General features: G+C 38.9%; 3 protein-coding genes across 3 annotated transcripts; 1 reads left to right on the top strand and 2 right to left on the bottom strand.

The window, feature by feature from the left end:
• Positions 1-51,574: 51,574 nt before the first annotated feature.
• Positions 51,575-79,857, bottom strand: LOC139724366 (uncharacterized). Its single transcript, XM_071635517.1, has 10 exons — positions 79,812-79,857; positions 77,789-77,936; positions 77,154-77,235; positions 72,420-72,535; positions 71,534-71,874; positions 70,519-70,682; positions 67,273-67,564; positions 63,937-65,393; positions 62,689-63,417; positions 51,575-56,490 (listed from the first exon to the last, which is right to left on the bottom strand). The coding sequence occupies exons 2-10, from the start codon at positions 77,878-77,880 to the stop codon at positions 54,130-54,132; spliced, it is 5,634 nt and encodes a 1,877-aa protein (XP_071491618.1). The 5' UTR covers positions 77,881-77,936; positions 79,812-79,857; the 3' UTR covers positions 51,575-54,129.
• A 6,578-nt stretch (positions 79,858-86,435) lies between these two features.
• LOC139724313 (catenin alpha-2-like) lies at positions 86,436-112,673 on the bottom strand. Its single transcript, XM_071635456.1, has 21 exons — positions 112,614-112,673; positions 109,310-109,467; positions 108,247-108,433; positions 107,618-107,784; positions 106,951-107,070; positions 106,357-106,446; positions 105,377-105,553; positions 104,784-104,987; positions 103,339-103,419; positions 102,711-102,863; positions 98,479-98,571; positions 97,596-97,752; positions 95,833-96,033; positions 93,113-93,264; positions 92,723-92,789; positions 91,905-91,963; positions 90,681-90,862; positions 89,369-89,474; positions 88,484-88,618; positions 87,477-87,602; positions 86,436-87,097 (listed from the first exon to the last, which is right to left on the bottom strand). Exons 2-21 carry the CDS (start codon positions 109,421-109,423, stop codon positions 86,936-86,938), a joined length of 2,733 nt encoding a protein of 910 aa, XP_071491557.1. The 5' UTR covers positions 109,424-109,467; positions 112,614-112,673; the 3' UTR covers positions 86,436-86,935.
• An 11,812-nt stretch (positions 112,674-124,485) lies between these two features.
• LOC139724312 (large ribosomal subunit protein mL43-like) lies at positions 124,486-139,645 on the top strand. Its single transcript, XM_071635455.1, has 3 exons — positions 124,486-124,763; positions 125,892-126,001; positions 139,285-139,645. Exons 1-3 carry the CDS (start codon positions 124,633-124,635, stop codon positions 139,596-139,598), a joined length of 555 nt encoding a protein of 184 aa, XP_071491556.1. The 5' UTR covers positions 124,486-124,632; the 3' UTR covers positions 139,599-139,645.
• Positions 139,646-144,179: the final 4,534 nt, after the last annotated feature.

The following is a 144,179-nucleotide window of genomic DNA, read 5'->3' as shown; positions in this document are numbered from 1 at the left end:
ACGTCACAACGCATGCTTTAGCAGTGGCACAGAGTTGTTACAAACGAATAGTGCGCTCTCTCAATCCTTTATTTCTGTGGCTTTTGAGCGAGATCTATACTAGTAGCTGACTGGTATTCACCCCATGAAGGTACATATTTCATTTCATAAAACAAATAATGCACAGGTTTACGTTCGTGACGTCAGTGGAGATGCAGGTCACTTTCGGGTATTCACAATGCCGTGCAACAAGCACTCGGCTGCGCCTCGTGCATGTTTCACCATTGTAAATACCCTCGAATGCGCTGCGCATCCCCACTAACGCACTCTCATGTGTGCATTATTTGTAGAAATGCTCGAAAAAAAAATCTTGTTTGTTACGTTTACTCATGTTTCAATAGTGCGTGTGTTCACTCGCTCAGAAACACACACACAGACACAGTCTTAATTTCCATTTGCTTTTGTGTTAAGCTTGTAATATGCAAAACCATAGAAGCGATGTGATAATTACCAAAGACAATAATAACTCCCACAAAACAATTCGGGTTAAGAAAATGTAATCATAGAGAAATTGTGCATAGAATATCATATAACGAAACAGTCACACACACATGCCAAATGTTTTAGAACGAACGAGATCATTTTTTACTTTTTTCTTGAGATGTCATCTTGCAGTATGGAAATCACAGAATACTTATAATATACACAGCAATAGATATTCCTTGATTTACACGGAATCACAGAATGTATGTAAAGATGAATTATAGGTCGAGGGAGAATAACATTAAATAATATTACACACACCATCCGAAATAACACACACGCACACATACACGCGAACACTCACGCACGCATGCATGAAAGTCAACGGTAGATGGCGTTATTACGAGCTTGAACCCGGGTCACCTCCATTTAATTTCATATTATCAGCCCCGTTCTCCTTGTCGGAGCTAGCGTTGTGTTAAAGGGCGATGGGATGGGATATGTTATGTGCAAACGATTTGAAATTGAGCAAGTCATCCTTATCCTATGCATTCCAAATTACGCAAGTCACACGCACATATCAAAATTCTATTTTTCTCTTTTTTTTCGTATTTTTCTTCTTCTTCGCGATATGTTTATATTGGTAACGACTTGCAAATTCTAATTGTTTTATGCGGTTGTTTTATTCCGATGTCATTTGGTTCAAATCATTTGAGACAATAAAGTTATCATTACTTATACAATGATACCATTAAGTGTTCTCGTTTACTCGTGTGTTTTGAAGGCATGGCTCAGAGTGTTTAAAGGGGAATGAGAGAGGAACATGTCAGAAGAAGAATAACAATAAATCGCCCTTTTTTCGTCTGTTTTGAAGTGATATACCGTCAAACAACAAGGAACACTTGTGTATATATGTGTAGGGATTTCTTCAAGAGAGGAAACCTCACTGTCGTCGTCCCAGTATAGGAGTGAATTCCTTGATAAAGTTGGCGTTGGTTTCTTCCCAGTACTGCCTGAGAAAATCAATCAACTGCCTGTCGAGATTTCGTGGAGCCTTGCCTACGGACGTGACAATGTCCTAGATATCAGCTAGATGAGGGAAAATGAATTGCCTTCATGCATGATTTTCGTTGTCGTCTTTCTTTCTTTCCACTGTTCATGTTTCACTTTCCTATCGTTATTTCCTCTTACCCGTTAAATGGTTCCTGTGTTTTTATAGGAGCCACATTTGCAATCATCATTGAATTCGGTGTATCGTTCATTGTCATCAATAGACCTATTACACAATCGTTCTTGTTTTTCCTCTCGCTGAGCCCAGATTGTTTTTTTTTTCTGTACTTGTATAAGAGATAAGAGATATATCTAACTCAATTGATTTAAATCAAGTTGCAGGCCATACACAATTAAGTTACCTGGGAAGAGGTTTGTTTTTTATCTCTCTTTTTTTTTTCTTGGCACCATCATTATCTTATGTTTCTTCTTCCTTTCCTTCTCGCTCTTTTTTTTTTTCATTTGTGGGCCTTTTTTTTTAATCATTTCTTTTCCACCCTTTCCAGCCATGATTACCCGAAAACGTAAATCGTCAAATGTCTGGACCTGCAGTTCTCCAGTTGACTGCGGATGATGATTAAAGCGATGCGCGCTGAATTCAAGATTTCAAGATTCTAACCTCTCAAATCGGATTAGACGAGATGAGCATTATACATGATGGGCAAAATATCATAAATCGAATCGGACCGAAAAGTCATATAGGCACGGCGAAGAAGAAAGAGATGAGAAGTCATTGACAATGCATGAGCGAGTTACATATAGGACTATTATCAACTTCAATCAGCACTATGTCTTATTTGATAGAGTAAGAAAATGACATGCCTTTATTGTCCATTTTCCAGATTACGTTTTCTTCGTCATATTGCATCTCACGTATTACTGATTTGAGGTGAACGGAAGGACATGAGCTGAATATGCTTTAAAAGAGGACATTCCATTTCAAATAGCATGCCGTAACACTCCACGTGCACTATCGCTCTTTAACTTTCTGTTTGTTGTTAAAATAATCCCCATTCTGAAATACTCCATGATTTAAGACTAACATCGATCCACGCCTCCAAATTCCAAAATGATGAATTTGCTGTTTCATAGGTCATTACTCTTCTGATACCTGTATACCTAGACTGCAGAATAATGAACATAATCGTTATTACAAATAGAGACGGCCTCATTTCGTCTCTTACACACGTTAACACTCACATACACTCTTTTTTTCTCTCTCTATTTTTCTTTACATAGTATATAGTTCTTTACATGGTATATATATGCATATACTATATATCGGCTGCATTGTGTTACCCTATTGAAAAAAGAATAGTAGCCGTTAGTGATAGGCATAGGACAAACAAATTAAAGAAAAAAAATCTGCAGAGTAGAACTAGTAACAAAGCTATAATGGTTTCAAAGAAAGATTACAATGTCAGAAATAAGACAGAAATAGTGACCATGAATGTAGATATAATTATTCATTCATTTTTTTTCATTCAGTTATTACTCCATTTTCAGCAGAAACATGAAATATTTTATTACAGTTGAATGCATATCCATCACAATGTATAATAAAGGAAATATATAAGTTTCAAAATATAGAAATAGTCTCTTCAAATCGAAATAGTAAAGCCATTACTTATGTTTGCTATGTGTCATGATTACCTTTTATCGCGATTAGAATGATATAGAGCAGAATAACCTATAGAATTAATGATATTATTGTTGAAATTATTATAGAGCATGTGTGGGCACTATAAATACAATATGTGAAATCATGAATTTATAACAAAAGATATTCTTCAGTGCTAGAATTAAAAAGAGCAAAGAGAAAATCTGCGAAATGATATGGGGGTGATATCACGTCAATGTATTATCTCGCGGGCGCATATTCACCCGCCTTATTCGTCTCTCTTGCTCCCATGGCGTTGCATTATAATTGTAGATAAATTTAGTCCCTCTGAAGTAGACTCCTATGCGAATCATTTTTCCGATTCCAATTCTTATGCATTCCCAATAATGTGTTTAATATCGCATGAATATAAAAACGATATCCACGCACGCATTATTCACCGTCAGTAATCGAAACTCGCCCGTGCTCCGCCGGGGCTGGCTCCCGAGGGCCCTCTATGTCAACTCGGTGCTCCGATGTAATTCTCCTAGCGAGAACCATCGCGCAGTATGCAGGCCATTTTCCGAGGCAGACAATTTATAAATGCTCATAACTTTCGCAGCGCATTTTGACGAAAACCTAGCGTCGTTGCAAAAGATGGTGAACAAAAGATGTCAAAATGTTATTTTCTTTTTGTTGAATGAGAGTAAGAAAAAACGTTATTCCCAAACACATTCAAATACAATTGTACAAATATGAAGGAAATGAAAGGTGATAAAAAGAGATATTACTTCTGCACTTGCTTAGTCAAACAGTGACATCCCATTATGAATAAATTGCGTGGAATGATAAATGTAAACAATTCATTGTTCAGTGCCCTACAATTTAATCAGTAGTATGCTCAGAATTAATGCTTTAATTTCACTTTGTCATATACTTACATATATATGTATATATATATATATATATATATATACATATATATATACACATGTATATATACATATATATATACATACATATATACATATAAATATATATATATACATATATATATATATATATATGTGTGTGTGTGTGTGTGTGTGTGTGTGTGTGTGTGTGTGTGTGAATGTGTTTGTGTGTGTTCACGGAATGTTTATGTTTCATGTTTGAATGTGGAAGAATAAAGATTATTGAAAAAAGAGTGTGTGTGTTTGTACTATATATATTATATACATACATGCAAACATAATATGCAATCAAAGCAAACAAACAATTAAGAATGATTCATGCAGAAAAAACGCACGTGTGCACCCATGAAAATAACCGGCTTTCGACAGTCACCTTTGTGGCACGTAAACATCGAAATTGCAAGATTTTTTTTTCTGTCCCCGCGAAGAATCCCCTGGGGTCGCTCATCCCAACCGTAAGCCGACCGACATGCGACACAGGCAGCCATCTATCTGGGCCCCGACTGAATAGCGCCGCTCATTCATGTTATTCAACAACATGTGATCCATCAATGAAATTCCGGGAGAACTATTTTGGCGTGGAATCGAGAACCAGGCTGGTACACCCTCTCTATCTCGCCACGCATTACCAAACTAGTCGATTATAATAGTAGATAAGTCACATGGATTGAAGCAAATAATGATTACGACTTTGAAAAATTATTATCCACGCTATAACTGTAGCGGTTAGAAGTGTAGCGGTTTGTGTTCAAGATGCTTTCGAATGAGATGTAGCAAAGGAGATCAGAGCGAATACAACGACGGGAATGATGATAATTACGAATCCTGATTGAATTGTCATAATGTTGTGGTTTTTGTCATTTAACATGTTGCTTCGAATAGTGATACTAATGGATAGTGGATTTTGTTAGTAATGAAAAGTGCAAAGAAATGTTTTTAAAAATTTTGCAATTTTTAATGATGACTTCTAAACTAATACCTCATATTATCCTGTGTTTACCTTGCTGTACAAAAAGACTAGAAAAGATAAAAGTCAATTTTTATATGAGATTGCAGAATCTTTGTCACTTGTTTTGTTTAGTTCCTTAAAATGGTGAGTCGGGCATGCACATACAAATAGTTTTAATGCAAAAAGAGATATATCCATTTCCATCAATTTCAGATATTTGACATTAAAGCTCCCGAAATATATGCATCTTCAAAAATATTTTTCGTTATTTAACATAGTATACAGAGAGAGAGGATAATAAATTGGGGAGCTGTTATTGACGGTGACAATAGAAATTGTTGTGAGCTGATATTACAATAGAGAATAAAAAGTATTGCAGCGTAGACAATCATCTGTCTACATGGCAGCCATCGTGATATTCCATGTGTGCTGTCTTTAATTTTTAATATCAAGATAACGCGGAGGTTTGTTTAAATTCATCACAGAATACGAGTGAGTGACCCTTCATGCAGGATTCTCATAATTCAAGGAGAGAGGCACTGTAAAAGATCAGTGTTTGGGAGTATATGGTGGCCTCTGATAACGACCTAATAAATTGTTGGACTTGAAAGAAGGGGATGAGAGGGAGTAGGATTACGGTAGAAAAATAAAAACACTTTCTGTCTGTCTCTAAGTCACGTCAATAATGCACATTGTTTCTATTGCAGCCGTGCTATCAATTCGGCTCGCTCTTGAACCTCGCCAAACGGAGCTAGCCGGAGCCCGGAATGTGCTATGCTCAGTGGGTTCGTGGGGGTGAGGAATCCAAAATATACTACGCGGAGTTTTGGCGGTCAAGTTTAGACATATTCCCGCTCAATCATCGCAAGATTCGGCCGTCTGCACCTGCTCACGTCGAGATGAAAAAGGATCACTCGAGGCAATTAAAGACAAAGACTACCCCATAGTCAAACATACCTTGACTTTCTACAATCTCGCCCTCGATTTGTATCTTTCTTTATATCTTTTTCTTATTTACTCTTTTTTTTTCCAAATGGAGAAAGAAATGGATAACATTGAAGATGATTAACTAAGCGGAGCGGCCATTCACGGTCGTTCATAGTTCATGGTCATACGTGAAGAGACATACAATGTATAATATCAATAAATATCTCTCGCGAAATAATGATTATGATGATGGTGATGATTAGACTAAAGGAGAATTTCAAAACAATCTTAAGAACCCATCGATCAAAATTGCTATTGCTATTAATGTATATAATATATATATATATATATATATATATATATATATATATATATATATACTTTTAATTATGACGTCACAGTTTTTGTGGTCTTGTGCTTACTTCACCTTTATAGTCTTTTGGTAGAACGAATATAATTACATATTTTCCCCATGTTTCGCACCCGAGAATGAATATTCCTCGAAACATAGAATTGACGGCAAGTAACATTCATCAGTGGAGTGGACAATCTTCTAGCTTTTCAAGAAAATAGATATCCGGTATCTGGCTCTTGCGCAAATGCTCACTCGTCAGACCAGTGAGATTAGCATTTCATGCACGGATTCGAATTACAACCATTACGAGTTGTTGTCGCTACCACCTGATCAACTTACTTCCTATTTTCCTATCTCCTATTCTTCGCAGTGTTGAATCGAAGAAAACTGAAAATCATCCGATTTCTGTAATCATATTCACAAACTATCAATATAGTACCATGCTCTAGTCACTTGTATAATCTACATAGTCCTTTTGGAAACACACACATACTCACATATGAACACACACACACTCACACATATAGCCCTATACATATATTATATATATATATATATATATATATATATATATATATATATATATATATATATATACACATCGATGCGTCCTCTGTCAAACCTACAATCGTATTGTGTGCCGGAGAAAGAACCAAAACAACGAGAAGAAAATGACACGCGCAAATACCGGGGATGAGCCGGACCGATTTACGCTAAAACCCTCTGAAAGATCAAATGATCGGGCGGGAGTTGATTTGGGATAAAGCTAAATGAATCTAGGCCGGTCTGGACGAGGAAACGAGTGGTTGCTGAAGACGATGAGCGGCCGCTGCGTCTTTCATCGCCAATTCTCCCCGCTTTATCCCCGCGATCTCCACCATCTGAAGCCAATTTTCCGTCGGGGGACACCAGGTCGACCAGGTCACAGCGGCGGAGTGGTTGTCGACTCCAATTCAGCCCTCGTAAAACGTTTTCTCTCTCCCCATCTTATGCCCTCTCTCTCTCTCCCTTTCTCTTCTCCTACGTTTCATCTGATATTTCATTTTTTTTCTTTTACCTATTTAAAAGCAGATATCCATCCCGATCCTCTCGTGAAAACAACACGCATTTGAAGCCCAGAATGAGGACGAAAATGGATTTGTTTACATAACTTTTAAGTCCAATCGCTCGATCTAACCGTCATCAATAGTCCATTCAGCAGTTACCTGTATCTCAGAAGATAGGAGCTGACCATGAATAAACCTAATGATAGCAAAATGAGCCTGCCATTGCGGCTGAAAAGTTTGATACTAGTGCGTTAAAATACAAGAGTCGATTAATTTAATTGTTTAAGGTACGAAACTTGGAAACAATGGGAAAGATACTTTTGTTTTCATCGGTAGACCGAAAGAATGTCTGACATCTCCTTGTTTGTATGCAGTTTATCTCGTTAGGCCACGGGCATTCAGATTTCTCATTTTATTTTGCTAGGCGCAGGCATACTCTTCCCCAAGAGACAATTTATGTGGTTTGTATCAAGCCAATCCTACCATCTCACCACCAGGCCAAGAAAATATCCCATAATGCCGTCATTACTCGCGTGAAAATGCCCCGATCCATCCCACGATTCTACGCCAAGATTCCACCCATGGATTTACTCCTGATCTGCCGGATTACCACCGGTGATTTGGCAGCGTGAGGTAAACACGGAACCAGTCACTCGCCAAGAGCAGAAATCGGGAGCCACATTTCTGTATTTTTCTTTCATCTTTCCACTTAATTGTCTCCAAATTGGTACCTGAAGCTAGCCGTCGAGGCGAGTCTCTGATGTGATGTGGATAGAGGTTACATCAAGGGCGTGTCGGCAGGACCTCACGTGGTAGTGTGACAGGTACTGGCGTAGAGATGCGGTACGTCACCATGACAACGGACAGATGGTAGCGGAGGGAGCCGACTCTTCAGAAGAAGATACACCTGCGACCGTTCACCCCGAACCACCCCTCGGCCCTGCCGACAGGCCGAGTGGGCACCACGTCGGCGGGACCCCGTGCAAAGCTTACGTTACAGAGCTAACATAGCACCATGCTCCAGTCGCTTGTAATCTAAATCGGGCTTTCGACTGTTGAAGTCTCTGTTTGGACATTATTCCTTTGGGCTAAACTATCAACATGTGTTATTTTATGATTGTGCTTCAACAAAACAGAAAATCTTGAGCATGGCATTATAATGAAAATGTAATTGGATCGCCATTCTATCACAAGTCATAATTTAGGCAGTTCAACACTACATTAGAGCTACTTCAAATCTGTGCACGGCCACATCAATGCAAGAGATAAACTGTATTGCTTAAGTAACTGAGCACAATGTTAAGACATAGCACAAAAAGAAACGCTCCTTCTTTTGTTTTTAAATCGAAGCAGCGCATTATCATAGACGTGTATTCCAAAGAGCGCGCGCTGTTTATCGCCCGGGTGCGAGATGCGATTCAGCTCCGCATTCATCTTTGTTTTGAATGGATCCTGTCAATTTGTAAGCAGCGTGCGTCATCAACCACCGACAAAACGGGAGGCTAAAGTGCGAAAGTAGGCATCCTCATTAGATTAATGTCGGAGGCTACGGCAGTCATTAAACCAGTTTTCATCCTTCTTCTCTACTTTCCGTAACGTCATTGCCTTCCTCGTTAAGAAAATGGACGTCAGAGGTAATGGTTGGTTGCAAAGAAAGATCAGATGAAGATTTAGAAAAAAAGAAGAAGAAGAAACATAAGGGGAGAGTACATTGTGATTATCACGTATTATGCGGCGACTCAGAAAGTCTTGCCAATGACCAGAAAGCGTGTGAGAAATACAACGTTTAATTGTTTCCCCCGAGATTCAGCACTGATCGGGTTTGAGCGAGTATGCGGGCAGCTCGGCAGTGATAGGTAATCATTCACTGCTCGCATCCGAGCGGCTTCCAGTCTACCTCGCTCACCGAACGACGCAGAACGCTCGAAATCTAACAACCGAGGTAGAAAGCGGCACAGGTACATTTTTACACGTTCTCTCTCTGAAAACTACATGTCCAGTTTCCGCTAATTTCACCGAGTGTATTAAAGTAACATTTGATACCTGTTATTCATTCGTTTCCAAGGTGACACACGTTGATCAAACTGGCAATGCGAGCGCTTCACAATCCTTCTTATTTACACCATCACTTCCTAATTTGACGGGTTCTGCCTAAAAAATTCACATTGCAAGCTCAGAAAGTAAATCAAGATATCTCAACAGTGAATCAAAACGCCACCGAGCAACAAAAATGGGGCATATCGATAAGGTTTGATAATCGACTTATCTTGGATTCATAAGCGTCAAACCTATATTAATGTTATACGTTTTATCAAAATTTGTCACGTCGCCATTTTTTTTTTGAAGTTTCTAATTCATAATCTTTATATTTGTCCCTCGATATTCACAAGGGAATGAAACCAAAATATGTGCGTATGTTGATTGAGTGAATGAAGGAGTAATATTAGCAATATTTCTATTTTAGATTAAGCGACATCAATACGCATGAGATGAACTGTTCGCATCAGTTGTAGTCTTGAGATAGCCCCGTATGGCAGCGATGACTTTGAGGGGGAGAAGATCAGTTGAGGAACCGTCGACCCCAAAACATGAAATTAATCATATTTTGTCTACAAACCAATGGAAAATTTAGAATGTGATGACGTCATCGCCTCTTCCAATGTGCGTTTCTTTGGTGAGAACATGTGAAACTTCAAAATTCCATAACCTCCTTATATCACCTACCATTAGAAGAAAAGGACAAAACAAGCAAGATTTATGCATGATGTAAAATCACGCAGAAAAAAAAAATCCATGTCCATTTCATAGCATCCTTCTTATTCTTATATAAGTATAGTATGTAGGGAGGGTACAAACAGAGCACTATTTCATTTATGTAAACGGGAGAAATTGCAGTATACCAACAATAAGGGTGTGCTATATATACATTTATCATCTCATCTCATTTGACATTCAGATTTCCATATTTTCTTACATAACAAATGACATAAACTAAAAGCATGCAAGTTAGGAGCACAACATGACAGCAATGAATGCTGCTTAGTAATTCAGTTACAAACAACAACAACAACAAGATTTATGGGTACCAGTAATAAAAGAAAGCGAATAAACAACCCATTAATGAACACGCGTTAGAAGGCGGATGACGTTAACGCTACGTAAGCGGAGGAGGGGGTAAAAAGAAAGAATTAGATTGTCTGTGCGGTTAAGTGCGATAGATCTTAAACAATAGTTTGTGGGAGGAACGTACTGTAAAAAAAAGAAAGCTTGATTTGTGTAGGTCCCACACTTGACAGGAGAGGAAGAAATGAGGGATAAACCGAGGGAAATGTGTGCTTTGATTGCAGCCTGACAAATTAAAGAAACGAAGAAACATTTTGTATAACTTCTTAAAGGGGAAGGCTAGTAACTGATCAGTGGGAATCAGTGGAAATGCTGGGAGATGATTGTTCCAATCCTTATGGGATTCATTCAAGAGCTCATTGTATATCTATTGTTGTGTGAAAATGATTTGCTTCAGAACGGTCTCATATTCAAGTAATGTGCAGATTAATGTTCCGTCACTGACCAGGGACGCTAACCTGGAAGCATTAAACTGCACATTACTTGAATATGAGACCATTCTGAAGCAAATCATTTTCACACAACAATAGATATACAATGAACTCTTGAATGAATCCCATAAGGATTGGGACAATCATCTCCCAGCATTTCCACTGATTGCCACTGATCAGTTACTAGCCTTCCCTTAAACAATAGCATAATTGTGTTCATGAAAGAAGCGGGGAAAACAGTAAAGCGAGTATTCATTTGTCATATTAGAGTTTGTTCGTTTGTTTGTTTTTTTGTCCTGGTTGGTATCTAAATGCTCGAAAAAGATTGTATGTATAGAGGTGTCTTGAAGCATGTGCCTTGATGCTATCGATCTATCTTTCTTTCTATCTGTCTATCTATATCTATCTATCTATCTATCTATCTATCTATCTATCTATCTATCTATCTATCTATCTATTTCGATATTTAGGGTCCTACACATAAAGTACCCGATTGACATGGATGACATAATAAGACCACATATTGATAAATAATCAATTTTCAGTAGAATACACACACACACACACACACACACACACACACACACACACACACACACACACACACACACACAAAGAGAGCACAGCATCCATACAATATCCATTTCCGTCCTTATTGTTGTTTTTGCTTTGTTTAGGTAACGCCTGATAATGCAAATACAAAGCAAACAATGTATTAATTAATCAAGAAAATTATGAAAAATTAATAGTTTGTCAGTCTATCATTACTTCCATGGAAACATTGAAATGGGACTTTCAGGAAAGACACGTACTGTTCACGTTGTACGTTGCACTACAGATGGAAGAATAGCAAACTTAACAAAGAAGGCAAATAATAAAACTTCGAGGGAAATTGAAACTGGGAAGTGAATTAAAAAGTTTCAGTTGCGGTTAGTTTAGTTGAGAGTTGAGATGAACAGTGTGTGTGTTGGTGTTATAACCTGTGGCTGCATTAATGTCATTTCTGTGTGTTTTCATTATGTATTTACATTTAACACAAATTTCCAAATAGAATCATTCCTATCATAGCCCAACGCATCTCCACTGATTCCAAATGAAATATTCAGCATCATAAAAAAAAAGCATTTCATGTGTTTTATATGTTTTTGTGTGAATTTTATGTGTTTGTAAGGGAGTCATTTAAGTGAACGTGCGAACAGAGCAAAATTGCCGATTTTTGTCTTTAATTCAAATGACAGTAAAGAAATAGCATGAATTATAGTCTCATATAGGCCTAAAACTCAAAATCAAATTTAGAAAAAAGAAGAAGAAGAAAAGCCCCTCATACCCCCTGCATAAAGTAAGAGTAAGCTTTCGACAGGGAAAAAAAAGATAAAAAGCAACTGGAAACTTAATGAAAGTCAATTATAGAAACCATGACAAACAAAAAGTAAAGATTCTTAATTTTTGTTGATAATAAGTTGAGGAAGTAAATCGATTTAACTTGAACTGCGAGGAGACACGTTGAAAATGGGTACAACTCAATCAATACGTAAGTAGATATACTATTCAGTGAAAGCATTAAGTCACATTTCATTAAGAAACAACAAAACACTTTCATGTATCGTCTGAAAGCAAAGACACAGTATCACTTAATCCTTGCCGGACTGCCGTCCTAAAATTATATTAACATTGTATATCAACATTTTTCCCGTGGGACTGAAGAGAAATTATCGTGGTGTCGGTAACGGTATAACGTTATCTGAAGTGATGACACACATTGAAAAAGACTGCGTTGAGAAATAGGCAAGCAAACACTGTCGTACGGTGGCGCCCTTTCGTACTGACGTGTGGGGATGGCAACAACAAAGTCGGCATCAGTTTCAATCTTTTGGAATCATGCGCATCATGGAGACATGTTCCTCCTTTAAATTTCTAGTTGAATTTATATGTATTTAAATGTATTTTCAGATACATTTAACCTTTTTAAACAAAAGGTCACATAGCCTGCTTAAGCACTTTGTTTTCCGTTCGACTTTCAGAATTAAAAAAAAAACCAAAATGAATTGAAATGTAGAATTTTCGGTTTCTAAAAATCATGTTCATGTGATGATTTGAATTGACTTGATTATTATGTCTCATGGCCCAATAATCTTTACATTTTAAGGTGATTTCTCAACCTTCAAAATAATGAAGTCTGCTTTCCCGCTTCTAGGGTAGGAATTGGAAATTAAGTGGGACAAATCATATTCATATAAATTCCAATTGATGAAATAAAAAGATTAGTGAATTTATACTCTGCCTTTATCACCGATAATGACTCTTCACATTTCATAAAGGGGCACGAGCTTAATTAACATAGTCGAGGACTTGAAAACGTGTACCACTTCGCCTGCCTTTAAAAGTAAAAATCATACTGAATTAATTCATAGTTATCGTCGTTCAGGCGCATGAGTGCTGGAGAGCAAATTTTCTTCTCTTTCCCCTTCCTCATGCACACACAGACACAGACAGACAGACAGACAGACAGACAGACAGACACACACACACACACACACACACACACACACACATACAAAGGTGTTGCTTTGTTTAGTACACCCCCTGCCCCCCCCCCCCCCCCCCCTCCTGATCGTTGAGTGAGTTTCCATGGCATCCAATGACCACCTGAAGATGAGGCTCGGCTTCGTCGTCAGGCTGGGGGTAGGCGGAGGCACGGTTTGTGTCGTCCAGCCCACGTCAACGGGGTTGTGTCTATAGAACCAGCAGGTGATAATGGCTCCATACTGCCCTCTTTCTTCACCCGACGCGTCAAATTTGCTCAAATTATCACAAATGTCAATCACGTATAAAAACAAGGGGGCAGGAAGGGAACAGTTTCGCCAGAGTTTTCAACAAAGAAATACCCGGTGTCTGCAAGGGTCTTGTGCAACCAAAAACGAACTGTGCTAGTTTTTCCGCCTTCCACTTTGGTCCGACGCCACTTCAACCCTTCTCAAGACATCATCGCAAACCTTAATCATCCCAGCCCCCTTGTGCACCGGTGTCCGGACAACTTCGACAGCTTTGTTTATCGTGCCTATGGACCGTCAGGTGGGGTAGATAGTTTTACGAGAGAAAACGGGCGAAAATTGGACTGGTCTCTGGCGACGTGAAGACACGCGAGAGTCGACGGCTAATCAAACATGGCGGGAGGGCGAGATCCCGCACTCTTCCTTCCACCAGCCAAAGTGCAAGCCCCTTCTCATGGTCACTGCCCCGCTCGACATTTACTTGAAAAGAAATCACAGGTGTGTGAGCATCGTAAATCCTGCCAGGAGATAGCGAAGAGAGCACGAGTTGCAGAGGGTGCCATATAAATCATAACAGATAGACTATTGCATTTTCTCCGTCCAACGAGAAAACGCGCTGGAGAACGGAGATCATATACAATATTATGTGGACGAGAGAAACAAATAAATATTATGCTTCGGGCCACAGCAGGAAGGCCGACTTTCATTGCACTCTCTTTCTTTTCTTTTTCAAAGTAAGAAATTAATCTCACTGCTTCCTCGTCTGTTCCTATTTCGTCTTTTCGGGAATGTATCAATCAAGTCATATGCCCAGCTGTAGTAATTCCAGTAATTCATTTACCGACAATCCAGTCACCATTCCATTTATCTTGTCTCTGTTATTAACGCATTTGTTAAATAATCCATTGTATTTTTGTATTCTTCATTATTTTAATTCATTCCTCTTCCAAATTAATTGTAGTTTTTTAGGATAAACGTTTTAGAGGGAAATGAAGCAGATTAGGAAATAAATTCACAGAAAATTAATGACCTATTCAGCAATCTACATACATGACAAAATCGGCCCCTTCGGTTTTTTCGCCTCATTTCTCGAAATAGGATAAATTCATAAGTCAAACAGTTCTCAGAGTTTGTCATGCATAGTTCGATTCAGCTCATCGAAGCATTATACTGTTTTTTTTTCTCAAGTGTAATCACAAATAAAGATTATACATACAAACATTCATAAACCAAGACAATGCTAACGCTTATACTTATACGTTGCGTCTTCGAAGGCATGAGAGTGAGAAAAATGAATTTGCAAACTTATGCACAATATGAGTTTTTTTTTTTTTTTTTGGGGGGGGGATGGGTATGTGAGGTGAGAGATACGGACTTGAGGAGGAGCTTGATGTCGAAGGATAGACGAAATATAGCATCATCTTGTAATCAGTAAGATTCAAGGAGGAAAAAAAAAATGACCGAAATGACGTCAGCGGGTGATCGGAGAAAAAAAAAATCATGCGCAGGTCCACACGCACATGCACAATAGAGCGGACAGGTAAAGAAAGGGAAAACTATAATATATAGACCTATACAGACATCGGCGATGGAAGAATAGAAAAGACACATAGATGCTGTACATACATAAGATATACACTGCACATACCAATAGAAGTACTGTTCATCTCTTCCCACATAGTATACACACAAGCACTCAAACACATAGTCATCCCTCATCAGTCCACGCAAACGCACACTCTAGAGCTACTCATATATACTATAACATACACCATAAAGCTGCATATGTCTAGATATGTTGAAGACAGTCAATTCCCCATGGTAGAAATGTGCTGCAAACAGAAGGGCGTGTATCCCAATATTCTAGTGAAAACCAGATGTAATTACTTTCACTTAACATGCACTAACAACGCCACATACCCCTCGGGAGCATGACGTCACATGAATGACAACCAAGATAAAAAGCACGATACCATTGTTTGACGTCGTAGACTTTTCGCCAACGCCATATCCGGTGTAAGAAGAGAAAGCGTCCTGCAGTTTATAGTGTCTCATCTTCAGTTACTTAGTAACTCCTGAGTGTGTTAGTGTTCCATACTCGAAGCACGGACCTGATTTTCCACACAGGATAAAAACTTGAAGAACTTTGTGAAGACAAACGTTCAATGGAGAAGGTGTGCATGACACTTCGATATAGCAATTTTCTTTTCAAGTGCGACATGTGAGCTGATCAAAGAAATATGATATATATTAGATACGTAATATACTGTCAGCTGTACGAAAATGTTCGTTTTCAAGTAACATATATCATGTAATGTAATAGTTGCGATTATCGATAAGAAAATTCCTTTATCATGGAACAGTTAAGAAGACATGTATAATATTAGGCTACATATTAAACACGGATCAAGTCTATATTCATATCTAAGAGAAAAAAAAGTTTTATGAGGGTTAGGGATCAAGAGGCGCGATAAAGATTACAGATTATACTTTGCACAAAGTTGTAAAGACACGAAAATTATAATAGGACTTCTTTTATAGTAAAATACTGGATATAGCACTGCAGTACAATTATGTTCAGTTTCGATGGTTTCACTTTGAACGAACTGAAAGTAACTGTAATGAAATAGAGTATTCGACCTAGATTCATGCGGTAACCGAACGGAAACCTCATCAATCATTTGAAGTTAAGACACTTGAGATGTATACTTCTCCAGCTAAAATGAAACTTCAAGCGAATAATATCATGACAAATTCACCATGAGCTTTGACTGATGAAAAGCCTTGATTAACGAGATAAACCGTGTACGTTGTCTTGGGCCACTCTTTTCCTCCGTCTACCATAGCGTTTGTTATAGTTCTCCTTATACATTGAGTCATTAAATGTTACAAAATTACCAGCTGCTCTCCTCCTCCTTCCCTTCTGTTAAGGTGTTTTTTTTCTTTTTCTCCTTTGATTTTCACGCTTTCCTATATCCCTCACTTTCATTCATTCTTTCCTTACTTAATGTGAAATTCTCAACTGTTGTTGTTGTTGTTGTTCCTAGGTCGACATAATATTGATCTGAGAATCGATGTCCCTCAAATACACCACGTGACCCATCACCCATATAGGAACCATGGTTCCCGTGATCGTAGGAAACAGGGCTAGTGTTTCATGATTTACCTGAATCTCAATCCCTTAAAGGTCCTTAATGTAAAAGATACAAACATTAAACTTGATCTTATAAATGATCAAAATAATATCCAAAGAAGAAAAAACACCTTTTTAGCAGCCCCTTCCATTTGCAACGATTTTGACTGGGTATTTGTCATAAAAGTCACAAAATATTGTTCTTCAGCTCACATTATTTTACTTTATTACGTCGTTCTGATTTTGTGTAATTATGTGTATTCAAATGTAATGGAAATAGCATTTTTTTAGTATAATAAATGGAATGAAATCTTGAAAATATTATCAATGTCATAATGACACAATGTTTGGCACGAAAGCTTTCTATACAAGAGTTTAACTGAGAATACCTTCTTTTTGTTCAAGTCTGTGTCTTTTTCTTTTAAATTGTAATGTATGGCATCATCGTGTAACTCTAAGAAAAACGATTCGAATTCTCCCTACAGAGACGGCGAAATTTCACGACGGAGTGTGAAATCGCTGGAAACAATTACGTATTTCATCACTGAATAGAGTCATGAGAGTCATCTAGGTTTGTGTTCAGACTTTGCGACAGGAAATTCTGGATATTGCACACCTCTGTTGTGACACATCATGCTTTATCATCGGTGGTTTTCATCGCCGTTTTGAGATGATTTGACGCATTTAAAACAGAGTGCATGACCTTGTAATATCACTCCACATCTCCCTGAACCGATGGTTCTAATCAAAGACACCGTTTGCAGAATGCTACGTGTATTATGAAGATGTCAGGGACTCACGCACAAACCTCCCAAACAGACGTGTGTTGTAGATTCCACCCAATAATTGAATACTTTCGTTAAGGATATGATGGGACGAATCGTACTGAGTGATTTTTCCCCGAGCTAAGTTATCGATGTGAGATCGAGTGAGATTAGCCTTTCCGCCTTCAAGTGCAACGAGGAATCAGCGCAGCAGGACTGAAAATCGACTTCAGAGTAATATTTTGTTGCTATATCTTCAACGTCTTCATATAGGGTCTTTTTTAGATCTTCGATATTTACATGTACTTGTTTACTGCGAGTATACATGATTCACATCTTCACATATCAAGACACAAGACAGTTATCGAAAATGACATTTACCCTCAATCCCTTTCCCTTTTAGGTCAATAATTTTGTAATGTGAAGGGTAGATGATATTAAGAATAAAGGACATTAAAGAAAAGAAAAATAATTAGAAAGTGTACATCGTAAGAAATAAGAAAAATGTCTTTTCTATAAGAAAATGAATAACTATAGTTTTCAAACAGGATGTTACAAAATGCGGACAAGATTGAAAAACAAATAAACATGGATCTGTATCACGAGGCTTTATCAAATTAGTTTCTCTATAGCTAATGAGGCAGACAATGATGTATTTCCTTGTAATCATCTATGTCAAGAAAATGATATTGTACAGTATAGGACCTCGATTATTCGGCCATCGATTATCCAGATTCTCTGTTATCCGGATGTCGACTGGCTGACATTGTGTGTGTGTGTGTGTATGTTTGTGTGTTTGTGTTTTCGTGTATCTTCAGTGCCAAACCTCACTCAAAACAAACACACGTTCAACATTTATGGTGCGATTATCTTGTTAGTTTCTGTGCGTTCTGTTTCCTCATCTGATCTGTATAGAACAGACAATAGAGACTTGAATTGATTTTTGTATTGAATTCATCTTATTTCCATCAGTATGTTGTAGATATCATCGGATTATGTCTGATTATCAAAGCGACTGACAAATATCATATCTATGTACATATACGATCGGGAGCAGACGTATACCATTGTGTGTATGTCTGCTTCAGAAACGGATTTTTAATCTAACATCACATCGCATCCTGGTCGCTGATGAAGAATGCGATGACTAACCTGATGTTTGGTGTCTTGTTTCTATATCATGCGCTTTCCTCGCCAGGTTAAAGCGTTTTAATGCCATGTTAGGTTTTATCACAATCTATACACACCATATACATATACATATACATATACATATACATATACATATACATATACATATACATATACATATACATATACATATACATATACATATACATATACATATACATATACATATACATATACATATACATATACATATACCAGGATATCTGTAAAGTTTGCAAATTTTTAAAGTTGAATACCTAATGAAAAGTTGATTAGATTTATATTATTATACGACATACACTTGTCAAGATAACCTGGTCAAACTGATCAAGTTTCGATATGAAATAAGGACACTTTTAGCTCACTCAGTCAAGGACTGTGACTTATTCCTTATTGATGATGATGTTGTTGTTGTTGTTGTTGTTGTTGTTGTAGGAGATGGGATGCTTACGACTCTAAATCCTGATATTCAGATGTATGTGACTGAGAGGAAATACAGTCGTCAACGCAATATTTCATGTTTGTTTAATTTGGCTGATTCTACGACCTGTCAAACCACTTTGGTAGATGAAAAACAATTGCTTCCCTAAAATTCACAACTACAATTACGTTTGGCGACACATTGGCTGGGGTCATAAAACTGCGACTGGGAACGAGACTAAAAGGTTAATGAACAGCCAAATACAAGGTCAAATATTCAACCTACGACATTTCGCTGCTCACAAATTCACGTCCTACCAATCCGGACAAGCCAGGAGGTTCTTGCCACACACAATCCTAAACGGAAGAGAACGTGGGCAGCGGATCAGCGGAAACCAGAATTCGAATGATCTATGGCGTTTCGCAACACGGGCGAACACACAGGAATTTCAGATGTCTTTGAAAACTTGATATTGCCGAAGGACGCTGTACATTTCCTCTATAACAGGTCAATACCATATGAAAAAATAACATTTTGCAGTATCGGAGAAGTTTCATCATAAATCAGAGGAAATTCGTTCTGAAGAGCGCTAGAAGTATTCTAGCGACGCCAGTATACAGGCGTCACTCTCCGGATTTGGCTTATATTGAGTCCTTTACCAGTCCAACTAAGGAGAAAAACTAACAGTTATGGAATCATTCGTGTGTTTGTGTTTGTGGGTTGTTGTTGTTGTGTGTTTTTTTATCCGGGATGAAAAATGTTAACTGCGATAAAGGTTACCTAAAAGTGTGAATATTGTACCCCCGTTATTTCAAATGCAGAGCTTTGATATGATTAAAGCTTTATTCTACACAATCATGAAGAATCAATTTCTTCTGCCCCTATGTTTGATACAGAGAGAAAATGCACTGTTCACATCTGTTTTGCTGCTCGTAAAAGAAACTGAATCTCTATTTTTTTTTAAAGAAACATTTGTGTGTGTCGCTTGGAGATCAAGCTGTTGTGTAAGAAGGCTTTAATGACACAATCGCCAAACAAATTGTCTCGAATTGACTTCATCCCCTAATATTTTTGCATTTTATATTTTTAGATGCAAACACTTTCACATTGTGTGGAGATAATGTGGTAAAGACATTCCAGCCCAGATGAAAATTCCCTCTGAAGTCATGAACAAGCATTGATGTTCGAGCGATTTTCCTCACTCGCATTCCCCATGGTTCAATCTATTAAGAACTTTCAATTTTGTGTAGAATAGTCATTTCGACGTCACATAATGCAAATTAGTGACAGATTCATTTTATTTCGCGGAGCTATATCTCCGTTCAATATCATTTTGCACCATTCAAGTTGAGGGTATGATAACCTCGTAAAAACAAGTTTCAATTCCTTTTTCAAGAGTACACAAGTTCGTATTTTCAGCTATCATTTCGTGCAACATTGCAAAAATAAAACCATCTCATTACTCTTTGATTTCTTTTCCGTTGTATAATTCTATAGAGATTTTTTTATCAACACTTTCAGAGATTGTTCTTATTGGTATATATCTAATTTTCCACTACCTACAATTCACATCAGTTCCAACAATCTTACGTTAGCTTTATGATTACGACGTCACCATATTTGTTTAAAGTCGTGAGTCTTAATTTTGTTAAACCAGTAATATATAGGGGCCTACTTCATAGGTGTGTGATTCACTGGTATACTTTGTAATCCTCAATACCTGAAGGAAAATAAAGAGGATAATCAGTAAACGAAATTCTATACCTAAACAACAAACATGTTCTCCTCTTAACATATTTAAATGCAGAAAATAATGCTCGCCACCAGAAAGCCAGGGCGAACAGAATGACGTTTACACCCATTCTTGATCTAATCCTCCTAAACTAAATCGCGAAATTGCATAACCACAGTTTAAACTGAAAGCCTCTTTAAGGTTTTAGAAATGTGATGTCGTTGGTCTTTCGGAGTCATCCTAAATTAAATGACATGTTTAATGATTCAAGTATGCGAAGTTGGTCCGAGAAATGTAAATCTTATTCGCACGTCGAACCGTATACCTAAATTTGATACACACATTTAGATTGAGGTTACGCAAAATAAACATTGTGAATTTCCTTAAGTTAAATCCTTCCAAGGCAGACCGTACTATGTTTTCGTGGGTCGTAGCGTGGTTCTTTGACATCAATCGATGCGGATTATATACACCCCCGATGATCCACTTCAGTCTCCCGTGTGAGCGAACTACATGCTACTCACGTGACACACAGAAAGATGGCCGCCCTTGACTGCGAGAATGAATTGCGGGTTTCTCAACATAATATCGGCGTGTTCAAAATATTGTCGTGCCTCCCCTGTGTTAGGTGACTAATGATTCGTTAATCACGTAGACCTAGCTGCATCATCAATTCTGAGCGACGTGTGAAAATATGCACCGGGTCATTGACTTTAAGACGCGAGAAGGCGCAAGAGGATGAGAGGGAAAAAAAGGGGGGGGGGGGAATCGAGTGAAAAGAGAGAAAAAGCGAGAGCGAGAGGGTGGCTGCTGAAATCGTCCGGATCCAGTTACGATCAAGTTTTCTCTCATGAGGCAAAGAAAGAAATCGAAGAGAAGGATGAGTTTGCATCTATCTTTTCATCCTTGCGTGTACGCATACTAAACACCCCTCTCTCCGGTTTTAGAAGGTTCTCCTGAATATCCCCATCGCTTCAAGGCATTGCGTGGGCATTCCAATTATCAATTATTTTCACGTCATTTCCCCAGAATATTTCACTGCATAATGACGAAATGACTATTTCTAAAATTGTCAGACACCAGTGGTGAATTCAAAATTTCACTTCCATAATTTTCGTCCGTTGTTCAGTGGATTTACTGTCGGCACTTCATTGCAATATTTTCTAAAGTTCAAGTGAATTAGTCTATCAGGTAACAATTAGCATCACAGAATAATTACTGGTTTAAACTTACAAGGCCTTAAGCATAATTTTGTTTTTATTTTATTCATGATTGCACGGTCAAAATCAAATACTTTGTTGGGGAACGATTTGGCTATCAGTCGTTTAACAGAAATAGTTATCATTGTCATCTAGGAATTACCAACATACGACACACAATATTAAAGTTTAGAGTTAGATATTTAGATGTTGTGAATAGACCGGGGTAGGGAGTTTACGTGCACGTAATGAGGGTCCGCATTTTCCATCATGAAATGGTGAAAAGAATGCAGGCGCATTATTTCAATGATTTTCATTTAACGCAAAGTCATTCCTGTCATAGGTCGTGTCTATTTTTTTTTTATTAAGATTGTCCAACGAGCTAAATTAAAGTGCATTTCTTCGGGCGTTGTAAATTCAAAAAGGTCAGTCTCTTAATAAAGTATTGGTACTTATCATGGGGTCATTTTCCTCTGAGATTTATTTTCGATGCCTATAACTGAGATGACAAGTGAACTAAGATTCCACGTGTTAGACTTAATTGGCACCCCTTATATTAAGAGCGTTTTCAGCTTTATCATAGGTATCATGGTAGTATTAGTAGTAGAAGTATCATTATAACTATATGTGACTCAAATTGAAACTCGACGAATCTACCGCAAGGATAAAAGGGAAAAAAGAATCAAACAAATATTAGAATACTGACCAAAATTATTTTGCAGTTGATTTTTTTTTCAGATTGTCTTTTGATGCTGTTATAAAGCTAGGGCGTAAGAGAATATCTCTCCCTTTCCTTCGTCGTTGACCTCTTGCATTCCCACGGGTCCACGGATAAATCAATCAGCTGTCCAACGAGGTCCCTGCTAGCCTCGAGACGGGAACACACCAATGGTTCAGCAACGCCATTACTCCCATCAATCACACCCACAGCGACTGCTAAAGCTGTATCGTATCGCGGTTTCTGCACCACTTACCCCCTCCTCCAAAGACGGAACGAACGCGTTGTCCAACAGCAAGAAACACAGCGTCACAATAGCATAATCATACTCGAATAAGAATATCAAAGTATGTGAGGTCGCCTACTTAACAATCAGCCACACTCTGACTATGGTCAAGTTTTACGCAATGAATACAGCAAAATGCCTGTGTGGCCATAGTGTGCCAGATCATGTAACAAAACGTGTATTACTGATATACGTTTGACAAGATTCTACCATATAGCTAGCTCCATGATTCTACGAAGATGCATTTGTGGCGGAGTAAAGAAGCAAACACAGTGACTGTACTCCTTGCCATGGTTGTCTGTGTATCGTCACATGAAAATTGTGTTCTCACAGTGCTAAACCGTTTGAACTCCGACAACCAGTCCAAGCATATAGTGAAAACTCCAGAGAGTAGACACAAAGCAATGTTTTATTTTGTTTTTATGACAAACGTCTCGGTGATGCCGGAATATTTTCATCTTTAACACCGAGTGACTAAACAACATGAGAATTCGTTATATCATCGCAATTTAAAAAGTACACACTTAATGATAACCCACACTGTATTTTGTATTACCAGGTGTAAAACCAAGGTGAAAGCAGAGTAGTGGTTATTCTTAATGAGATGAAAATGTTAGAGGCTTACGACGAGCTGCACGATGATTAGACTGACCCTGTGTGTTGTGCTGATGAAAATATTTTGAACATGACCACAAAATGAACCAGCAAAAGTGATATCCTTTGTAATGGTCCTCCTCCCTTAACTTCTGACTCGATCTAGATTATCAGCTCGTTGAATCTACATGAAAATAGAAAAATGATGAAAATACCCAAAGGAACCATCAGGCCACAGGAATTTACGGCTGTAATGAATTTTTATTTTTACTTTTCTTTCATCAAATGTATTTTTTAATCGTTTCAATTGTGTCTCAAATCGTAGTACGGAATATTACAGCAAACCAAATGACACAAGGAATGAAATGACTGTGTTATGGGATGGATCGCCCAAATTTGTAATGACGTCACAATTGATATAGGTACTTTGGCTCTAACCCAGCAAAGAGATGGTGTTGGCTTGTGGTATATAGAGAAGATTTCGAAGGGAACCAGTAACACTTTACCACCGTAGGAGCATTCTAAACGAGCAAATTCATGTTGAGCCCCATCTCCCGTGGCTTGAGGTACCTTAGCACCGTTGCTAAGGGTAACGTAATGCCGAATGAGGGTTTATGGAAGGCGGACTCGTTCTCTTATGAGTTTCGACAAGACTGAATTAATAGAGGGTCTGTGAGTGACGTACTGAGGGCAGCGGAAATTGGAGCCAAGTGTCATCGTTTCGATTCTCTCTGGCACGGGATTATGCCAGAGAACGAAAAACATAAAAAACAAGAATTGATGAATGACTTTGCGAAGGCAGCGATCGAACAAAATAGCCAGCCAGCCGAACGGGTTTCGAGACATACTGGGAAATACGATATCATCTCCAAAGCCTACTGAAAAAAAAAAATGAAAACACGAAGAAAAAAAAATATGTCGAGTGGTATCTGTCCATTGAATCGAAAGAGACATATATCATTACTGATCAGTGGTCGTCTCGTTGTCTTTTTGTCACTTTCTAAAAAACTGAGCCTGGTCTCTTTAAAAGCATTTACTTGTATACAGATTCAGCAGAATAATGACGTAAGCAGTATTACAAGAATACTGATTTTACAGAATGAAGTTCGAAAACATGCTTAGGAATGTCTAGAATTTGGATCCACTTGATATCGTAGCTACAGAGTTATAAAAGCCTTTCACAATACAGATTATATCATAGTATTCTATTTACATATATACCTTCATCATCATCATTGCCAGAGAAATATCATCAAAGTTTGGTGAAACATTTTAACCTCCTTTCCCTACGAACATATTTGAATACGGAGACAAGACAGATGAATAATCACTTCTTCTGCGACCTGTACGCATAGGTTGCTGAAAATAGATAACCCCCCAAATAAAAGAAGAAGGAGAAAAGTCTCTGTTGGAAGAGCCGCTCGTGCGAACGAAGTCACCGATGACCAAGGTTTTCGTCCATTCCCGACTTAATAGTAAAGCTCCCTGCAAAGTAAGATGAGGAACCATCAATGCCCAGTCCCGCGGGAGAGCAGTTTCCCTTGCTAATGCATCGTCAATTCCCGAATGGACGAACGGTATAGGGCTTCTTCGAGGGAGGACTCGCCTACGATTCTGACCCTCCGGGCACGTACAACTTTACGCGTAAGGAGTGGAGAAAAAACATTACAAAACAAAATAAAACAACGATAACAGCTGGAGATCGAGAGGGGGGATACGTGCATCTCAGAAATTCAAAGAAACGGATTGCTCTCTCTCTCCATCTCTCTCTCTCTCTCTCTCCCTCTATCTCTTCCCCTCTCTCATCTCTTTCTCGTCGGCAATATGACTTTGTGTCCTAATCATGGCCTGGAGAAATGTAGGACGTTAGGTTATCTTGGCATGCTTTTATTTTCGTACAAGACGTCATAAATGCGCAATATTTGTTAGAAAACAGAGTCAATCGGCAAAGCTGACTATTTATCAAACGGAAAGCTCATCATAAATGAGAGAACAACTACTCTCACACCAACTTTGACCACACACTGTGGTCTTGATTAATATATATATATATATATATATATATATATATATATATATATATACTATATATATACCGTAGTTATGGATAAACTCAGCATAGCGGGTAAACTCGACCCCGGCGCGCACGTTACAACTATCTATAATGCGCGCGCTGGGGGCCGAGTTCACCCGCTATGCCGAGTTTACCCATAACTACGGTATATGTATATATATATATATATATATATATATATATATATATATATATATATATATTTCTTTTTTTTTCCTGAATCAACTATTGGGAATCACAATTTTTAAAAGACTGAATGCAAAACCCGAAATATAATATCTACGATTGAGCTATCGGCAGCAAAGACATTTCATTGATGTTATATCCAAAACTAAAGAATGGGAATTACAACAGCCACAACAACAAAAGCGACAGTAATACCAAATTAAAGATAAAAGAAAATCTTATTTCGATGATTAAAGGTTATACTTCTGGTCTTTTTGACAGAACAGGACAGAACAGAAGCGACAAAGAAAATAAGAATTGAAGTTATCTTAATTGTCATCTTCCTTCGACATCATCACTGTTATCATCTTCGTTGATGGCACCATCAACATCAGCAACGTCTTCTACGGATTCTTCTCGATCAATAGTCTTCTCCTTCCGCACTACCAATATCATTCTTATTTCATTGTATTTGTATCTTTGTTCTTTTTATGCTTTTCACGCTCTTATAAATCGATTTTCTATTAATTGTATCATTTTTTATGTTCGTTTTGTTTTTGTTTTTGACTGTGCGCACATTGTAATGTATATTAATGTAACGCTCCCTTGTAAAGCAGGCCTTTGTGGCTCTGAATGCGACTACCCTGCTTTTAAAGAAGACTGACTGACTGAATGAATGGATAGATAGATAGATAGATAGATAGATAGACAGATAGATAGATAGATAGATAGATAGATGGATAGATAGATAGATAGATAGATAGACAGATAGATAGACAGATAGATAGATAGATAGATAAATAAATGAATATGAATAAATAAATGAATAAATGAATAAACAAACAAACGAACAAATAAATAAATAAATAAATACGTATATACATACATAAATGTAGAGGATCATGTATGGGTTCAATTATACATCTGTTTATTTATCATTAGATATATTTATAAATCTGCGTGGGACAGGGATCTACCGGGGTATGCAGGGGCCAAGCTATCAGTACCCTTGGGGTTATGGGAGAAAGACCAGACGTGGAGAGGCAGAAAGGGGGGAGAAAGGGGTGAGAGGGAGACGGGGTTAGTGTGTAGATCTTCTGTCAAGACATCAGGTAATTATGACAAGGATCGACAAGGGGGGAAAATGTGAACAATTGCAGGAAATGAGACGCGATGTTTTCACCTAGGTGTCGTTTCCAACACACACAAACACACACGGAACTCGCAGACAAGTCGTATGTTAACACGTAGACGTCGCGGCAGCAGGAGGGCGGCCTCTCGGTCGCGATGACTTTGCAAGGTCTTCGTCTGTCGTTCAGCGCAGGGTCACTGCGCAGATGAGAACCGCGACAGGTCATATCCGTCGCCAAGGTGACCCGGCGAATTGATAGCATCGTTAACAAGTCTGAGTAATAATGGACACGATTGTTTACTATGGAGTGGTCAATGACTTGATATACTTTTATGGCAAAGGACACAATTTCGTTCTTCCTTGTATTATTACTATTATCAATATCATCATTATCATCACTTTTTTTTTCTTGGCGAAGCATAAATACAATCACTTATCTTTATTTTGTGTTAACCCCTATGACGGTGATTTGAACTCTCGGCTATTTAGACCAGTTCGGACATAATTATTTACTGTCGAGAAATGGCAAGGATGGAGCATACTGCCAGTGAAGTCTAATCAATCAACGTTCACCATCTAATGTCCTAAAAACTGTTCGACGCACTATCATAACACTGTGACAACAAAGCAAATTAAAAAAAACACACAACATGAACACTTATTTCTGCCGCTTTTACGTTAATTTTTCATTCACCATAATTGACATAAAAGGAAACACGAAATAGCCCTTATTGTACCAGCCTGTATGCCCAGAAGTCAGATTAATGATGTACACGTTTTCACTGCAACGAAATATGAGTAATGACTATAGTGTTTATTATCCCTTCGTCTATAGATGACTTCAATGAGATGGGATGTATATGGTCTTTCAGTAAATGTCGACATTTATTGTACGGTTTCAGATTTCTACTCAAATTTCTGAAAATGAAGAAGTGGATTTCTTTTTTCGTTTCGTTTGATTTGGTTTGTTCATTTCCATTTCAAATAGAAATATACAACAAATACAATGCATACAACACACTTAATCCTATCTTCCTTTATTCTGAAGTTAATCCTTTGCTCAGAGTGAAAATAAAATGTGAAAATAATGTGAAATGAACAGAGAACTTAACTTTCTGCATGCCTTTGATGCATTTTGTTGATACGCGAAATAAGGAAATTCACGGTTGTGACTTGCGCATGTGCAAAATATAGTTGAATGAGAACGTCTGTGTATATCAAAAAGAATCCTCGGGCAAATGAGGATCTGGAATGTGAAGTTATGTATTTCACACTTGTTCGAACGTACAGGTGAACGCGATTCATCAACAATGTTTAACAAAAACTCTCCATAGCATTTTATTTACATCGATGACAAAGATGACATGCGTCAACAAAGAATGCTTTATCACAAAAACCTTTGTGGGGGTGTGGGGGGGGGGGGTCAAATGAGACACGCGCTAATCGTGAACTCCCTTATAATGTAATGTTGCTCTTCGCAGACCAAACTTGTTGTTACTACTAAGTTTAAGTGCCCTTCAAGACAATGGTGTATAAATTGTCATGGCTTACCATCGCTATTTGTCATTTCACTACATGGTGTTCCAATTGTAAATGTAAGAAATGAATATGGAAAACTTTTTTTATTATCATTATTTTCATAAAATCATGTCATTTTGCCCACAGTGATCAAGCGGTTCGATCAAGGAGTTATAATAATAAATCCTTGGTTTGATTTAATGATATGCATAGAGCTGACTGTTTTAGTCTTCAAAAGGGGCTTCACCACGCCGAGGTCAAGGGGCAAGGAGTACGAGAGGTAGCGATGGTGAAAGACAGGTAGACGGAATGGAAGGGGCCTCGTACACGGACAGACCAACGCTTCGCGTCTACGGTACGAATTCCCCAATTGTTGTCTCAGCCAATGTCTGGGTGTTTTTCTCTCCCCCACCCACTCTCTCTCTCTCTCTCTCTCTCTCTCTCTCCCTCACACACACACACACACACACACACACACACACACACTCTCTCTCTCTCTCTCTCTCTCTCTCTCTCTCTTTCCCTGTCCCCTCTTTTCCACGACCCCACCCTTCTCAGCCCTCCCCCTTCTTTTGAATGAAACTTTAATACTTTCATTGAAAAAAAAAATAATGAGGTCAGGTTCATTGAAAACCAAGGGTACAGGAAGAAATAAATTATTACGACATACTGATAGACCTTAGAAGCACTTTAAAGATGGTTGATTTTACTATGAAAATCAATAGAACGGGAAGGAAAATCATGACAAACACATCTCTGTCATTACTATGGGGTTTTTGATAATCTTTTTAGAATCTTTGATGAGATAAAGCGCAGCTACTATAATAACTTCAGGACCTCAATTGATATTGCAATGCTTTATACGCGTAACAACGTCAGGATAAAATCCGTCACAGCGTTGCTCTTGAAAGTTGATGCAGAATGACCACTTTGGTCGAGATATCTGAACTTGCAGTTGATCCTACTTTGAAACGAAGTAGCAAAGAATTCACGAATTGCCAAGTTGATCAATAGCTGGCGTACTTTCTCAAGACGCGTCGATTCGTAACTGTAACAACTTGTTACGTTTGCCCTTCGGAAGTCGATGTCAGATTATGCGGTTTGTGTTTATAACTTTACAATTTGAATTTCCCGATACTTAAACGGATTTTGCCTGACATTGAATCCAATCTCTTTCTAATGATCTGAAAATTTGCCTTTAAACTTTTGTTGGAACTCTGAATTAACTGGTAGCATGTTTGATAAGAACAAACATTAATCCTTTCGTTGCATTATTGAACTTTTCATTATTAAGGGACGATGTTCGGTGTTGTTTGCAAATGTGTGTGTCTGCTGCAAGGAAAATAAGAAATACTAGTTAACGATAGTTACAGTTGAGACCCTATGTTGTCAGCTCTAAAGATTACCATTGAACCATGAAGCTTAAACCTTATGTGAAGATGTTGTGCGATATATGAAAATTATGTGAGCTTAATTTCATGCAAAATAATTATGAAGTGTATGGGCAGTGTTTTATTCAAATTGTCACTTCCTTTCAGTGATTGTTTAAGGTGTCTTCTGCTCATCTTAAAATACTGGAATCTACTATACTGAGAGTTGATTTCATATGACAGCGATTTCGCGTACAAACTGTATAAGCCCATCAAGACCGCAAAGCGACCTACGATGAAATTAATCAACTCATAAAACCAAAGCGACAACAATCCTTTGATATGTTATAGAGTTATGACAACAGGTAAGTTATGTTTTGTTCTACATGACGTACCAAATGCCGACATTGATATAGTCTTGAAGGCATGATATTTCTTCCGATCATTACAACATATTCTTTTTTATCTTCTAATTGATCGGAGGGGTGAACCAACAATTAACTTTAAAATAAAATGAAATAAACTTTGAATTGAATTGAATTGAATTGAATTGAACAATGTCATTTACGATGGAAATTGCTGTGATCATAAAAAACACTGCATGTGATGCCCAGTATACTCCCTTCAGACGGCAGTAATTACGTCATTTGAAATAATTATCTAATCTGTTCTCCTTCTGTTTACTTGACCAGATTACCTGAGATTATTTGAATAACAGAAGAATGTAGATAGACAAGCAAATAAATAAAGTAAATTAAAAATCGAGAAATAATGAGATTCATGAGATGATGTTGTCAAAGGATATCATAATATTGATTGATCTTATTTCTGAATTTCTTTTTCATACATAGATGTAATACAAACTCAATCTAAACAAACTAATCGAGTATAATATTATTTGAATCTAAGAGTTGAATCAGATAAAAAGTGATTAATATTCAAATATACATTATTCCACGATAATGCTGAATGAAAAACAAAAACAAAAACAGGTGTTATTTCGTGCATACAATATGCAAACATAGAATCCCATGTATACCCGCCGTTCAGAAGACAAATTAAGCAACTCTAAATATAACAGAAAATACAGTACACCATCATCATATATAAGCAAACGCTTGACGGGGATAAAGGCCGAAGAAATAATTGTCTGAACAATACGATATATAAAGGGGTTATACTCAAGTCACCATTCACTGGGTGGAGATAAAGAGAGTGAGGGAAAAAAAGGGGGTACATTGTGCAAAATCGTTTAAGTGTGTATACATTAGTTGTGGGTATGTGATAATGAATGTGTCTTTTACGTTCCTATCGTGTACGTTCATTTCGGGGCCCTTTCTTGAATGATAGCAATGAATGGAAAAAACGACATATGAATAGCAACGTGCTCTAATGATCAGACATATTGATTTAACATCATATCTTTGAGCCGTTTTTTTTTCTCAAATAAATGAATAGATCTACATTGTTTAAGGTTGTCGGGTAAAAGATACCAGACGTCTGGGCCATGATGTTTTAAAGATGTTTGTGCTAAAACAATTCTTGGGTTTTCAAGGTAATAATAATATCGATTGATATTACCTATAAATGAATAAATGAACAAAATGAATAAGTGAATAAACAAGTGAATAAATTTCCTCTTAGTCAGATGAAGTTACCATATTTTGATGTATTACCTAATTCTATCTCCAACGTCCATACTCTGACAAGATTCAGCTTTAGTACAAATGCGTCTGTAACTTTTTTTTTCTGTTTAACTTAAAAAAGAAATCAAATCACAAATAAAACTACCCCGATACAACCCACTGCAGTATTTCATTTACAAAACTAGATGATTGATGGTACACTTATAAATCACATAATTATATTTCTCATATTGAAAAGTCGTGACTTCCAAGATCCTTTGAACACTTGAATGTTACATTTCACAGTCAACACAGTGTCATAATCACAAACCTGCCATAGTAAAAATATTTAAATGCCACGGTGCTTATAAATTCAGTAAATGACAAAGATGAACAAATTGCTTTAATCACTCGCTCACCTTCAAACATAATGTCACATGAACTCAAATGCTTTATGAAAATCACAATTTGATTTCCTGCAAAGTTATCATACTTGTTATAGTTTGATCAACAACGTCATTTAGCTGGATTCAGATAAGACATTCATAATTATAAGATTTAATTAATCATATCATTGGAGGTAAACTCGCTTACTACCTAGTTTTTAACAGTACTGAAAGGTACTGAAAAGCACCGAAAAGCTGAAAACATCGTTGAAAGTGGCGAAGGAGATATATTATATACGGAAATACATCTTGGCTGAACCTTGGAAGTTCACTCAAAAATGCAATTCGAAATCTAAAAATGCAAATATTACATGTCAATTGACCAGAAAATCATTTCATTTCTTTTTCAATTCAATTTGGCATTAATTTTGACTCATCCAGCATATGACACATTCTTTCATCACGTTGTAAGGATACATAGTATTAGGATCATAAAGTATATTATAATCATGCAATTTCGTATTATCATTGATAATAGAACAACCAAGAATAGCAATATATACTTTGGAAGGCTGACAAAAAACAAAAAAGTAATGACAAAATTGGTCCACTGCAAAGCAAAGCTTGCAAAACGTGAATCACTTAACACGTAATATGCATTGGCCTGAAAATCATCCAAAATTAATTCATGTACAGCAGGTGACAAGAACATTATCATTATCAACTGCAACTATACTAATCTAAAATACAAGGAAATGCAAATCCAGATAATGCCAACAGTGTTACAACCTACAGGTACTAGTAGGAATTGCACCGTGTGTACCCGGAAAAGACAAACACAACAGCGCATATATACATACAACGCACATACACACGTATGTCAAACACTTTCATAGATATGCACAAAAGACACAACACCATACAAGGAAGAGAACACGATGACATAACAAAACATCAAAGTACAAGAAGAGAGAGGACAACAGATAGGAGAAAGAGTAGATGAAAGAAAAAAATTAATCTAGGTTAACAAATAAACTCTGTAAACGTGTCACATGATAATGTCAAATCTACTTTGTCTGTTACGCTTTCTCCAAATACATGTCAGGTAGATGGATTCTTTTATAAGTCACCCTGGTTTCTTTGAAATTATTCTATAAATTGTACACTATCCATGTCATTGACTGATAGGTAGAATAGAATAGACCCCCGTAGTGCTTCAGAAGGTATAAAATATGTCTTCCTGTGTTCATGGAAGCAAGCACATGCAAGGTTTGTATTTACAAGTGTGATTGTAGTGATATGAAGTTGTATTCATATTCTTGATGAACTTGGTATTTTATTTTGAAAATGAGGCAGCCAGTCTCGATTCGCTAGGTATCGTACGGATTTCAAAAGCAAAAATGTTACTGTTTAATAACGTGACAAGCCATATAAGACTCCAAATTGTGTACACAGTGTAAATGACAATCATGATTACTTTGCTTCAGGTCAATAGAAGTGGGCTTACACATAAAAGGGACGGGGAAATGAAAAGAATACCAGGGATATTCAATATTCAAATATATCACTCCGGTATCGCCTTAACATTTGTGATGAAAGTTTTGTGTTCCTCCGGCCCAATTTAAGCTAAATACAATTGAACTCAAGTTGAATATCCTATGCTATTATATAATATTATTCTAGATATCAATTGTTCATTATTTTTGTTATTATCATTATTATATTCATGCCTCTTGTGACTTCCCATCCTGTATAGAATCACTTCTGGGAATTACCTATAGCGGAACTCGTGCATCATGCATTGCAGTTGTTTATTTTTGCACATTGCACATTGCATATTGAATTCCAAAAGTGTGATTTTTCTTTCATCCGTATAATTCAATAACCTTGTGGGGAATTTGCTTCAGGGGAAGGGAGGTAGGAAACGATCCTGACCTGTATGATAGGGCTTTCACTTCGGCAATGACTTTGAAAAGTGTCGATGAAATATAGTGATAATGAATATATAACTTATATCAATTATTTTCCCCCTCAATTATTTATTTATTTATTTACATAGGCTCCATCATATTATATTTTTTTCCAAACTTTGTAAGACTACAGACTAATACTACAGTGCACTCCCGTTATAAAGAACAAGGTTATAACGAAATTCCGGTTACAACGAAGTAAAAAAATTAGGCCACAACATTATCCACTCTATGTATTTTCATTGTTTATCTGTGTGGTTATAACGAAATTTCGATATAACGAAAGAAAACTGCTGGTCCCGAGAACTTCGTTGCAATTCGATTCAATTCAGTTCATTTATTTTCATTCTTCTTTTTCCAACGAGAGTCCACTGTACTCTAAACAAGCCACTCTTGTTTATTTTCACGTCAAAACAGTTGTACATTCAAAAGTGTAATTACTTTTTATTGAATGACAGCTTAGTATAGCTGAATATGGGCTATCCAGCCATCTTCTCAGATGGAAATGAACAAACAAAACAAGCAAACGAACGAACATTTTCTTGAGAAATGTAAAAATAAATTGAAATTGAAATTGAAATACTACACATTTTTTCACTTATTTTTTCAAGGAAAGAAATATGAAAACAAGCATACATTAATTTTGATACCTAGACGGTGGGAAAAATGAATGACACAAAGTCAGATCCTACTTGATTATGATAATGTAGATATCGCAATTATTACAGATATTTTCTGCTTATACATTGTATATGGTTTTCTCTGTTTATTTGATGGAAATGAAAATAAATTTGAATTGAATTGAATTAAATAACTTTGTAAAACATCAATGAACGATCGAATGGTTCATTTTCTCATCACTGCCTCTCGCTCTCTTTACATTCGATGTTATTAATTCAAAGGTGTTTTCTCAGTAAGATTACGAGAATAAAAATGCAATATGCGAGCATTTCAAAATATCATATGGAAATTCGTTGTAATTCTCGTAGTAAATGGTAAATGCATGCTTAGATGAGTTAACCATTTTAAGACTGACATGGATTCTGTTGATTTCAATGTATTTCAATTTTTTCTTTTTATTTGTTTTCTATGAGTGAGCCTCTATGTATGTGTGTACATGTGTTTGTATCTTGTACTTGTTATGTGTGTGTGTGTGTGTGTGTGTGTGTGTATGTTTGAGTGTTGCGCTTGTGTGTGTGTTTGTGTGTTGTATTTATCTGCACATGTGTGTTTGGGTATGCCTATAGAGAACCAAATAGGGATGCCTTTTTCTGCATTTTCTGGACAAGAAGAATATATTCAAAACGTAAACTTGAATGATTTTGTTGCGGAATTTTTGACTGCGTGCCTCATCTTAATAATTCAAGTTATAATCATTAACAGACATTATTTGTGTTGTGTAATGATGTTGGACAGCCTAAGAAAACAGAACACAGAGATTGTATCAACATCCTTTCATAAATGGATTTGTGTTGGAAGCACAATTACAACAGGTTTTGTATAACTACTGCCTGTGTCCTGATTCCATTACCTGAATTTAATATGTACGTGTATATGTATATATATATGTATATATGTATATATGTATATATATATATATATATATATATATATATATATATGTGTGTGTGTATGTGTGTGTGTGTGTGTGTGTGTGTGTGTGTGTGTGTGTGTGTGTATCTATTATCATATCAAAAGACTACAATGACATACAGACTTAACAATAATGGGTTAATGCCCAAGACGAGACTTGAAAATGAACAAGCAGGGCGAAAATTCTTTAAAAAGATACTTCCAAGAAAGAAGAAAAAGAACAAGACACAAACCCATTGCATATATTGAGCACCCATTATCTTTTCTTTGATGTTTTTTTTTGGACCCCCTCATACAAGAGTTAAATAACTGCATACGCGTATGGCGATTGATTAAAGAGAGAGCAAGTTGTTTGATGCTTGTGGTTTTATAATTCTAATGCTTATGCGAACGTTTTGTTTACTAAAATATGATAATGTGCGGAAGACATATAGAGAAAGAAAGACAAAATTAAAGAAAAATAGAGGAGCGAGAGAGAAAAATAGGAAGAAAAAAAAAGAAGATGAAGAAAGATAGAAGGGGGTATTAAGGGAAAGGTGACTTCTCCATCTTGTATGCTGTTCGCTTCATGAAGCGGTACGTGATGGTGGAGGTAGCGTTAGGCAAAACTCCGTCAAGCACAGCCCCCTCACGCCCCATCGACCTCTCGCATCGTAATTCTCTCGCACCTTTCTCTTCTCCGGCCCGATTAGTTTTCGCAATACTCCGGCTGACAATTACCTCCCCCCAGCCTTCGCATGCTAACAGAATTTGATCGAACCCCGGCGGATTTCGTTAACATATCTCGTGAATGGCTGTTGACATTAAATTGATCCTAAATTCATTTCAGCGAGTGAATTAAAACTATAAGCTTTTATCGTTTTACCTTATCGCGCAGCCGCTGGGATTTTCCCGCCATCAAAACAAGAGAAAAATAAACAGACGACGCCCCTCGTGCGATCCAGTCTTGGAATCCCCGTGGCCTTACTAATGGATTAAGTTCCCCCTGCTAAGAAAATACAAGACAGAAGAAATAAATAAAGCGTAAGCGAATATTGAGAGAAAATAAGGCAAAATGTTCGCTGAAATTTCCTCAATCAACTCCCAGGCGTACTTCCATCACACTTTTCTCACACCATCGATCATAATTTTAACTACGTAATCTTGTCAAAATCTTTCCTACCGTTTCGTTTCCTCGCACTTTTTTTTTCTCTCTCTACGTCGAAGTCTTAATGCGTCTCCCGCGCTTACCTCGCTACAGTTTCCTTATTTTCCCCTTGTCAATGTTGATGGAAACGATACAGTGATGGTTGTTTGATAGCTTGTCGAATTAAGTGTTACAAATCGAGGGATGCAGTCAAAACTCGGAGTGGCTGACAAAAGGGTATGGCAACCAAAGGTCAATAAACGACAAAAGGAGAGAATGACAAGAAGGAAAAACTCGCCTTTTCTTCTCAGATTGCTCAAAATCATAGGGAATATATAGTTTTACTGGTTACCCACCCCCTCCAGCGCAGAGAAAACAGAACAAAAATAAGAATAAGCTTAAACAAAATGTAAGAATCAGTTTTCGACATGATCTCGGATCAAGATTGTTGGATTGGAGAGAGAGCCCTGTAAATGAAGGCAACGTGTGATATGCAAATGTTGCTGTTTTCAGAGATTAAGCAGTGCTGAAATAGTTATCGTCATCACCCAACACGGATTTTGTTAAGCGCAACGGACGTTTCTCGACGAGTTAGGGGTCTGGAAGAGGGGAGGATCACTTGTGTACCGTTCCGCCTGTGGCTTCGCGCAGCGGAGCGCGGCAGTTAGCGGCCAGGTAAACTCGGGCGATACGGCTTACATCGAGGGTCCCACTGCGACGCCTTTTGCTGATGTCCATCGACACGAGACGAGATTAGAGGATTCTTCACGCCCGCTGCCAGCACGAGGACCCTCTTAGGCTGCGTGTTCTTCCACCAAATGCCCAGAGGAGTACCGCCGAGGCTGCTAACACATCACACTTCCCTGCACACTCCAACCTTTCTTCCCCTCTCTCATAGTTTACTCGCTCATCGATTCCGTCTTTTTTTCTTTTCTTTTAATTTTTTTTTTTAGTTTTCACACTGATAATAATCCACACCAAGTACCATTATGAGCTCTAAACCCCTATGGATTCCGCTAACAAGCAGTGCCAGTAAGGGTCCACTCATCGACTCACTCTTTCTCCCTCTCCCTCCCTCCAACTTGTACTTATTCACTCAGTGAGATGTCTACTACATAACTTCTCTACCCTAGAAGACAGAGAAAAAAAAATCGAGCCTCTTCAGGACGGTTGACAAGAAATTGCTCCATTTCCTGCCCAGCGCCAAGCCAGCACCAGCCTTCCGCTCGCCCCATTCCCGGTAGGGCCGGGGTATCGCCTTCCAAACGTCGCCGCTGTGACCGAGTACTGGGCACTGGTCGCCCCCGTAGCTGGTGGGAAACCGATCGCAAAGCCGCGGCGTCAATTTTCTGGCCTTTATGAGCTTCCTCGATATAGAAGAGGCCGCACACCGAGCCCAAATAGCTCTCACGTCTCTAAATTGCCCGTTTTATTTAGAGTCAGCGCGAGTCAGCGGCTCAATGACAATCGACGTAATTCCGTACTAATCCTGGATTTTGTCGAGAGAACCCGGTTCCGACGCCACTTGCCCTCCGGCGCTCATGTTTCCCCACACTCTTCTGCTCTTACCCCTTTCTACCACATGGCACACAAAAATGCATTATGTCTGGTTTTTAATCTCACGGACAACAAGCATCTCTCGTTCACTTTCACTCCAAACTTCCCCCTTTCACCTCCAAGCATTTGAGGCTTGGAAATGTCTAAAGACCAATACGGTGTCATCCTTTTTTTTTTTTCAATTTCAAGTCGGTGTGAAAAGGTAGAAGGCACACACATCTAACTTTGTCAAAGTCACTTTCTTCAGCAGACAAGCCGATTTGGTGCCACTTGAAACTAAAGCAGTTTTGCAATTGGTGTTATTCATGTAAATCTGCCAACATGCATTCACTTCCATCTTTGAGATTTATTACACCCCATCCCCCTCCCCAAAACACAGGTTTACTTACAGACACCCGTTAAAACACAGGATTTTTGGGGTTCCGTCACAAACCCCCCTCCCCCACCACACACACACGCCATTGGACCTGTCAGTCTGCCTAATAATTGATATGTAATATATAAAAACATAAAAGAAGGAACAATCGTTATGTGAAGATGCATTTATGTTACTTGTTAACAAAGAGACGGGGACTTCTTTAGAAGGGGACGATTTCGATGAAGACATCTTGAATATGAGGCATGCCTTAAAATAGCCTGTAGAAATCTATTGTTCCACCTATAAGTAATATTGACAGAAAAAGAAAACAAGTTTGAAAGTGGCACTACTTTCGCAGCCGCTGTAATCATTTATATGGCATTGGTGGTCTCCAGTTGAGTAAAAACTTTTAGCAGTAGTGATGGGGGCTGTGGTTATTGATGCTAATGACGATGATGATGTTGATAAATGCATTGGCATTATTGTTTCTTACGTTGGTGATGAGGGTGATTGTGATGGTGGTGGGGACCTGTTGATGAAGTCCATGTTGAGTGATGGTCAAATTTTTGCTGAGGTCAAGACAGTGAGGACATTGATGATGATGATGATTGGTCATTGGTGAATGTGATAATAGAAATCATGATACCAATTGTAATATTCAGAGGCGTGATAACCAATAATGACTATACACGGCTTTTGTCTTATGAGATGTTTTCTCCCTGTGAGGAAATTCAGCTGTAGATCATAAAGTTGTCTTCCTTCCCTCGAACCGTAAACGACAAAACAAAACAAACACACAGACACAAAACCCCCCTAAAGACAAGTGACTGCTCCTTGATATACGTAGAGCTTGTTACCTATAGGGACGATGCATTGAAGATGGACAGACTTTCTATTTGGAGACAAAGAAAGCCTTATTGACAACCATATTAACCATGCTTCTCATCTGGACGAGAGATTACAGAAGACTACGTCATCACATGCTATATTTTTCTCGATTTTTTTCTCTCCTGCCTCTATCTTCCAAAATGACAAAGTTTGCTTCACCTGTGATGTTAGGGTCTCTCGAGCTCAAAGCACAAGATCTACTGTCAATCTCCGTCCTCTGTCAGACTTTGGGAGGAACATTTTGCTCATCAATTTGTCTGTGTCTTATGTCATGACATAGGATTAGTTCAGTTTCAGGTGTTACAGGTTCTATAAAGATTGTATAATCATCAGGTTTTCGCTATATCATGCATATGAAGATTCTTTTCTAGATATGTATACCTAGGCACAAAATGACATACTTTCCATCCTGGACATTCTGATGTGCCGTGGTCAATACTTTGAAGGCAGAACAAACAAACAAACAAACAAACAAACACATATACACACATACACATACACACACACACACACACGCACACACACACACACACACACGCTCACACACACAAATAATGACAAAACTTCTCTGATTAGGATAAGGGAACCCACAAGAAGTCCCATAGATGATTTGTATGCAGATGACCATAAGCACATAAAAGCCTCTAATATCTCAAAAGAATTGAGAACAGAATAATAATTACTAGAATTGATTTAGTAAGAGGTTGGTGCTTTTATACTTTGATACCCATCAAAAGTACGCGTAATACTTTAAATCTTAACGACAAATCTCGACCATTTTTGTTTTTTCTCGTTGTTGTTGTAGAGGAATAAAGTGCATACATCACTCCGGTTCTCTTTCTAGTCCACTGTCAATAGTTCAGAAGACCTCTCCGGATTTCAGCCTCGCTGTCATTTCAATGCAAACCGTGGCCTCGATGTGTGCAAGCGAATCTAATTGGCCGAAGTCTCCACAGACCTGATGTCACAGTCATCATGCAAATCAGAGACGTTTTATCAGTGGAGGAAAATCGCCTGTCTCCCGTCCTGTTTGCCCTCTCCATATCGAGGGCATGGTGGTTGACTGACGACACACAAGACGGGAACAGGATTAGAGGGAAAGGGAGAAGTGGGGGGGGGGGGGGGGGGAGAGCGGAACGGGATGGGATAGGAGTAAAGACAGACAGATGGAAGGCGACAAATAAGTTAAGAATAGGCCGACGACAAAAGAAAACAACATCTTTTCAGACCCTATATGCTATATAGATAAAAACAAAGGAAATTGTGAAATTGGCCGAAGACAAAAGACAACGACCTCTTTTCAGACTCTATACTATATTGATAAAAACGACGGAAATTGTGATATTGGATAGAAAATAGAGATGAAAATTGAAATCGAGAACTATAACAGACGACAATGCCCTTTATCGGCAGCTTGCATGAAAACGAAAGCAAAGGAGTTTGCAAAGCCTCAGGGGAATCAAGAAGAAAGAAAACACCAAAGAGCGTTAGGAAATCTAACAAACCGAGGTTGATGTTCTGATCTGGGATCATTGTCAAAATATATTTGATTTCTCTATCCAGCGCAATTTTTCAACAAAAAAAAGACAAAACAAAACAAACACAAAAACCCTGATGTTTAAAAGAGAGTTTTATTCCTGATGGCAATCACAATCCCTATCTCTGCAATGCCGTAACCGTGTAACTAAAAACGATATTTGCGCTGAAAGCGATATAAAAATGTGAAGGTTATTTTCTACTTGAATAAACATAGTCATCAGATATTATAGGTTTAGTTCATCCATATCCATTCGATAAGACAAGGCTATTATGTGTGACATTGGACAAAGGTATTTATGTCAAATGCTGATATCTCATGTCGTATACACAAATAAGGATTGCATTTTCATGCAACTTCATATTACCATTGTCATATTACCTCTGCTCGAATAACACTATTCTTAACCCCCAGAGAGTCATATCTGAGCAAAGAATAGCATTCTCACCATTATTAAGAAGCAATATATCTCGACAACATGTGTGAAAAACGCATTTCTCTGGTTTAACATGCAATGGCTTAAAAATCATTTCTCAATTTGTAGATATCTATAAGAACTATAAAATGTCTCATCAATAGTGTGTCAAAGCTCTCTTAGAAATAAAGAATCATTATTAAAATTACTAAACAGACATGCCCACGACATGACAATCTGTTACAAATTTGGTGTCGCAAACTGTCACAAACAGTACATGATGGCTCTGTGTGTAGACCTCAACTAAACAACTCACATTCTGCAAAGGTTATAGAAATAACACACTTATACACAAAATAAAACTTAGCAGCATTTTCGTAAACGAAGACTGAAAGATACCAGACGGACATTACAGGGTAATCAGCAGATGTTCAGGATGAATAATTATTTAAGAAAAATGTATCTAATGAGGAAATTGGAAGCGCTTTCCTTTACATTCAAAATGCACTTAATGAAAAAAAAAAAACACATAGCCTAGCTCATTGTCAGATTCAGATTTCACAAGGGCATCGTTTTAACAAAAGTGACACAAAATGAAACATTCTCCAAAAGAATTGGTCCTGAAGGGAAATGGATAATTTCATATGAAAACCAACGTAGGAAGATTGAAATCTTACCTGATTCCTTGAGGATCGTTCTAAGACTTTTTCCCATATTCACTCACTTAGATTTAGGGAAAATGGGGCGGGAAAACGTGAATATTCCGCGTCAGTGTAAAGTCTGCTTTTTTGAACACCGCCCTCACTCGAATGTCATCAGAACACCGAATTCGTATTTCGGTCTCAACGATCAATACGTGGATTTTTCGTTTCCTTAAACTTTCTTCAAGGTATGAAAAAGTAAATATATAAGCAAACATTTTACAAGATTTGTCCAAAAATGGTAACGGGATTATTTTGTACCACATAGAAATGTGAAGATCACGTCTCAGTCTATACTCTCTCTAAAAGAATCGGCCATCTACGGAAACTACTTTTTGTATATTGTATTAAACACATTGAATACGGACAGTTTAATATTACAAATCCCTGGCTATTAATACATGTATTGCTATTTACATGGACGAGGTGTAATATTACAGTCACGACAGTCATAAGAGTATATACGCATGCGTCACGATACTTTGAAATAACTTTCATACCGCTATACACAAATTGACACAAGCTTCATTAATACTTACACTATGCAACATTTTGTTCACGAGATGCTCAAACGAATAATAACGTCAGTTATACGTAGAGTCTACGTGTTTTAATTGTGAATTTTAGTGTAATAACAACAAATGTTTAATCTGTATTCATGATGAAAAGATGCAATCTACCACAAGTGTGAAATCAATGTCAAAATATAAGACAAAATGTAACCGGGGGTACAATCATCTTATTTCTCTCTTTTAGCTTTTTCCAGTCATTTATTGCCATATTTATCAAACGAGCATGCATCCAAATAACTAATGCAATACAAATTAAACATCTTAAAGAGCATTAATAATGAATGGACAAATTGGACAGTGACAAAGTAATGTTGGCGCACAAAAGAAATGATGTAAAGAATGAATCTAAATGAGCCTATAGAAACAAACTCGTGTGATAACAGGTGTCGGTAAAGCCTCGGTGTTTTATGATTAAAGAGATCAGACAGACAAATGACAAACACATACGCACAAACACGCACACACACACACGCACGCACACACACACGCACACACACACACACGCACACACACACACACACACACACACACACACACACACACACAATCAATAATACTGATGAATGCAGATAACGAATATACATGAAAACTAGGATAGCCACAATCTTCAGGTATTACTGAAATGGCATACATTCCCAGAATAAAAACAGTGATGCAAGCAGAGACTAGCTAAAACATCGAAGAAAAAAATACAATTTAGTCACCCTCAAACAAGATACGAACTTCACTAACTTTACGTCTACTGCTGCAAGCATAGCCGGGTGTAGGTGGTGTCGCCACTCAAACAAGCTCTTATTATCGGTTTTCACTGAAGAGGTAAGTTGCTCTAAAGTTGAAAACTCAGTTTAAAACATATCTTGCTTGTCATCAGGACTAGTTTGACCATCGGGCGATGCCTAGCAATAATTGTTATTTGTTTGGATTGCATTGTGAGGACTATGACTGAGTTCACTCGAATACCTTTAAACTATACGTGCTGTGTTCTCTGCTTTTCGAAGCATTAATGATTATGGGAGTATTCTATAGTTACGTTTCATACTGTAATCTTAAAACGAGAGTTGCCTAGTTTTTTTGCAGCTTGGGTTTACAGCCCGTTAAATGGCTTGTGGTAATGCTATACACAATGTCTGCATTACCCGTGTCGCTTCCCAAGAACCTGGATTTCTCGTCATGTTTACATCTGGGTCAATGCGGACACATGGGAATATTTTTCGGCATGAATAATTCAGGCGCTTCTCATAATTGTGCACATGCATCAATAGATTTCCTTACAGGGTCAAAAGAAGACGAGGGGAAGGATATCATGAGTTAGACAGAGGGTTCATTATTCATCACCTTGTACACAATCGGACAAGAGCTCATGCCCCTCAGTAATGGCAAGTCTGTGATTAACATGTACACCAACGCCCTATTGAACTTCGGAAAACAAACACCAAACTTTGTGCCTGGACAGGATAATAACGCAGAGTTATGAAATTTTCACCATCCTCTGACCATGTTAACAATCTGTTGAAATCAAATAATCACGCTCTTTGGTCGACTTCCTACTTCATAAATCGTGCTCCCGCATCGCGAAGCCCCGTGAAAGCCTTCCGGTTTCGCCGGCTTGCGGAGAGGCCCGTCTCGTAAGCAGCTCCATCGTGCGGCCGGGCTTCCCCCCAAACCGCGCATGGCGCCCGACCAGGCCAAGCGAATCCCAAGGTACACTTGCAATAGGCGCGAGCACACTCAACGGAAAAGCCCCCTTAGGCCGGGATTAACTTCTTTCCTGAGTCGCTTGCCTCTTCATAGAATACTTCATCCCTATTTCTGCTATTGTTTTTCTTTCTCTTACGTTCTCTAACCGCCCCTCTTCTCCCAATCTTCATCTTTGATGTACCCTTTGACAAACATTGTCTTCAAAACCCATCTTGTATGCTATGTAAATTGAACATCTCATGTAGTTTGTGTAATCGGACGAATTGAAAGACGACCGGAAATCATGACAAACAGGAGAAATAGACATTCGTTGGCGGGAAAAATACACAAAGCAAAAGAAGAGAGAGAGAGAGAGAGGGGGGGGGGGGAGGGACTGAGAAGAAGAAGAGATAATCAACTGAAAGAGAGTTTATGAGAGATAGAAGGAAGGAGAATGATTATGATAGAATAGAAAATATGAAAATTAGAAAAAGAAGAGACAGAGAAGGAGAGAACGTGATAGAGAAATGGAGAGAGAGAGTGTGTGTTTAGGATAGATAGATAGATAGATAGATAGATAGATAGATAGGTATGATAAATACATGTAGATAGATAGATAGATAGATAGAGATAGATAGGTAGATAGATAGATAGATAGATACGTGTAGATAGATAGATAGATAGATACATGTAGATAGATAGACAGATAAATAGATAGATAGGTAGATATATAGATAGAAAGATAGGCAGATAGATAGATAGAAAGATAGGTAGATAGATAGATAGGTAGATAGATAGATAGGAGTGGCGGCATGGAGGACTGTGACTGGATTCGTCAGAAGAATTTTAGGAATATGAATAAATAAAATGTTTGATAAACTAATTTGAAACACAAAGAATAACATGAAAAGGAGCAAGGCATTTCATTGGATGGAAAATGGGGGGGGGGGGGGCAGAAACACATCAATTAACGGAATTCATTTCAATGGGTTTAGGTTGATTTGGATTTGTTTTGGTTCTGGTTTTAGTTTTATTTGGTTTCAATGAACGGCTGGCCATGAGTCCCGATTGATATACTAACATTAAATATTATTGTAGTGGGTTATGATACAGGACAAGGAAATGTACATAATTGTGTTCTTTGATTTTAGTTACAATAAATACCATAGTACATTGTATGAATTTATTACTTGATTTAGTATATGAGTGTCCGACGGCGTCGAAAAGCTCCTGTAGTGAAGATTTATTTCATCCTCACCTAAATCGTGTCATGTCTTGCAGAATATTTTAAGCCTTAAGCGATCATCGATATGTCATAGTTTAAGATTTTCTTTCACCTTCTTTGTTATTTCTTCAAGAAAGCCAATAATATCTAACTTTTTAGTATGTTTACTACGATTTGATTGGGAATAAACAGCATGATGATCGATGAAAGAGAATAATCAATGGATAAACAGATCGTCATGATAACATTGGAAAACTCTTTTGATACATGTGTGGGTATTATCATTCATTATACTGTTCATATAGGAACGTGTCTAAAGAATACGCGTATATTTACGCATCTCTCTTTCTCTGTCCGTCTCTGTCTATATATATATATATATATATATATATATATATATATATATATATATATATGAGCGGGAGAGAATATTTTAGAAAGAGATGGACCGATATGGCAAGATGGTTTCGAGGGATAATGAACTGGGGGTTCGTATATCAACATTTCCATCACAAAGCGTAACACCTTACTGCACTTTTCCAAATCTGTCCGCAGTCACGATGATATCACGTCTTTTCCAGTTTTTCCCGTCTCTCCATCTCCGTCCCATTCTGTGTGTGTGCGTGTGTGTCTGTGTGTCTGTTGTTTGTGTATGTGTGTGTGTCTCTCTTTCTTGACATGGCATTGAGTCAGAGGATTAGCGAATCACGGATTGATTTCACTCCTTTTATGCTCCTCTGTAGTCTCAATACTTCCGTCTCTCCACTTTCATTCTGCCCTTTCTCTCGGTGAAGTCGGTGGCAAAGCTGACTTCTCGGGTCCATTGCCTGATTGATTTCCTTTCGAGCTCTTGTCTTTTTCCTCCTTCGGCTCATTCATCACAGAGTCCAAGATATTTATTCAGGATAAGAGTAAATACAAACTGTGTTTTCATTCATTAGAAAAGGAGAGGAAAAGATAGGAGATATAAAAAAAGAAAGAAAGCTCAACTGACTCGGTGATATTCTCTGGGGTCCCCGGAAAGCTTTCGCGCAGACTAGTCGACTTTATTGAATACGTAATTACATACAATTACAAAATAGAAGATTATCTTCCATAACCCAAGGCATGATATCATTGCCGCTTCGTTCTTATTTTCATTTCCAAATTTTGATTTCATCATCTAATCCCGGTGAACGGACTTGCCCCTGTTCAGAAAAGAAAGGTAACCACCTCTAATATCTTATACCACTTAGTTTATCCCTTTCAGGAGAAGACAGCAACGGGAACTACTAAAGTGAATGCAAAATATTACTGTCGTTTTAGATCCATTGTGTGTGATGTGGAGTAAAATAGATCTTTGTTTTCCTCCACTCTCGATTTTCTTTCAACGGCTTTTCATGATCAGTATTATAGATATTATTATCATTATTATCATGATTATTATGATGAATCTGATTATGGTTATTACTATTGTTATGATCATTATTTTTATTATTATGATGATGATGATGTCTTATTATTATTATTATTATCATTATCATCATTTATTCGGCTTTCAGTCACAAATATCAATACTATTCAAAATCAGTATGCAATATGCATACTGATTCAATATGCAATGATAGTACCTGTAATTTTGATTTATTATCAAACTGCCCCACCCCCTTCGGTGAGACTTTTCTTTATATTAGTAGGCAAATGAATCAGGTCAAAACCTTTATCGAGAAGAAGTTTGATGAAAATCAATATAACACACCTGGACATTATATTGGCCTGCTGCATCCTGTAGATGCCTATATATAATAATGAAATGTACATGATATAATACGATTAGATAATGACGTTTATGTCGAATTACTAAAACGTCATGGCCCAGATATAGTGTCAAAGACTGCTATTCAAATGCTCATAACCATCAGGTGGGTTATTTCATTTCTTTCACCACACAAACTTTCCGCCGATTTTGATTTTTGCTTTACGATTGTGTGTATGTATGTGTGTGTGTTTGTGTGTATTTGTATGTGTGTGTATCGCTGTCTGTGTAATAATTATCAATCTTTCAGCAATTGTCAACATTTCACATTGCAAGAACCCTTCTTTTCTAATTGAAATTTCACGTTATGCAAAGAACTGATTAACTTCTAATTTTTACAAGAGACTCGAGAAATTACACTTAATCCGACATGTATTATATCAAATTAAGCATTTATGTCTGTTTATTAAGGGAGACTCAACTCCATGTTTTAGGTTGACTTTAAAGTACAACTTCACACCATGCTCAAGCTATGGGGTTTTAAAGTTACACATGCTCTGACTGAATACACGAAGATTGATGACGTCATCCCCTCATGACTCTCCCATTGTTTGCACACAAAAATATTTTCTCCCCTCTGTGGATTTTTAAGCAAATAATCACCTCTATCCATCTGAAAGTTAGGACTCACATCCTTATCATTAAATCATTGTAGTACTGTATTGTCATGACTGGGCTGTCACGACTATAAACACCTGGTAAAAGAAGTAGTTACAGTTGGTAGATTATTACCGAAAAGAAAACTTTTAGCCAATCAGAAGTCAGCTGCAGTATGAACGTGAGTTAGTGTGTTTGAATGCTACTAGCATCACTGTTCTTATTGGCATGATAAGGGCTCCTGGACCCCTCGAACATTATGCATGTTATGTGAGTCAGATATGAAGCAAGTTTGGTGAACCATAATTATAATCCTATTCACGCTGGCAATAGCCTTCAAACTCAAATGCGATTTTCGTGACAGAACATCTCACAACGATGTGGATGGAGTCAGTAGTCATTGTAGTGTAAAGACAGAAATGGTTGAGATGTGATTACCACTGATTACCTCGAGACAGAATGTCCTGCTATGTGCGAGTGTGTATGGGTTGTTTACAAACATACATTTATCAAATAATAGAACGTTGTTTTTTTCTTTCGTAGGAATCAATTTTGTTGTAACATTTTCAAAATGGATGTACGTGTACAAGTATATGTATGGGACAATTGCTACCAGAATACTCGATTACTGTTAAACTGAAATGAATCTACATGTACAATGTAGTTACTGTGTAGAAAATCAGAGGCAACAGGTGTTTTCAGTAATCTTTTTTTTTTCCTTTTTTTTTTTTAGTCATGGATATTTTACCCTAAAATTTCATATACTGTACAACTAATGTGTGGGGCTGTGACTTTTCATCCGGCTAGATTCCACAGATGAGATTTGAACAATTTCAGTGCAGCACGACTCTTTTTCAAAATTAACACCCTGAAGTACATATCAACTACACTGTACAAGTGTATGTGTGTGTGGTTTTTTTTTTTTTTTTTTTTTGGATGACCCTTAGATGGAATGGCTGTAATAATAATACAGTGTAATCATTATTGTCGTCACCACAATTGTCAATATCATCATCAATCAGCAGCACAATCAAGATCAGTACTGTGTACCCATGGAACAGGTTCCACATACAGTGGACTCCTGTTATAACAAAGTCCTCGGGACGGCAGTTTATTTCGTTATACACCTATACATGTACAATGTATCGAAATTTTGTTATAACCGAACCAATAAACAATAAAAAAACATAGAGTGGATAATATTGCGGTCTGAAGTTTTACTTCGTTCTAACTGTGCTTGTTAAAACTGGAGTTCAATGTAGCTTGCATTAGTCAGGATTCTTGCTAAATACAAAACTGTATAGTGTACAATATGATTGTGTGTACGTGAAATTCCTGTAAAACACATTCCACTGCAAAGCATACCACAACATACACGTATTTCACCATAACCATCCAAACACATTCATTGTACAGCTGTACATCGTGTATAGTGTATCAAAATGTACAACCCCAGTACATGTACACTGTCTCTCTGATGCATACAGCATTCTACAGTGTATGATGATTTTTCTTGCACTATGTATGTGATTATTCACATGTACTGTAGATGTATGTGTATTGTTTTCTCATTAAAGGCTTATTACATTGTATAATGTACCATGTAAAAAACATACAAGAATACACTGTATAATAAACTTGCCGTGTGTACTAAATGTATTGTGTAGTGGCAGAGGAACAATGGTTTACTTCTGCACTGTGAATTTAAAGGGGAACTCGGGGCCAGTCTACAGTTAGTCTGAATTAAGATGAATAACATTTTGAATACACAATAGTGAAAATTTGATCAAAATCACATTAAAATTAGAGAAGTAATGAAAGTGTGAAGTTTTGCTTGTTTTCACAAAACAGCTTTTGAAGAGTAAATAATATGCAAATACATGGACACTGTACACTGTAGTGATGTCACTTCCCCCAACATTATTCTGCTACAGCCGCAAACCCTAATACAGTACATACATACATGTATCCGACTGATCATTACATTAGTATTTGAAGTTATTCAGCCAAGAATAACATACAGAGTACATGTACAAGTTTACATTTTCATGGCAAAAAGAAAAAAAAATGATTTTTAAAATTAATTTCTTACATTTGTACAAGATCAAAGGAAAATTGTGAGATGACATCATCAGTTCACTCATTTGCATATTCCTATCAACTGTTTGAGAACTGTTATGCAAAAATTTGTGAATTTTTAAAACTTCAATGGAATTTAGTTTGGGGATTAATTTTTCTTCTCAGACTAACTTGTAACTGGCCTAGAATTCCCTACCAAGAAGCCCACAGGAATTTTTTAGCACAAGGAAGTGACATGAGAATGCTCCAACTTTCACTGAACGGGTGGAAGTCAAGTGAGTAGCATAGCACTGAACAATAGTGGCAAAAAGTGAATGAGAGTAGGTCAAAACCTGTTGGTGTTCACAATGAACTTTACTACATCAACATAAATCACACGGTATGTACACATACATGGAATGAAATTGAGAGAAAGAACGAAAATTATTGAAGGAATACAATGACAGCAATAACTCTTCTAACTTATATGTACAAACATGAAATACACGATAAAGCCCATTCTAAAAGTACAGTAAACCTCCTGCACGTCAACATCACAAAAGTCAGCGCAATGACAAAGTCCAGAAATTATCTTTTCCTTTTTTTTTTTGGATTTCTGCCCTGTTGATATTTGCACAAGTGGACAGATTTCCCCTGGTCCCAAGGGCGTTGACTTAAACGCAAGGTTAACCGTGCATGTACAGTGTAACTCCACCCCCCCCCCCCAACTAGTATTGTATACATGTATTTTGTTTTCAGTTCAATAGGACAAGGTAAGAGCATGCCTTTGAACTCAGAAACTAAGAAAGATTTTTGTTTGTTTCTGTGAAGAATTTTCTCAGCACTCTTTAACAGTGCTTTTACCTTTGACTCGTCCTAGAAATTCAAATCAAAATTTATCCAAGATGGTCTTCTTTGTAAAATAGATCCTTGCCGCAAATAACTATAAATAAAAAATGTTCTTCTTTTTTTACACAAACAGGGAAACTATTACCATGTGTACATGTATTAACAACACTGTATTTAACCTCGGCTTCTTCTTCATAGCATTTGACTTGGGATTATTTTAAAGGACTTGAAGAAAAAAAAAATCAAATTCACTTAAACCCCATAAAGAGGTGATCACAAGAATCTTAACTGAACCTGGTACACGATGTACTGTACACTATATACAACATGTGTAAGAAAACAAAGTACACTGTACAAGTAGCAGGTAATATCACATTCACACTGACAGAAAAGGACTTGACAGAAAGATATACATATGTACACTATTGTATATTAGAGATTGATTTACAGCGTTTCTTTCCAAAATGGTCCCTAGAAAGGCTAGTAAAAACCAGTACCCATTACATCAAGGCATATTTGACATTGGTCCAAATGTTTCATTTTATACATGCATAGGTGAAGACTTAACCTGTACATGAATTAGTGCAGTAAAAACCACATCATGAAAAAAATCTTCAAATGCCAAAAGTAAACCTACATTACATATAATCTAAAAATGCACTTCAGGGTTTCTTTTTTTTAAATAGATTATGTGTTTCACATGTACTTTATGCCCCAAAATTACAGATACTGTAAAGCATCTTGGCTAAGAGTGCAAGTTCATTTAGATTTTGATTTTGTCTTCAATTAGTCATATAAGGTCAAATACTAAGAAAACTCTTCAAAGACATCCTATTTTGAGACTGGCCCTTCTCACTACGAATTCAAATGCAAGGGATACTTTTGTGATTATACATTGTACAATGCCATACAAATCAAGCCATTCACTGATAGATTGTATATAAACATACTGTACACTGTATATATTTGAATTCAATCTGTTACATGAAAGATCCCTATTTCCACCAAGTTGCAGGATGAGCAAGGCATTATGCCCAGAGATCTAGGTGTAGGGTAGGGCATAAAGTGTGATGTATAATGCCTTATACACTTTCATTGGCCTTGCACTCACTTGTCTTATATTTTTCTAAAAGTGAAGAAAATGGATAGTAAAAAAGGGGAAAAACACATTCAAAACATGGACAGCATGCATGCTTACTAATCAACATGCAGCATATGTACAGGAATTTGTCTAAATTTGCTCAATTATTACTCACGAGAATTAAAATTTGTGAAGTCTCCATTAATATATATGACATTATAAATGCTACCATTCACAGGATATTATGTACAGCATTGTGCATTACAATGTCATTAACATGATCAATACTTAAATATGTCCACACTAATAACAGAATCTTTCTACACATGTAACTCACTCTTTAACACTGAATGCTATGGTATACACTGCTGCTGCCGTGAGGAATAACGTCTAAACCGGTAATAACACCCCCTCCCCCGTCCCCACAACCCTCATGATAGCGACATCTTAAAAAACCAGTCCCCATCTCAAGAGACAGCCAGCTTCACGTATTTATGGTTGTTGGCTTGAAAAGTGTTTACAGGGAGTAGCAATACAGTGTATTACACGAGTAGCACAAACTGTGGAAATGATATGAACTTGTGACAAGGGTGACCCATTTGCCGAGACATTTTCACCTCACATGGCCTTGATCAAGACAGCCTGCATAATTCTTCACTTGCTGGAAGCTCCTATTTGGTTTCAAAGCCCTGGGGCCCGTTGCATAAAAGTTACAATTATGGTAACTTTGCCATCCAATGGTAACTTCCATGGAATTCTTGATTTTGATTGGCTGTTGAGTATTGTTGCCATGGTAGTTACCACTGAATAGCAAAGTTACCATAATTGTAACTTTTATGCAACGGGCCCCCTGGTTTATCATTTACGGTTCATTGATCACACCTCTCGACACTATGCCTTGAGAACGAACTGTGGAGTCAACGGAAGTCAATGTTACAGGGAGAGTTTCTTATTGCCAATTCATAAGGCTAAAACACAAACTAAAACCACCAAAAACAGGACGTCTGCTGAAACTGATAGCCTGGATATCTTGTGGTGCTACTGAGGAGTGTTCTCTTTGCGGCCTTGACATACAGTATTCCATTCAATGACCATAGATTCATGACAGCATAGGGCTGACATAGACAGACTACTTGAACAAGCCCTCACATTAGCATGTACTACATGTACTACTAGCTAGCCTCATTGGTATCATGTTAAATTTCATTAAAATTGAAAATTGTTATTCAGCTTGATGCTATTTTGTCAAATTCCTGGCAGACTACTACAGACAATAACACAGCCATCTAAATACGCTTTACCCCAAGCCTCACACAATACTTAAGCAAACAATATAAAATATCAACCTTCCCCGCAGATCAATATACAGGTAATATACAAACGTTTTATAAACAAGACTGTCCATTTATACATGTTTTGACTGCACTCTGTATGTACTCCTTGCAAAATTCAGCTGAATTAAATGCGTACAAGTGACTAGGTACATCTGGAACTTCGTAGGTACACAGCGTACAGTTATTCTTGTTAAAAATTTGTGAACTCCATAGAATTATACTCTGTATTGGTAAAAATGTGTACATGTATGTTACTGGATGATTTGACAAAAAAAAAAAATTACTGTGCAGCAAATTGGGATGAATAGGCAAATTATCACCTTGTGAGGTAGATAGTAAGTCTCATATAATTCTCAGAATTCAAATGTTAGAAGGCTTCCAACAAACCCTTCTGCATGTGAGCAAGTATCTGTGCACATAAAGGCATTTATTACTCTGCCACTGAAAAAAAGAAAGAAAAAAAATCACTTTAAAACTAAGCAATGTTTAGCTCCATACAGATAAAGACACCACAAAAATATTTTACACAATTTCGTCAGAATATCGGCATAAATCCCAAAATTTCTGTACAAAGTACTTCTGTTCGTAGCCTTTTCAAATGTATCTTTTGATAAAATCCTTTGTTAAAAAACATCACCAATGCAGAAATTTTACATGATGTACTCTCTTTATGATTTCAGATGATCGCTCACAGCAAGAGAGTACAAAACACAAGTGCATAAGACTTGCTCTGTAGCATTTAGTTTCTGCAGACAAAATACCTTCAACATATTGCATACACTTTCTTCTAATTACATCCTCTCAAACAGACTAAACTTACTTTACCATATCCTTTTGCTTGTCTATTTCCTTCTAGAGCGAGTAAGCCTCTTAGGGGCTGGAGAGGCCTTGGCAGGGCTAGCTTTAGCCTTTCCTCTCCCCCTCGTGGCTTTAGGGGAAGGTTTGACCGGGGTTTTTGCCTTCTTGGCTGCCTTTGAAGCAGCTGTGACTTTTCCTCTCCTTGTAACCTTTGGGGATGGTTTGGGGGTTGCTGCCTTCGGTGTCTTCGGTGCTGCTCTGGTTTTTCCACCACGTGTCTTCTTCGGTGATGGTGTTGGTGCCGCCTCAGGAGCAGCCCGCTTGGTACCCCTCTTTGCAGGTTTGGCCGGTGTTGCTTCCTTCTTGGCCCTTGTTGCTCTCTTAGAGGGAGCTTTGGTGGGGGTCTTGGCCTCCTTGGTGTTGACTGCCTCTGATTCAGCTTTTGGAGTCTTGACCGGAGCTGCCTTCTTCCCTCGTCTAGTCTTCTGCACTGGAGTCTTCAAAGGTGTGACTGCAACTTCAGCAACTTCAGTTTCTGCCATCTTTGCCGCTTTCTTTCCTCTTGTAGCTTTCTTTACCGGAGACTTCAGAGGAGACTTCAGTGGACTTGCAGCCTTTCTTCCCCGTGTAGTCCTTTTCACAGGTGACTTGGCAGGAGTTGCTACCTTTTTGCTCCTTGTAGTCTTCTTTGCTGGAGACTTTGCAGGAGTGGCTGCTTTCTTCCCTCGAGTGACTCTCTTAGCTGGTGATTTGGCTGGCGTTGCTTCAGCAGCCTTTTTGTCAGCACCCTTCTTTCCCCTGGTGGCTTTCTTTGCAGGTGTTTTTACAGGACTAGACACCTTGGTGACTGCCTTTGCAGGAGTGGATTTATCCTCAGCTGGGGCAGATTTTGCAGCAGCTGTAACTTTCCTTCCTCGTGTCGCCTTAGCAGCTGGTGATTTGATGGGAGATGCCACCTTCTTTCCTCGAGTCGCTCTCTTGGTTTTTGCTTGCACAGGCGTTGCCTCACTCGGCTCGGGCAAAACAACAGGCTGTTCTTTTGCAGCTTTTGCTGTCTTCTTGGCAGCAGGTGCTGCCTTCCTGCCACGAGTAGTGCGCTTTGGTGCTTCTGGTGTTTGAGATTTTGCAGCAGCTTCCTTCTTTCCTCGTGTTGCCCTCTTGGCAGGAGATTTTACAGGGGTTGCCTTGGCTGGTGTGGCTGCCTTGGCTGGTGTGGCTGCCTTGGCTGGTGTGACTGCCTTGGCTGGTGTGGCTGCCTTGGCTGGTGTGGCTGCCTTCTTTGCTTTAGATGCTTTCTTTGCTGGCGACACAACAGGGGACTTCGCAGGTGCTTTTTTGGATACAGTAGCCGGAGACTTTGCTGGAGACTTTGTGGGCTTAGCAGGTGTCTTATCTTTTCTGGCCTTCTTCACTGCTGGACTGTCTGCAGGTGCCCTCTTCCTCTTTTGTCCCTGTTTTGCAGGAGTTGCAGCTGAAACTCTCACAGCAGCAGGAGAGGAAAATAGATCAGGAATTCCATCAAAGTCAGTATATGGGTCAGCCGCTTTTGGAGTCTTCATTAACTCTCTGATGCCAGTGTACTTGGGTGATGGCTTGTCTTTGGGGGTCTTCATTAGTTTGGAGAGACCAGTCATATCGGGGGTCTTCGAGGTCTTCTTCTGCTTAGCCTCCGCAAAGAGCCTGGACATTGCAGCCATATCTGGTGTTTTAGGAGTAGATTTGACCTTTGGAGTCTTGACCAGTCTTGCCACTCCAGTTGGGGTACTTGGACCAGCTTTCACCTTTGGAGTCTTGACCAGTCTTGCCACTCCAGTTGGAGTACTTGGCCCAGCTTTTACCTTAGGAGTCTTGACCAGTCTTGCCACCCCAGTTGGAGTACTTGGCCCAGCTTTCACCTTGGGTGTCTTGACTAACCTGGTCAATCCATCAAGATCAATGGATTCCCTGACTTTTTTGGGCGTGGGTGCTTTTCCTTCCACAGACTTCCTAACTTTTGCCTTTGTAACTTTCCCTGTGGCTGGTGTCTTTTTCTTCGGAGATGCTGCAACCTTGACAGGGGTAGCAACTGGTTTGAGTGGGGATGCAAGGACATCTGATTTCCTGGGTTTCTGCTTGGTGTTTGAGAGAGGAGAAACAAACATTTCTCCAGGTCCTTCAGGTGTTTTCAGGTCAGAAGTGTCAATCGGAGTTTGCTTAGGTGGTGGGGGAGTCTGGAACAGATCCTGCAAGCCTGTGAAACTCGTGTTGGCCACTGCCTGGGATTTCTTTGTTGGTGGCTTCCTGTATGGTGTCTTCCGTCCCTTTTTGGTCTTCAGAGGTGTCTTGGCCTTCAAAGTCTTCTTGAGTACAATTGTCGCAGGAGATTCCGCATGACCGGTGCTGCCAACTCCGTGTTTTGCAGCCTTCTACAATGGAGAAGTGAGAAAAAGAGAGAAAGAGAGAGGCACAGAAAAGAAAATTCAACTTATTTATCTTTCAATGCTACGTTATGACCTTCATGGGTTACAAGCAAAGGCTTCTCAATTTGTAATGTCACTGGAAAGGGAAAATCAATTTCTTGAAACCGGTTTGTCTCATTTAAAGGACAAGTTCACCTTCATAAACATAAGGATTGAGAAAATGCAACAATATTAGTGGAACACATCAGTGAAAGTTTGAGGAAAATTGGACAATCGATGCAAAAGTTATGAATTTTTTAAATTTTTGTGTTGGAACCGCTGGATGAGGAGACTACAACAGCTTGTGAGTCATATGCGTACAACAGTATGAAGAAAATGTAAAAGAAAATTCAACATATTTTCACTTTTTTCGCATAATAAAAGAGCACTTGACTTACCTCTTTCTAAAGGCAGGGGGAATGATATTACCCATAACATTTGTCGGTAACGAGTCAGGGGAATGTGTACTTTTTTCAAAAGATGGAATTTGTGAAATTCTCTTTATATTTTCATTATATTGTTGTACGCATGTGACATCTAAATTATTCATACACTGCAGTAGTCTTCTCATCCAGCGGGTACATCACAAAAACTTCAAAAATTCATAACTTTTGAACGGATTGTCTGATTTTCCTCAAACTTTCAATAATGTGTTCTACTAATATTGCTACATTCTTTCAATCCTTATGTTTATGAAGGTGAACTTGTCCTTTAAATGTGTCAGGTATGGGCTTTGTATTTCAGTCTAGTAAGTTAGTTAGTTTGCTTGTTTCCTTTTTTTCGGGGGGGGGGGGGAAACTTCCTTTGTTTCATCTTGTTTCTTGTTTCCATTCCTGTCACAGGTAGCGTGCATTACATGGTGAATAAATATCAAGCTGTGTTTATACCTATTGGATATGCCAGTACATCCTCACTTTCAGTGAGTTCTGTCACTGTTTTTTTATGTGGAAAGGTCATGCCTTGCTGATATACTACCTACTGGTCATTGAAAAAAAAACAGTCATAGATTTGTCATGAAATTTACATCATAGCAAATCATGGCATTTTATCTAAAACAAAAAGTTTTGTATGTCCAGCATAACAAACATCTATAAAAAGTTACATGGATTTGAGAAATAGAATGTTTTCTGAAAAGTATTCCTATATTGTAGTAACAGAATAATGTGGTACATTGGAGATTAACATTGTGGCGAATGAAGAGTTAATCACATTATGATTATCAACCATATACACAATATCAAATTAACATACTGTAGAACGACAAATGTTCGTGTGAATTTTAATTTTGTGAATTTCGAGAGCGATAAGATTCGCGAAATCAAAATGCATGCGAAAGTTCTCGTCTACACTATATGCATTGAATGCCAGTGGCAATTTGCAAAAATGTCATGCTGAAAAAAAAAGGCCGTTGGCTATAATTCGCGAAAATTTCATGCCATGAATATATTGTGATTTATAGTACATTAATGGTTTAAATAACATGTGAACTCTGAGATAAATGAATCTCATGAACTCATTAGGAATTAATAATTTCAGTGCAGACCAAAGATCTCTCGTTGTGTCTTTGATATCTATTACAGTGCACTCTCGTTATAACGAAATGCTCGGGACCGGCCGTTTTCTTTCGTTATAACCAAACAAATACAATATATAACAAAAACAAGGTAACCACTATGCATATATCATGTCTGTTGAATACTCATCATACACTGGAAAGCTATGTGAAATGGGATGGTACCTTTTAAATTTCGTTTGGATATTACATTTAAAAGAGAGCATAAAGTTGTTTTTTATCACACAATAAGTCATATAGAAAATAATAGTTTAGGATTCTGTTACAGTTTGCTATTCCAAAGATTCGTTTCTTACTAAAGTTCGTTACTCCGAAAGACTCTTTGCTCCGAAGTTTCGCCATTAGCGGGAATCCAAAGGTTTGTTCAATATTTTGAAACTTCGCTCTTCCGACAATTCGTTATTCCGAAAGTTCATAATTTAGATATAAATATATTGTTCGTTTTCCGAAGGCTCATTGATCGGAAAATGAAATGAGTTTCGTCATTCCGAAGGTTTGTAAATGAAAAAAATGAGAATGGTTCACTGTTCTGAAGGTTTTTTTATCCAACAATGAAATAAGATTTATTCCGAAGAAGGTTTGTAAATAATTATTAAAAAAAATGAGAAAAGTCAGTTATTTCGACGATTATGAAGTTTGCAATTCCAAAGTTTTGTTACTGGACTCACCTTTTTCACCTTTGGATTAACGAAACTTTTTTTTTATGTTCCGATTAACGAAAGTTTAGAATTCCTATCATTTTCTGACAAACGAACCGTCGTAATAAGAACCATATCTCATTGACGGTTTAACGAACTTTAGTAATAACAAACTGTTTGAATAACGCCAAAATGTTCGTAATAACAAACCCTATTTCATTTCCGAACCAACGGACATTTAGGTGTATAAGAATCTGTGTGTTTTGTAATAAAGTACCTTCGAAACAATAAAACGAACCCTTGTTTAATTTCAGATTATTGTATTACAATAATGCAAGTCCCCCTCGGAAACTATGCAGGACACAAGGAGCGAACACGTACACAGTGATGTGAAGCGTTCGCCCATGCAGAGACGCTATAAATGCTTGTTCCGCTACATATTTTCGGAAGCGATTCGCATTTTGTTATAACAGAGCACATTTCTTTTGTTTTTCTCTGTCAGTGGTGCTCAGAAAGATTTCATTATAACGAAAATTTCGTTATACCGTGTTCGTTTTAACCCTAACTAGGCCGGGGGGGGGGGGGCTCCGAAGCCCCCCCTCGACGTTCCGCGCGATGTATCGCAAGCGCAAAAAGCTATCGCCGCTCAAAAACTTTAATTTGGGTACAATTTCAATGCAAACTGTGCTTACTGGTAAATTTCATAAAAGCATGATTATTTGTGTGTTTTATTGATTAAAATCAATGAATAACATATTTTCTTGTTCGGAGCGATGTCGCGGACAAATTTCATCGAAAAAAACAATGAAAAACATAAAGTCGAAAAAACAAAGAAATACATAAGAAATTCAAAAAAATAATAAAATACTTAAGAATTTTTTCTGATATCACAATTATTTTTTATTACATTTGCTAAGGACACTAAAAAGAATATTTACACAAAAAATGTGCCTGTTTTGAGCTTTATTTTGTGATTTATACCAAATACAGTCAACTTCGGATACCTCGAAGTCGTCGGGACTGAAGAAAATGGTTCGAGGTACGCGAAATTCGAGGTACGTGTACGTATGTCGAATTTTCTTCGACTTATCCGACGTTTATCGATGTTCAACATGGTATCTGTTATAGTACCTACCGATTGTTTGCACGCTTGTCAATTGGAATAATCGACTTTTATATGAATGAATTGAATCAAAATCAGAATTGAAATCAAAATTTCAGAAATGAAGATTTTGGTGGCCCTATCGCGCCACCAAAAAAAGTTGAATGTTTGCCTTTACTTTTGAAAATGAACAGCGGTAGCAATCGGCTCTGTAAGATACTAAAATAAGTGTCGGATGTTTGCTCATACTTTTGGAAATTAAAAACGATAAGACTCCGCTCCGTATGGTGCTAAAACTAATGTCAGATATTTGTTTTTGCGTTCAGAAATGAATAAGGATAACATTCGGCTCCGGAAGACGCTGAAATAAATGTCGAATATTTGCTTTGACGTTCGGAAATGAAAAACAATATTCAACTCCGTACGATGGTTAGATAAGTGTCGGATGTTTCCTTATACTTTCGAAATGAAATAGCAATAACATTCGGCTCCGGAAGATGCTAAAATAAATGTCAGATGATCGCTTTCATGTTTGGAAGTTGCAGTAATATTCTGCTCCATACGATGCTAAAATAACTGTCTGATGTTTGCTTTTAAATTTCGAAATGAATAACAGTAACATTCAGCTGCGTTCAATGGTAAAATTAATGTTTGATGTTTGCTTTGACGTTCGGAAATGAGTAACAATAACATTCAACTCCTTATGATGATAAAATAAATGCTGGATGTTTGCTTTTACGATCGAAAGTAAATGGCAATAACAATCAGCTCCGGAAGATGTTAAAATGTATGTCGAATGATTGCTTTTACTTTTGGAATGTTTGAAAGTGAATAGCAGTAACATTCTGCCACATATGATGCTCAAAAAAACATTGGATATTTGCTCTTACATTTCGAAATGAATAACAGTAACATTCAGCTATGTTTGATGGTAAAATAAACGTCTGATGTCAGCTTCGACGTTCAAAAATGAAAAACAGTATACATTCGGCTCCTTACGATGATAAGATAAATGTCGTATTATATGTTTGAAATGAATAACGGTTATATTCTGCTTCGTACGATGCAAAAATAAATGACAGATTGTTGCTTTTACATTTGGGAATGATTAACGGTATTAATCCGCTCAGTTAGATGCTGAAACAAATAGCGGATGTTTGCTTTCACGTTTGGAAATGGATAAGGATAGCATTCAGCTCCGTAAGATGCTAAAATGATTGTCGGTTGTTTGCTTTTACATTTAAAAATGATTAACGGTAATATTCGGCTCCGTAAGGCGCTAACAGACTAATAAATGTTGGGATGATTGCTTTTACAATAGGAAATGAATAACGGTAACTTTCAGCTCTTTACCATGCTAAAACAAATGTCGGATGCTAACAAATCGGCAAATGCTCCCACTTTTTCATTTCAAACGTAAGTTTTGACCTCCTAAATATATATGCATCAACTTTTATAATAATCTATGCGCCTATTTACTAAATCTTAAAACACAGAATAAGATGATTGGATTTTCTATTCATTTGTTTTAGACATGAGCATCTGTATCAGTTTAATAATTCTTGATATTCATTTTTCTATGTTTAGTAGGACCGATTTAATTTTTCTAATGTTTTTCTCCATTTTTTTTTTTTTGGTGTCGCCAGATATTAATCTCGAGTAAATTCGACCACCAAAAAATAAAAATCAGTGATACTGGTGGCCCGCTAAAAGTTAGTGTGGAGCCCTGTCTATTCTATTCTTTATTATGCTCGGCCTATACTTCCACATCATATTCCACAATATTTTCATAATCGCATTGCTGAAAAAAAATATCAGTGCGTGCGTTCTCGGGAAGAGTAAATGAAACATACTTCGTGAAAGGCAAAAAAAAAGTTTAAAAAAGGCACTACGCAGGAGATTGATGTTTGGACAGTGGACCGTGATTAATGCCAAAGATATAACTGTCAACACCTACGCAGGTGCGCCACGACGGTTTAGAAATCTACGCGCACGGTATGATCAAGAATTAAAACACAGTGATTAAAGAAAAGAAGATGATGGGGCATAGCGTAGTGCTATCGTAAGCACTCCATTGGCAAGGGTGCTATGTGCATACCATGTACGTATGTAGGCAAGTGTTGGGGATTTTTCTTGTCAGCTGTGTACCGGGTATTTCTTTGGGCGCGCAATTGTTCTGGTCGGGAATTTACAGTCGAGTGTGAAAAGATTTCTGACATGTCTTCTTCCCTGTCCACGCGCGCTTAATCGGAGATGCTGCTGAGTGATGTTTGTAATTTCGATTCGAGCTACATGCTGGGAAAAACAATAAGTTAATTAAGATCGGGACAGTAGATTTCACTTCGAGGTAACCGAACTTCGAGTTATTTTCTTCGAGCTACGCGAATTTTAATACACGGAAACTCCATAGGAACAATCGGGACTTTCATTTTGCCCCCGAGGTAAGTGATATTCAACTTATCCGACGTCGAGGTATCCGAAGTTGACTGTAGTCTGATTTTATGCATCATCATGCATAAATTAGCATAATTTAGCATAAATGATGATTACAAAAAAAATTAATTTCATGGTATTTTAGATTACATCATAGGCAATGTGTGTGCCAATTTTTGTCGCGATCGCGCGGTCAACGGCCGAGATCTGGAGGGGGGGCCTAGTTAGGGTTAAGCGTTTTGTACCGTAGACATCAGTGGCGATAATTTTGGGACCAGAAGTTTTACTTCGTTATAACGAAATTTCGTTTTAACCATGTTCAATGTAACGGGAGTCCACTGTACATGTAGCAAGTGGAATGAACTTCTACGTAAAGAGTATTGAATTATCTTTAGTTTTATGAAGTTACTAATCCTTACCTTTGGGGTCTTGGTCTTGGCAAGTTTGCGCACTTTCTCCACCTTTTTGGCGATAGCCTTTGCCTTTGCCTTTCCTGCCCACTTGACAGTCCAGCTTGGTTTGACAGTCTTGCTACTGGCGTTCTTCTTCACAATGTCTGCCCATGTTGGCTTTCCAGCTGGTTTACGGGCAGATTTAGGCCTGGCTGGGGTCTTCTTGACAGCAGATCTGGCTGGAGTCTTCTTGCTGGCAGATCTGGCTGGGGTCTTCTTGATGGCAGATCTGGCTGGGGTCTTCTTGAGGGCAGATCTGGCTGGAGTCTTCTTGAGGGCAGATCTTGCTGGGGTCTTCTTGACGGCAGATTTACCTGGGGTCTTCTTGACTACTGATTTGGCTGGTGTCTTCTTCTCAGCAGACTTTGCAGGTGTTTTCTTGGTTGCAGACTTCACTGGTGTCTCGTTCTTCACAGATTTCATGGGGGTCTTCTTTGACGCAGACTTCACTGGGGTCTTCTTTGTTGCAGATTTCACTGGGGTCTTCTTTGTTGCAGACTTCACTGGTGTCTTCTTTGTTGCAGATTTCGCTGGTGTCTTTTTGGTGGCAGATACAGGACTCTTCAATGTCGGTGTAGTAACTTTCTCTGCTGTTCTAGTGGGGGTTGACACCTTTGGAGTGGCCGCCTTCGCAGGAGTCTTCTTCTCTGCGGTCGGAGTCTTTGGAGATGCCTTTACTTTCTTCAGCTCAACTCCCTAAACACAGATGGAGGAGAAGAATGTGAATAACCGTGTGATTACATCGTGAGAAGAGTAGAAGGCAGGACACATACCATGCATACATCAAGCTAGCACCTTCAGTGTTAGAGACATAATCCTTTTAATGCCATCATATTTGACAACTGCATTTTCATCTGAATATAGCTGTCCATACTGTTGTCCATGTCTTGTGATACAAATAAAAGAGTGAAATATGAGTGTTTAATTAGTTCCTCCTCAATGCTGACCTGGTTGCATAAACTTGCTTTCATAAATGAAGTAGCAGTACAAAGTTACTTGGATTCATCATTGGACAATTGTTGTTTTCAAATCACAACTGAGACACAGGTAATTGATTTAACAGACAATACATTTTCCTTACAGTATTTTGTCATTTCTTTCAATTCAATCTCTAACTTGGATTTTACATCAATCTACCTGAGGGCCCTATGTCTAATAAAGTTGGTTGACCAACATTGACTGTAAGTACAATTGTCTTATTGGGATATGTCTTACCTTCTTAATGGCTTCTTTCATCGGAGTAGCCAGGGTCTTTGGAGTGGTTTTCTTCTTGGCGTCTGCAGCCGCCTTCAGTTCTTTCTTCATTGGAGTGCTCATGCCCTTCCTGGGGGAAGGCCTTCTCTTCTGCTTCAGGGCAGCCTCAGCCACAATCTCTGCTTTCATGTGTTGGGGGAGGGCCTTGGGGAGGCTCCGCCTCTTGGCAGCAGCTGCCTGCTTGATCTCCTCCTTCATGGGTGTGGCAATTTTCCTCACAACAGATGCAGACTGAGGAGTGATCTTGACCACCTTGCCTTCCATCACTCGACTGACCCCCTTTTGTGGGGATGGGGTCTTGAACATTTCGGGAAGGCCAGTGAAACTCTCATCAGCCAGCAGTGCAGGGCGTCGGGGTGAGCGCTTTGGGGAAGCCCTTCCTGCTGGAGAAGTAGGCTTTGAGCTTGCCTTAGCACTCTTGGGCGTCTTCTTCTTCTTGGGAGTAGCCTTTGGAGTGGACTTGGGTGTAGCTGCTTTAGCAATAGTTTTGGATGCACTCTTGGGTGTTTCTGGTTTGGGGCTAGCCTTTTGAGATGCCTTGGGCATGGCAACTTTGGGGGAGGCTTTGGGTGTGGCTGCTTTGGGAGATGCCTTTGGTGTGGCTGCTTTGGGAGGGGCCTTGGGTGTGGCTGCCTTGGGAGATGCCTTGGGTGTGGTGGCTTTTGGAGATGCCTTGGGCGTGGCTGCTTTTGGAGATGCCTTGGGTGTGGCTGCTTTGGGAGATGCCTTGGGTGTGGCAGCTTTGAGAGATGCCTTGGGTGTGGCTGCTTTGGGAGATGCCTTGGGTGTGGCTGCTTTAGGAGATGCCTTGGGTGTGGCTGCTTTGGGAGGGGCCTTGGGTGTGGCAGCTTTGAGAGATGCCTTGGGTGTGGCTGCTTTTGGAGATGCTTTGGGAGTGGCTGCTTTGGGGGAGGCCTTGGGTGTGGCTGCCTTGGGAGATGCCTTGGGTGTGGCTGTTTTGGGAGATGCCTTGGGTGTGGCTGCTTTAGGAGACGCTTTGGGAGTGGCTGCTTTGGGGGAGGCCTTGGGTGTGGCTGCCTTGGGAGATGCCTTGGGTGTGGCTGCTTTTGGAGAGGCCTTGGGTGTCCTGGACTTTCTAGGGGTGGGAGTCTTGGCTGCTGGTGACTTTTTGGGGCTTGGTTCTTCTTTAATTGATGGCTGGGAGGCAACAGCAGCAAGAGATGCCCTCTTTCGGATCAGGCCACGGAGTGGAGAGGAAGTAGCATCAGTAAGGCTGCTGAGTGATCGCCTGCCTGGGGATTGACCACGTTTCAGTGGGGTGAGTGGTGGCAAACGCTTATCAAATCGCTCCGGACTGAGTGATGGTCCAAATGACACACGCTTCTTCTTTGAACTGGGAGCCATGTCACTGACAGAGGTACGTTTTCGCTTTTGACCAGATCCTGGTGTCTTCTTGCCTAGAAAGGTGTAGACAAGAGACAAAAACTTGAATCAATAACAAATGACTCTTTCAAATGAGACTGAAGGGTACTCTCCAGTGGTAATGGAAAATACGACATTCACTAAATGAATAGATGAATCATGAATAAATAAATAAATTTTCTCTCAAGTCTCCTGCATCTTTTGACACCAAATTTGCGATGCCCGGGTGCGCAGTTCCAAAGTTGCGCATAAATATGTATGTGAATATCAGACCAAAAACTGCTCAAAAACATGGATTCATGTACAATTTCAATTCAAAGTATGCTTACAGGCAAATTTCAAAAAAGCATGACAATTTTGGGGTTTCATTGATCAAAATCAATTAATAACATATTTTCTTGTTCGGAACAATGTCGCAGACAAGTTTCATAGAAAAAACAATGGAAAACATAAAGTCAAAAAAAGAAATACATAAGAAATTTTTTCAGATTGCACAACATTTTTCTCTTGTATTTGCTCAGGACACTAAAAAGAATATTTACACAAACAAGGAAAAGTAGAAATTACGCGGTGCGTAACATATGTCCCCGCCGGAAGTAGCATTTTGTAACAAAATGTGCAATATAGGTAAAAAATCAAGGTCAAAGGTCAAAGGTCAAAGAAGTCAAAGGTCAAAATTCTGTGTAGAAGTTTTGAAGCCCTCACCTAGTGCCATCACATAAAGCAAATGGAATCGAAATTGGGTTAGAAATGGCGAAGGAGTAGCATTTTGTAGCCAATGTACAATATAGGTCAAAAATCAAGGTCAAAGGTCAAAGAAGACAAAGGTCAAAATTCTGTGTAGAAGTTTTGAAGCCCTCACCTAGTGCTATCACATAAAGCAAACGGAATCGAAATCGGGTTAGAAATGGCGCAGGAGTAGCATTCTGTAGCAAAATGCACAATATAGGTCAAAAATCAAGGTCAAAGGTCAAAGAAGTCAAAGGTCAAAATTCTGTGTAGAAGTTTTGAAGCCCTCAACTAGTGCCATCATATAAAGCAAATGGAATTGAAATCGGGTTAAAAATGGCGAAGGAGTAGCATTTCGTAGCAAAATGTACAATATAGGTCAAAAATCAAGGTCAAAGGTCAAAGAAGTCAAAGGTCAAAATTCTGTGTAGAAGTTTTGAAGCCCTCACCTAGTGCCATCACATAAAGCAAACGGAATCGAAATCGGGTTAGAAATGGCGAAGGAGTAGCATTTTGTAGCAAAATGTACAATATAGGTCAAAAAATCAAGGTCAAAGGTCAAAGAAGTCAAAGGTCAAAATTCTGTGTAGAAGTTTTGAAGCCCTCACCTAGTGCCATCACATAAAGCAAACGGAATCGAAATCGGGTTAGAAATGGCGAAGGAGTAGCATTTTGTAGCAAAATGTACAATATAGGTCAAAGGTCAAGGTCAAAGGTCACGACTGAAATTCTGTGTAGAAGTTTCAAAGCTCCCATGTAGTGCTATCATATAAAGCAAACAGAATCAAAATTGGCTCATAAATGACAGAGAAGTAGCAAATTGAAGATTTTGATCACACACGGACACACGGACGGACGGACGGACGGACGGACGGACACACGGACGGACACACGGACACACACACGTACGGAGCCCGTTTCATAGTCCCCTGCTCGAACTCGTTCGGCGGGGACAAAAATTGTGCATAAATTAGCATAATGAAGCATAAATGATAATTAAAAAAAAAAAAACTAACTTTGTGGTACTTTACATTACGTCATAGGCAATGTATGTGCGATTTTTCGTTGTGATCGCGCAGTCGAGATCGGGGGGCTCCCAGCCCCCCTCCCCTCTCTATGATCTACCTAAATAGCTCGGCATCATTAGGGTTAAATCAAGTTTAAAAAGACGTGTTTGTGCTTTACCACCAGATTTCGGAGTAGCAGCCTTCTTTGCAGTACCCTTTGGTGTCTCAGCCTTTGGTGTGGCAGCCTTGGGTGTGGCAGCCTTGGGTGTAGCTGCCTTAGGAGTAGTGTTCTTAGGTGTCGCTGCTTTCGGACTAGCGGCTTTTGGAGAGGCTGCCTTGGGCGTGGCCTTCTTAGCTGGGGACACACCTTCCTCCTCCTCTTTGACCGGTGCAGAGCGACGCCGCAGCTGGCTGATAGAGTTCTTCAGTGGGGTGTTTTGTGGCACTCGGGGGCTTCCAAACGGTGTCATCTTGGGGCAAAATGTAACAAAGAAACTGTCTGCGTAATTGAGGCACTACGCATACAGCACAAGCCTAAATAGGCTTCCATAAATATCTGCAAACAATGTGAGGTAAAGGTATAGATGTTTGGTCATATTTTTAGTACGGCAATGTCTCAGGTTTGGCTGCTGAAAATGAATTAATGCAATTATTTTCAAACTTCATGGTTCTGCAGAAAAGATACCAAAAGAAGAATTTCAGCTAAATTATGATTACTGTCATGCAAGGCAATGACCTAAAATCAATGGACTGATTTGGGGAGTTATAACATTTAACCCTAAAAGGGCCAGGGAGTGGGTTGAATCAACCCTTCCCCGGTCACGAACAGGCCAAAATGCCTGGCCTGGTTAGGGTTAAAGGGATGGTACAGTATTAGTGGAGATGAGAATTGGGCTTTTAACTTTTTGCGAGATACCAAGCAAACACTTATGAAATAGTACAGAGCATACCAATTTAAAGGGGAAGGCTAGTAACTGATCAGTGGGAATCAGTGGAAATGCTGGGAGATGATTGTTCCAATCCTTATGGGATTCATTCAAGAGTTCATTGTATATCTATTGTTGTGTGAAAATGATTTGCTTCAGAAAGGTCTCATATTCAAGTAATGTGCAGATTAATGCTCCGTCACTGACCAGGGACGCTAACCTGGAAGCATTAAACTGCACATTACTTGAATATGAGACCATTCTGAAGCAAATCATTTTCACACAACAATAGATATATCCCATAAGGATTGGAACAATCATCTCCAAGCATTTCCACTGATTCCCACTGATCACTTACTAGCCTTCCCCTTTGAGAGGAATTCAAAGTTTATTTGAAGAAAATCGGGTTTGGAATGACTGAAACATCCAAAAACTAGAAATGTCGCTACCGCGACTGATGCCTCCGCCATAATGCATGATTCTCCCAATGGGTGTATGGTACAATGTCTTCACAATGTGTTATGACAGTTTCACAAAACTGACAAAATACTGAAATGACAGGTTTGTCAGAAATATTTGAATGTTTACTTTCCTTGAACTAGGTTTGCTATTGAGTGCAGGTACCTGTATTTGGGGAATTGAGAATTTTTACTTGACTTCTGACCAACCCTTTTATAAGTTTATGCATTGAGTAATTTTCAAGGTATGAAGAAAGAGTGTAATTACAGTATATATATATATATAAATATATTGCATTTAAACCTGGCCTTTGACCCTTAACCTTTGACCTTCTGGCTGGAGATTTCCCAGAGAATCTCCATTAGGGAATACATATATATATCAAGTTTTAGTTTTAAAAATAATGGAAGCATTACATATTTATATACTAGTATATGAGGGAAATAATAACATTTTGAGGAGTTGACCTTGACCTTTGACCCCCTGACTATTGATCCATGACCCCTATATTCCCCAGAAAATCCCTGCCAGTCAGTACATGTGTATGTACCAAGTTCCATGAAGATACATTGAACCTTCTGCGAGAAAAGTGAAATTGTGACATATTCACCTAACCTTTGAACTTTTGACCTTTGACCTTATGACATGAAACTCTCTCTGGAGAATCTTTATGCAGTAGTACGTCTACACTAAGTTTCAAGAAAATATCTTCGCGCATTGCATGGATATGGGGGAAATAGCAATGTTTTTAGCATTTGATCTTGACCTTTTGCCAATGTCACTAAAATCTACTCAACTAATTGCCCCATCATACATCATCCTTGAACCAAGTTTGGTGAACGCTGCTTCATCCTGTTTTGAGTTAACACGTAAACAGACAAATTTTAGGATTTGACCTTGACCTTGATCTTTGACCTTTGACCTCTGTCCAATTTCACTCCAAAACTAATAAAGTAATTGTCCCATCATACATCATCCTCAGACAAAGTTTGGTGAAATTTGCTGAATCCAGTCTTGAGTTATAGCGTAAACAGTACAATTTAATGATTTGACCTTGACCTTTGACTTTTGCTGATTTCACCCAAAATCTAATCAAGTAATTGCCCCATCCTACTTAATACTTGGACCAAGTTTGGTAAAATTCCAGTCAATATTACTCAAGTTATCACATAAACGAATGCGGACGGACGTACGTACGGACGGACGGACAACCCGAAAACATAATGCCTCCGGCACCACTTCGTGGCGGAGGCATGACAACGTAAAACAACGCGATCGTAATGAATTGTGGGTCCCACACTTATTAGAATCGCTCTGTTTTGGATATCTCAGCCATTTCAAAACCAATTTTCATCAAATAAACGTTGGATTCCTCATGAAATTACATGCTCTTTCATATTTCATAAGAGGTTTCTCATTATCTCACCAAAAAATGTTAGAAACCTAAAATTAGGTCTCAACCAAAACTCTAATATCCCTTTAAGGCCATCCTTATCCCCGCCCACTGTTCTTTCTTACACCAATATGAAATGTCGCATCATAAGGAACCAACCACTGACAACCACATATCATTATGACATAGGGCTGAATACAAGTGTGCAAGGCATGTCCCATATTTCACCCGCATTTTGCGCATACAAAGTACATACTGCGCACAGTGAATGACAAGCACCTTTCATGATGTTTTGCAGCTTGCTTTATCTTAACAACGTACTTAGGACAGGGGTGGAGCTTTCCTAAATATCTTTCTAAAATTCTTTCCTAAGTGCATTCTATAATACCAACTTCTTCATAAGTCAGAAATTTGCATATCTTCCTAATATTTATCCGCACTTGCATATCTTCCTAAGTTTCTTCCTAAGTTTACGAAAAAAGTTAGGAAGAAACTTAGGAAGAAACTTCAGAAGATTTTCAGAATACCACTCAGGAAGAAATTTCTTCCTAGGAAGGATTTCAGAATACCATCCTAGGTCACAAAGCCAAGACGGCTCTTCTACTGCCCAGTATTCATAGACCTCTGCACCAGACGGCTCCCCTACCTTGCCTCCGCTCTTGCTAAGAGATCCACTGCGCCTCTTAGTTGCAGGAGTCCTGGTTGGAGTAACATCTTTGGCAGCCGAAGCCTTGGCCTTGGGAGAGGGTGTGGCCTTCTTAGGCTTGGGTGCTGGAGACTCCTTCTTGGGTGTCTTCTGTGGTGTCTTGCCTACCAAACAAGAAATCAGCATCGACCCTCGGGTGATCATGTAGAAAACACTTTTGAGCTTCTGGGTATCAAACCAATGCTATCATTCAAGGCATTGCATCTCACGCTTGGTGCAGAGCCAACAAATGAAGGCACAGCACTTCGCTATGTCATATCAACCCTAAAGGGGCTGGGGGGCAGAATCCGCCCCCTCGACATTTCGCGCTATAATTCTGTAACGCGAGAAGGCCTCGTCGCAAGGCTTCTTGACATTCTTTGTCCACTCTCACGCAACTTTTGAGACCAAATTTACAAAGTACAAACATACTTTTTCGAAGCCGCGCCCATTTTTGTAATGGCATGTCACCCCAAAACGGGCACAATTTTGTGATTTTGTGTACATTTCCTATGGAAAACAGTGCTCTGTCATGAAAGTCATAAAAACCTGGTTATTTTTTCAATTAATCCCTTTTATTGATTAATTTTATGCTAATTATGGTAGAAAAGTGGTCAGTGACAATTTCCAATAAAAAACAGAGAAAAAACAAAAGTCAAAAAAGAAAGAAATACATAAGAAATTCTGAAAACAATAAAATACATAAGAATTGAAATTACTTTTGGAAGTTTTTGTGATGTACAATTGTTGAATATGCTAAAACAGATATACAAACCAAAAAGGACACTCTCAATGCTTTTAATTAGGCTAAAATATGATCATATAAACACAAAAATATTCTAATTTGCATAATCAATTAAAATTAATAATTGATTGTTTTAATTTTAACTTTTTACTTTTACTCCCCTAACACAAACATTGTAAACATTTCATTTGAAAGGTCATTCACAAGAAGAACTAACAAGGCAGAACTTACTCTTTGGAGCTGATTTTGGAGTTGCCACTTTGGCTGCCTTTGGAGTAGTAGCCTTAGCAGTCTTTGGAGTGGCCTTTTTACTCGACTTGGGAGTCGCGACCTCAGTGGGTCTGGAGATCTCTGGCTTCACAGGCTCTGGGGTCTTCCCTGCAGCTGCAGTGGATGCCTTCTCCTTACCAGGCGTGTCTTTCTTCTTCTGAGCACTCGGGGTGGCTTTCTTGGAGGACAGGGGTGTGTCCCCTCCCCCGTTAGCCTGCTTGGTGGTGGTGGAGGATACCTCTGGACTCTGAACCTCTGGCTTAGTAGGGCTCCTCAGAGCAGATCCAGGAGGATACTCAAACCTTACAAAAACAAAGGTGTGTAAAAGAAGTCTCAAATAAGGACACTTCCTCCAGGAACTAGCAATGCAGAGAACTTTGTCACATCAGCTTGGATCATCTGTTTGGTTTCTGTGATCAGTTACTACCTCTACTCAATCTATGTGTGCATATTGCAGTAAGATGCACAGAGATGCATATAAAATCAGCTCATCCCTACAGTTAGTCAACTTTCATGACATACAAAACACTGATGAAACAAGCGTATGAAATAAGGAGATATCACTGGCGTTTATCATACCCGATCTTTAAACTTGGAGGGTGATCAATATACTGAGATCAAGTAGCTTTGAAGTTAAAAATATGCATCCAAGCTTATAACTGAAAGGCTTGAATAGACCAATGGTTAATTTCACAGGTTTGCAAATGGCATTTCTCAAATGACAATGATTTCACCTTACAGTCCATATAGAAATTTAGAACTACGTGTTGATCAAAAGTTCATTTTCGGAGAGGTTACCCTCTCTCACGTTTGTTGCATCTCCATCGTGGCAAGTGCAAGCATGTACCTGAAAGAACGATCTACAATGGTGAAGACGTCCTTGTGCTGCACAAAGTCACGCTCTGTCACAGCCTTTCCATTCAGAAGGGTTGGGTTGACCTGACTCAAGTTGGCAAGGTAAACCTGTCCAGGTGAAAAAAAAAAAAAAAAAACTAGAAATGTCGCTATGGCGACTGGTATGCCTCCGCCATAATGCATGATTCTCCTAATAGGTCTAAATAGTACATGTGGACAATGTGTGATTACATTTTCACAAAATTGGCAAATGTTAAAATGACAGGTTTGTCACAAATGTGTTGAATGCTCACCTTCCATGACCTAGGTTTAATTGGATGAATAGGAGAGCATGTATTTGGGATTTACGGACTTTAACTTGACTTTGACCAATTCATACGTTTATAAATGCATTGAGTAATATTCAAGGTATGGAGAAAAAGTGCAATTTCTGTATTGAATAGTAAATTGTTACCATTTTCATCTGGCCTTTGACCCTAAAATTCATAAGATAATCACTGTCAGGCAGAAGATGCATAAATATGTAGTACGTTTCAAGATAACTTGAGCCACTTCCGAGATATGGAGGAAAAACTTAGTTCAGCACTTTCACTTGATCTTTGACCTTTTGACCTTTGAGGCAAAAACAAAAGAAAACAAAAAAACTTTCCAGAGAATCTCTATTGGGCCATTCTTAGTCACGTGTGTGACCAAAAATACAGCAAATTGGGAAAAGTATCTCATATAACTCGAAAGGCCTTACAGGTATACTAGTTGTTTGTGTGTATTTGGCTTATGTATGTCAAAACCTATCAGGTGACAATTTGAAATGTTTTGTACATTTTATTGATTAAGGGTCAGAGGTCAAATAAGTTCGGTCACGTGTGTGACCTCGCACGGAATGGGATTTTTCATGATCAAGACTTAACTTACAAACTCTGTGAATTCTTAAAAGTTAGAATGTTTATGATTCTGGCAGACATGCATTAGAGTTTTGTGAATAGGAAATGAGCCACAAACAGTATAAATCTATTACAGGTATTTGTTTATGTATTACTTTATGTGTTGATGTATGGTCACGTGTGTGACATTTGGGTGGTCACGTGTGTGACATGATACTGACCGAGAAAATCCAGGCACATTGCATGGTGAAAACCTGTGCTAAATTAGATATAATAATTCATAGTTTCAGCTATCAATGGTTTTATCTGATGTTGAAATTTAGTCTAGCTGATTTTAGAAATAAAGACACAAGAAGGGACCTGAAACATTCTTATTTTTTTAAGTTCATTTAGATGATACACTATTGTATACAAAAAGCAGGCAGTTGCACACGAAGTTTATGTTTACTGCAGAAATACAATAATGAACATGCACATATAGGTTGATTTTATGTGTTATGCTGTCTTTTACAAACCTGGCCATTTATATTTGATTGCATTGAATTATTGTGTGCATGTTCTAATATTATGCAAAAATCAACACCCCACGTACAAACATGCACAAAATCATATGATCATTTTCTAACTCGATATTATGCCGTGTTTCATGCCAATCACAAGTAACCAGAATTCTTGGATTATAAACTTATATGTATTGACACACAAATGACTACTTTTATCTGATGTATGATATCAATCGACAGTGTAGTTTGATTATCAAAGTAAATGAGAAGTCGCAAGCGATCTCCCTTCCTTACTACTGTAATAAAGAAGAACTTGTTAATTCTCTCCTCACTCTTCGATCACATTTCTGATCACACTCGCATCAAACTGTTTGATTGACTTAATTATTTTAAACTTTGGTAATTAAATTTGCAATTATCCATCCTTAATTTTTTTAGAGATACTGATTTTTATTTCTAAGCAAATCTTTATTGGTACCTTGATATCATAAATCAAGCATCAGGTACTTTCCCCCATATCATTAGCAGTTTGTATCATTTTTAAATAATGATGCTCTTTTTCTTAAATATCTTCATCAATTCTTTAATTGTTGAAATCAATTTGCTTGCAAATATTTGGATAGATGAAGTGCGGCTTCCCATTTCTGGTATGTCTTCTAAAAGATGATCAAAGTGATAAAAAATGTAATTCCTTAGTTGCTTACACATTTTGTGTAGAGCATTGTACATTAAACTGTACATGTCCATCAGATGACCAGTATGCAAACATGACTACAAAATTCTGTGCAGTTTAACTTAACTTCAAATGACAATGTTTGAATATGTCAAATGAATTCAGGGTAGAATAACCTGATAATGCTATGTAATTACATGTTTGCATACACATCAATCCTAATTCTTTTCAATGGCATGACTGCTAGTCTTGCCATTGAAAAAAAAAAACATGCAATACACATGCACTACGAAACATACAAGATCATTTATGTGGATATATTGTAGATGAGACAACTCTTCATCAGATAAGTAATCACTATCAAATGGCTTTACTGTGTAACAAGAAATCAAATGTGAATATCTTTTGTTAGATAGTGACATATTGCAACACAATTGTCCAGCAGACTCCTCACCAGTTTGAATAGGAAGTTACTATAAACTTTGTGCATTCTGGTAAAAGTGTCAAACTTGAGACCAAGAGCTGGACACTGCACTTATTACTCCATTTTTTAAGGGTATCATTCTTGAAATAACTGTGTAGAATGTACCATTGAATATGGGTACATTCTTGTCATGAAAAAGGGCAATAATGTGCATTATTTAAGTATACAAATGAATTGCTGGTCACACACGTGACCACACATAAGTCACACACGTGACCAGTGGTCACGTGTGTGACTAATTAATTTGCTTGTTATTAATTAAGTCTGATACCGTAGGATGCTTAAATTTGGTGGAAAGTAAGATACAATCAAACTAGCTTTTGACATGAAAAAGAAAGTTGATCATGGCTCAGGTTTTTAATTAGCATAAACTTTTCCTGTTTTTTGGTCACGTGTGTGACATTAAGAGATAATTAACTTTGTATGTTAATTACTTCCTTATGATTTCATTATGTCTATCATTCTTAGGCTAGATATGTTCAATCACGTGGGGACAAACATAATTTTACCATCTATATCACAGAAAGGAAGTTAATAGACACATCTTTCCATCAGTCAAACAAAGAGCAAAAATGCTCAATATTCCCTGTATAATATATGCCTATGTAAATATATGCAAATTAGCACAATAAAGACCTCAATTTAAAAATACAATTATAATTCATGCAACTTCATACAGTGCTCTGTATGATTAATCAACTCAAAATTTCAGAGAACAAATTTCATTTTTTTGAAATTAGGTTCACTTTTCAAAGAATGGCCCTATTAGGTTAAACATGCATACACCTAGTGTAAAAAAAAAAAAAAAAAAATCCTGCTGGCATTGCACAAACATGAGGGAAATATTTAGTAAAATTTTAAAGTGTTGCCCTTGACCTTTGACCCCTGACCTTTGACCCCATGAACCCTAAATTCTCTAGATAATCACTGCCAGTCAGTACATCACTATGTTCCATGAAGAGACCCGGAACAATTTCCAAGGTACAGAGAAAAAAGGTGAAGTTTTAAGATTTTTACTTGACCTTTTGACCTTTGACCTCAAGACCCAAACTTTCACCAGAGAATCTTAATAGGGTAATACATGTATACACTAAGTTTCAAGAAAATATCTTCAGGCATTGCATAGATATGATGGAAATAGTGAGATTTTATGTATTTGACCTTGACCTTTTGACCTTTGACCTTGAGCATATGCACCCAAAAGTTGATAGGCACAACTTCACCCCCTAATACACATACATGCCAAGTTTCATTAGGATACCTCAAAAGGTTTTGATAGTTACCTTGTCCACAAAAAATTCATTACGGACGGAAGGACGGACGGACGGACGGACGGACGGACGGACAACCCGAAAACATAATGCCTCCGGCACCACTTCGTGGCGGAGGCATAAAAAGACATACATGATGATTGATGATGCCCATAGATCTGACAAACTTCACCACACATCAACTTAAGTCACATTAATAAATTCAGATGACATCATTCAGCAGTGGCATACAGAGAGATCAGCACATTTTCTATATAAAAATGAATGTGAAATTGAGTATTTTTTCGTTTAATATTAAGAAAATGAATTGACAGAATTGGCAGCAAACCTTAATCAGTGAACTTACACCATGTAGGTAGCTAGCATGATTGTTTTAAACATATAATGCAATGATGTAATCTTACATTGTACATCTAACACTTGAACAGGGTGCTGCAAGCCTACATGCTTGCTTGCCATGGATGATTAATATGAAATTCATGATCAGACAGCAACTGCATCATCACTTGCCTAATCTTTAGTATCATTGCCTTCATATCTTAGTGCTACCTTCCATGTTCACCATAAGAGCTTTTACACAGGGCTGATATGATGATCATGATGCATATGCTACAAAAGATCAGACTTTAATTTGATGAGCAATATATAAAATGTGACTATTCTTTACTGTTTTCATTTGTTTCATGGAGCAGAGGGACATGATTTTTGGCAATCATCTCCTCAAAAAAATAATAAAACAAGAATTGTCCAATCTGACAATGACAAGGGTCATTGTTAAATTAGAAGTTTTCAGTGATGATTTTGCCCACATACAGTATCCTGTTATCTATCTGTACAATACACCATGCATCCATTCTTAACATGCCCAAGCCCAAATTTATCAGGCTGCCAAACACAGAAACACTAACACTTACCTCCCCAGTTTTCTGCACCTCAATTTTGCAATGCTCCCGGGAGACATTTGGTAGCTGTATCCTGATATCACATTCGTTGGTCCTTGTGGAAAGCAAAGAGCAGATAAATGAAAACATTTGTACTCAAATGCTTCGACATTATAGTGAGCAGCTGGTTATCTGCTAATTTGTAGTGACTGGACTATATCATCATCATTTTTGAATTGCAAAAACACTTCACCCTACAGAATGGTTAAGTTACTCAGTCTCTTTGAGAACACAGGATTCAAGAGTAATGGAAATGCATTCATATCTACAGCGCTAGGAACTGAGACACATCACTTTTTTGATAAACATGCTCTTCTTTCATTTTTTTTCTTCTCCAGACTTAATTAAATATAGATGTTAGAAACTTCATTAAATCATTCACTATAACAATTCTGAGAACTACAATGAAGAGAAAGTTGCATCTACTCATTACTGGTACATAAAAACTCGCAATTAGAGTTTTACCCCTTCATGAAAGCATGTTCTGATACACCAGTTTTGTAAGCAATGGACAATAAACAACATCTTTTTTTTTTCATAGAATATAACTATCTAAAAATTACATGCTGATAAACAAGGGGAAAGATGTGAAAAGCAACTACTGGTACCTTCCAAACAAACACTGGTCAGCAGTGAGAGGGAAATGGGCACCATCTGCACCATTCCTTTTAATGACGACTATCTTTCCATGGAGCGTCATCTTGCATTATTGTTGACGTCCTGAAGTAGCTTGAAGTTGATCCACGTCCACCTTGCCTGTGCAGAAATTATAGAGGACCAAGAGAAGAATCAGAAGAAGAAGAAGAAAAAAAAAAAAGGATTACTTACAGAAAACTGATTTAGTCCATGCAAGTGATATGATGGTTACTTTGATGAAAGACTTGAATATCAACAATCAGCCTGAAGTAAAAGTATACCAGTACATTGTGTATATTTTGCATGTTGGAAATGCAGTGGCTCAATACCTTATTTTCCAGTTGTGATATCACTGTTGAATACAACTATCAAGTTCAAACAACTTAAATATGTTTATGGAGTTACAGGGTATCATCTTTAAATAAGGACTGATGACAACTCATGACATCTTGCATTTTGTGAATATACAATGTATGGTATGGCTCCAAGTGTCAGACAAGAGGAAACCTGACACATCATTTGATACGTACCTTTTCCCTACATATAATTATCCCAATTTTATCAAACTGGAGCACAATTATTGTAAAGTGTAAGTGAAAGAGGGGCATATTCAAATTCCAGTCAGTATAGACCCTAACGAGTATGGTCACGCATATATTGGAGAAGGTCCTACATACATGATAACAAATAACATCATTTGATTCATACACCACCAGCACTAAGTTAATAACCTCACTTTTCTTAGATTCTAGACACCTATCTTCTTAGTTTCCACTTCATTCACTGTCGTTTCTCCTCGCTTTTCACTCAGGTTTTGTCACAAACCTTCCTCTGCTCAACTCCAAAGTTTTTTCTAGTTTCCTTCCGACCCCTGCTGAGGCTGGTTTGATCTGTATACTTACTACCTTGACTTCCGTAGTATAGTTCAAGATTGACAGCCGAGGGTAATAGTGTACAAGTGGTTGAAGTGCTGATACGTTCTAACCTGTATGTACAGTAGATTCTACAACTTTACAAGTGAAGAGCAATGACATGAAAGTCAACATCAATATCAAATCGATTTGACGTTAGTTAAATTTAAGCTATCAAGAAGGCTACACCTGCTAGTTATCAATGGTATTGTTTAACAGTTAGACTGAAAAATCCATCAGTCTGGAGTTTTTTATCATCTTCAAATTATGGCGCAGAGCCGGACGCAGTCTCCGCGGAACATACATAGATCTATCCCTGACAAGATACAGAAAGATTTTTCAGTCAAGTACAACTGTTAGGCCCTAGTTAAAATTTCATAGGATCCTAACCAAAACTAACGTGTAATGTTACTGTTAGATCTATTCCTGTCACTGGTCAATTTTGTGCAATGAAATTTAAGATATTTTTACATGGATGCCGCGCCGGTCAGGCTTTGCAGTTAGGATAGATTTTGCTTCACCAACTGGCAAGCACTTGAACAGGGTCTTGATCTCAATTTCATGACATGTAACCTTGTTAATGCGCGATGCGGACAAAACATGAAAATCTGCATGAAGAGCCCATACCATGTTAAAAATATTCATTTGATATTCAACACAGTTCTGTGTCTGTTTCTCTGTCTGGGTGCCTCGATGACCCAAAATAGTGAATCACCTTGACTGTTTATCCCGAGCTACGGGTGAATTTTCCACCGCTATTGAAGTTGTCACTCATATTAAATAGTAGATAGGGCTGAGCTGTATCATGACGCCCCATGGCTGTGCACAGCGCGCACCCCATCAGCACTGCCAATGCACTGACTGGCCACTCTCTTACCACGGGAACCTACGGCTACATTACTGCCATTCATTGTCTGTCCAAGCGGCAGCGTTCACTAACAACATCCATGCAATGAACAAGCATTAACGATTTACAAGTTAAAATGAGGACCAACACCTTGTGCGATACGAGTGTAGATTGTTTCAGTGAGTTATATTTTAAAGAAAAACTGAAAGAAAGAAAAATGTAATGAATTTTACATACCGGCAAGTTGTACGGTGAGCTTCCCTGGGTTCATTTACTAGCGGAGATATACAAAAGCGGTGTAAAGGACGGAGAACTTACAAAGCGTTCATATCCATGCATCAAAACAAAGTAAATCCCATTAGAATACGTATGATTTCATTGAAAATGTTGTATTTTCATCAAAATTAGTGGATCATGACACAAAATAAAACACAGAAAAATATCTGAGGGTGATAAAAGAAAAGTAGACTGTTTTTGGGGTCACGAGTTTTTAAATCTTGCGGAGTGATACGGTGAGACGAAAATTCACTGCTCCACCACCGATTGAATGGAGATCCCAAACACTTCGCGCACAGATGTTTGAAATTCAGCGCGACGCCTTCGGATTGGTCCATTGTGTGCAAAGCTCGCAGTTGCATAACGGCTTTTCAGCTGTTTTCTCCACATTCGTTACACAAGTTAGGCATGTGGCGCGTATGTATTTGGTATGAGGCCAACAGGTCTATGCACACATGTCCACACTGGAAAGAAAAGTGCCCCTCCCCCTCTTTACCGCGCCGGGGCTGCAAGTGCTTTGTGGTTCATGGGAAAGATGCATCCAAGAAAATGTCTTGGAATATTTCTTTGTTTGTGTGAGTGTTTTTTTTTTTTTTTTTTTTTAAGAAATTCAAGAAAACAAAGCTAGCTTTGTTTTCTTGAACTTGATCGCAACGACCAAAAAAAAAAAAAGAAAAATGAATAATAATTAAAAATAACAAAAAATAAAAAATAAAAAATAGATAAATAAAACATTTGCAATGTAGGCCTATATGCCTATACAAACAACACTAGTATGGGACCCAAAACTGCATGATATGGTATTGGTGCAATAAGATCAAATTGCCTACTATGTTTAAAAAAAAAAAAAAAAAAAAGTCATGTATACAGAAGAATGGAGATAGGATCTTAACTGCAAGATGTGGTAAACTATACAGTACCGTATAGCTTTAACGAAATCAAATAGTGTATCAGGGCTGGCGGAGGGTTTTCAAAAGTGTATAGGGGCCCACTTCAAGGTTTCATGCGCTAACAAACCCCCCCCCCCCCAAAAAAAAAAAAAAAATACCCACAAAGTCCTCAGCTCATCTCTCCCCTTCCATTTCCGCGTTTCTTCAGCTGACAAGCAAAAAAAAAAAAAAAAAAAAAGGTCTTCAGTGGAAAAACATTACCTTACCGCACTCACACTTCAAGATCTCTTATCTATTTCTATTTAGTGCCACTTACATATAGTAATTCCGGGTTTAAAAAAAGTGGTGGGGGCCCTAAGCGATTACACCTTATGTCTTCCTTTGTATGGTGCACTTTGTATGGGCCCCGAGCCCCCACGGCCCCCAAGGTTCCATCGGCCATGTGCATGTATTTGGGAATGCAAACCGACAATATCAGGTACACGGTTTTCAAATGGCTGAGATATCCAGAAACAGGGAGGTCCTAATAAAAGCTGAGACCTACCTTTCATTAGGACTACTTTGTTTTACTTTGTTTATCTAAAAAAAAAATCTTGAAAAAAAAAAAAAACAACTTGCAACACCATCAAAGAAAATATTGGAAATATCGGGCAACAATGAAACATACAGTCTGTAAGTCTCAAGCTGTCTGTCCTATACATAAGGTCATAAACTTTGATAAAGTTTGAAAACTTTGTTCTAGCCATTTTCAAATTTACTCCAGTCTAGACCCAGATTTTATCTTAAAGGGAAGGTATAGTATTGGTTGAGGTGAGGATATAGCCTTTAAATTTTTGCAAGATACTTAGTAACCACTTTATGAAATGTTAAAGAGCATACAATTTTAAAGGGGTAGTATAGTATTGGCTGAGGTGAGGATATAGCTTTTAAGTTTTGGTGAGATACTTAGAAACCACTATATGAAATGTTAAAAAGCATATAATTCTAGAGGGATTCAAAGTTCATTTGATGAAAATCAGTTTTTATATGGCTGAGATATCCAAAAACAAAGTAAAACAAAGAAATCCTAATAAAATGTGGGTCCCATCTTTTATTAGGATCGATTTGTTTTGGATATCTCAGCCATTTCAGAAACACCTTTCATTAAATAAACTTTGGATTCCTCTTGGAATTAACTCCTTTATGACATTCAATGGAGATGAATTAACATCTGTTGCATCTGAACATGTCTCATTCTTTATACTGTAATCCAATTCCAATTGACCAACCACTTTCCATGATTGCTTTTAGTTTCCCAAGAAATTCACACCTGCAAACACTTCTCCAAACTGTGATTCAAATTCTTCAATAAATTAGAGAATGCATAGCACAGAATGCAAAATAAAAGCCAAGAGAAAGACAAAGTATGATCTAACAAAGTACTTTTAATTTTCATTCATCTCTAAACTTGCATTTTAAACACATTATTAATGTGCTATCAAAGAAACTATATTATGCCTGCCACAACCAAATAACAAGCCAATTAGATAAAACAGAAAAGACACAATTGACAAATAGTCATAAGGGAACATAAGAAAAAGAAATTTATATCACATAGATTTATCAGATTATTAGGAAAAACAACTTGCTGAGTGGTTAAGAGTACCTTTGTAAAATTCACTGCTGGAAACAAAGTTGTGGTTTTGAGCAAAAGATAGCATCTGATATTCCTATCAATTCTTTGAAAATTAAATGGCAATGAAAATGCCAATATAAGTACTGTAAAAGTGGTTTCTTTCGCGGTGGTTTTATTTTCGCGCTTTGAGGTTGAACCGCGAATTTAACATCATGCGAAAATGTTTTGAAAAGTCGTGCGAAATTAACCACGCAAGGAAATAATGTTGTTTTGAACTTGCCGCTTGTTACAACGCTATTGCGCACATGCACACACGAAGATTCCGCGCATTGAGTGTATTGATGGTCAACACACACACAGTGATACCGCGCAATGTAAGTCATCTTAGGTAACAATAGTTTTATAAGCATGTTATAAAGTACTCGAGAGACTGGATTTTAGGTAAGCCTGCATTTAATTATAATTTCTATTTAACAAATAAAAGAATAATTGGATTATAATTTGGGTTTTCATGTGCACAATAAAACAGTTTTTGCCGACCGTGAATTTAAACACACGTAAAAAAGTCGGCACCGATGGAAACCGCGAAAGTATCTGTACGCGAAAGAAACCACTTTTACAGTACATATACAAAGAAGCTTCCACACACACACAAGAAAAAAGCTCATGAGAAACTTGACAAATACTAGTTTGCATAATGTGAATTATTGACCTAACCTTACAGCACGTGATTATCAACTGCTCTAAAAGATGCGTAAAGACTGTGCCATTTAAACTTCCTTCAAGACCTAATTCTTCAGAGACTACAAAAGGTGAAGAAGCTGGCAAAAAGACACTGGCAGTCAACAAATACTTATCAAACTGTCTAAGTGTCAAACTTGCTAGCTGCAAATGAAATATAAGTACATGCATGTGATGTTGCCATAAGCTATGAGAAAACAAGAAATCTGGCAGCAAAGTTACTACACAGTAATAGTGCATGTACAGCAACCTGCAAATTTGATAAAAGTGTTTGTGTATTGAAGAGGACTAGCATAAATCTACATATATCTAAATTCATATATTGAAATTACAACATTATTGTATCATTTTAAACAAAGCAGGATTTCTTGATGAATTCTTTGACGGCATCACAGTGTTAGCCTCCATATTGAGAAATAATGTTTTTTTGTTTCTTTTTAATTGTTGCACCTGACACAAGTGCAGAATGGAGACTAAATAAATTATGCCCATAATCATCAAATGTTATTGTCAATACTCACAGGTGAGTGTATCACACTAAAAAAAAAAGGAAAAATCTATAATCTCATATCTGATGCTTTACTTACACTTCACATTTTTTTTTTTAATTCTTAAAGGGGAGCACTTTGGACATGACTGTTTGAGAAGGAAAAAGAGTATCTATATTACATAAAGGAAGAATAAAACCATATGTTGGTGAAAATGTTGACTTGAGATGACAGAAAATTTCTTTTCACTCATGAACACACCCTGACAAGTTCCATTACAAAGTTGGGCTTCTTAAAAAAACCTCACCAACACAGTTACGCATTACCATATGGCTCCCTTCAATCACACAGTGAATATGAACACAGACATTCTGGCATTATTGAATACAAGAATGAGTACAAAAATGAATACAGATTTTATCTTACAGTCTGATTAGATGAGTCACAAAATTTTGAATGACTACATAATAAGCATAGTAACTAGCAGTGAGAACACATTTCAGTACAGCAACAAAATAGATTAAAGTATATGTACATAAGTCTACGGTTAAAGATAAAACAATAAATCAACTGTACAGGAAATCATAGATAGCATGTTTTCACTGAGTACTGCTATCATCTATGCCTACAAAAATATGACATATTATATAGAAGAAATGACTCTTCTCTTCCCTCCGATAATTTGTTCTACCTCCACAACTGGGCATAATACGTAGTAGCCAGCAAATTCACTCTAAATATGGATTAATTTTGAACAAAGCAGTATTGATGCATGGTGAATACATTAAGCTTCTATTAATGATAATCAATGATATTCAACTTGTTCCAGGGACTCTATTTGCAAAAGGCAAGACTTATCATTTATTATAAAAAATTTGAACCGCTATCACTACTTTCCAGACCCTATACATTGAAGACATGTGAATACAAATTTTGTACTGTTGATTACATAACCAACCTTTGCATATTTAGATTTACATCATATTACTTTGGTTAATTTCTTTCTTGCATTTGCAATAGAACTTGTATATCACAAATGACAAAATACCCCTTCTCACTACCCTGTTCATGGCAGATGGTGAAATCTACCACTGAGTAGGAACACAATAAATATCACTGTGATTTGTTCCTTTTAATATTTTCAAAGATACATCTAATCAAATACCTCATTATCACATACTGTATACGCTATAATTTTCGCGTACATAAATTTTCGCGAATTGTCGCTGTCACACATTTTCGCGAGTGGTTAAATTCGCGATTGGGGGACAAGAGAAAATATGAAGTGGCAAAGAAAGTGTGAATTTTCAACTTACTAGCAATTAAGAATGATACTAGTTATACACTGCATGAAAAAGACTTGCCAAACTCTGCGAACTAGTAAGTTAGAATTCAACATTTTTGAAGTGGTTAAGTCCATCGCGCTAGATTTCTGACGAGTGGTCCCCTTGCGATAATGGATTGGCTCTCTACAGTATTCGGAAGTAGACGTGGACGTGCGTAAACAAGCTTAGCCAGTATGGTCTGTTATTCGGTAAGCCGTGACATGGTATACTAGTACTGAAATGTTTGTATCATCAAGGCAAGGGATTCATTTCGGAAGGTAATATTTTCGCGTGTTGTTAATTTCGCGAATAGCTCCCGACTCGCGAAATTCGCGAAAATAAAACCCCCGCGAAATATACAGCGTATACAGTACCTGACATAATCTGATACAAATGATAGAAATCATACAAACAGAGAAATCAGCTCTGACACAGCATATCACATGTAGCTACTTTGTAACATTGTAATGCAGTATAGAAGCACACTGAATTAATGTAAACATAAGAGCAATGAACTTCTAATGCAATGTTTAGAATGCCTTGTTCTATGCAAGTCTGGCAGAGAGAGAGAAAAAAAAAGGAAAGTCCTCTTCTGACTGAAAACAGACAACACTCAAATGATATTCGGTGAGACCATCATTACCATCATCTCACTGAAGTCTTCTTTTACTTTGGAAATCACAAAAGCCATCCCTTCAGAGCTGCTTATCCATCTCAAAGATGTCAAATTCCAGCAAGTCCAACTTTGCAAACCAATAGATCACCAGGCTCTCTTCCTTCAACTTTCAACATTTAGTGTCTTATAAAACAATTTGTATACAAGATTTCAAACCGCACAAGAGATTGGTACAATTCATATATGTACGAATACTCTACTCTGAAAAAGAAAAATACAGACTGTAGTACAGAAAGGGCAAATGCAGTACTTGATCAAATCTATTAAAATAGTACCTGTGGTCCAACTTATCTCAGTGCTGTGCTGCATTGGTCGAGTAATAGTCTGAGCATATCTTTGGTGCCAATTTGCTATCTATTTTGTTGTCTTTCAAACATCATGAAACATTAAGAGCACAATTCTATCTGTACTTAGCAAACAAAAGAAGTACTGATTATATGCCACACACAATGAACTCCTGAATATGTTGCTTACAGAATTCAAGTACTAACGCCACAATGGCTATAATCCAATGTGTGTTGCAATCCTAAGAAACTTTTTGTGTAATACACAAGTGTAGATAATACCACTCGTTTATGAATACCACTTGTTCAAAAAGGCAGTAACCCCAGGACTGAATGGACGCAGCAAGTTCTGTTGAACATTTATGAGAGCAAATAAAGTCTTGACTGCAAGCATGAAAGTTAGCCAACCTACTCAACTGATTCTTCACTGCACAGGTGATATTTGAGCTATAATGAATTGTTGGAGCATCATCTCATCTTGTACACATTAACATCCCTTCGTAGCAATAAAAAATGCATGCAATGTGTCTTAGATTGATCACATCCACAGCTAACAATGAATAAGCTTGAATACATGTTCTGAATCTCCATACTTATCAAATGGTGGCACTTGATATCATTACCCTTTTTTTTTTGAAAGGGGTAAATGAAATTGAATGCACCCCATGTGAATGAAAGATTTAATGAAAACTTGCCAAAAGCATTCTTCTCTACAGTTTGTTGTAAACATTCCTCAAAGTTTGACAGGAAGAACTAATAAATATAGTTTAATGATTCCACCGTAGCTCTTGTAAACAAACTATCAACTCCATATTCATACCATGAAGACAAAGGTAAGTACTGTGGTACATGCAAATTTAGACTTCATGCAAGTGTTCTTCTTGGTCTTAATCACAGATTGTAAAACTGGTACTGAAACAAAGTATCTATTAATTTAGGTAATTCACTTGTGTCAGATTTATTTAGGTGACATCAAGTACCCATGATTTTGATGGGGAGTAATCTCTATGTTTGTTGATGTGTTCAATTCAGCCTATCTAGAACCATGGAGCTACAGAGATCCATGCTAGAATGGGGCATTCTCCTTGAATTCGCTCAGGGCCTGGACAGGGTTGACCTCGCGCTTCTTAGCCGCCCGCCGGACCTTGGAGTGGACCTCGTCGGGGATCTCTCGCCGGACCAGCGGCTTCTTTTCCGGCGCCTTCATCTTCCAGAGGACAACAGGAGACTGGGAGAGGAGAAGAGAAGAAAGAAGAATACTTTGCTGAAATACTGATACTACTAAGAAATTGAACCCCATCCAAACAACATCCAAGTCTTGGAACAATCTTTTTAACATTGTCATGGTTAAATCTTTAAAGTAACACCAATATTATTCGATGATCATTATCATTATCATTATCAATTCCATCTAATCACACTCAGAATTTGCTGGACTCATTGCACTTAATTGTTTCACAGCTAAGCATCATGCTCTAACTTCTTATCTTTAATATTTCTTTTCTTTTTTCTCTTTTTTCAAGGCATCAATTCTCAATTCTACAATTCTGATTCATGTTTTCTCAACAAGCAACACAATGTACAGCCCAATGAAGAGGCACACTTACATAGCCAGTTCCAGTGTTGACCTTTGACCTGTATTTGGTAGAGGCGACGTAGGAAGCTTTCACAGTCTGGACCACTGCACCCATGAGGTTCTTGGCAGCTTGGATCAAGGATGTGGCACTGTCCAACTACAGAGGGAGACAAACAAGATCACGTAACTATAAATCTATGTCAACATATCACCACTACATGTACAGTATTTTGACCATCTCTATATCAAAGACATGTAATTACAGAAACAAGAGCACTTAAGGCTTGACCCTCACCTGAGCTTCACTATAGATTTGACCTACACACGACCTTCCTGTGGTGGCCCTTGATGGTGGGCCATGAGATAAATTATTACTACCTCTTCAGAGGAACTACGAACACTTACCTAGAGATGCTATAATATAGTTACTTGCACTACTGATAGAAGGATGATGATTGAAATCTTGTGTTCTAGCCCTCAATAGCTCTGTCCCCAGGCCTCTATGGCACCAAATTAATGCTCCTTTTGAATAAGTTTGCATTTCCTACTTCCCTAGGGATGATTCAAGCCATTGTTGTTTATATCAATGTCATATTGTGACATTTGTTCAAATTGATAATCAGCACATATGATCTCCTATTCTTAACGAGACAAACCGTAAGGGTCTAACAGTAACGTAAACATCTCACTTTGCCCTCATAGCACTCCACCTGAGGCAAACTATTCTCAAAATCTCAAGATGTTGTGCTGCAGGTCCCCTGGGCAACATACTCCTACTGTTGAGTACTTGAACCAGACCGCATCCCACCATTTGCATAAACTACAATCCCCTCACTCCACTGATGATTCCTGCCAAGTTCGGTCAAACTCCAGCTCCGTTTCTAGCTCCCTTGATTCATGCAGCTCAGGTATCTTAACCCATTGAAGACGAGCTGATATTGCTACAACACGAATTTCCCATAGACACCTGCCCGAATTAACTTGGCACTCATCCTCAACGAGTTAAAAACTCAGGATGATGATGAAAGAGTAACCTACCCCTGAGAGGACGAGTTCACCACTGATGTTCTGTATCTCTGCCTTGACCTTGCTGGTGATATTCAGCTGGTGACAATAGAGGGCGATACGCTGAAGGTACGCCAACAGGTCCTCCTTGGAAGACGAGTCTGGGCACTGGAAAAACAGAAAGAACTTATTTTCATATGATGCACAAAAAACACAAGAGCAACAAAATAAACTCTGAATGAGCGTGCGTGTATGTGTGTGTATGTCTATGAGTGTCTATGTCTATGAATGCATATATACAAGTTTTTTATCTATGAATATGCATATGTATGTATGCATGTATGTACACTGTACATAGGTATGCATGCATGCTTGTATGTGTGTATGCATATATGTATGAATATATGTGTGTATGTGTGCTTTTATGTATTATGTATGTATGCACAAGTATGATTTACATGTATCAATCACCTTTGCCACAATATCCATTCCTACAATCACACAATGCCTCTGTACTCTAATCTGACTTCTCCAGTTATGTTTAGTTCAAATCCCATGCAAGCTAGCTTGCAATGGTTGTCAAGCTTATAAAAAAGGGCAGTTCCATCACCGATTCTTTATCAGGAGTCAAAATCATTTCATTGTTAGGGTATCAAACCAAACAGTATACACATAATCTTCATGAACAAAAAATTCTGATCTGAACTCAAATATCTGATCGAGTGGCATGTACAACTGCTTCAAACTCAATCAATCTAGACATAACATTTCAGATATTCAGATATTGGCTCTTGAACTTTAATGGTCCTGGATAAGAATAAGGTGCAATGAATTCCTTTTCATTGTCTGTCAGTTGCAACATGACTTGATATGCTCTTTAGTGAATGGAGATGGTGCAAATAACCATCCAAGCCTTACCTGGTCTGCAATCTGACGAGCCAGCTTGTCTAGCTTAGTACCAATGTCTGCGATCTTCTTAGCAGCATTAATCACATCCATGGTTGTCTTCAGCTTACCCTTGCCACTGAAGGAGGGAAGATGGGAATATGAATCAAATTTATGTGGGGAGCACCTTGTAATAGTGGCTGAAGACTCTGGACTTTGAGCCAAAAGGTTCTAGGTTCAAATCCTGCCAGGAATGTTCATCACTGGACAAGATATTTTGCCCACAATGTCCCTTTAGATCAAGGTGTATAAATGGGTGAGTGGCTCTCTAGGGGGAGCAATATTCACACTGAAGATGCTCCCCTGGGATAATACGCATCTACAGTTTCAAAGCTCATCATGATATACGCTCGGGTGCATTCATGTTAGCAGGAGTTTTGTAGACATGCATGTAAGCAAAGACAAGCTACTCATCAATGATTTCTTTCTTGTTTCAATCACACTGACACATAACATTAGAATCCCTTGTATCTGCACATAAATATAATGAAGCCCCTACATAATACCCTTGAACTGATTTCATTTTCATTGTGTTTTTATTGCAACAAAAGGACAACTGATCTGCAACATGGGTATCTAATAGTTCAACATAAGCATAAAATACAAATAGTGAATTGTCACAGGTGCAAAATATAGAGGTGCTCTATTCAACGAGGCAAAGCCAAAGTTAAAGTGTGCCTCATCTTTCACTGAGAGTGAAATCTTGTTCCATTGCACAAGTAAAGACCATACACTATGTGTTTTATACATCACCTAAAACATCAACAGATGTGGTCTGCACAGATTCTTGAATTTAGCACAGAAATGGCAACCCTTTATCATGAAAGCTGAATGTGTGGCACAGTCGTATAAGGTCATAAGCAAAAGTGGTCGAATGGTTGCAGTTGTTGCCAGTAAAATGAGTTACTGCACGCGCACTTGTAACTGACTATGAAAGTGCGTGCAGCAAGCAAAGATTTGCTTATTGTAATATCAAAGGCGTAAAATCAAAAACAAATATCATGAGTTGATCACAAGTTTAACAGGAGTCAATAGAAATTGGTGATGTCAACTACGTACAAGCCATTTTTACTCAATCAAAATTGTACAGCTGACAAGTGACAGCGTGCAATGGTACTTTTAAGCGCATGTCACATGATGAGCAATCGACCAATCAGAAAGCTAGATTTTTTTTAAAAAAGGTGTTGTATAATATATATATATGAAAAATGATAGTGAAGCTTGGAGTGTGGCAGGCAGGGAGGGTAAGTGGACGATAAGCAGAGAGCGAGGGCGCCATTCTCACCGTGTGAAGTCCGTCATCTCCATCATGATCATGCACATCTGTCTGGCCAGGATGATGATGTCGTTGCCGCTGTCGTCCCACTTGGCCATCTCCAGGTCCAGCTTCTCCTTCTCCTGACGGAAGAGTTCCACCTCCTCCAGAATCTTCTCTTTCTCCTCCGAGGGCAGGTTCCTCATCATGGCCTGTGGGAAGACGTGGGGACGGTGATTTAAGTCTTGTTGAGCACTACTAACCATCTTGTCACTGAGCAGTTTGTATGCAGTTTTGTATAAAGCTTAACGTTGCTGTTAATTAGGACGTTGTCTTTGTTTTTTTCTGTTTACTTTGTCTGTTTTCACGACTCTGATACTGAAAATGACTAAATCATGGCATGCTTATTTTTCCCAACAAATTCTAAAAGAGATTTATGGCATACTATAGACCACAATTATGACCTTTTAAATTCTAGAATACTACGTGTGTATACAATAAGAGTGAAATCTAATTATTTACTTTTTTTCTTCACAATTAAGCCTGAATTGTGTGCTAAAATACAAACTTACTGCATAAGCTGTTATTTTCGCGAGGGCTTAATTTTCGTGAATTTTGCGAATTACAGTTGGATTGCGAATTTAACAACACGCGAAAATGACTCCATGCACTGTGTTAATAGAGCACTGACGTAAGTATCGGTGTCCATTCGCGAAAACAATATTTTGCGAAAATGTCTATGACCTTGCCATTCACAAAAATATCTGTTTGCGAAAATAAAAGCATATACAGTAGTATAAACAGTTGACCAGGTAAAAACAAAATTGATATGATTTGTATAATGCATGTGTGATAGTTTGGCGATAAAACTATGTCCCGCTCTCATCCCATCAGTCCATAGGAGGACTGCAACAATCTAACAATGTTGTTTAGCTCCGGCTCAGATAAAACCTATGCAAAAGTGTTGTGATTCAGGGTTATGTATGAGTGGTTCACCCAGAGGTAAACTTGCTTTTGATGTTCAAGACAGCTTGAACAGATAGTAGTTTTGTATTCCCTTCGATTTTTCGTAACAAATACGAATTTTTCAGAACGGTTGGCAGCTCTGAGATGAGCATGGCTCACCATGCCAGTACATGTTACTGATCAAATTAGAGATAGTTTAAGGGCATGAATAAGAATAGACCACAAAAAATTAGAATTTGCCAATCATGTTTGAGATAGTTTGGGGGTTAAATCTAAAAACTGGCTTACCCTTGAAGTGACTCCTTCTGCCACATCGTCCATCTCGTACGCCTCAGTGGGATAGCTTGCTGTATTAATTGAAAAAAAGATACTACAAGTAAATAACAAGTTCAACTCTCCCTGTCTTATATCAAGGTCTTGTATTAAAAGCATATATTTTAAAACACTGAGATACAATCATCAAAGGAGAACAAAATTTGAGCACAGGACATAAAATTACTACACATGCAATATCTACAGGGAAGTCTTAATACTGTACAAGCTGACATTTTCACGTACAGATATTTTCGCGAATTGCTACTTGGAGGATATTTTCGCGTGTTGTTAATTTCACGGTTGTGAGGGTCTAACTGAACTTAGTTATTCACGTGTTGTTATTTTCGTGTGTTGTTTTTTCGCGGTTCAAAGGCAATTCGCGAAATTCATGAAAATAAAACCACCGCGAAAATTTCAGCTCATACAGTAGAACATTAATTTCATGTTATAACGAAGAACCCCCAACAGACATTTAATGAAAAAAAAAAAGCATTATATGACTGAATATAATACTTCATATGAGGAAAATCAATGAAAATGTCTTAGAACAAGGGGCTCTGGGGAAGACAGTCCAGCACCCACATCATTGATATACAATACAAATTTGAAGAATGACAGTCTGGGCATGTCAAAACTCTATTTCTTAACAAACATATATTTAGATTCTGACATTCAAAGGCATAAAATAATACATCACTGGTGTTGTGTAAGAGGATCATTGGCTGGAAATGCTGTGCACAGATTCAGCTGACATTCGAAGACGTTAGGAAAAAAAAATCAACCTAACTCACATTTGCTCTTCATGTCATACTCCTCTTCATAGTCCAGCTCTGTGTCGGTTTCAATCTCATCTGGATTCTGGAATACAACAATAGCATGAGACAAAGTGACGTTATTGTGAGTAAACAAACATGCCAAACAGAGTAATTAATCAATTGGTATTACTTATTCCTGTATTTCTTTTCCACATTAATTATTCCAGTATTTCTTTTCCCCGTTCAGAAACAACTGAAATTCAAAGTGAAATGCAAACATTCTATGATATAGCAAATAACAAGAGAGAAATCCATTTCTGTCAAAGTGTCCACTGTTTCCTTGACAACAACAAATGGAAACGTTCAATGCATTAATGCAATTTCCTGTTTTTTATGAACTACGTGCATGGTTTATTTGGTACTCACCCTATTCATGAGAACAGCTCTTCTGATATCCCTGACACCATCATAAACCATACGGGAGGCATCAATGAACTCATTCTCATCAGTATCCTTGGGAGGACTGGAGCTGAGGGCATCAACAGCTATGTCCACCATGTTCGAGAAGTGAGGGATGACTGCGAAAAATAAAGGGAGGATATAAAACAATTGGTCACCTGTGTAACATGTTACAGCAATACGCATACAGCAACATGGAAACATACAAGTTCTTTATGCTGGAGCCTGATTGGATAAATTTTTGTTTGAGCCTAAATACATGACTTCAAAATGAGCTTTTACTTCTCCAGTGCCTCACGGCCAATACAGTACTAGATGAAGATCTGCATAATCATATGGTGTAGCTGTTTACGGTATGACCTGAATGAGAAAACAGATCATGTTTTGCCAGGGTTTTCTCATTACTGGCATTAATCTCCTGCTGTTAAAAAATAAAAAATAAATAAAAAATATGCTGGAACCAAGAAATGCTTACCATACCATCAGATCTTTTTGGTATTTTGCACATATTTGATTTAAGATATATGTACAAGAAACATCTTGGAAACAACCTTCATTTGAGTAAGAACTTGATGTGTTAACCTTCAAAAGTGTATGTATGTGAGTGTGTGTGCGTGTACAGGTATCCACCTCGCTATAGAATGAATAAGAGGTACGTATGAGAGGGAGAATATAGTTAGTGTGATACCATGTAATCCTTTCCCCAAAATGTAGTTTCACAAAATCAAAAGGATACTTAAACTTGAGATATTACCTGAAAACTTCTTGTAGTACCTTCCAATGTCTTACAAGATCTAATGTTAATTAAAAAATCATAGATAAACATGCTAACTAGCTGATGCTACATATCCTGTCAATGTCAGTTAACTGTATGGCAGTTCAAAGGTTACTGTAAAACTTGATATATTCGCGGTATAAAATTTTTGCGAATTGGAGCCGGCAACCTTTTTCTTGACATGAAATTTTCGCAAATTGTCACTGGCGTTCTAGGCATATAGTATGGACAAAAACTTTCGTGTGCATTTTAATTTTGCGAATCTTGGCGCTCGCGAAATTCGCGAAATTAAAATGCACGCGAACATTCCTTGTTTGACAGTATTTCGGTGAATGAATCAACTTTGTATTACTGCTAGAGTAACAAGAGACCCGCGGGTCTAGCGCTCACCTGAGTATCGCAAGTTCACCTTTCACGCAGTCACTAATCTAAATTATTCACAGCTCTGCCAAAATTTGACCAGGCATTCTCAAGTAGAAGATGAAAATGTACAATAAGGGCCCAATTTTTTTAAGATTCCTTAATTTGGGGGGATTGGGGCCCCCTGGGGCCCTCTGGGTGGGGCATGGTGCCCATTTTGATAAATTGAGATCCTGACCCCCTAGGGATGCTACCTGCCAAGTTTGACAAAAATCCATCATGAGGTTTTCAGGAAGAAGATGAAAATGTACAATTCAGGCCCCCATTTGGACCCTTCCAACCACCACCCCCCCCCCCCCCCCCCTACCCAAGAGGGGCACCCCTGGATCTCCTATGAACAAACTTGAAACTACAGTCATTAATGTACTCACTCATAGTATTATCTCAGCTCTATATATAACTTCTGATTCTAGAGAAGATTTATAAAGATTCCTTCATTTGGGGGATTTGGGACCCCTGGGGGCCCCCTGGGTGGGGCATGGTGCCCATTTTAACAAATTGAGATCCTAACCCCCTAGGGATGCTACCTGCCAAGTTTGGTGAAAATAGGTCATGGGGTTCTCAAGAAGAAGATAAAAATGTACAATTTAGGCCCCATTAGGACCCCTCCTCACCCCCTCCCCTGGGTCCCAAGGGGGGCACCCCTAATTCTGCCATGAACAAACTTGAAACTACAGTCATCAATGTACTAACTCATAGTATTAACTTAGCTCTATCACTTCTGGTTCTAGAGAAGAAGATTTTTGCAGATATTCCTTAATTTTGGGGGGTTTGGGCCCCCTGGGGGCCCCCTGGGTGGGGCATGGTGCCCATTTTCACAAATTGATTTCCTAACCCCCTAGGGATGCTACCTACCAAGTTTGGTGAAAATAGGTCATGGGGTTCTCAAGAAGACGATGAAAATGTACAATTTAGGCCCCATTAGAACCCTTCCCCACCCCCCTCCCCTGGGTCCCAAGGGGGGCACCCCTGATTCTGCCATGAACAAACTTGAAACTACAGTCATCAATGTACTAACTCATAGTATTAACTTAGCTCTATCACTTCTGGTTCTAGAGAAGAAGATTTTTACAGATTCCTTAATTTTGGGGGGTTTGGGCCCCCCTGGGGGCCCCCTGGGTGGGGCATGGTGCCCATTTTAACAAATTGAGTTCCTAACCCCCTAGGGATGCTACCTGCCAAGTTTGATGAAAATCGGTCTTGGGGTTTTCAAGAAGAAGATGAAAATGTAAAAAGTTTACGCACGACGCACGACGGACGACGGACGACGGACGATGGACGACGCACGACGCACGACGCACGACGCACGACGCACGACGCACGACGGACGCCGGACGAAGGGCGATCGCAATAGCTCACTTGAGCCTTTGGCTCAGGTGAGCTAAAAATTAACCCATTCTCTCCAAGATTCCAAACTCCTCATAGACTTTGTGTATGACCCTGTCCGAAATGGGTTAAAATTTCAACAAGTGACCAAAGATCCCATTCATACCTTCCTCCTTGAGAATGTTCACTGCCTGCTTGACCTTGTCAGTGTAGAGACCGGGCTCATAGTTCAGCATCTCAGAGTTGACCACAAGACAGATGCGCGCTGACCGCCCCTTGACCGAGTTGGCGGTGACGTCCAATGTCTCTGGATCCTGCTGGTGGAGCGCCATCACGCAGCGGTTCACGTCCTCCAAGATGTGACTCTCTGGAAGAGAAAGGAGGAATAGATGAACAGCAAGTTAAAGTCATTGATCTCAACAGGAAGTAGCTGGATATCTCACTGGCCAATCGCTTTGAAGCCACCACACCGCCATCTTACCATGCATGTCACCATTCACTTTGTACAGAGCTCACCACATCACATTGATCTTGGTGATGATTTCTGCTAGAAAATGTGTGCATGTCCGCATACAGTGTGAATTGTCCAATGATATATCCAGACATTTCCTACAGAGATCAGTGGTTAAAGTACAATTGCAGTCAAGCTAAGAGGGAGAACAGCAGAGGGTGATATTATCTGGACAGAGATTCTCACCTTTCCTTTGATGCTGGGAAACAAAATTTTAATTTTTCCACAAGAAACCAATTCCATTTATTCATGTAACATGCCTTTTTGGAGGCTAATGAATCATGAGTAAGACCATGGGAGAATGAAAAAGAGGTGAGGCATTTGGTTTTTGTGTCACTGCTGTGAACTGGCTTTAGCTCAGTGGTAGTGCCATGCGCAGTATCGTAGTAGGTGACATGGGTTGAAATCCCTGTCTAGTTCTTTTTTTTTTCACTTGTTCATAATGATAAAGATCAAGCTCACAATATTATTTATTACAAAAAGTAACAGTAAAAACAAAAATCTCTATAAATACAATCTGCATGTCAAAACTGTCTTTCAGGTAGGTTGATGGGTTTCTTCAACACATGAATCATATAAGGCTGCCTGTTCATACTAACAATTGTCTCAGTTAGAATTGCATTCTCATGAGGTTTATGTTGTTTTTTTTGTTTGGCACAGGCAAATAGGTTACACCAGAAACTACACTGCATGCTATTCTTTGATCAATAATAATTGAGGACAAGTTAGATTGATATTCTTCATTACATGCAAATATGCTTTACACTCTTTGAGAACCGATATTGTAACACATGTTATGTTAAATGCCTGTCATATCTTCACACACACACACACACACACACACACACAAAATGTTCATCACTTTAAACTATGACTCTTAGTTTCATTTTGTTGCCTCTAGATTTTCTTGGTACACCGCACCGAGTTAGGGCTCACTGCTTGCTCAGCCCCCCTTGCTGTTGCTATTTCACTCTTTTCCCTTCTTTATCCCTCTGTTGTTCCTCATCTTATTTGATGTTGCCTCCCTTTTCATCCTTATCCTTCAAAGGTTACCTCCATGGTCCTTGGGATCATCACTGACCCTCCTCTGCCTTTTGTCTGTCTGCCCTCCTTTAATCCCCTTCCCTTCACCTGTTGGGCTCCTTGCCCATGACCCCCAACCATCCCCTTTTGTTTTCTTTGTTCTGTGTCCCTCGCCCTCCCTTGACTGTTCTTCTTGTGTGTAGTCCTTATATGTGATTGCTGTCCCTGTCTGTTTGTCATTTTGCCTCTAATGAAGATTCTGCTAGGATTGAAAGCTCAGGCCCCTTTGACTCCACTTTTAAATTATGATACACTTAACTGAAAAGGATGAATTCAAAGCAATGATTCTACAGCAACAGAGGAGATGAATATGAATGTATGGAGGGAGCCCTCACCTGACACTGCAAGGAAGTCATCAATGGTAGTGATTTCATCAACAGCCTCAGTCAGAAGTCTGACCTGGGTCTCCCACTGGTCCTTGAAGACGTCCATGTTGTCCTGGGCTGCCTTACTGCGAGGTCTAGCGGCCAAGACCCGGGCTGCATTGATCACCTACACCACATGTGCAAAACAAACAGTCTAGATCTATTCCCTGTGTGGTATGATAATGGGACCTGGTTTTCAGGCTGAAGGCTGTCTACTGCATCACATACGCTACCACTTTACTGTATACGCCGAATATTTCGCAAGGTTTTTATTTTTGCGAATTTCGCGAGTTGGGTGCTATTCGCGAAATTAAAGACACGCGAAAATATTGACTATGATAGCGTGTACATTTCTCCCTTCAGTATAGGACTCCACGATCGCGAATTTTACCACTCGCGAAACTGTCGGGAATTCCCAATTCGCGAAGATTTAGACTCGCGAAATATATGGCGTATACGGTAGTACTCTGTGTGTTTATATGCATATGCAACCACTCTCCTTCACTCACACAAACACATTTAAATTGCACATTTCTAGAAATGTTTTCAAAAGATTCCCCTAAAAACCCCAAATAAATGTGCTTCCTAAGATGTGTACATACATAAGTGACTTCTATTGTACTCTCATTGACAAACGGTTTTTGCTTTAGAAGACTATCGACACACTGACATATACATGAATAAGTGTTTCCAGAAATGGTTGGGTACCGTTACAATAGAGACCCATCGCCCTTCACCGCCTTCCCTGTCCCATCCTCCAACCACCCAAAGGACCCCTCCCCCCCCCTCCCAACAGGCACATACAAACAAACACACACAAACACACATACATCCTGACAGACTAATCTCTCACCTGTGGACAGAGGTTCTCAATCTGTGCTGCTGCCATGCGTACCATCTTCACTCCTTCCTCATTGTTGGACATGGAGCATGCCAGGTTGGCCACCTGCAATGGAGTGTGTAACCAAGAAATATTAAAGACTAGGATCCCAGACTGATGTGATTGCACAGCCATAAAAAGATGGTGCTAAAACTTCTACAATCCTGATAATAATCCACAAGCGCAGCATGCAAAACTTGTTCATCTGTCATCATGAGCAGGGCAACAAATCCTGTGCACAGCATCTATTTGGAAAGTGTGAGCGGTCCCAGAAGAGAGAAAATACACTGTACCACATGCAGACTTTGGCATTCATCTCATAATAATGTATATGGAGCAATACTGTGACATCGATGAATTCTGACTAATGAGGGGGTGAATTGACATTTCACCTTTATCATTCACCTGGATTTCTGTCCTTTCTGATTCCTTCCCTGGTACTGATCACTTTTGAATGAAATGAATTTCAATTAAATTGTTGGAAAGATGCTTGTAAATGTTGTTGTTTTTTTAGGGTGGTTAGTAATTTGAAAAATTCATTCCCAGTTACTTTTGTCCTCACAAATTTTCAATAACAAAAATATCTGCAAATACTCTTGATTACATTTAGGATTAGATTTTTAAAAAATATGAAATTACACTGATTTTAAACTCAAATTAACCACGAGACATGAAAACTCGTCACATTGAGGACGAGTTAGGTGATACGCTTGTGGTCATCAGATGACAGTCATCTGTGATCGACAAAGAAAAGAATGTGATATAGGCACCTTGAAGTTATATTGAGCGTACATGCGAAACCGTTTCTGTAACCACTCGGCCACGGGTCATCCACGGAAATGGTAAGACAAAAAAAAAACAATGTATAGATATAACAGGGGGAAAGTCAATGCCCACTCAACCAACGTGGCCGTGTGAACATCTATTGCATTGCTAGACGGAAAAGCGGCCTTGTAACGACTGAGGTCGCTATGCCATTTCTGGCAACTTGGGAAAAATACGTCCCGCAGACATAAAACCTATAATCGGCTGGTTTTCATACCTTGCCTTTAATCACAATTTTCAGTGTAATGACGTCATCAAATTACAAAACAATGACATCGTCTTGAAAGACAATTGTTCAAAGTACAACACCTCAGTCGTCGTCATTACATACTATGATCGGTTTGACAAAGTCAACCTGCAAAATTGTGCTGCAGTCGAAGCAATGTGGTCTCCAACACACAAAAAAGAGGGATATGGCGTGTGTGTGTGTGTCTGTGTGTGTGTATAGGTGCGTTTATATACGTACGTGATTTCTACATGGACGAATATGTAATACAAAATTGAAGAAAGAAAAGTAAAATAGCTAAGTATTTTGTTTCGTGATCTTGTGGGGTTCCAACCCGCAACCTTACGTCTCTGAGACGTCGCCTTTAGCCACTCGGCCATACGTCTCGACGAGAAAATATGGGGAACGTAAACTTTAATATGTATACATGTGAAAGATACATGAGGAATCGTTTTGTCCACATTCCATTTTCATTTTCAGTTTTAAACTGCAAAATTGTCAATCTGATGAGGAGATTTCAAAGAATAAAATGCATGATTACTGCAGCTTATTGTCTCAGCTACAACATACTAAAGTTTCAGAGGAAATGAAGCAAAATCAGCTGAGATAGAGGTGCTTAAACGTTGTCAAGTCAATGCATGGTTTTAAAAAAAATCACCTCCCATAGACATAACACGTAAACTTGTCCGATTTTGTGTCTTTACTTTTATCACAATTTAAAGTATGATGACGTCATCAAACTAGAAAACATCGATATGGATTTGAAAGACAGTTGTTTAATGTATAATATATTAATTGTACGTTGTCAGTTTGCTATTGACATGACAATCAATCACACGAATATGAGGCAGCTATTAGTACCTGTATGAAATTATTATAGGCATGGTTATCAAATTCCCTTAAAATTTCCTTATTATTGCTTTATTTTTACACACAGTTAAGCTATCTCTTTAAACTCGTCACAGTTTAATGAGAATCATGAACATCATACATTAGTACCATATTCAGTTCCATAGCTGATCGCGTTTGCTAATTAATTAAGATTTATTGTCTAGAATGTGCCATATGGCCAACCTGTATACACACGTGGACACACAAACACAATGCTAAATGTATGTATCAAACCTCTGTAACACAACTTTGAACTAACTGTAGAAAGTATCGCTGCACTTATCATACATACTTTTTATCATTATCTGAAACTCCACAAAAACCACTAATTGACAAATAATCATCAATACAGAAGACTGACTTAAAGGAACAATTCAAATACCTTTTTTTACAATGTATAGCTTCTTACATGTATAAAATCAGCACAAAGTAACCACGACTACATTGTGTTACTGAATTGATATGAACAAATTTCATTTTGATACAATATACCATGATCAGCTTGAAAAGCCCAGCCTGCAATATTTTGCAGCAGTCGAAGCAATGCAGTCTCCAACGATAAACAAAGGGATACTGTGTGAGTGTGTGCGTATAGGTGTGTTTACATGCGAACGTGACTTCTACATGGGCGAAGGTGTAGTACTCCATTGAAGAAAAAAAGTAAAAAAAAATTATTATTTTCTTTCGTGCTCTTGTGAGGTTCGAACCCGTACGTGTGCAACCTCACGTTTCTGTGACGACACCTCTAACCACTCGGCCATACGTCTCGACGAGAAAATTAGAGGAACGTAAACTTATGTACGTGAAAGATGAATCAGGAATCGTTTCGTCCGCATTCCATTCTCATTTTCAGTTTTAAATTGCAAAATTGTCAACCTGATGAGGAGATTTCAAAGAATAAAATGCATGATTACTGCAGCTTATTGTCACAGCTACAACATACTTAATTTTCAGAGGAAATGAAGCAAAATCATCTGAGATAAAGGTGCTTAAACGTTGTCAAGTCAATGTATGGTTTTTAAAAAAATCACCTCCCATAGACATAACACGTAAACTTGTCCGATTTTGCGTCTTTACCTTTAATCACAATTTAAAGTATGATGACGTCATCAAATTTCAAAACCATGACATGGACTTGAAAGGCAAATGTTCAAAGTAAAACATATCTGAATTTGGGGTGATATTAAGCTTAAACAATAGAGATACGAGTAAATGAATGTCAGAAAGAGTACCTCAAAAAAATTAATTCCACTTTTTTGATTTCAGATGATGATATGATGACGTCATGAGTTTTCCTGGCAATATTGGTACTTGAAACGTTATTTCCAATTCATATGCTTTTGTAATATGCAATAGAAATATAGGGTCAATGGACGATTTAAAGAGCTATGGCGACATAAACAAAAACATGTTTTTTCACTATATTTGCAGAAAGACGCGCGCGCGGAATTTCAACTTTGACGCCAGTGCATTCCTTTGTTATAGGTCAAAATCGATCGGAAATCAATGGATATTGTTACTCAAAGTATCAGAAATCCAAATCAGTCAAAAAAATTGCATTTTCATGTTGGTTACGCCCTCTGCGCGCGAAATTGCGCGGACGGACGCGCACGCGAGAAAATGTTTGAAACGCTTAGAATTGTCTGAAACTTCGAGATTTCCCATTGGGAAGTCGTTTTGAGCCTTTTAAAATTTTGACGCGCGCAAACGCGCGCGTAATGATGACCTGGGTAACTAGCGTTAAAATATAAGATAGAGCGTGACCTGAACTTTATGTCCACCGAAAATGATACAGAAATGATATCTAGTTATGAAGTTATGATCGATCATGTGACAAGGTCCGAAAATCACAAAATGGCGCCTAGATGACGTCATAGATATGTTACTGTCATGAAAACCTTATTGTGGCTAGATATTGTTATGAGACATGTTGACTGAAAATGTCATGTTATTCCGTAATGTCATTGTTGAGATATTGACGACACAAAATGTGGCAGAAAGAAAGAAGAATAAAAAAAAAGAGAAATTTTGACAATCACAATAGGTGATACGCTGATAGCGTATCACCTAATAAGCCACCATAAAGATATTTTCAAGTACTGAATTGAACTGATTATGGTTTCTTCATTGTGATTTGAGAAATGTCGCAATAAAATATGTGTTTCAGAAGCAATGTATTCTCGGGATAATTGATATAATGGCAGCATCAATCTATAACCAAGTCCACAGAGAAAAATAAAAATCACTGATTGAAGCTCCTTACCTCCACCAATTTGTTAGCATGCTCCTGGAAGACCTTGGCGTACTTCTCAACCTCCGCCTCGTTTCCACTCTTGGCCGCCACGATGAGGACCAGGAGAGGGACATTGGTCTCCAGGAAGGAATCCGACACGTGGTCCACCACAGCCTTGCGGAGCTGGGAGAGACAAGCAAGGCAAAAATCGACAGCAGAGATTAGATCCGTTCTCATTAGCTTTGAAGAGCCCTATGACATCACAATATCTTTCACTCTCCATAGCTCTTTGCCATCCCTCTCTCTTTTTTTTTTTGCAACTGAAATTCTAGTACAACATGAACAGGGTGCTAAAGGAAAGTTCTGCCACGGAGAGTAAAAGGCCCTGTGTGCTTGGCGCTCAGCACAGATAAGTCATAAAGGCATGACGCACATGGCGCAACATTCAAATCAGCTTCGCCTTGTTGAATACAGCACCTCTATCTTTCACCTCGTGGGAAATCTTGTACCATTGCACTCGTGGCCATTCACTGTTTGTATAAAGTCTTTTTGTTCAATCCCCAGCTCCTTGAAGCCAATGCAAGCTTTCAATCTGGATCACTCTACACTCTCTTTAGCTAGCTATTGACATATTGACGAGTCTAGAATTGTGACATACCTGTCTGCGAAGGTCTTTGGTTTTCTTGCACATTCTCTCAATGGCTTCATCCAGAGGATCACTACGATCTCTGCTCCCGGCCTAGAACAAACAGAGAAACAAGGGAAGAGAAAACAAGAAACAATCAGAATATCAGCTTAATAAGCTCTTACTGACTATGTGATATTACAACAATATTCCTGTTGTTGGCAATGATATCAGTGATAATGATATCAACAACTTGATAGACATATCTCATTTGCAACATTGAGAACCATTAATCCTCTAGTCTATATGTACAAACCGTATCTTATTTCTTGACTTAAAGGGGAAGGCTAGTAACTGATCAGTGGGAATCAGTGGAAATGCTGGGAGATGATTGTTCCAATCCTTATGGGATTCATTCAAGAGTTCATTGTATATCTATTGTTGTGTGAAAATGATTTGCTTCAGAATGGTCTCATATTCAAGTGATGTGCAGTTTAATGCTTCCAGGTTAGCGTCCCTGGTCAGTGACGGAGCATTAATCTGCACATTACTTGAATATGAGACCGTTCTGAAGCAAATCATTTTCACACAACAATAGATATACAATGAACTCTTGAATGAATCCCATAAGGATTGGAACAATCATCTCCCAGCATTTCCACTGATTCCCACTGATCAGTTACTAGCCTTCCCCTTTAAAGTTGACAATTTCATTGACGGGAAATGAAATCGACTGTTGAGACAAATACACAGGCATTTACATGAAATTGCTTTTGAACATGAACACACATACACATACCCTCTCAAAAGATACACACATGCCACTGAAAAAATCAGGGTTCACTATGGAAGCAAGTATGCACTTGTAGTATGTATTTCTGACAATGATATGTCAAAAATGTTTCTCACTTTCATGAAATCATTCAGAGCTGCCTATTTGGGCAGAAAAAAAAATGTGCTGATGTACACTGAGAGAAAAGAAATTCTGAAGTAAAAATCAATAAATAAACAAATCTCTTAGTTGAAGGGAAAATTGCACATGCAATGCATGCAACATTTCGAAGAAAATATCATTTTGCACTTCAAAGTCATATTTTCTTCTTTTGGATGAAGAACATACATTCTGACTATAGTCCAAACATACTAGCTGACAGGTTTGTTTCATTTTTCCATCTGAGAAGATGGCTGGATAGCCCATATTCAGCTGCACTAGCTGGTCTTCCATGGGGTCCAGTTGGATGTGAGGGGGACCACTTCACCGGGTTATGCATCCTGCTCTTTGCGATGAATGAATGAAGTGGGATCTTTTACGTGCATGAGTTGTGACTCTCTGACACACAGGAGTTCTGATCATTGCACAGATCCTAGTAAGTGCACTTTCAGGGTCCAAGAATTTATCCTATTTTGTGCGAGCAAAAGAAAAATACTGCAAGTCTTCTCTGAACTCTCGGTCTCCCCTCCGCTTAAAGCTCACTTACACAATTCATGTACTCCGACAAGAGGTCCTGAAGGGCCTGGCGTACAGCATTGCACTCGGCCACGATCCTCTCCCGTCGGTCATCCCGGGTACAGGAGGAGTCTGCCATGAGGGCTGCCCCGCTGATGATGCTCTCCAGCCGTTCCTCCAGAGAGGGTCTGGTGCGTACCTCGTTGTAATCCAGAGGACTCATCTTTATCTTTTGCTGTAATAATCAAGAAAAACAAGGAAAACAAGAATGAGAAAAAATTTTCTTAGAAAACAATGCAAACTATAAAAGGTTTTTCATTTGGATCTCTCTTCACATATTTTTCTTTCTGTTTTGGGATTGAAGGTTGAGTTAAGACAATGCTAATGATATTCCTTTCCTGAGATCAAGTAAGTGAACAATGTATCAAATAATTCTTGAAGAGAATAATTTGTGTGAAATGGGAAAGGTATTGACCAAATTAGATATCTAATCAGACTCTTTTCATGACATATACATATAAAAATTTAACCACTCACAAAATCGTCTCTTATGTGCAAACTTCAGAATCACTATGCTTGCAAAATATTTGGTGCAAATATTATCAGTATGCTGTGCGGACTTACATCCAATTCATCAAGTGCAGCAATCAGCTCTCCTGTGCCTTCAATGTTGGGGTTTGCAGTGGAGTCTCCTGTCGCCTGGGAGACATTTGAGATGGCATTCATGGCATCCTCTAGCTGCTTGACGACGTAATCTCTGTTGGCTCGGGCCGCTGGGACATCAGGGTGACGCAGCCATGCCTATATTTCATGCAAGATTGATTCAAAAGGGGAAACAAAGTCATAATGCTGTATGAGCTGTGAGGGACAGTGCTTCATCTGCTTCCAAAGAAATCTGCTTCAAAGATACGGCTGTCATGCTCTGAAAGACTGGACTTGTCTTGAGACTCACAGCATAGGCCTCCTACTTCAACAAGGCCATCAAATGCAGTCAAAATGGTCTGCTTGGGGTGGTATTCTGAAAAGCTTCCAAAGTTTCTTCCTCAGTCAGAAACTTAGGAAGTGCCTAGGAAAGACAGAATTGGTATTCTGAAATTTCTTCCTAGGAACTTCTTAATGCAAATTAGGCCATCCTTATCCCCACTCACATCCTTTCTTAAGCCAATACAGAATGCTGTATCATAAGGAACCAACCGACAATAATTGCATATTATTGTGACGTAGGGTTGAATATGCGTGTGTGCGGCATGTCCCCTTTCTCATGCCCATTGTGAGCATCAAAGTACATGTTGCGCACAGTGAATGACAAGCGCCTATCACAATGTTTTGCAGCTTGCTATATCTTTAACGTACTTAGGACAGGGGTGGGGCTTTCCTAAATATCTTCCTAAAATTCTTTCTTAAGTGCATTCTAGAATACCAACTTCTTCCTAAGTCAGAAATTTGCATATCTCATCCTCATTTGCATCTATTCCCAAGTTTTTTTCTAAGTTCAGGAAAAAACTCAGGAACAGACTTAGGATGAAACTTAGGAAGATTTTCAGAATACCACTCAGGAAAAAAATTCTGACTTAGGAAGACAGAATACCACCCTTGGAGCTTACCTTGGAGGCAGTGAAAAGCATTGTACTGTGCTTCCTCAGGTCGGCTCGAGCTGCTGCCATCTCGTCACGTCGGCGCGGATCCTTCAGATCCTGCACAAAGTCACAAGATCACAAAACACGTTCATCAGTTGCTTGTAAGCTATAATTTTTAATAACATCTCAAGGATGGTGTGATTTATGAAAACTAACATGTTAATGTGGTGCGTAATTGTACGTTTAAAGTACCAAAATCTTATTATACATAGGCATTTGAAACTGTCACAATGACATGGGCTGTGGTTATGACCAGAAATAGTATCTGTCACTTCATCCTACGAAACAGATTACAACATCAATACAATGTCACATTATATATATGATATTCAAACCACCTTCATTCATATTACTGCTTTGAAAAGAAAATTCCTAAAGAGAGTGAACAGCATTTCCACAATCACACCAATAATGCATGCATAAGGATGGCCTCTTCCATCACATCACCAAATAGTAGAGCAAGAGAAACAAGAGCTTGCTAATTACGATTCAGCAATGTTTGCCTGGCACTACTGTGATAATGCAGTATTTGCTGAGAAAGTTCAAGAGCTCTCATCTTACGTTCTGTCTGCGACCTGACAGCTCATTGAACTCCATCATGTCCTGTCCAAATCTCTTGAAGTTACTCATCAGGTCTTCTGGGTTCTGGGAACGCTTGATCTTCTCCAGGTCATCCTCAACCTAGCGAAGTGGAAAAGGAACAGGAATATTGAATGACATCGTTCTATTTACCGCATGATTAGGATGGCATAAATGTTGAAATGCCCACAAAAGGACAAACCCAAATATCACACACAAAAATAAGGTAGGCTGTGACAGATGTGCCATATACTCTGAGGGATGTAAGCATAAACTTTGCAGCCAAGAGTGATAGCACTGCCATCACACATACAGCTGCATTAGTATGATTCTTCTTGCCTTCTAAATTCAGCAATTATATCCGTATGATGCCTATATTCCATACAACGGCAACAACTTTGTATCATTTTCCATACTGTAATCAACTGGTAGACTACTTTAAAGACATAAGACAATCAAGAAATATGTTGGGAAAAATTGACAAAGATGTCCTTTGGCATTTGAAAATCATCTTTGTCTACCACTAACATTGCAGTGAAAAAGCATTCATTCCTTTAATTTTTTTTTCCCTGTTGCAAGTACTATTTTCTTACTATACGTCATATTGTAATACTACAAATACTTTCATTTTTTTCCCTCAAAGACTTACAATTCGAAGGGTCTGGAGGAGAAGGTGCACATCGACCATGTCCGCCAAGATGAGTAGTCTGGTGACGGCAGACAGCAAGGCACGGGCAGCCCTAACCATGGATCCACGTTTCACAGAGGAGCAAGGGTCTTCCGCAAAATCACTGGATGCCTTACGCATCTCTTCTCCTACATTTGCACAGAGAGGAAGAGATAATTTGTAGTCTCTCCTGTGATTTATGGATCAACGACAACTTGGGTGAATCAATCATTTTTAAGCTGGACAAAGAAGGATTGAGAAAACCCATGTTTAACATACAAGTCAGCACAATGCCTGTTGACTCAATCTCAAGAAATGCAACTTCCAAAGGGATGCCCCACAGGTAGCATCTGAAAGGAACATTACCTCAGCTTAAAATCTGCACACTAAGCTAATCAATAAGACTGAAATGTCTACAGCATTTCCTGGAAAAGGATATAATTTACACATGCAATAAGGCAATTTCAATCAATTACTGAGGCTGAACCTAGTAAATGTACTGTAAACTACTACATGGTGTGTGAATAGTCAAACTGATACAAAAGTTTACAATTACTTTTTTTTTGTTGCTCTGACCTGCACAAAATCAAAAATTTTCCAAGCCAACATACCGGTACTGCGCACTTCCTCCACAGCAGTCAACATTTCTCTTTCGATCTCAGGGATCTCGTGAGCGATCTCCTCTCCTTTATCAATGAAGTTTTCTGTGGCCTTCACCACAGCTGCCACAAGCACATGGGCCTTCTTTGATCGCCCTTTCTTCATGCTCGAGGGCTTTGTGTTCACCAGTGTTGTGACCTAGAATGCATCGGGAGAAGAGTTTGCATGAGAGATGTTGTAGTTCACACTCACACTGATCAGTTTGATGTCTACAAGGAATTGCAAATATACAGTGCACTCCCGTTATAACGATCACGGTTAAGATAATGAAATTCCGGTTACAACGAAGTAAAAATTCAGGCCCCAACATTATATGTGCTGTGTTTTTTATTATTTGTTTGGTTATAACAAAATTTTGATATAATGAAAGAAAACTGCCAGTCCTGAGGACTTTGATATAATGGGAGTCCACTGAACATTGAAAAGACTTCCATTATTACACTCAACTTAAATTGATCATGTCATTTACATACTGCATATTTACCCGGTGTGGTATGAACATACCAGTACACATCTATTCTATACATTACATTTCAACTGAATTTACGACCTTGTAAGTATGAGAAACTATCAAACAATATTTCATTTGTCCTTAAGAGTAATCTCATTTCGTAAGTCACATTTTATTACACAACTTACACTTAAACTGCCGATCTACATGCTCATAGAAATGTGTACAAACATATCCCACTTACATGAATGACTGCAAAATCAAAACCAAGAAATGACAAGATGATGTGTTATTTTGCAAGTGTGAAAAAAATAGACCAATCAGAATTAACCAATGTTGTATAATTTGACTCTTTATTGGGCATTCTCTCACCCCTTGAGGGGAAAAATATAGTCAACAGTGATTTGAATGCATTTTATCTCAATTGAAGAGGGATGTACCAGAGGATATTTTGCCGACAACTTGCATTAATTCATCATCTGCATGATGATTTAAGATAAAATGGGAACATTACTCACCTATGAATAAAAATTTAGCCATTCATTGTATGAGAGAATACTTACTTGTGTTACCAGTGGTTCCAGTGTCTTCTCCACTGAGTAGGTGCGAATCTCCAGATTTTTGGGGTCCCATTTTAGGGTCAGGGTACCCCTCTGGGGTGATAGGCTTGCTGACATGGTGCTTGTTGAGAGACCACCTTCCTCCCTCACACTATGACTGACTGGCAGATACAGACAAGGAAAAAAAAATTGCTGAGAGTGACAGTGAAAGAGAAGACAATGTTGACATTAACCTGTTGAAGATGAGTCCCAAGAATACATTGGGCAGGTGTCTGGGATATGCATGTTAAAGCAAAATCAGTCCATCCTCAATGGCTTAAAATATTGAGTAAGTTGCCAATACCGGTAAACATGTAGCATCATTCCAATCAATACATGGTACTGTAAGAAAATTGGCCATAGATGGCAGCAGGCAGAGGGAAAGTACACTGTACTCTGTAGAACCTATGCAGGGTAAAGATACACACACATAAGTGAATGCCAATGTGTGCTGCGTGTCTGGCATCCCCAGTTGGCTTGGGGTTTAAAAGGTCATGAGATATGTGTGTGTAATATGGAAACGACATGGCGTGGATAATCAGACTGATTGAAAAGCGCCAATAAACACCTCCACCAAAAACAAGAGAGTTGAGCTCAGTTCATAGCTAGTTCAGTACAGTCAGCTCGGTCAACAGTCACAGTTGAGAGTTCAATGCAGAGCAACATAGTGGAGAGTGCTATAGGTACATACAGCTGAGAGCTGCAGTGGAGATTACCAGTAGCTGGAGGAGTGTACAGCGCTGGACACTGTACACTGTGTGATGAGGAATTAGGCTGACACTATGACAGGCAGCTTGCTTTAGTGCAGCTACGACTGATGTGATAATTACTGCTCCACTGTTTTAATAATCATTGTTGCATCTCAATTTGCTACTACCCTGAATCAAGGCAACCACCCTCACACTTTACATCAACTCATCACCAATTGTTCTTCAGTGCAAATTGGAGAATGGATCTTACTACATTTGTAGGCACTGAACATACAGACAACGTTCATGGAAACATTTTTTAGCTCTTTAAGAAAAATCCCCTTTGGCTTTGAATGAAAATGTTGATGCCTTTGTCTTGAATTGATTGTTGACCAAGCCTGTGACTGTGAGTCTGTGACACATGTTAGTTGATAATTCTTCTTCATTCAATCCTGGTATCACAGACATAAACACATGCTCTGCGCATGCGCGCATTGAATAAATCACAAAAATAGAAGTGTATGCTGTCTTCTCACTACTGGCTGGTGTGGTGCCTGCTGTTAAACTATAATTCACTTTCACAAGAAGGCTACACAAAAGGTTCTACTAAAATGGTTCTAATTACTACTACTACTACTAACATCAATTTGTATTCTGTGATATGTCTGTGGCGTACCTGTGATGTATTAAATGTTTATTTTGTTGTGATATCCAATGTACATGTACAAAGAATTTCCAGAGTGGACAATAAAGTAATCAATCGATCAATCAATGAATTACTGTATAGTCGCCACTTGCGTGTATTTCCCACGCACTCCCGGGTTGGCGAACTAACGACAGGCACTGAATTAGTTCGCCGCCCATAGCGCAACACGTATCATTAGCGTGTGTGTTATACACACACTTTAATGTAGGATGCATTGTGCATCATCACGTTTGAAAAACTTTGTTAATCTCCCACCTGAAATCAATTCGAAATCAAAAACATTCTCGCATCAAAAAATGGTTTTGTCACCTGTTACATATGGGCCCCGTTTCATAAAACATGTTATCAGTGGCAAGTTGTCATAGTTGTTATAGGCCACTGAAATCCTTGCATCCGATTGGCTAAGAGCAAATTTGTCATAGAAATGTGGCAGTTGTCACTGATAACAAGTGTTATGAAACAGGACCATGGTAAAATACATATGGATTACAATTATTCATGTTTTTTTGGAGGAAAGAGGTGAATTAGGAATGTCTTTTGAAAGCGATGAAAATCTGTCACCACAGTGCAGTTGATACGATGTGAATGTCTGGCGACTTTCCGCTTTAGGTAGTGGCGACTTAATAATGGTAATCGACGTTAGATTACCATGCCAGCTGCCATACCGTTACTGGCGTTACACCAAATGGTACATGTAGGACCTAGTAGATCTATTATCTGTCTCTTCACAGTGTCAGTGGGCATCTTATCTGACGTTGGGACATGTGTGGTCAGCCCCGCCCCCAGTTTGCTGACCATACATACATGTCCCAACATCAGCAGAGACTCCAACTCTCCCGCTTTCGACGGGAGAGCTCCAGCCGAAAGCCAATTTTTGCAAAATCTCCCGTTCTCCCGCTTGAGATTTAATTTCTCCCGCCCTAGCTCTGTGTCTCCCGCTTGAAATGATTTCTTACTTTTTGTCTTCGTATGTTGAAAAATAAGCCTTAGACAGCACGAGAGAGCGTGCATCAAGAACCCTAATTATTAGAGCTTCCAGGGCCCAAGCGGGCCCTGGACCCCGGCCGCAAGGAACTTTGCGCTTGTGATATGCGCTTCGCGTACATCAAACTGGAGTCTCCCGTCTGCTAGGGGTTTCAGGCGGGAGAATCTCCAGATCAGAAGGTGCTTGGGGTTGGAGTCTCTGCATCAGATAAGAAGCCCACCACGAAGACTGAAGAGACACTCAGACAGATTAGATACCATCACATGTCACCATGTCCATGATGACCATGGGTCGGTCTACCAATAGCAATCAAATCTAAATTCAATCATACATGCATGGTGTAATAATGTTAACCGCACCTGACCTGCCGCTGCCTGCTGCGACCCCAACCTGTAGCTGTCATTATTGTTAGACCGTCATCAGCGCAGCGCGGCGCCCCGCGCGTTTTAATAGAGCCTATAGGTCAGGTGTGAATTTAGACTATGTATGAAGCACTAACGTTAAAGAAACTTACATCGAAGACGATAAATTCGTTTGTTGAATTGTTCCACAACAGTCAGTCAAACTAGTCTACAAATCCAGTGCTCCCTATGCTTTGCTTTGCTTTGCTTTGCCTTTTTGGCTTCTTTGGCCCTTATTGGCATTGCGCTTGCTAGAAAGTGGCAGCCGGAGCTAACACAGATTTAAAGACATCGGACCAAGCAGCGGCAGTAAAGTGTTTAAAGCACGTAGTAGACTGCATGCTACATCATGTGTTTGGGTTTTCGAGTTCAAACTCTGGCATACCTTAAAATAAATTTGACTGCCCATAACTGGTTCCCAATAACGGCCATTCTTTTTAATAATAAAAACATGAAAATAATGAATGCCAGTGTGTGTGCTACTTACTCGAAAATAGCAACGAAACACTCGTTGTGTCCGTCGGTTTCCGTCACGGTTGTATTTCTATTACTTTCTCTATCGGCTGTTCTATCATATATGCAAGAAACATGAATAGTCGTATCAAAATAATTCGTGATAGAAATCAATAGAATCGATTGATGGAAAACTGTAAAAAAATATATTTATTCATTTCAACTATCTGAATTGCATGTATTTTCTTGCTAAAATTGTAATTTCTGCATTAGAATGTTTATATCCAGAGGGAGGAAAGGATACATAATGGCACCCGTAAACAAACGAATTCTTTTATCGTTAGTCAAATGAGATACGCTGTGTGCGATCATCGGACTGGTATGCAGGGTGCGACTGTAAAGTTCAGACACAGGTGATTCGTCTGTGCATTGAATTGTAACGTCAGAGTTATTGTTTGGTGGCGTCTCCATTCATTGTTTGAATAGTTTCGCCTAACTATTTTTATCTGAATTGCTGAAATCTTATGAATATCACGTCAAATCAAATGAATATCACAACACAACCTTCTAGGTGCATGCACCTGGACCATTTTGGTGCCTGAGAGAGGAACTGAGATGGCGCCTTGGCTAGATATAGATCTGCAATTAAACCGGAATTTGTACGCTTTTTATTGATTTCTCCAAGGAGGTGAGACGAACCTCCCTAATTTCTCATCAAACCATAATACATGTATCAGGGGCCGCGGAACGTTTTTCAGTGTGTGCGGGACCGGGGGTTTCAAGCAATATTTGGAACATTCATTTTTATGTTGTGGTGCAATTTGATGAGAGTGACAATATATAGTAGGGCAGATATGTAACATTTGAAAAACGTTGGTCGAAATGCTCACATCCGGCGCAAAGTATTACATTTTCAGACCTGAAATTTTGCATATGGGGGTATTTTGGGGCGCTGATTTCAAATATTGCCGGATCCAAGAGATCTGACCACGGGGTCGACCGCCATTTTGAATTCCAATATGGCCGCCATCACAAAACAAATGTAAAGATCCCTATCTTCAATTCTGAATGACCTGTGGCACCAAACTTTGGAATATATGAGCGTTTTGACATATTGAATTTGATGACAGATTGATTTAAAGTGTCTGACAAACATCGAATGGCCGCCATTTTGAATTCCAATATGGCCGCCTCGACGAAATATTCAAATTCCCTATCTCGATTTTTAAGTGTTGAGTGACGCTGAAATTAGGTGTAAATAAGTATTTTAACATACTGAGTTAAAATATTAACTCATAAGATGTGTCTGACAAACGCAATGCCTGCTATTTTGAATTCAAATGTGGCTACGAAGACAAATACCAGAACTAAAATTCACGGGTAGCATGTCAAAAAGTGCAGCAAAAAGGAAGCATAATGCACCTTTCACTGACGTCACAATGTAAATACAGCACCGCGCTCTCAATCAGTTACAAACGCGCGCTCAATCAGGTAGCCTAATTTACAAACCCGAGATGAGATTTTCAACACTCCAACATGGCAACTTTGTATAAAATTCAAATTGGCTGCCGTGCAGCTTGTCAGACATATCAAATAAGTGTTTTATTGAAGTCATCATATCACCATGCTTTTATACATCAAATTCCAATGGCTTTTTACCGCTGTCATTCAGAACCTCTGCCATTTTTACCCCTGTCATTTTTACCCCTGCCATTTTTTACCCCTGTCATTTTTACCTCTGCCATTTTTACCTCTGCCATTTTTACCTCTGCTATTTTTACCTCTGCCATTTTAACCCCTGCCATTTTTACCCCTGCCATTTTTACCCCTGCCATTTTTGCCTCTGCCATTTTTACCCCTGCCATTTTTACCCCTGCCATTTTTACCCCTGCCATTTTTACCTCTGCCATTTTTACCTCTGCCATTTTTACCCCTGCCATTTTTACCCCTGCCATTTTTACCCCTGCCATTTTTACCCCTGCCATTTTTACCTCTGCCATTTTTACACCGAACCGGGCAAACAGGGAGAAAGCGTGGGAGAGTGCTATCCCCACCCTTCCCGTACGAGGGAGTTTTTGCCTTTTTAAAGTTGAAATTGAGATATCTTGTATATACGGATCTTTGACGGCGGCCATATTGGAATTCAAAAAGGCGGGGCTATTCCCCGTGGCCAGATCTCTTGGATCCGGCAATTTTTGAAATCAGCGCCCCCCCAAAATACCCTTAAATGCAAAATTTCATACTTTCCGCCGGATGTGAGCATCTTTTTCACATATCTGCCCCACTAATAAGCAGAACTAGTCGGGCATAAATCTCTTGCTTCCGATAATAAACTCAACAAAAACTACTGTAGTGTAGACCTATAGCATTTTAACACTCGGAAAAAAAAGAGAAAGTAAACACCAAGTTTTCAAGTTCATATTTCTTATATATTATTTTATAAATATAATGCTTTATAAACCATTTTTAAGGTAATCTAATTAGCTATCAACCTAGTAGATCAATAAATAAAAAGGGAAACTTTACGCACGAGTGAACATATACGCTTTTCTCTTGCAAAATTTGCAAAAATGGACAAGCTGTTATTCAAGCATAATTATGCGCTCTTCCACAATGAAACAAAAGTCAGATTCAACACAGCGAGAAATGCAAATTGATTTGCAAAAATCACCCCATGATCTCTACAATGTCTCTGTAACCCTCCAAAGATAAAGAAAGGAAAACAACATAATGGAGGAAAGTCAACGGCCCCGCATTTTTTCTATTTCTTTTGTTTTGACAAAAAAATAAAGAGGGGGTGCACGCCCGGTGCGCCTTGTCTGGAGGCGCCCCTGAAAGTGAAGAATTTTCATTCAACTCCAGATTTAAAAGACATATATGAGAAGAAGCGATGAGATATCAAACAAAGATGGTACACATTTAAAATGTTATTCCAAATTAAGAAATTTTGGAATGATATTGGTTTATTTATTATTTATTTATTCCGTCATATTTAAACAGGGTAGTCCCCTCAGTTTCACAACTGCTTTCCAGGGGAGCCCTGTGTACATATTCATGATAAAAAATTGGATTACGATAGACTTCATTAAAAAAAAATCATATACAAGTATAACACATATACACAAAACAATACAAGCTTTAAAAGATACTAGACCATGCATGGAAACTGACTTAATAATGTATTCTGAATTCGGCATAGACAAAATGTATCATTAAAATGTATTATCTTGAATATGTCTCATGAATTTTTTAATTTCTTAATTAAAAAAGAACATGTAGAAATTATGTCTATTGTTTTTATCACCTTACTCCCTATAAAGTCATTTAAACTTTGATCGAGTTGACAGAAAATTCTCATGTCCTTCAGTTTCCCCACTATAAGATTGTTTGAGAATATAAAGAGAACAAGGGAACAAAAACATTATTTATGCTTTTTCGTTCATGCCTCTAATTGCGTTAATCTGGTCTTTTGTTATCTTTGTTATCTTGAAGGGCATTTGAAAACTAATTTCAATATGTCAATTTCTGAATGTTTTACTTTTGTGCCTTGGAGGACAAAAACAAATATGTTCACTCATGCGTAAAACTTCCCGTTAACTTGCATAAATATACCAAGTTGAAAACCAATTAAATAACCGTGGCACAATTTCATGATTTTTATCAAAATCTTCTATGGAAATTATAATCTGGCAAAAGTGTCTACTTTTTTTTTTTACTGAATGTATTATAATAAACATTATAGTTTACAGTACTAGTATTTGAAATACATGTACATCATTCATGTTGCTTGAATCGACTTCGTGACCTTGTTATTATATTTGACAATGGTAATTTTACTAGAAAATGCAATGAAAAGTAGAAGGATGCTGAAAACGCGCTCATTTTCGGACTACTTAACCCTGTGATCTGTACAGGGGAAAAAAAAGAGATTATATCCTGTTTCTCCAGAGATTAATGGATTTTTGAGGAGACACCCACGGGCGGATGGCTATACTGATCAGTGGGACTCAGTGAGAATGTTGGGGGATGATTGTTCCAATTCTCTTGGGATTCATTTAAGAGTATACATTATATATCTATTGTTGTGTGAAAATCATTTGCTTCAGAATGGTCTCATATTCAAATAATGTGCAGTTTAATGCCCCGTCACTGTACAGGCCTGCTAGCCCGGAACCTCTTACTTGAATATGAGACCATTCTGAAGCAAATAATTTTCCCTACAACAAAAAATAGATATATAATGTACTTTTAAATGCATCCCACAAGAATTGGAACAATAATCCCCCAGCATTCCCACTGATTCCCACTGATCAGTAGCCATCCCTTTAAAGAGGAGACACTTTAATGGTTCTTTCTAGGCGCTTTTATTCTCTTTAATCTAAAGAGCTTATCTTTTAGTCCCGTATCAAAATATACCTGGTGTCTCTTCAATCGTACACTCCGATCGGGTACCTCACGGGATGTGGCTCTCACCAAGGAGGTATATACAGTAGTATTAGTCTGGTAGGAATGGGGGGTCCCCATGCACCCCCCGAACACATTTTTTTAACTTACTTTTTTGTAACCCTTAGGATGTCTAGTTAGTGAATTTTTTTGTTCCCAAGAAAAAATCGTGTCCCATGGGGGTCATTGGCGGCCATCTTGGCAGCCATCTTGGATTTTCAGGGAAAATCATTATTTTCCATAACTTTTGAACTACACAGCATGAAATTATAAATAAAGCATTTCTTCAGGGTAAACGTGACACGAGGGATCGATTGCAATGGTTATTTATATGATAAAAGCAAGTTTGAAACAAGAAAAGCCTAAAAATATGCAAATTTTGGTGTCATTTTCACCGAAAAATACCCAAATAGTTTAACTTTTGAATTACACAACAAACAGGGACAAATAAAACAGTGCTTCAGAGTTGATACGGCATGAGGAATAGTTTGACATAGTTATTTACATGATTAAAGCAAGTTCCATAGAAGACAAGTCCAAAAATGCGAGGAAAACCAGTGTCGTTTACTCTAGAAATATTCCAAAGTTGTCCATATATACATGTACATGACAATCTCATACCTTCTAAGAGTAACTAACCACTTTTTTTTCACAGTCTGGTAGAAATATGGGGAGGGGGGTCCCATGCACCCTTCTTTTTCTATCCCTTAGGGTGTCTATTTCATGATTTTTTATTTGTTTCCAAGTAAAATCGTGTCACATGGGAGTCATTGGCGGCCATCTTGGATTTGCAAGGAAAATCATTCATTTCTATAACTTTTGAACTTTCAAACATACAAGGAAAAATAAAACATTTCTTCAGGGTAAATGTGACATGAGGAATCGATTGAGATGGTTATTTACACCATTAAAAAACGTCCGATACAAGGAAAGTCCAAAATATGAAAAATTCTGTATCGGTTACACCAGAAAGTACCCAAATAGTTCAACTTTTGAACTATACACAACATACAGGGACAAATAAAACATTTCTTCAGACGAAACACAGCATGAGGAATCAATTGAGATTGTCATTTACATGATGAAAGCAAGTTTGATACAAGAAATGTCAAAAAAATGAAAAATTAAGTGCTGTTACTCTGGAAATGGCCCAAATATTTCATGCTACATACATGGCAAATTGCATACCTCACAAAAGTGACTAACGACTTTGTCTTTAGATCATTGCCCAAATAGGCCTTTTTTGTTTGGTATCAAAAATAGAATCTGAAGAGAAAATTAATTTCAAGCATTGTCACCCCTCACTTGGTGAAATCGAATACGAATGTAAGCACTATGGTAATTCATATGCAAATACCCTTAAAATAAGAGGTCAAAGGAGGTGACACATGATATTAATGTTGATCACAACATGTGAAAGTGACTAATGGAAAAAGATAAAACTTGAACTGAAATTTAACACTCTTTGCGCGTTCAATTTCGTTTCATTTTGTATCTAAAAAGAGTTTGAGTTGGGATATTTTTAAGGAAAAAATCACTGTGCCAAAATGTTGAGCCGATTTAAAAAAATTTAGATGCCAAAATGTTTCCACTTACACTCAGGTTAAAAAAAGCAATTCATTCAAATGTATTTGTTTAAAGATTATTGTCCGAAAACAAAGAGAAAAATTTCATTTGATAGCCGGAAATCTACCCTGTGAATAGGGACTGTATATCAATGTGAATTGCTGGTACTTTAATTTAGAAATATTTGCAAATGAATCGCTTTTGTGATTACATCCTGTATGCATTCAATTCAAGTTCACATTGATTGGAATTAAGTTTTCTTTCGAATTTTGTTAAAAGTTGTCTAATACAAGACACAATATCCAAGCTGTTATCAAAAGACAAAATGATATTTTAAATGGGTTAGTCAAATACCGATGAGTGTTTTCCTGAACACAGTCACGTGATGGAGGTACATTCGTTATGTTTGCCCATGGGCGAACATTCTTGTAATGTTCTCCCATGGGATAACATGTTCATGTAACAAATGACAGAATTAAGGCCTAGGACCGCACCGCACTTATAACCTCCCTCAATAGCATTTCAAGTATGTTCCCTCCGCCGCCAGTCATCATCTATTATATTTTAACATCTCTGACGTGTGTATATGCTTTTCATGAAGTATACGGAATTAACGTATATTGAAATAATGCCTCCGGCACCACTTCGTGGCGGAGGCATAAAAATAAAGTAACACAATATGACTTCACTTTTCTAAAAGTATTCTCAATTGTCATCCTGTGTAACTGTACAAACACAGAAGCGGCTATGCGATATATCAGCTTTCCATTTCACACTTCTTTAATGTCTAGTCATCATCAAAACGATCATTGTAATCAATGTCTGGCTTCTCTTCTTCATCCTCCTTTATCTCCTTAGTAGTAATTTTCTGAAGCAAGTCAATGAGGGAAGTCGGAAAGATAGGGCCACTTGACCACACTGGCTCCATCATAACAAAGGCTATCTTCTGCCATCCTTGTCCAGGTTCAAATGGGTCATATACAGAGCATCAGAAGATTGGTTGGTCAGCTCTCTTTAACAGATGGCAAGGCGATGGGTCACACATTTAATGTGTGGGATAAGGTTGTCTCTGCAAGGTGGGAGCATGAAGAAATCCACATTGGAGTTTGTCGTCATTTGTTCGCCCTCTCCCATCATCTACTTTGGATGATGCTGCTGTAAATAGACTTCTCCGGCTCTTATGGTCATACATTAGGCATGTGAATGCTCCAATGTCTTCTGTCACCTCTTACTGGCTCTACAGACCATCCATCACCAAGATTTATGTGGGGGACATAAAACATTGGCACATTTTAAAGTCATGTTCTAAGATTTCAAGAGTGTTCATTAGTATGTAATATTGAACAATTTACCACATTTCAGTAAAATATTGCTGAAAATTATAATATCAGAATACTCTCACTTGAATGCTGTTTGATACATGGGGTGGCTTTGTAGATTCTTTAGGGGTCCGACTTTGCCCCTACTCTTGAAGGCACTTGTTACATCTTCCCCTGTAAACACATGTAGTCCAAGTATTGTGGTACAGTAACCAGCTCCCTTTGATTCTGTATGCCAGTTCACCAACATTCACAATCTGGCAATGCTCGACAGTCCATTTATCAAGGAAGATAATGAGGGTGACGGAGTAAGCATGGTGCAAGAAGATCAAGAAAATGTCTGTGTCTGGTACCCAACCTCAATAGTGGAATACTCGAGGCAGAGCGCTACCCTGGTGTCCTTCTCCTGGTTACAGCAGCTCATGGATAAAGCTTATTGTCTCGTGGGATGAATAATTGAGTGAACAAAAAGAATGTAACAGGAATCACTTAAGCTTCAGAGAATGTGATTTCTGTTACATTCCTTTTGTTTGCACAATGTGTTCCAGGAGACAATGGTGCGATATCCATGAGTGACTGTCTAACCAGTGTAAGGAGACGGACACCACCGTGACGGTCGTGCTCTACCTCAAGTGCGCTGCTAAGCTTGGGTATAAACAAGGTAGCTTTGGTGAGGAATCCAGACACACATTTTCTTGATCCCCTTGGTCCATGCTTAATCCATTCTACAATGTAGTATTTTACTTAATAAAATGGACTGTCGCGTATTGCCAGGTTGTGAATGTCAATTATCTTGCATATAGAGTTAACAGGAGCTCATTACTGTACCAAAATACTTGGACTGTATGTGTTTACCGGGGAAGATGTAACAATCAAAGTGCCTTCATAGGTTGGGAAAAGTTGGACCCCTACAGAATCTACAAAGCCACCCCACATGCCACATAGCATTTAGGTTGGGAAAAGTTGGACCCCTAAAGAATCTACAAAGCCACCCCACCACATAGCATTCAGGTGAGAGTTGTTTGATATCATGATTTTTTACAAGTACACTGAAATGTGATAAGTTGCTCAGTATTGATTATCATAATAAACACTACTGAAATCTTAGAATATGACTTTACAGTATGCCAAGTTGAGTGTTTTTTCCTCATAAATCTTGGTGGTGGGTGGTCTGTGGAGCCAGAGGTGAAGCATTCACATGCCCAAAATGTACAGCAAGGCCAGGGAGAAGTCTATTATAACGGCGTTCGCAGCATCATGCTGAAACAGATGACCAAACCAAGGTGGATTTCTCCTTGCTCCCACCTGGCAGAGGCAACCTTATTTCACACTTTCAATACCTGAACCACGTGTACCACCTTGCCATCTTCAAGCGATCTGACTAGCCAATCTTCTGGTGCGCTACCTCTTTGATCCTGGACAAAGGTGGCAGAAGACAGCCTTCGGTATCATGGATCCGATGTGATCAAGCGGCCCTATCCTTCCCACTTCCCTCATTGACCTGCTTCACAAAGTTACTGCGTAGATGGAGGAGGATGAAGAGGAGGAGCCAGACATCGATTACAATGATCGTTTTGATGATGACTGGAAATTACAGAAGTGTAAAACCAAAAGCTAACATATCACTTACCACATCTGTGGTTTGTATGATTGCACAGGATGAGAATTCAGAATACTTTAGACAAAGTAAAGTCATATTGTTTAACTTTTTTCCATATACGTTAATTCCATACTTTGTATATAAATATAAACATATATATATATATATATATATATATGTATATATATATATATATATATATATATATATATATATAGAGAGAGAGAGAGAGAGAGAGAGAGAGAGAGGGAGTGGAATTCTGGCTGTCAAGTGAAATTCATATGTTTATTTTCAAACAGGAAGGCTTTAAACAAATACGTTTGAATGAACCATTCTAAACTTAATCAGTGTTAATCTTAAATATGTTTTAATGATAACATTCTGGCACCTAAATTGGTGACACCGACAGAGCATTTTGGCACAGTGATTTCTTTTATGAAAATACCATTACTAAAACTATTCAAATATAAAATTAAATGAAATAGAAGATGCATGGCACAAAAAGTGTTCAATTACATTTTAGGTTTGAATTTTGTCGATTAGTCACTTTCACATGTTGTGATCAAAATTTGTTTGTTCACCTCTTTTGATCTGCTTTTCTAGGGGTATCTTTTAATTTCTTTTCGAAGAATTCCGATTCCCAATAATACACTGTCGAGCATTTTTCTCGTCCTTGTTGTCCCGTGACACGTACAGAGTAAATTCGATTCTATTTGTATTACTTCCGCATCTTATTTTTCTATTTTTCCATATTTCCGTATCCTTTCCACGCATCTCATTATTTTTTCGATATAGTTCTGTCGAGGATCGCTGGATTTGTTTTGCCTTTCTGTCCGTTGTATTGTCTTTCTATTATGTCAGCCTTGTCTCGTTCTGCCTTGTATTTTAGTCCTCCTTTATAAGTGTTGTCGTCCCAGTCTCGTTTAATGTTCATTCGCCTTTGTATGTGTGTGTGTCTGTTACTCTGTCTGTTTACTGTTCTTCGAGACTTTTTTATCTGACTTTATTCTCAAAATTTTCCCCTCTTTGCATCAGTTCATTTCTATTGACATTCTGTACCTGAGGGGCTGCTGCGGCTCACATTCTACAAGCATTGCCTTTTTAGTGGGTCCCTCATTTTTCGATATTTTGTGTAATGTTATATCGTTTATATCACTTCAGTCAATTTTCATTGCAACATATTTGTTATCTCACGGTTTGACAATTATGTTTTCTCAATTTTCCTTTGTTTTGATTATATGTAACCTTATTCTCTGTTACCAAAGAAAGTGAAATGTTTATGTCCTTCTTTTCGAAAAAAATGAAATAAAGTTTGAATTGAATTGAATTGAATCTGCGTATGAATTGCCATCTTACTTACATTTTTCATTTGATTTCAACAAGTGAGGCGTCAAAATGCTTGGAGTTGCATGTTGCATGCTTTTGAGCTCTGGTCTAAAGACAAAGTGCTAAGTCACTTTTGTGAAGTAGTTTGTCATGTATGTATACGGATTTTGGGTACTCTGCAGTGTAAATGACACTTAATTTTTGTATTTTAACCATCTCAATCGATTTCTCATGACACAGTTACCCTGAAGAAATTTTATATATACCTGTCTGTTGTGAAGTTCAAAAGTTACAGAATTTACTGATTTTTCTCTCAAATCAAAAATGGCCGCCAATGTCTCCCCCCCCCCTCCGACACGATTTTCACTTGGAAACAAACAAAAAAAAAATCATCAAATAGACACCCTAAGGGATACAAAAAATGAGGGTGCATGAGTATCTCCCATTCCTACAAGACTATTAAGACTTTAGTGGTTAGTCAATCATATGAGGTATATAATTGTCATGTATGTATATGGACTATTTGGGCAATTTCCAGAGTAAACGACACTTTTTTTCGCATGTTTGGATTTTTCATGTATCATACTTGTTTTAATCATGTAAATAACCAGCTAAATCGATTCCTCATGCCACATTTACCTTGGAGAAATTATTTATTTGTCCTTGTATGTTGGAAAGTTCAAAAGTTATAGAAATTAATGATTTCCCTTGCAAATCCAAGATGGCTGCCAATGACCCCCATGTGACACGATTTTTACTTGGAAACAAAAAAAAATCAAATGGACACCCTAAGGGATACAAAAAGGAGGGTGCATGCGACCCCCCATTCCTACCAGACTGTTAAGAAAAAGTGGTGAGTTCACTCTTAGGAGGTATGAGATTTTCATGTATATGTATATGGACTGCTGGGGAATATTTCTAAAGTAATCAACACTGGTTTTCCTCGCATTTTTGGACTTTTCTTGTATGGAACTTGCTTTAATCATGTAAGTAACTATCTCAAACGATTCCTCATGCCGTCTTAATTCTGAAGTACTGTTTTATTTGTCCCTGTATGTTGTGTAATTCAAAAGTTAAACTATTTGGGTATTTTTCGGTGAAAATGACACCAAAATTTGCATTTTTTAGGCTTTTCTTGTTTCAAACTTGCTTTAATCATGTAAATACCCATTGCAATCGATTCCTCGTGTCACGTTTACCCCGAAGAAATGCTTTATTTATAGTTTTATGCTGTGTAGTTCAAAAGTTATGGAAAATAATTATTTTCCGTGAAAATCCAAGATGGCTGCCAAGATGGCCGCCAATGACCCCCATGGGACACGATTTTTTCTTGGGAACAAAAAAAATCATTAACTAGACACCCTAAGGATTACAAAAAAGTAAGTTAAAAAAATGTGTTCGGGGGGTGCATGGGGACCCCCCATTCCTACCAGACTATATTAGTATACCTCCTTGCTCTCACTGCACTCGACTCCTAGCACCAAAGAGCCTAGAAGTCGCACTGTGTTCGCTTCGCAGCGCATCGCATGCAAAACGTGGTATTCATGCCTTTGATAACGTGCATTGGGCATGGGCCTGGTGCATGGGATGGATAGATCGGCGGAGAACATACACACTCGTTCAGGCACTGGACAGCGGGCGGGCTGGCACATGCACCTCATCTCATCTATATTCTCACAGATTCTAAACGTTAAACGCCTTTTTGTGAGCAAAGGCATGGAGTAATCTCATAGCAAGTCTATCGTTTTATCTACCACCCTCACTTTTTACAGTTTCGCTAATTGTTCATCTCAGGAGACATGGCTAATCGGCAATATCCATCTGCCTTTTTGAAATCGGTCCTGCAAAATGGTGTGGGCCGATACATTTGCCAGTTGCAAAGATTGACTTTCCAGTTCAGCAAAGTCCATGGAACAAGCAGAGGTGTCAGGTAAATTTGATATTCTTATCTAGGTAAAACCTCAAACATTTTCACGATCATTAACTTGTCGTGGGACACATCACTTATTCACAGACAGTCAACTTTCTTCAGATTGAAATGATAAAATTGAAGCATCTATGTCAGTTACATGGAAGTTAACGAGTGGGACTACAGTGCTGTATTGCCTTTGGATTGTGGTAGCATGGCGACAGTCGGTAAAGTTACATATTATATTAACGTTACATTATTCATTTTGGTGGAGATATATTTTGTATCTGAGAAGGATCAGGTGGGCGCTGCCTAATAGTGTAGTTATGCACTCTGTGCAAGTTCATACTCCCAAGTTCTTCTAGGTAGCGCAGGGTTTAGAATAGGGCTCTAGGGTTTGTTGTGGGAAAGTAGCAAGACCTAACGTTAGGTTCTGATTCAGAGCATGGAATTAACATCAGGATTCTACATCATTTATTAGCATGATTAGTGCTGATCATGTGAGCAGCCAGTAAATCTAACCTTGAATTTGAGTTCTTCCACTGACACAGTTTACATACCGTGTGTAACTCAATTAAGTGTGAGATTAAATCTGAATGTATTGTATGGATGGATTTGATTGATAATCTACAAATGTAACATGCATTTTTCTTGGGCAGGGGATGTCCCTGTGTCAATCATCATGCACGTTTAGCTCCATTGAAATTGAATCATTCTTCTTAAATGTGTCAAATTTACATCATGTCCATTTTGCTTTTAGTATGTATTTCATTAGATTCTGTGCATTGTTTGCCTGAGTGCAATGATAGTCCACTATTTTTGCCAATGCAGAGTACAATAAAAAAAAAAAAAAGGAAAGAATACAAACTAAAAGCTATTCAAATTTATGCATTCTCCATGACTGGTACTTCCACAGTGGCCTCAATGCTCGGCTCTTCATTATGAACTGCTCAATCCTCAATGTAGAAGAACTACACTGTATGCATAGTGTGCATGCTTTCTAACACTGACAGAAGTAACAAGAGTAATGGAGGGAATATCACTAGTTTTTATGTATTCAAAAATTATGTAGATGTAGGTATGTACAGCTATTTATGTCCTGTAGAGATTACTTGTCCAATTTCTCTTTCATCTCAATTCATGGTGCAGGGACTTCTTAGAAGAAGACATCATTGACTTTGCCAGGAAAAATCCTCAAATAGTTCTTTATGTTACTCCACACAACAAGTTCTCGAGCCCAAGAGTTGTTGCTGAGTTCTGTAAGTATTCTTCTTGGAATGTAATCCCCAGAGAACCGAAACCATTAATATTTTATGATCTACCTTGTAGTACTTTGCAATGCCTCATTATGGTAGAGGTCTCATCAGCATCAGGTCTGAGATAAAGTTACAGAATTGTGTACACTTTCACATGCCTTTTATGGAACAGTTCTCATCAGTAGTGTCGGGGGATGGGGGCTGTTATGTGCCCTAGGGGGGTGGGTTGGTTTAGATACCCGAGAGTACTCAAATAAATGAGCGTACCAGTTGACCTGCAGTAATATGCACGTTTATTACCGAAGTAATAAAACAAACAAGAAAAGAAACCCTGCAAAGAACAAGCAGAGAAAAAACCAACATCATAACACACTTCGTATATGCCATGATAACATCAGCATTGCGTTAACTTGTTACACTTGGTTCTAACACAATCACAACAACTCTCAGTTGTTTATCTCAGTCCACGAGAGTTACTGTAAGACTGTAATTAAAACTGTAACTCAATATGCATAGCTCTTCCTCACTATCAGTGATCTATAATAATTCCCATCATGGTTTACAATACCACTGAATCGTACACCATAACTGCTTTATGTTGCATCATCAGTGTCAAATGCATATCAACTCCTTCAAATGAAATGAAAAGTTGAACTACAGCTGTATCACTTCCAAAACATTATCAACTGCTTTCATTTCTTCAGTAGCCTTGTTTAGCATAATCCATACCAAAACTTCTAGTCTGCCAAGTTACACATCACATACTAGCATTATGTCATACTAATAATTTGTGTATGAAAACATAAAACAAACTTATTTTCCTCCTACAGAGGTTAACCGTTATCAAATCATTATAGAGTCACCTCATTCTCTCAATAAAACCTACACTTGGTTTCAATATACTGGAACCCACATTATTAATGACTAGTAAGCTTAAATGCAACTTGCATAGTCAACAACAAATTGTAATAATGGACAACATGTTCCACTCCATGAACTTGCATAAATGTGTAAGGAAATTGAAACATATTTATACCCAAAGTCAAACGTCACTTGTCTTCTGAACAGGTCACAACAGCTATCAGCCTCGTGCGATAAGCTGTCTCCTCACTGCTGATACACAGCGAAAATTATCCTAAATAAAAGAAACATACACACACGAATGGTCCTTATCATGGTGATTTTCAAACCATAGCATTCACACCGCTGTATGTCATCTCATACAACATGGTTCTACGATTAAATGGTAAATAAGCAAGTAGGCTCCCAACTGGATAGTGCCTCAACAGGTGGGCAGTTTCATACACATACCGATACCATGGGCGCGGCCATCTTTAATTCATTGTTTACATGAGAGCGCCCCCTAAGTCAAATGTTTTCCATCCGCACGATAACTTCTGAAGGATGTGCATTCATGCCAACCTCACGTGTTGTCTGGCACCTACATGTGCTCTAGCTAACTTGCTCACATTCGTGAAAGTCTGATGTACCATACATACTCTAATCATATGAACATGACATTTAAATGAGCCAATAATAATGATTACTACAACTTCCATTCATGCAAACCAATATTCTCCCACTTTACAAACTCCATCGCATGGTGTAAATCACGCAACTTCACTCCCACTACTCTATGCAAAGTGTGTGGCTGAGTGCACTGCTGTGTACTCTGCATGCAGCTAACACACAGGGTCAATGGCTAAGAGGACAATGACTCCGTTCACCTCAACATTTCATCTACTCTATAAAGCCGTAATATGCATTCATATTACTTTTAAACTTCACACACAGTAAGCATAATGCATACATAAATCATGTACCCAACAAAAATATCATTTAGAAAACGAAATACAAGCCTACTTACAGCAGATTTCCTCCACGTGACCTGTGATTGCCTCTCCCCTTCTCTGCAGAGCAAGGTGCAATGCCCCAGACCACCGGAACTGTTTGGCTCAACACTTTCTGTGACTGATCACTCACCAAAATATCACTCCTCCTTCCAGTAAAAATCGTATTCCTGGTTATTATTTTCATATTCTGAATAACCTTAACTATAATTTACAAAGCACATGCTCATTCTTTTCTCTCCCATAGCATATCTAACCCTCAACATTAATCAACAAACAGAACTATATTTTGTAACACGTGCAAGTACACATGCCCCAAAGTGGTGAAGTGAAACTAGCTGGGGAATTAGTAGCATGGGATGGCATTCCCATGGCAACTGTATGCTGCCACTGGCTAGTCCTTATCTCTCTCCAAAAACAACAGAGTGTTTGTTTCCCTGTGTGGCACTCTGTAATAAACCCTATAGGCAAACCGAGCCTGTGCAATATAATACACTTTCTCATCACAAAATTCTGTCCTCTGACATCTTCCCCGCTTGGGGAACATTCGTCTCGATTGTTCCATAACATTCATTCTGGTAAGAATAGAAAGCATACAAACACCTTTAAACTATTCTCCCATATACTGGTAAATCACTGAATTATCCATATCAACATTGGAACGGCACCTTTGGAATCCAAATGAAATTCCACCACTGCCTACACAAAACCACCTCCATGACAGTGCACAGCTTATAAAAGTACACCAATGTGCAGGATAAACAAACTGTACACATGCAAATCCTGTGTGCATTTATAATCCCAAAGTCGGATTATTGAGACCTGCAACCACAAACAAGCCTATCATGGTACATCCATCTGCTCCTTATATCCAAACTATCAAACCACATAGATATCAGTGTATCGACATCTATGCATGTGGTAATTATATACCTTGAATTAAGATACACAATGTGAAGCGCTTCAAATCTTCATGTATACAAGGAATAACTTCTATAGAATACCTGTAATAACCTGTATACACAACTGGTATACCTGGAATTCTTCATGTATACGACCTGTACACATTCAACCTGTGATAATCAGTACACCACTACTGTTATAAAAAAAGGCCTCATGTATACCTTATCCTGTATACATTCAATCTAGGACAATTTGCATACAACCACTTGTATGTAAAAAGGGTTCTAATTCCTGTATGATGCACAAACGTACAAATACTTCATGCAAACATAACAATGAGCCATTCATCGTCTATATGACCTGAGAATGAGCTGAAAATGAGATGATGTATCTCAACTCCTAAAACTCATACCTCGGAGATAAATCACTATCAACTCCACTGATACCATGTATCCTGACTCTATGTACAAAATGAGGGAAGTGCATCCCACTTCACGACATGGAAGCAACAGAACATATTCCTCCCTGAAATTTATCACTTTTACCATTTGAAGTGCAAAATACACTTACTTCTCAGGGTTTGCTACAAGTATTTCTTCCCCGCTTGTTACATGGAACAAGCTTCAATACTCAGTGAGACGGCCTACTGATCGATGACCTCGGCCAATGCTCTGGGTTATGGTGCACTCCCTTCGTCGATCTACTTGATCGTCTTGGTACCGGCCTCTCTTCAACCATTCCCGACGGTTCTTCATTATCAGGCAGACCATTGTATCTCCATTCCAAATTCCAATGATCATCGTCATCCTCACTGCAGTCATCTTCAGTGTCACTGGAGTCATTGTGCTCGTGAATGCTGCGATGATTGTCATGGCTGTGCTCCTCGCCATTTCCATTTGCACTATCGTTACTCGGCAAGGCTTCTGGTAACACATTACACAATGGGTTCTCTTCTGCACGGGGATCCTGCACAAGTTGTCGACGATTAACCCACTTAGCTTCTCCTCCCATGGCGGGCCGTACTTTGTACACGTCATTCTCCTCATTCTTATCAACGACTACATGAGACATTTCAAAGAACTTGTCTTGTAACTTGTGCCTCCCAGTGAAAGCATTTCTCTTTCTGAGCACTCGATCTCCAACCTCCAATGGAGCAGCAGAAGTATGTTGGTTGTGCCTTCTTTCTTCCTTCTCAGCTGCCTCTCTGAGTCGATCTGACACAATGCGGTGAGCTTTCTGTATGAGCTTTTCTTGCGTCGCAACATGATCCTCATTCCAGTTACTCATCGAGCGATTCAACATGTGATCGATAGGCAACGATGGCTTCCTGCCAAACATCAGGAAATATGGCGTCTCTCTAGTCACCTTGTGTGGTGTTGAATTGTACACGAAGAGTATGTGCTGCATAAGTTCGGGCCATTTCCTGCGTTCTTTGGGATCTAGCGACCTGATCAGTGCACACAAAGTCTTGTTCAATCTCTCACACTGGCCATTTCCAGCCGGATGATAAGCTGTAGTGTGGGACTTTGCGATTCCATAGAGCTTGCACAGTTCTCTAATGACGTCACCCTCAAATGACCTGCCCTGATCGGAGTGAATCCTGGCTGGTACCCCATAATGTGCGATCCACTGGTCCCTCAACACCTTGGCCACCGTCAAAGCTGACTGATCACGACATGGCACAGCTTGCGCATATTTACTGAATACATCTGTGAACACAAGCACATCTTCGAACCCTCCTTTCCCCCGATCTAACTTCAAAAAATCTATGGCCAGTATCTCTTGAGGGCGGAAAGCTAGCAGGTGACGTAGAGGAGGTCGCACTGTAGGTGTAGGAGTCTTGGATGAAACACATCTGAAACATCTCCTGATGTACTCCCTAGTGTACTGACTTATGCCAGGCCAGTAGCATCTCTCTCTCAGCAAACGGAGGGTGCGGTCAACCCCTTGATGGCCCCATTTATTATGTGTCATTTCCAGCATAGTCTCCCGTAGTGCTTCTGGAATGAGTAGCTGCTGAATGGGTCCAGAAATGGGGTCATTTACTTCCCTGTATAGTACACCTCTGTACTCCTTGTAGTTGGCCCACTCCCTCAGCCATCCCTGACTCTGTTGGCTCTCCTGAATATCCAACTCCTCTCCTGGCCTCCACTTTCTCTCCCACAACCGCCACACTACTCCGAGCGCCTCATCATCCTTTTGCATCGCTGCCAGCTGGTCATGATTGTATGAAGGCAGTACACCTAATCTTGGCTGATCATCTATCTCCCCTCGACATACTTGCACGGCCGTCGGGCACTGCGACTGCAACTCATCTCTGGGTAGTGCTGAGGAGCTGGTTGCCTCATCCACCATCGTAGCTACCATTTCGCTTGTCATGTCATCTGGTCGCCTGCTGAGGGCATCCGCGCACCTGTTACTCTTGCCTGTCCTGTACTTAATGTCAATGTCAAAAGGTGCTAGCTGAGCAGCCCAGGTCCAAACTTCTCCGTTACAGCCCATTTCAGGGCTAACAGCTCAATCTTGAAGCTGCTTATGTCAGTGTAGTTCTTCTCTGAGCCACGAAGACATCTGCTAGCGTAAGCTATAGGGTGAAGTTGTCCATCATCCCCCTCTGAAGCAGACAGGCTCCTAACCCTCGCATGGAAGCGTCCACTTCAAGTACAAAGTCCTGGTCAAACTTGGGATAGGCCAGTACGGGTGACTCGGTCAGCAATGACTTCAACTCAACAAAAGCATCCTCTTGTTCCTTGCCCCAATGAAATGCTGCTTTGTTTCCTTTCCCCTTCAGGGCAACTTGATGCAAGGGACCAGCGATCTGTGAGAAACCTCGAATAAAGCGCCGATAGTATGAAGCCAATCCGAGGAACGAGCTGACTTCTCTCCCATTCTGTGGTCGTGGCCAGGTCTTGACCTTTTCTACTTTCCCAGGGTCCACCTGTACTCCGTTACTGGAAACCACATGTCCCAAGTACTCCACTTGTTGACGGAAGAATTGACATTTCTTCCCCTTCACTTTCAGTCCATTTGCCGCCAGCCTAGATAAGACGACATCCAACCTCTGAATATGCTCCTCAACCGTGGGGGAAAATACAAGAATGTCATCCAAGTACAGAATGAGCTGACTCAAATTCAAATCACCCAGGATATATTCCATCGTCCGCTGAAATGTGCTGGGACTGTTTGTCAGTCCTTGTGGCATACGAGTGAACTCGTATAGCCCCCAGGGAACTCGAAACGCCGTCTTATCCACGGATGCTGGGTCCATCACCACCTGAAAATATCCGTGCGCAAGATCCATTGTTGAGAAGTATCTCGCCTCTCTCAGTGCCTCCAAAGTCTCCTCAATACGGGGCAAGGGAAACGAATCTTTCACTGTACGCTCATTGACTTTCCTGTAATCTATGCACAGTCTAACTGACCCATCTTTCTTCTTAACGAGTACAACAGGACTTGCATAGGGACTCTTGGATGGACGAATAATTCCTTGCTCGAGCATCTCTTGGAGCATCTTCTTGACTTCAGACATCAGAGCGGGAGGTATGCGTCTGTATGGGAGTCTGATTGCAGGCCCATCCCTCATCTGAATCTCATGTGGGACGACATTACACTCTCCCAGATCAAATGTTCCAGCTGAAAACACTGCAGCATGTTTGTCAAGCAGCTTGGCAACTTTCGCCTCTGTCTCCTTTGACAGCCCTTCTAACTTCACGCCTGGGGGTAGCTCTGCAACCTCAACTGCTATTTTGGTAGCATCCTCACGTTTTGCAGCACCACAGTTGGCATCCTCCTGCACCACTTCGCAAAGTGACACCACAATTTTTTCGTCTTGCACTCCTAGCACGACTTCTGGCTTCATCGTTCCTACTGATGCCTCAGCTACTGTAGTGTTTCGCGTGAGTTGAACTTCTTCACCAGTTTCATTCGCCAGCAGTACATCAAGAGGGGAGCCAGACTCTAGGCGATGTAGTCCCTCGAAAGCTTTCACCTCTGCTTTGACCATACTGGACGTAGGATGCACCACAACATCACTGGGAAGCATGCTCCTATCCTTTGCACTCCAGTTGCAGATAACGCGCCTCACTGTGAAGGGAGGAAGAACTTCGTCACTCACCGGATGAATCTTAATGGAGCTCACATGAACGTCAGGACCCTTTGCCTCTCTTACAGGACCACCAACTGCCGTCTTCATCTCACCGAAGATGGATGGGTCGGTGATGTGTCTCAGGATGTTGCAGCCCAGCAGGATTGGGTACTTGGTATGCTTCACTGCACACGCCTGGTCTGCAACTACCAGAAAGCTTCCAGTTAGCTCTCGTCCTTTGATCTCCACAGGTACCTCCACGTATCCCTGGACTGGTATCTCGATACCTCCGACTCCTACGACATTCAAAAAGAGCCCTGCCGTATCCTGCAGCTCTCCGAGCTTACTCTTCAACTCCTCATGATAGAGCGAAGCAGGAATAATGGATGCTTCGGCACCTGTATCGACGACACATCCCACTTGCACACCTCCAATTGCTATCATACAGCATGGACTTCTGGCAACTAAACGATCCACCAAATCAGGTTGAAATGAAGTTTCACCAGCCACTACACTCCCTCGGTTAGCTCCTGGGTGCACTGGTGTTTCAGGTGCACTGGTAGATGCTTCTGGCGCGGAGCTTGCTTCCTGCTTCTTCGTTGGGCAGTCCTTACTTGCATGCCCCTCCTTCATACAGTTGAAACACACAATATCCTTCGTACATTCCTGCTTTGTGTGGCCTTTCTGCAAACAGTTATAACATTTCAACTTGTCTCTCCCTCTCTTGGGCTGCACTCTGGGAGGATTGGTCTGTGCTTGCACGAGTGCTTGCACACTTTTTGCGAGTTGAGCCACATCCTTCTTCAGCTCGGACAGCTCGCCCTGCAAGTCGGATCCACTTTTTCCATGGTGTTGTGTGGTGGGACTAATATCCACTCGCTCCGTGAAAATCTCATTAACTCGGGGCTTTCTGACTGGCTCCTGATCCCGAAAGAAGCTCAGCACCTCTTCACGCATTTCAAGAAATGTCTTCTCTTTCGCAGCCATCTCAATCCTTCGGAGTTCACGCTGGACCCACTTTTCTTTCGCTCCTCTGACGAACCTCTCTTTTAGTGAACCATCTTTCAAGCGTTCCAATGCTTTCCGGTCATCCTCTGCTGGTGCCGCCTTCACCATCCGGTCGTACATCCGCATAAGCACACGGCTGTAGTCGGCGAGTGTTTCACCTTCCAGCTGATCTCGGTTGTGAAAAGTTTGGCTGAGAGAAGGGACAGACTCAACCGGCGCGAAGAGAGACTTTAAGACGTCAATTATTTTGTCGCTGTCTTTCCGCACATCATCACTCCTGCACAAGACCTCTTCTTTAGCCACTCCAGCTAAATTATCCAACAGCGCTTGGGCCTTGGCTTCTCCTGTAAGATTATAGTGTCTAGCATAACTAGAAAACTCATCCAGCCACTCTTGGAGTGATAACTCTCCTCGTGAAGGGCCTCGAAACTTGCTGATCTTCACTGGGGGTGGAGCGCGTTGCACATTCAATCCCTGTAACACATCGGTGAGCGCTGCAATCATCTGAGTTACGGATTCTGCCATTGCTGTAACAAAAGGCTCACAGTGGGAAAGAAAACAAATACAAACACCATAAAATCTCAGTACACAATTACTGACAATTACTTAACTACGTAAGTAACTCTAAACCACTCTGACATCCAGCTTGGATGTCTACTCGGTTGAACCACATCCAGTTCTGATCAGTCTCTGTCTATGATGCCACGCAGTCAGCATTCAATCCGCACCACCAACCAGCCTAGCTCTGTCTGGTGTTCGATAATCACGTCCTCGCCCTGATCAGTCAACGTCTCACGGTGACAGTCTACGGTGCCACGCAGTCAGCACTCCATCAGCACCGCCAACCAGCCTAGCTCTGTCTGGTGTTCGATGATCACGTCCTCGCCCTGATCAGTCGAACGTCTCACGGTGACAGTCTACGATGCCACGTAGTCAGCATTCCATTAGCACCGCCAACCAGCCTAGCTCTGTCTGGTGTTCGATGATCACGTACTCGCCCTGATCAGTCAACGTCTCACCCAGACTTGATGCTGTCTCGCCGTCAGTCATGCACGTGACACCTGGATCCAATCAGGCTGAGGTCTCGTCCTCCGCTACGACGATGGGGTTTCTATCACTGCTCCACGTCAAAAATCCTGTCCGTGACGCCACTTGTCGGGGGATGGGGGCTGTTATGTGCCCTAGGGGGGTGGGTTGGTTTAGATACCCGAGAGTACTCAAATAAATGAGCGTACCAGTTGACCTGCAGTAATATGCACGTTTATTACCGAAGTAATAAAACAAACAAGAAAAGAAACCCTGCAAAGAACAAGCAGAGAAAAAACCAACATCATAACACACTTCGTATATGCCATGATAACATCAGCATTGCGTTAACTTGTTACACTTGGTTCTAACACAATCACAACAACTCTCAGTTGTTTATCTCAGTCCACGAGAGTTACTGTAAGACTGTAATTAAAACTGTAACTCAATATGCATAGCTCTTCCTCACTATCAGTGATCTATAATAATTCCCATCATGGTTTACAATACCACTGAATCGTACACCATAACTGCTTTATGTTGCATCATCAGTGTCAAATGCATATCAACTCCTTCAAATGAAATGAAAAGTTGAACTACAGCTGTATCACTTCCAAAACATTATCAACTGCTTTCATTTCTTCAGTAGCCTTGTTTAGCATAATCCATACCAAAACTTCTAGTCTGCCAAGTTACACATCACATACTAGCATTATGTCATACTAATAATTTGTGTATGAAAACATAAAACAAACTTATTTTCCTCCTACAGAGGTTAACCGTTATCAAATCATTATAGAGTCACCTCATTCTCTCAATAAAACCTACACTTGGTTTCAATATACTGGAACCCACATTATTAATGACTAGTAAGCTTAAATGCAACTTGCATAGTCAACAACAAATTGTAATAATGGACAACATGTTCCACTCCATGAACTTGCATAAATGTGTAAGGAAATTGAAACATATTTATACCCAAAGTCAAACGTCACTTGTCTTCTGAACAGGTCACAACAGCTATCAGCCTCGTGCGATAAGCTGTCTCCTCACTGCTGATACACAGCGAAAATTATCCTAAATAAAAGAAACATACACACACGAATGGTCCTTATCATGGTGATTTTCAAACCATAGCATTCACACCGCTGTATGTCATCTCATACAACATGGTTCTACGATTAAATGGTAAATAAGCAAGTAGGCTCCCAACTGGATAGTGCCTCAACAGGTGGGCAGTTTCATACACATACCGATACCATGGGCGCGGCCATCTTTAATTCATTGTTTACATGAGAGCGCCCCCTAAGTCAAATGTTTTCCATCCGCACGATAACTTCTGAAGGATGTGCATTCATGCCAACCTCACGTGTTGTCTGGCACCTACATGTGCTCTAGCTAACTTGCTCACATTCGTGAAAGTCTGATGTACCATACATACTCTAATCATATGAACATGACATTTAAATGAGCCAATAATAATGATTACTACAACTTCCATTCATGCAAACCAATATTCTCCCACTTTACAAACTCCATCGCATGGTGTAAATCACGCAACTTCACTCCCACTACTCTATGCAAAGTGTGTGGCTGAGTGCACTGCTGTGTACTCTGCATGCAGCTAACACACAGGGTCAATGGCTAAGAGGACAATGACTCCGTTCACCTCAACATTTCATCTACTCTATAAAGCCGTAATATGCATTCATATTACTTTTAAACTTCACACACAGTAAGCATAATGCATACATAAATCATGTACCCAACAAAAATATCATTTAGAAAACGAAATACAAGCCTACTTACAGCAGATTTCCTCCACGTGACCTGTGATTGCCTCTCCCCTTCTCTGCAGAGCAAGGTGCAATGCCCCAGACCACCGGAACTGTTTGGCTCAACACTTTCTGTGACTGATCACTCACCAAAATATCACTCCTCCTTCCAGTAAAAATCGTATTCCTGGTTATTATTTTCATATTCTGAATAACCTTAACTATAATTTACAAAGCACATGCTCATTCTTTTCTCTCCCATAGCATATCTAACCCTCAACATTAATCAACAAACAGAACTATATTTTGTAACACGTGCAAGTACACATGCCCCAAAGTGGTGAAGTGAAACTAGCTGGGGAATTAGTAGCATGGGATGGCATTCCCATGGCAACTGTATGCTGCCACTGGCTAGTCCTTATCTCTCTCCAAAAACAACAGAGTGTTTGTTTCCCTGTGTGGCACTCTGTAATAAACCCTATAGGCAAACCGAGCCTGTGCAATATAATACACTTTCTCATCACAAAATTCTGTCCTCTGACATCAGCCTCACAGGTCTGCCTTGATTTCATTTTAAAATTTCCTTCTTTTTTAACTCACCTAAGCCGAAGGCTCAAGTGAGCTATTGCGATCACTCTTCGTCCGGCGTCCATCGTCCGTCGTCTGTCGTCCGTCGTCCGTCGTCTGTACACTTTTTACATTTTCATCTTCTTCTTGAGAACCCCATGTCTGATTTTCACCAAACTTGGTAGGTAGCATCCCTAGGGGGATAGGATCTCAATTTGTTAAAACGGACACCATGGCCCATCTGGGGGGCCCCAGGGGGGGCCCAAACCCCCTAAAATTAAGGAATCTTTAAAAATCTTCTTCTCTAGAACCAGAAGTGATAGGGCTTAGTTAATACTATGAGTTAGTACATTGATGACTGTAGTTTCAAGTTTGTTCATGGGGGAATCAGGGGTGCCCCCCTTGGGACCCAGTGGAGGGGGGTGGGGAGGGGTCCTTATGGGGCCTAGATTGTACATTTTCTTCTTCACTTTGAGATCCCCATGTCTGATTTTCACCAAACTTGGTAGGTAGCATCCTAGGGGGATAGGATCTTAGTTTGTTCAGTGGGCACCATGGCCCATCTTGGGGGCCCCCAGGGGGGCCCAAACCCCCTAAAATTAAGGAATCTTTAAAAATCTTCTCTAGAGCCAGAAGTGATAGGGCTTAGATAATACTATGAGTTAGTACATTGATGACTGTAGTTTCAAGTTTGTTCATGAGATTGGCGGAATCAGGGGTGCCCCCCCCCCCCCCCCCCCCCCCCCCGGGACCTAGGAGAGGGGATGGGGATGGGTTCTAATGGGGCCTGAATTGTACATGTTCATCTTCTTCTTGAAAACCTCGTGATGAATTTTGACCAAACTTAGCAGGTAGCATCCCTAGGGGGATAGAATCTCAATTCCTTCAAATGGGCACCATGTCCCTCTTGGGGAACCCTTAGGGGGCCACCCCCCCCCCCCCTCCACATTAAGGCATATTTAAAATCTTCTACTCTAGAACCAGAAATGATAAAGCAAAGTTAATACCATGAGTTTGTACATTGATGACTTTAGTTCCAAGGTTGTTCATTACAGATCCAGGGCTGCCTGCCCCCCCCCCCCCCCACCCTGAATGTGAAGGGGGGGGTCCATATGCAGACCTATTAAGTTTCCAATGTTCTCGGGTAAGAGTGTACATGGAAGGTGAAATTGCGATACTCAGGTGAGCGCGTGACCCGCGGGTCTCTTGTTTTTTTTGGGCATGAGATCAGATAGGGAAATTTGTATTTGTAGCATCAGATTGTACTATAATGTTGCAAATAATGCAATGATGAATTTCCTTGAGAGCTGGTTGTAGTCACAGACATTGTGGACCAAGACCATAATTTACATGATATATTTGTGTGCAAGCTTGTTGGAAAGTTGTGAGTTCATGGCATTATCACAAAGCTAATTGGCATACCATTATGTTCTGTTGATTAAACTTCACTTTTCAGTAAACACATGTCAAAATTTTAAATTCCATATGTTAAGTGCTTGACATCAGATTTGGTAACACTTCTGCCACCCTGTTTTCCATAATTTTATTCGTATCTATTACAATCAACTTAAACCTAGTGTGGAATTGTTGCAAATTCAACATGAAAACTCAGTCTCTATGCATTAAACAACTGGAAAAGTAAAGTCTCTTGTGAAAAAAAAAAGTGATTTTAAAAAAAGAAACACAATCGCACAAAGCAGTGTTTGTGGACAGCTATGACATAATGCAAGTTCAATCCACTGGGACGAAACAAAGTCCTGACTCTCTCATTATGTGATGTACAATGTAGCTCTGATGTGAAGTATGTGCATAGTGTGAATTTAATATTTCAGATCTTTTTGGGACTCTTGGAGCTTCAAATTTACCCAGCATTTGACATGCAAGCAGTCGTCTTCTGCAAGGTGGACTGCAGTAGCAACTTGGCATAAAATCCTGATATCGGAAAGAAAAAAGCAACCTGGAAACTATTCACAGAGGCCACAGCCAACTTTGCTGTTAGGTTGTGTATTCTGCCTTTCATAAACACACAGTCTTATTCAGTATCTTTTAATGCTTTACTCCTCTGTTTTGCAGTGAATGGTCAGAAGCGGTCAGTGCAGCTGTCCAAGCTTGACCGTGATGAGGTGGCCAAACAAGTGGAACTTCTGAGGACCCAGTCGGGGAATGATGTGGTGCGCATCCGGAAGCCCATCCACACAGATTTCCCAAGCATCCAGGGAACATGGCATCCATTTGCCAACAAACAGACTGACTTGAACGTGACACAGTTTCCCACACCCAGTCCCACATTTGCCTACACTGCGAAATCTAGACCACTTGAAGTCTTTAGCATGAAGGAGGTGAAGGAACATCTCAAGGACAAAGTGCAGGAGTCGGAAATATCTTGAGAAATACCATGCTTTGCTGTGATGATGCAATGAATGAAACCATCGAGACTGACAGGGACTTTTATTGTCTTAATATTACCTTATATCATCCTTCAGCTGTGCAGAGATGTGCATATCTGTTGGAACAGCAAAAAGGGGTGTCTTGCCCAAATAAGATACTGATACAGAGCATAGTTAGCACTGTGATGGTATTGAGGTGTAATTGAAACAACTACTGTATTCGCAATGTATTTGCCAAGTCTAATTTTGTGCGAATCGGGACTTCCTGACAATTTCGCTAGTGGTTAAATTCGCGTACTGAAAAGTATGCGGAATGAGAGGTTAATATTTTCACACGTTTATAAATTCTCGAATAGCACTTGATTCGTGGAATTTGCAGAAATAAAAACCTCGCGAAATGTTCAGCGTATACAGTATTGGATTTGTGCAAGGCAAGGTTGACAAGGTAAAGTACAACTTTAGGGCAGATGTTTTACATTTTGTGTGGAAGATGGCGTACTGTTACAGGCATCACTGCAGGAGTTGGAACAGAAAGTTACAATGGAACCAAAGCTTAGATCATGTCTTGCATTAATAGCCGTAACATTTCGTCGAAGGTCATCCATAAAAGCAAAAAATACCAGTAAAGCCAAATTTATAGATCCTCATGAATGATTTGTTGATAATGCAGCTTTTGCAGGTACATGTATCATGAAATTGCTCAATTTTTATTCCTAAAGACCTTCAAAAGTGTGCTGTTACAGGAATACATATTCCTGCAGAACAGGTGCGCAAGACATTGTCAACCCACCACATGGAAATCTGTTGGAATAAAGTACAGGAGAAATCCTGTTTGTTCAAGATGTTGAGAAGGTCACCTGTGGAGTGGTGCAATTTCTTACGCATGGAGTTGATTTCTGTCCCCCAGTTAATGATAAGAGTAATGCTGATAAAATTTTCAAGAGAAATGACAGAAGAGGGACCACACAGACACTATGGCCCGAATTCACGAAGGTGGTACAATCTTTCTTTGTCCATGGTTTAAACCATGGACAAAGACCATAGTTTTGTATGGGGCGCCAAGTGTCGCATGGCCTATTTTGTTACGAAATCAGCCATTTCGTCGACGAAGTGTTAACATTTCGTAACGAAATGAACATCTCGGTCATTTCGTAGACGAAATGACTGATTTCGTAACGGAATAGGCCATGCGACACTTGGCACCCCATACGTTTGTCCATGGTTTAAACCATGGACAAAGATTGTACCACCTTCCTGAATTCGGGCCTATGCATGTCAAACAGCATGTAGACTTTCCACCTTCAGACTTCACGATGGTACATGAATTAGCTTTTGTCATGTATGTGTACTGAACATGAGGCCGTTGTCCTCAGTGTGAGCATGTGTACGTGCTCATTCTTGTCTGTGATGTGATATGTACGTGTGTGTGTGTGTGTGTGTGTGTGTGTGTGTGTGTGTGCATAACAATTGTATGACTGGTACTTGTACGATGTACACTGTATGTGGTTTTTTTTTTCTTCTTCAACAAGGTGTTCATTGATTGATGCACCAATTCACCATTGCTCTCTCACTGGCAATATGTGACCCTGCATCACAAAACCAACAAAAAGTCGCCGTATATGGATTTTTAGTTAAGGGCAGATTCTGAAAGAGCAGACTCTAAGCTTTGATTTGATTTGATTTGATTTGATTTATTCACAAAATGCATATACATACCATGGAGCTAGCTCCATGTACATACATTATTCACAAATATGCACATAGTTTGTACATGAAACATATTACACATTTTGTCTGGATCGTCATAAGCTATGAAAAGCTTGACTGGGACGTCCAGTATGGATAACGTACACATATTATTATGTACATAAACATCATTAAAAAAAAATGTATTATGCGCGTTCAATTTGTTCATATAGATAGGAAGATGAGAGAAAGAGAGAAAAGAAAGAAAAGTGAGAGGAAAAGATAAGGAGAGGGATACTCTACATCATGGTAGTTAAAGGTATACAAGATTGACAATTCTGGTAACAACTAGCATAGAAAGACTAGCTGCTATTATGTACGTAGTGTACGTATGACAAAAATAAACCTGTGAACCTGGGGTAAGACAGCAGGCAAGAACCATGCAAATAGTATTGTTTAAACATATTCGCAAAGAAGGGTATTCTTTACTAGTCTTCTAAAAGTATGCTTTGATTGGCACCGTCGCACTTCATGAGAAAGAGAATTCCAGATGTCAGGACTGGCATGTCGTATGGATCGATGGGCAAGGGCAGTTTTTGGATTTTCTAGGTGCACGTTTGTCGAGGTTCTGGTTGAATAACTATGAATAGCCGAATTAAAACGAAACATGTTTAACAGGTTGGTGGGAAGTTCTTGTGAATGGAATCTATACATAAAGACAGCACTTTGGAGGTAATGAATGTCGTAAGTGGAGAGTGTACGCAATTGAAAAAACAATGGGTTTGCATGAGATCTGTAATCCGAGTTCGTGCAAATACGAACAGCTTTTTTCTGAAGGAGAAACAGTGAGTTGAGTTTAGTCTTCTGACAAGCCCAAACGATATTGCAGTAAGAAATATAAGGCAGGATAATGGAATTATAAATGGTGAACAACGTAGAGCTTGATATGTATGGTCTGAGTTTGTACAATATTCCAACTCCGCGTGCTACAGAAGTCACAACATTGGCAATATGCAGATTCCAGTTCAACTTGTCATCTATAGTAACGCCTAAAAACTTCGTACTTTCTTTCTGTTCAATTTTCATGTCATCTATAATAATATCAAAATGAATGCCACAGTTTAGTGATCGTTGACTTTTGAACTTTATATAATTTGTCTCTTCTACATTTAATGATAACTTATTGCTTCTGAACCATTCGGGGACTTTGGGTAATTCTGTATTCATAGTGTCAATAAGACGCTCAAGATTATGATCAGAAAGAAATACATTGGTATCATCTGCAAATAAAATGAAATGAAGTAAAGAGGATGAATTACAGATATCATTGATGTATATAAGAAATAACAAAGGCCCCAGGATTGAACCTTGGGGAACCCCACATTTGACTGGTAATACATCAGAGTGAAAGTTATTATAGATGGTATATTGTTTTCGGTCACAAAGATACTGTAGTTCTTGAACCACATAAGAGGAGTTCCTCGTATACCATAAACATTCATCTTTTCTAACAATATACTATGATCAATGGTATCAAAAGCTTTACTAAGGTCCATAAATACTCCAAGTACATGTTCTTTCTTAGACAATGAAATGGAAATCTTATCACAGAGTTCAATAAGAGCTATGTCTGTTGAGTTGTGTTTCCTAAAACCATATTGACAAGACGTGAGTAAGTTATTTTGTATCAGAAAACCGTAGAGTCTGTTATATACAATTCTTTCCAGAACTTTTGACAAACTAGAGAGAATAGATATAGGACGGTAATTGCTTATAAAGGAAGCATCTTCTTTCTTGTGAATGGGTATAACTTTAAAATGGTGTGTAACTCAATTCAAATGGACTCCCCTAACCTACATAAATACTGGAAAGAAAGCACACACTCTGGAAAAGTGTGAACTGAGAAAAGAGGCTCTGAAGTACAGGGTCTATTCAATTTTGATATCTGTGATCTTTCACCAAGCCGCGCTAGCTGTGCAATGAAAGGGACAAAACACAGGATGTCAACCACCAGAGCAACAACAATGAAGGGGTTATCAGATTAAGCTGAAATTGAGCATGTTCTATCAACACATTCTGTCCATGGTTAATGCCTACTTACAAAGCAGTAGCATTATCTTTTCAATAGTTATTAGACTTGAAAGTGAAGAGTGTACAGAGGATTTCAAGAAATGAAAAGGGGCCTCTAATACATACCTGATCATTCTATGCTCTCTCCAAAAAAAATTGGGTGTAGAAAAACTGCTGAAAACACACTTTCCCATTTATGTTATGATCCCAAACTAAAGAATAATGTAGAAGAAAGATAACTCTTTCAGAAAATAAAAAAAACTCAAGATTGACATAGTTGAGCCATTTCACCTGTTTTGAGTCCTCACGTAAAATCAAGGGGTGCGACTTTTTGTTTGTTTTGTGGTGCACGGTCACATATTTCTCTGTCATTTGTTTCTCCCACTTGCAATATTTTCCCTATTTCTTCTTTCGCCATCATTTCCTCACCAGCAATCTTCTCATATATACACATGTACATGTATGTTATATTTCATTTTGTTTGCCATTTCTTTGAGTCACAATTTAATAAATGATGAAATACACTACAAAGAAACTTATGAACTTCAAGGCAAGAAACAATTATTGCAAGGAGACTTTCTTTGTTACCCCAGTGTTCCTTATGACAATCTGCAAAGTTGTTCATTATCTAGCTCTTCCATATGACATATATATCACATATGACTCATGACATACAAATAATTGTAGATTTGTGTTGATTCATAATGCCCTCAACATCACTTTTGCAGTGAAACAAATATCTAGAAACAATCCATATATTTTTAAATAATTGTTCTTCTACTTTTCTTCAGATCACTTGGATACACCCACACACACAAAAAAAAA

This window comes from Diadema antillarum, unplaced genomic scaffold, assembly GCF_040938485.1.
Source record: "Diadema antillarum isolate AM-2024a unplaced genomic scaffold, OU_Dant_1.0 scf00000211, whole genome shotgun sequence".
NCBI classification, from domain to species: Eukaryota; Metazoa; Echinodermata; class Echinoidea; order Diadematoida; family Diadematidae; genus Diadema; species Diadema antillarum.
The sequence above is the reverse complement of the archived record's forward strand: the minus strand, read 5'-3'. Positions and strand labels throughout refer to the sequence as shown.

Coding starts and splice junctions, on each gene's coding strand:
- LOC139724312 (XM_071635455.1), top strand. CDS start 124,633: ATGGCTAATCGGCAATATCCATCTGCCTTTTTGAAATCGGTCCTGCAA. Junction 124,764..125,891: donor GGAACAAGCAGAGGTGTCAG/GTAAATTTGATA, acceptor TTCATGGTGCAG/GGACTTCTTAGAAGAAGACA. Junction 126,002..139,284: donor AAGAGTTGTTGCTGAGTTCT/GTAAGTATTCTT, acceptor TCTGTTTTGCAG/TGAATGGTCAGAAGCGGTCA.
- LOC139724313 (XM_071635456.1), bottom strand. CDS start 109,423: ATGTCAGCAAGCCTATCACCCCAGAGGGGTACCCTGACCCTAAAATGG. Junction 102,864..103,338: donor CCAAAGACCTTCGCAGACAG/GTATGTCACAAT, acceptor TGTCTCTCCCAG/CTCCGCAAGGCTGTGGTGGA. Junction 92,790..93,112: donor GAGCTGTTCTCATGAATAGG/GTGAGTACCAAA, acceptor GTTGTATTCCAG/AATCCAGATGAGATTGAAAC.
- LOC139724366 (XM_071635517.1), bottom strand. CDS start 77,880: ATGACGCTCCATGGAAAGATAGTCGTCATTAAAAGGAATGGTGCAGAT. Junction 71,875..72,419: donor ATTGTAGATCGTTCTTTCAG/GTACATGCTTGC, acceptor TGTTTTTGTAAG/GTTTGAGTATCCTCCTGGAT. Junction 56,491..62,688: donor CCAAGACCAAGACCCCAAAG/GTAAGGATTAGT, acceptor TCTCCATTGTAG/AAGGCTGCAAAACACGGAGT.